Below are 143,111 nucleotides of genomic sequence, written 5' to 3'. Positions count from 1 at the left end.
TGTAGCACCTTCATTTTTGAGGAAAGTGAGCAATGACTGTAGAGTCCTTCCAGAAGAGCCTCCTCTTCACTGTTGTTGGCAGAAGGAAAGGGCTTCCTTGTATGCTTCAAAGGAAGGACTCTGCCTCTGGATGCTTTGCTAGTGTTGGTGCTCTTGACTTGTGCCTGGATGCAAAATTCAGCAAGAGTCCTCAATATCTAACTCCTGGACCCTGTATGAAAGTTTTAGGGATTTCCCCTGGTCGTCATTTCCCAGTGGGGTTGCGACCTTATGGAGGAGCTGCACAGCTGGTTGCTCTTCCAGAGCAGCCAGCATCACCATGCCTAAAAGCTTCTGTCCCAGGAATGACATTTCTGCTGTGATAGTGCTCGATAGGCAGACACGTACCTCCCTTCCTCAGCCAAGCCCATGCAGACAGCAACCCTCCATGCAGTACGCAAGCAGAAAAAGCTCACCTTTCCTATGCAGCACTGCAGTGTTTACTTCCAGCATAAGGGTCCTTCCAGAAACCCAGTCACGCCTGTGCCAAAGCACCTTACCATCTTTCCTCTGCCAGACCCAAATGGCCCCGGGAGGTAAGGAAGCATCACAAGCATTTCACAAACTCTGTGGTCCCCACCGATCACTGATGTCAGTCACTCAGCAGGACCTGCGCTTCAGCAACTTGCACAAGGTCTGGCACACAAAGTCTGTACACAGACTGGCACGCATGCACTGGGGCAGAGCCAGCAGCTGAATTTGAGTCTCAGCAGTCCCTGTGAAGTGCTTTAAATGCTAAGTCATCCTTAGCATTGTCGTTCCTTGGCAGTGTCTGGGTGCTCAGTGTTATCAGTGCCGCTCAACAGGGAGCTGTGCCCTGCTACATGGGCAAAACCAAGCAGAGAGATCACGCTAAAAGTGTGCAGCAGTCTCCACTTGAGAGCCTATCCACATCACTACCACTGCAGACCACCAGGACCATTGCAAGCAAAAGGTCTTCATGACAAGTCCAGAAAAAGGTCACTTGTAAGCAGGCTGACGAACTTCCTGAAAAATCAGAAAAAGACCACAAAAATGTTGCCTCGGGTGCCTGAAACACACGGGCACATCTGGACTCTCTTTTCCAGAAAGTCCATGTGCATGTGAATAACTTTACTTGTAGAAGGGGAATTATTGCCGAGCGGACATATCCTCAGGACCCGTCCCCCGGTGCAGCCATCTGAGGTGTGGATTGTGTGAGGGTGAAGGAGGAAGCTGCTCGCACGCCCCCGGCAATCTGTCATCCCCGGGTTCAGGCTGCAGTGAGCAAGCGCCAGCACCACGCACCATTTAATTAACCTTTCTACAAGTTGTAAAATGAGCCATCTCCATTCGCCACGAGATTTATTTTCAGCACTACATGATGGCAATAGAAAATAGATACGGCAATTTAATGGGAAAGGGAGCATAATAGGGGCAATACAGTTCCATTAGGGAAATTGTTTTAGCACAATGTAGCGTTCTGATTTTTTTACAGTCTCCTTGAGCAAATTCATTCTGTTTCTCATACATCAAGGTTCCTGAAAAATACTCGTGTCATATTCGTTTCTCCTTAGCACGCATGTGAAACGCATCCTGGGCCCGTGAAACAGAACTGCAGCGTCAGAGATTCACAGATGTTTCGCCTGCACCATATGGTGCGTTAGGCACCATTCCCTGCAGAGCGGCTTCTTGTGCTGAAAGTCAATGTTTTTCCCACACATGGGAAAACCAAACGGAGTGGCTATAAAAGGGAATAAGGAAGAACAAAACAACAACCAACGAATCAAAGAAAACTGGTCTGAAAACCAACTCAGAAAGGTAGTAAGTAGACTTAGCTAACATTGTGCACACCAGCATAAAAAGATGACTGCACACTCTTCAGTGTATACTGTGAATTTAAAGCACGAATGAAGAGTACATTAGCCAATATACTAAGCTGTATCCCAGCCATATATACTATTGTCAGCTTGTACTCCAGCATTCAGGCACTTAGCTACAGAGGGCTCTGGAGAAATGACTTTTTATAACTGTCTGTGTTTTGTCAGAGAGATGGAATATTGTCAGCACAGCTTGAAAATATCATTACTGGAAAATGTAGAGTATTTCTACAGCATCTTTCATTTAAATCCACCCAGTGCAGTAAGGATTAATTCATTTTAAATTAACAAAAAAATAAACAGGAAAGAAATGGATTAAAGTAACATAAGACTTCCCGAGTCCTCAGCCTATGTGACCTAACTCTGTCTGTCAATCACATAGACATGTTCAAAAAGATTTTCTAAGGCACTAATGTCAATAAGACACCTATGGTAAATCCTGTTTGACCTTTCTGGGGCCAATGTACCTAGCTCCCAGCTACAGCTGTGCAAGTCTGCCCCAGGAGACATATGCAGCCTCTCTTTGCCCATCACTTTGGGCCACGCTGTAACAGCTTTTCACAAATGTTTTCCTGCTGTAGGAATAGCCCTTTAGGGCAGGATGCAAAGAGCACCAGCTCCAGTCAGAGCTACAAGCTGGGCATAAAAAGCAGCCCACACCATTTTCTCCAGCCCCTCGGTTTTCCTCTGAGAACCTGCCATCCAAACACTGATCCAATCATGAATTAGCCCAAACTTGCTCAAGTGGAGAAGTCTGGCCAGGGGCAGGAGACACAGCCCCATCTGAAAACCTGTGGGGCTGCAACTGTGCCGTACAAAATGGGATTGTGAGGTGGGATTTTTTGGGAGGGTGGTAAAACCCTTCAAACCCCACGAAGCTTTGGACCTGGCAATGTCACAGGTGCTTCATGCATCTCCTGCAAACATGGCAAAATAGCTGAATTAGAGGATTAAGGAAAACACCCCCAATTGAAAACTGTATCTCTATATAGTAAAAGATACACATATATGGTTCTTCAGCCCATGCAAATAGGAAACCCACTGCTGTTCACTGTATATATAGACTCTGATTGCCAGATCCTTTTTATGTGGGCACATTTTTTTTACACAGGACATCCCACAGGCTTCAGAGGCACAAGTCATTCAGGTTTGAGATGGTGCCCTGTTGCAGCTTTTGTGAACAAGTCGATGGCAGCAAATAACGATTTCAAGCCATGTTTCAGACATCCCAGGCTGAAACGAATGCCTGAATCATCTTGTCTCACGTTTTCACCGTTGTCAGCCTCCAGCCCTTGCGGCAGAGCCAACGGAGTGACTCTGGTGCAAAAGCAGAGCAATAGCCGAGCCCCCAGGCCCCCCACGCACGCACTATCAGAGGGAACTGGTACCAAGCTCCACTGTGTAAACAACCAGGGCAAAGGAGAAGGAGGTGGTGGTGGGGTTAAATATCTGCTTTCTTTTACGAGACCACCTACAAAATGTTGCAAAGACCCCGCAACAAAAATAATCTGCCACGATTCCAGTGTTAGGCAAAATATAAACAAGTTAAAAGTGAGCTGTTAAAGAGAACATCTGGGAAGTTGCGGGCTGCACAGATGTTTTCACAAGTTGTTTTTTACGGAAAAGTAACCCTGCTAAGCTTCCTGCCTCTTCCATCTTCTCTCTCTTGACTGTGTTTATCAAGTTGAGATATAAACACATTAAAAAACCTTTAGAGGCTCGTCTCACGTTGTATTATTAATTTGGGATTGACTGAAGGTTGACAGCTGGTTTTGGTTTGACCCCTGGCTTTTTTAAAGTCACTCCACACAAATAATTATTCAGTATTACGTTGACTGGATTTTACTTACATACATACATACACACACACGCGCGCGCGCGCGCACGTATGCATGAAGTAGTTTGCCAGAAATGACCATTAGACTCAGCATGCAGGTTGCACGGGGTGCCCCACGGCCCTAAGTAGCCAGGAGTGGGGGTCACAGGTAGTTTCGGGAGTCCTGGGGCGGGAGGCAGGGGCTGGATGGATTGCCTGAAGAGTCACTACGTGAGGAAGATTTATTGCCTGGGAAGGTACAAGGGGTATGGCTTTGATTTTAGCGGCAGCCTCCTGCAGCATGGAAAGAATTCAGAATTTTTAGATGAGAAAAAAAAAATTAGAATTTTTAGAAAAGAGTTTATCTTTTCTTAATTCTGTAAAAAAAATCTTGCATGATTAAAATGTAAGAAGTAAATTAGGAAGGCTAATTGGAAGAGCAAATACCAAGATCATCATAAAATACAAACCTAGCTATTCCTTGAAATACATGGGAAAATAAATTTGTCCACTGGGTCACTAGGAAGCAGAGCAATTAAACAAAGCAGTAATCTTATGGCAGAATAGGTATTTGATCCCTTTAAACACTGGTCTTTTCCGCAGAGGGTGCTGAAGAGACTTACTACACTCAGGTAATAAAAATCAGGCACCAGAAGAACTCGAGGTGTTGAAAGAGGAGGTGCTGAAACAAATTAATAAATTAAGTACTGTGAGTCACTGGACCCAGATGGTAAATACTAACGAGACCTGAATGAAGTGTTGGAGACCTCAGTGGCTGAACTAACAAAAATGTGCCCTCTCACTAAAACTGGTCCACGTCTCAGAGGACTAGCAAGCCGTGGAGGCTGGGCCCATGTCTTCAAGCCAGCCCCTATCTGCAACTGGTGAAGGTCCGGGTCGGGGGAGGTCTACCTCAGATGTGCTAGACTGGTTGAAATCCAAATGGAAAATAAAATTTTGAGGCACCTGAATGGTGATGGTGGGCATAGGGACATGCAGTGGGGCCTGCTGCTGGAAGACCAAGCGTCTCCACTCTGCTCAGCGAGCTGGCCAGCAGCACAGCACCCGAGCATGGTGTAAAAGAGAGTCACAGTCAGTGTAGGATCTCAGTGACATGGCCTCGCCAGCCCCACCACGCCCAGCAGCAGCTTTAGGGAAACCAGGGAGTTACTTTTGCCGAGGCAGAGGTGTAGCCAGGACCTCAGGGCTGGTGACCACATTGGGTGTGGGTGTAATACCACTGGGGAGATGGCCATCTCCACAGGGTGGTGGGACCACAAGCAAACATGAAACTGCCTGGCAGTGACACTGGCAAGACTGAGAGGTAGGAAAAGCAAGAGAAGATTAAAAAAGCCAACAACTGTGAAAAGCATTTGAGATGCTTTATGGTATTTCCCTACTGGTGATGTACTAGAAACCCCATCAAGAGGTTCCTCTCTTTCATTTAATGCTTGTTTTTTTCCATTTTTTTGCTCTTTATAGTGCTGCTTCAAAAAACAAGGTGTGATCAGAGCATTGCTGTTGGGACTGGCGAAACCTGGGAGTTAGTGTGGAGGAAGAGCAAAAGGGCTGCATGATGATGAGATGATTAGTGTAACTTGGAAAAGTGGAACAAATAAACTCATAATAAGCAAGACAGCAGCTAGCTTCACACTACATTATTTGCTCTGCTCCTCCTTGGTCAAGAGCCTTCTAAGCTCTCCGCTCAGTGGGGATTTTCATCAGTCCCTACAGACTGGGGAAGCCTCCACTGCATGGCCAATTTGAGGTGCCTTAAAATAAGTGTGATTTTCTGCCTGTACTAAACACTCACTTCGTTTGGGGTATACACTGGTTCCTCTGGAGAATGAGGGCATTAAAATAAATGAATGAATGAATAAACAAATATTCATAAAAATGTGTGTATATAATGTTTTATTATATATAATATGAATAGGTTTTATATATACTGTATAAAAATGATCCTTTTTTACAACCCCAGCCTGCCTTCCTCTGTGACCAGAAGGTACCCTCTGCGGCGCAGGCTCCGTTGCAGTCTAGAGGAGGTAGCAACAGTCATTCAGCCATTGACTCACTCCCTGTTATAAGCTGGATCTCGAGGAATTCCTGGCTTGTCTTGGCTTCCAGCAGTGCTGGAAATTCAAGCCGTGGAGTCCCCCATTTTACGGTGGCTGTCAGGGGACAAGAGGCACGTGGAGGCACGAAGCTCTGTCTTCAAAGGCTGTGTAGCTCACAGCTCCAGGCTGAGCGAAGCCCCAGCTGCTGGTAACGAAGTGGCAGTGATTAGCCACAGCCTAGGAGGATGTAGAGCGGAGCGGGAACACAGCTGCCTGCACGCCTGGGAGAGGGCAATGCCTGTGCCTTATCCCCCAGCCACCACGGGGATGTGGCCCCCCAGGAGTGTTGCACAGCCAGGCTGTGCCTGTTGCATGCCCACCACGGGCACCTGGAACCAGAAGATGTGGTGGGACACAGAAGCAAGGCTCCTTGATAGCACCTTCCCAGTGTGAATTATGTTTAAACACATCCCTCAAAATAAATTCATTGCAGTTTCACTTTGCAGAGTGCACAGAGCCTGAGGATTGTACTCCTGCTTGCTGGGGATGAAGCTAATTCACAGGAGAAGGCAAAGGAAACTCCAAAACTGCTTTGCTGCTCTTTGTTTCATAAACAACTTGTCAGAGCAGGAAGGAACCTCTAAAACCTCTGTATTTCCCTCTTGATTTTCACTCCCATCTCAAAATTCTGGAGCAGTCACAGCAAGCCGGAGATTATGCGGGGTGATGGCCACTCGGCAGTTCAGCATCATGGCCTGGTGACAAAGGGATTTGCCCATCTGTACCAGTCTCCTGACATTTTAAAAGGCAGTGCACTCCTTTTCTCCCAAAGGGACAAGCAAGAATCAATTCAATTTGCAATCTGAAAAGACAAATATCCCTTTCTCTCCAGTCTAGGCCTAGGAAGAAAATATTGAATTCTGCCTTGTTGGCTGCAGAAGGAAAACAAAGATTTGTCCCTTTCTCTCTCTCTCTCTCTCTCCTTCTCCTTTTTTATTCTATTCTGAGGTGCTTAGGCAGTTTTGGATTTACCGTGGTGCAAAACAAAGTATGATCAGAGGCTAAAGCAGAAGATTTATTTACGGTTGTGACCATCATTTATCCCCAGAGATACTGAGCGGTGGGACCTTTCATTTGCAGAGACACGTGGCACTCCTGGCTCTGTTTCAGGCCACGTGCCTCACTGTCTCCCAAGTCCCATGTTTGAATAAACCCCCAAAACTCCAAGACAAATTCAAACAAATCCACACAGTTTGATCGAGTTTCATTGTGCATCTTGGAGCTGTGCTATGGGTGTTCAAGGAAATCACCAGATGACATGGATGGCCTTGTTATCGGGGTCCCTTGCACATCTTGTATAGCTGCCTTTGTTTGCATTCATTCTTGTGCCCAGAGATCAGGTCTTGCCATCACTGGCCATGGACAGTTATGTTCCTTTTGCAAAATCTGGACGAGTTCAGTTCAGTTCACTGGGGACAGAGATGGGGACTTTGTGATAAACCCCACTCAACTGTCTTATGAACTCAGAGGGTTTGGTCTGGAGATTGAGGGACAGATCTACCCCAGTGCAGCCAACGGAGCGATATTCTTTTTCACCTGAGGGATTGCGGTGTGCTTGGACTGGGCCACGTGCTATAGCAATGGGTGATGACTGCTCCCTCCCTGACCCCCATCTCCAGGGGGGCTGCAGCCAGCCTGTGAATTTCTGTGTCCCTGGGGCCTGTGGGAAAACACAGAGAAAAGTATTTCTCTCTCTAAATTGCAGTCATCTACAGAAAGGAACTTTGCAATTGTTTGTGCCCTGCCGAGTACAAAAAGGGCCCTGAGCTGAGGGCTGGTGCTGGGGGCTGGTGCTGCTGGCACAGTCACCAGTGGCAGCAAACAATAGCTTTTGTCTGCTGACACCAGTTGGTGACAGCGATGGGGGCAAGCAGCTCCCACTTCTTGTCTCGCTCTCATTTTAGGGGCATGGAGCAAAAGAGATCCTTTTGAGGAAAGCAGGCGGGACAAAATAACTTGGGAAATAAAGTGCTTCAAAATTCTCAGTGTCACTTCTTCCTTCTGCTTCTTTAATGGTATAAGTAAACTGATGGTAAAGCCCCAGACTTCCAGCAGAGCCCTCAGCTCCTTGCTTCCAGGCAGCTCTGTCCACCACCTCCTAAAAAGTAGGTGTCTTTCCTAGTCTGGAGCATGTCCGTGAACCAGTTCATAACTTGGCTCCACACAAATTTCTTGGTGAAGAACTCAAGGTGGCTTCTTCAGGTGGCTTTGCCAGTGCACCAGGCTCCCCAGATGCCAGTGCTGAATGTGTTAGCATGTTCGTGGAAGATGACTGGAGTTTTGTTAAAAATCCTCTTTAAAATCCATTTCTGCTCCTGAGTCTGTGAGAAATCACGGCTCTGACCTCTGGGAAGCTGCACGATGGCTGAGATGGGAGGCAATAACTAACGGAGGAGAAAGGTGACATTTGCACTAATATCCTACCAGTGCTATTTCAGGCAATGCAGAAGCCCGCTGGTAGCAAAGCAGCCTGATTTGCATAATAATCTGTGTGCCTCCACACTTCCACTAGAATCATTTATTGCTTAATTGGATGTGGTAAAAATGGAGATATCAGCAGGTCGCACCGTTAGCCTTCCGGCCACTTACTCCCCATGGTGCCAGTCACCGCCCTCGCTGTCCTGCAAGGAGAAAATGCCAATGTAAAAAGATTGCATGCAAGGCACAGCCCCAGGATGACTTAATTCGAGCTCATCTTTGCCAGTTGGAGCTGAACGCCAGAGATGAACATGAAAAACCATGCTGCTATTTCTCCTCCTTCAAGAAGCTGCTGAAAGGGGCAAACCTGCCTGGTGGTCCCGAGGACTGAGAGAAACTACAAGGCTCCTCTCCCTGCAAAGCACGATCCAAACAACAGCTTATTCTACCTGGTTTTGGCTTAAAATGTCACAGCCCTGATTTTTGATCGTTCAGAGTGACCGGGGTGCAGTGGAGAGGGGTAAATAAGAGCCACCCTGAACCTTTGCTCAAAACTCACCCCTGTATTAGCTTAGATTCCTCCTCTCCTTTTTATATAGCTTGTGCCTGCACTTTGCCTGTCCCACTGCTCTTGTGGGGCTGAGTAGAAGGACAGATGCCAGGAAATATAAAATAGCTTCTCTAACAAGCTTCTTGACAACTCTTCCCACTCTGTTTTCACAAGTACGGGCAGAAGGATGGCTTTGCTCATAAACAGACCTGCTAAAACAGACCTGCTAAAAGTCAGTTCAGATCCTGGCTGTGGCCAGTACTTTCTCCATGACCTTAGGACATCCTTTAAGCTAGCCGGGCCTCCTTCTCCCATCTCTAACCCATGGAAGCTGCAATGTTTTACCACGTTCCCTTTAATAAAGAGCCATGAAATCTGCAAATGGAAGCTGCTAGGGACGCATAATTTTGAGGCTGGTCCATCCCTAGATTGCGGGAAAACTTGCAATCTGTTTCTCCAAATGGAAAGTAATCCCTGCTATTGTTTTTTTGGACTCATCTTTCTTTTTAAAACACAGCCACAAAACTTCATGTGAATTTGGACCTAATCCTCAAAAAGAAAGCATGTTTGCACAGCTGAGCAGAGACCCCTCTGAAGATTAGTGGCATGTTTCAAGCAGCCTACAAGCACTGACCAGGGACTTGCCTCATTCATGAAAAACACCTGCTTCTTTGAGGTTCCTCTGCCTGCTGTGAGAAGAGGGGTAGGCAGCAACTCTGCCTAGAAAAGCACGACTCAGGAAAGCTTTTTCTGCTCCTGTAGCTGATTTTCACACGTGTTATATATTAAAGAGGATATGAGTTTGATGCTTGCTTGTTCCTGACTGATATAAAATGAATTTTTTATGTATTATTTTTATTGGACTCAGCAGATCCCCAGTTTTCAGCCAGGGTCCTGTTGTATTAGGCACGGTACAAGCACAGGGTTCAAGAGCTCATTGCAACCGTAAGAGGAACGAATGAAGGATACCACTTTGATTTCAGCGTGGGTTTTAATGCCCTTCTAAGGAGGCACTGTGAGAAATAAAGAAGTGGGATAAATCAGCTGTTTTGGCTATATGAGAGGTGGGCACACTCTCTAATGCCCAAATTTTTTAAAAGAAGAGTATTTCTGCTGCATTTGCTCCCGAGTGTAAGGGACGCAGAGGCAGCAAGGAGCAGCGTGGGCTGGTGAGGTTTTGTTGGCCAGGCAGGTGCTGTGGGAGGGTGGGAAACCTCGAGGCAGACCCTGGCATGGGGTGAGGGTGAGACAGGGCTGGGGTCCCTGCATGGGGCATCACTAGTAGCCAACATAGCTCCTCGAGGAGGAAACCTCTGACCGATGAATCCCCAAAGCCTGCTTTTTTCAGTGATAAGCACATGCTCTTTTCTTCAGCAGTTAATGCCTGCGAGGTGCTTGGGAGGGCTTGCGATTGTTGTGGCTGCCAAACAGGACCAGGAGTTTAGGAAACCTGCTTGTAAGGTACCTTTAGTTTCACACACCGTTCCTTGCTTTTATTTCAGGGGCTTGGAGAGTTTGGTTGCTGGCTCTTACTGCTGGGTCTGTGATCAGCTGGTGCATCTCCAGTCTCCTGAGAACGAATTTCTAATGAGGATGGAGGCCCCGAGGCTACAATGTGAAACAGCGACTGCTGCAGCACACGCAGAGTAGATAAGATCAATAGGAAATGCAGATTTGCAACACGTTAGAAATATGACAGCTTCCACACACACCCTGGGGAAAGGATTTTTAAATCTTTTAAAGGAGTGCCAGAAAGACTACATCTCGTTTATATATATATTTATATATGTAGGTATGTGCATAGCAGTAAGAAGCAATCTGCCACCTCACATGTAGAATATTTGCTGAGGATCATGGAAATCTTTATCGGGTTGGTCGGGTTACTAAAACAGCTTTGTTTTCCTGCAGGAGACCTAAGCTGTACTGATCCACAGCAAACGGAGCCCCAATACGGAGCGGGAAGTGGATCCCAGCCCATGCAGTCCTCCAGAGCCACCGCAGCCAGCGTAGCAGGTCTCTGCAGGGCTGCCTCCCAGCTCGCTCCCCGGGACGGCTGCTGGAGTGCTCAGAAGTGAGCATTTAATCGTGTCTCTGGTAGGGAAGGTGGGTCTTCCCCGCCACCTGTAATTCCCCAGCAGGTTGTAGAGCACTTGGCAGCACAAACCAGAAGTTGTAAGCTGCAATAACAAAGTATGAACAAGAAGTGAGGTGCAAGTTTTTAACAGCTGGGACTGCTGAAAGCATTCACTGAAGGATGGCGTGAAGTTGCCACCACTTGAAGCCTGTAATTCAAGAGTAGATCTTCTAAATCATCACTAAAATTCAGCCACACATTACTCAAGCTGGTGAAGTAAAATCTGAAGTGAAATTCCTGGGCTGTGTTCTGCAAATGGACTGACTAGGTCGTCCTGATGGTCTCTCCTGGGATGTCTTGAGCCTATCACTGTAATGTACCAGAAACACCATGAGGAGTAACGCAGATGTTGGCATCTTATCACCTGCTCTATCAGCACCTGCTTTCTGACTGCCTGCTGTTTTAAAGGTGGACGAAATGCCACGACCTACTTGAAATGTATTTCAAATCTTGTGCATGTGCTCTGTCACCTCCTGCAATGAGTTCACTCCTGCCAGTGGGGAAGTTGCAATCTGCCTGAAGGCTGAGTGCAAGAAATAACTGCTACCCAGAAATGCCTCCTGAGAAAAGGTTTCCCCTTCTCACCACAGCCATATATAGGAGGGAGGGCCTGGGAAAGGCTCCTGTAAACTCCCACCTGACTGCAGCTCCAGCCCACTGCTGTGTGCACGAGGAGGGGTTACTGTCCATCTGGAGATACTCCTCCTGAAAAACAGGCTCAGGGAAACTGGCTCTCATCCATGCTGAAAAGAATCCTCATGCTCTGAGATCAGAGCACGCCCCTGCAGAAATGCAGGTTTCAGCTCTGTGTGGGGTGAGAAGGACGGAGCAAGTGATTTTGCATCTATTCCCGACATGAGCTGCATGTAACCCAGGACCTCCCAAGGCCAGTGGCCACCTTCCCGCTCTCTTGATTGCCCTGTTGCTGGGCAAATAGTCCATGCTTCCCTCACTGTAGCTGAAGTCACGGTGTCAGCCTGGACACCCTGCCGGAGGGAGATGGACTTTACCCCATCATGGTCAGCTGTACCTGCAAGGAAAGGCTGGGAAAGCCCAGCTCTGCGAGGAGCCTGGCCCACTCCTGTGTTTGGTTTGGGGTTGGAAAGGCTCCTTCTGTAATTAACAGCAGCTGACATAATTTTCGTGATTACATTATTACCAGCAAAGGAACTAACGATTTGTCCTGTAACACACACACATAACCAGCTCCTACGTGGGGACTAGTGCTGCCAGCCCACCTGGCACAGCTCTCTGCTCCTGGAGCCGAGAGCAGCATTCCTGGCAATGCTGGGCTCCTCGTCGGCTCCCGTCCAGCCACCCGAGCAGGGAGCTCACACTTGGCAAGCACCCTGCACGTCTGTCACTTTCCCTAGCAGGAGATGCGGTGATGTGTCCTGCGACCCTGCAAGCCGAATACTAAATGCATCAGACAGTGCATGTGCTGCTAAAAATATCGCTGAGCAATTTGCCTGGGAAGGGAGCCTGTCCCCCCTGGTTGGCAGCCAGATGACTTTGCCTCGATCACCCCAGCCAGAGCTGCCTTGTGCGGTCCTTGTGTAAAACCATTTCACGTATCACAGCGTGATAACGTTGGCGGCAGCATTTAATCTCCCGGAGAATGGAAGCTGTGGGTGCTAAATCCTGGCACAGGGAAATGAGTCCAAAGTGCATTCCTTCAGCGAGACGACGAAAGTGTGACCGCCAGCCCAGCTTTACACATTTGTGTCGAAGTTTATGGTATTAAGCAGGTTCTCATACCACAATCTCTGTTCATTGAGAATGTTTATGATTGAGGGAATAATAAGTAAATCCCCATTCATTCACCAGATTACTGTATGGTCATCACTTGTCTCCTAAATATGTAATAATTATAATACATAGCACTTTGGCAGTATTTTTCATCCCAGAATTTCAAAGCACTTCAATTAAGCCTTCTAATGCAGCTGAGAAATAGGGCCAGGAGCACACTCTCTCAGTTAATCTTTAATGAGTTTGGAGTACATGATATATAGAGGTTAAAAATAACATTTTGTGAATATAATACATGATCTTGATAATACATGTAGAAATAATCTTGTTCACCGCTGGGCAAAGACCCAACGTTAGAACAAGTGCAAGGCTGCCTCCTGCAACCTCACTGTTTCCCACCTCTCAAAAGCAACAGGACCGAAGCTACGTAAGTATCTCAGATGAATTAGGGAAAACTTGTGCTACTTTTATAACCTTTCAGGTACCAGTTGAATTTTGAGGGATAGCAGAGCTTTCTACCTGCAGGCCACCCCTAGCGAGTTGCACTGACTTGCCCTATTCGCTCACCTGCCTCTTCCACACCTGCTTGCAGAGGTGGGCAGCGCTGGGGTGAGACGGGGCAGCCCTGGGGGGCTGGATGGCCCAAGCTCTTTTCAGACTTTCTGACTCCCAGAAGATTTCGGCTAGCGTGTGGAGGGAAAAGGGACAGGACAGATTGCATTGCCAGCGCGGCGCTGCCAGCTCTTGTCATGAGTCATAGCCCATTTTCCTCCAAGCCCTTCTTTCCCCAGGGAGCGGGTTATCCGAGACTCTCCCCACTCCTAGGAACAGCAGCACAGATCTAACTCACCCTGCAAAATAAGAAGCATGGAAGTCACAAACTCCTAGTACCTCTAGGACCAGAAAGCCAATTAAAAGGATGCCTGGCTGTATGATTTTCAAGCTAGTCTTGTGATTGTTTAGGAGCATGACTTATGTTTTTTTAAATACATGGCATTAGTGATCCAGCTTTCATTACCAAGATGAAGGCAGATTTAATGTACAAATTAACTCACAGATGCACTGAAACTATTTTTCTTCATCCTGACCCTCAGTCCCCAGCCAGATATAAATCCCTAGCTGTGAATCAATGGTACTTAATGTTCTCTTGTAATTGGGCTGGAGCTTATCTCCTTCTGCAAGAACAGCAGCATCCAGGGTGCAGTGGTTTGCATTTGTTTCAAGAAAAATTACCGGCACAGGAAGGCGTGAGCCGAGGGACTGGGTACGTGTGCTCTTGGTGGAGCGAGTTAATGTTTGATGGACAGGTGATGGAGTAGGCTAATATTTGAACCTCTGGAGATTTAACTTCAAACACCCGGCGGGATTTGAGTCAACTCTGATCTGTTATGGCCATTTGCCATGTCAAAGGACTTCTACACAACCGAGCAGACTTCAGTCAGGCTGGCAGTCTCACCAGCCATCCCCACCTGGCTTGTAGAGGGCACCGTGTCCCCGCTGACCTCACAGCCCTGTCCCAAAAAATGGCAGGTTGTCCCAGGGCTGCTGTGACAGAGAAAGTACAAGTGAATTGACTCCAACATGCGGGAAAGGCTCAGATCCAGTGATGCTGGGAATGAGCTGGGGGTCCCGGAGGTCCTGCTTCAGTGCTCTATTTCTAAACTATTGGTTTTCTCTGGCTGGAGGAGGTGGTTTGAAATAACAGTTCAGATGCATCCCCCAAGGTAGGAATCAGCAGAGCTGATAGGAAAGTCTGCAAAGTGCTAGGTGGTGTTGCTCACTGTAGAAAGGACTTTGGGATGGCAGTATTATATTCACCTTTCTCATGCTTTGGTTTTTGAGGAAAAAAGGTGTTTTTAAACAAAGATTTCTAGGGTACAAGGTTTCTCCTTGAATTTGCATTTGTTTGATCTATATTTCTCTGCTTCAGCACAGAGTCAATCTAGTTTATTCCATGCACTGCACCCCCCATTCTCTAGCTTTGATGAACTTCCGTTAGAATTAGCAGCCACAGCTCCAGCTTGCAGAGGTCTGTTTACTCAGCCCAAATGATCATAAAACAGGGACATGCCTTCTGGGCTTTAGCCTTTTCTGGCCATTCTGTAGCAGGAGAGTGTGCCAACTCGCCAGCTCCTTACTCTGCTCTCAGTACTCTCCTTGCATGGAGAGACTCCCAGGATGCACAGCGGGTCAGCGGAGGGACCTCTTGCACAGCTCCCAGCGGGGAACCCTGCCAGAAAAGGGTCCAGAAACAAAGCCAGGATGTGGGGCGATTTGCACTGGGGTGAAAAGGATGGGTTTGGGGTTTTACTGTTCTTATTGCGATGCTGCACTTAAATGTGGCTTACTTAGAGAGCAGCATATGACCCATGTGTACCTTGTCACATCCAATAGATCTCACGTGAAAAGCTGAAAGCTCTCAATAGCAGCTGAGCCCCGGGGACCATCACAAGGCTGAGCTGCGTGAATTAAATAACCAGGAGCACAACCCACAACTCCTCTGACAGAGCCACAACCCTGCCAAGAGGGTGGGGCTGCTCCAACCCTGCCCTTCTCTTCTGGCACCCGCGGGACCAGACCTTCCCGATACGACTCTCGTCGCTCCAGTGACTCCAGAGAAACTACAATAGTTTAAATCAACACCATGTCTGGCCCTTTGTCTTAAATCTCCCACCCAGACTTGATTTTACAGATGCTCGGGGTCTCGACAGGGTCCTCATCTATCACAGTCAGGTTGCTCCCCTCCTATCCTAAATCAAAGAAGCCCAACCGAGGGCAGCTCTTTTGTGGAAGGCTTTCTGGGCCTGTTCCCCCTCTTCTCTCCCTAATTGTTCATTAATGTACGTAAATGATTTAACCAAATAGAGGCTGGAGTTTCCCTCTCCAGGAGGAAGGGAATGTGGTCGGAGGAGGGAACGATCACACAGATGGATTTATCTGTATCTGATTCTGGGTAAATATTTATTCTCCTTTCCCTTTTCCGCACCCTTCTCACCCACAGGAACAATGACAGATCCTCCCCAGCCGCAGAGCAGCAGGGAAATATTATTACCCCTGTTTTACAGATAGACAACTGGGTCAAAGGTGACTTCATCTCAAGCTGGGGAGATTCAGCGGTGCTTTTACCACTGAGTCCGAGGGACTTTGGACAGGAGCAGCCGGACTGAACAGCCAGAGCCAGCCCGGCTGTGGGTAGGAGCCAAGCTCCCTGGCTGCATCACCAGGCACCCCAGGGAGTGCCACCGTCCTCCCTCGGAGGCTTGGCCGCCACCGGCCTGAGTCAGGGTTCCTCTCCCCGACACAGCTCCTGCGGAGGCTGGCTTCAGCCCCTCTGACTTACCGTGGGGAGGTGCTGGGAAGTTTCATTAATTTGCATGTGCAAAGCGGATTTAGAGCACTGCCTACAATGAATTCTTTGTAGCAAGAGCTACGACATTCAGCAAGACGCAGGGTGCAAAACGCTCCTGTGCCTTTTTTTTTCTTTCCTTTTTTTTTTTTTTTTTTGCAAAAGGGAAAAATCGATGTTAGGCTTTTATTACAAAACAACAGACTACAGCCACCCTTTTTTCCTGGAATAATAATAATAATGCATTACGTCAGGTTAGTCAGTAGTTTTCACTAATCCGCAAGACATGCACTGCTGACCTCTGAGGTAATTTTGGATCATGCTCAAGCCAAATAAAGGCAGATTTGTGGCTGCAGGTGAGAGATCCTCTGAAAAACCATAAATGTAACCACAATGTCCTCTGGTTTGATCTGAACTCAGCCTGGCCTTCATCAGTTTTTCTGGCGCTTGTCCAGAAGTAAGACAGATTAATGATTTAAAGGCATTACACTATGATATGATGTAACTCAGCACAGGGTGGTGGTTTTGGGAAGATAATTAGCAGTAAGTTAGCAGTAAGTACCTGGGGCAGGAAAACATGGGCCACCCCTCCTGGATAGTACCTTGCTCCTCAGAAGACATTACTGGCTTGACTGGAACCGTTCATGGCACGAATGTTTCCGTAGGATCACAGGGGCATATGAATGTGCTACAGGGCAGAAAATGCCCCTGTGAAATGGTACACCCCATTTTCTGCCTTCTGAAGGGGCAGCAAAATGGTTTGTGGCTCTGCTGGACAATGAATGAACAAGAGAGGGAGGGGTGAGCCTGTGAGGGTGGTGGCAGTGCCCATGCCCATGACGTGACATGACATGATGCATGCCCAGAGAGCAGCTTGCAGCTCTGGCAGCAGTGGCCCTATGGCCTGGGCTCTTCATGGCATCTTCTGTCATCTCCCCAGCCACTGCTTCTTGGGCCCATTAGATATATCTACCAGGGGTCCACTTACCCACACTGCAGTCCCTTCTCTGAGTAAGGTCCGAACCCCTGTGTTAATCTTGAGCCTGTACAGAAAATATTCCCCAGCCTGTTATGACTACAGGTCTGCCTGAGTGCTAATAAATCCGCGTGGCTCCAGTGGAGTAACTTAGAGCTTGAGGCAGTGCTGGGTGGGGAAATGTATATAAAAGGCAGTCCCAATCTTCCTTTAGCAGCCATTAATTACAGCTGGTGATGGGAGTAGGAAACAGCAGTCATGCTGGGATACTGCTGCTTGCAACTCAGTCAGGGGAAGGCTGAAACCTGAAGACAGAGAGGATAGGCGCTGTGCAATGGACTGGGGAGATATGTGGAGTTTAAAAACAACTTCACCATGCAGTTACAGGTTAATGCTTATTTAAGCATTTGGTCTAGGAGGTGACATCAGTAGGGTCAGGCACAAGCCCCATCATTGTATGGCAGAGGCACAGGGAGCACATCAGTAAATGGTGTCAGTGCTGAGGGGCAACATACTGACACCGGCCAAGCAACACCCCATCTCCTCCACTTGAAGAGGCACTTGTGTTAGACAGCAGTCAGCAGGAACTTTGCTAAGGAAAGCTGGTTTCCTGGCCCCGCAGCTGGGGTAAGGAGCTTGGAGGGGACCAGGGTGCTGAGCCGAGGTGGGTGTTGGGTCAGGGAGCCGGGAGGCAGCGAGAAGTCGGGCTGCTCTGCAGCTGGCTGTTTGAAACACTCGGGAAAGATCTTTTTCTATTTACCAAACAGCTCACAAGCTTATCCAGTGCCTCTCCAGCGATTTGACACCAGCAGCACTGTGACTGTAACTATTAACAGCAAAGGAGAAGTGAGCCGCGTGGCAGGTTTGAATGGTGCTCTGACGAAAGTGCATTCAAATTGGTGGCCAAATCAGAGCCCCTGCTTCATTTATGCAACAGCTGCTGGTGCGTTTCCTCACTCAACAAATAAATAACTTTCTTCTTGCCGAGGTCTAAGCCGAAGTACCTTCACCACCCAGCAGAAACAAGTCAGCAGCACAGGTACAGCCTGTCCCAACGGCTCGGTGGCAGCTCCTCACTGTGCCACGATGCCTTCTTTGCACGCCGCCTTCATCCCACCAGGGTCACCCTGCTCCTGCCAGTACCGAAACAAAGCTGTGCGACAGCAAAGGCAGACATCCAGCTCCAAAAACTGGCGTTATCCCATGATTGCTTTTCCTGACATTCTTTCAGGCCAGCCATGGAGGCTCATCTGGCCACTTTCGTGCTGGCGAATGCATTATCGGTTCAAGGCAACTTGGTACTTTCTCTGGAGTGGGGGATTTGGCTCTACCCCACACTCAGTAAATTTCCACGTTGGCTTTATCTGGTGTGACTCCGCTATGGCTGGAGTGGTCCCACTCCTTCCTGACCGCTTCTGCATTTGTGCAGCACGGGATGCCAGAGCTGAGTCCGCTGCCTTGGGAGAGTTTGGAGCCTGGAACCTCGTGAGGTCTCTTAGCAGATTTATGCTTAAAATATCTCTGGGCTAAGAAGGTGTTAGGCCCTCTCAGAAGTGCTCTCTCTCCCATCTGCTTTTTCATGTAAAAACTAGAGGAGCCAAAACCTGCTCAGAGGACTGTAGAGGAACGGCCAGGAAAGATGCCTGCAGTTGTCCCTCAGGCTCCTGCACAGACAGCGTTTCACAGATGTGGAGTCATGAGTATGGCCATAAACATTTTAAGACCCACCTGCCAAATAGTTCTGGAGTTTTCTAGTGAGAACAAACCTTGCATAAATGTCAAGGGAAAAAATATCAGGAAGATCCTCATTTTGGGGGTGGATTCAGTGAATTTGCTCTCTCTGTCTGTCTGTGACGAGCACAGACTGCTATCTTCACCCTCTCCTATAAGCTCACTAACATCTATTTAGCTATGTAAAGCATGAATTATAGGAATATAAAATAGTATGTTTCTACCACACACACACACTCTACCATTCTTTTTTACAATGTCTCTTCCTATCACACAAATGGGAGTTAAAACAGATGCACGCACAGACTTCCATGCTCTAATTTCCCCACTTTTAGGTCCTGTTATAGTACCTGCACACCCTCACCAAATGCAACTTTGCTCTGAGTTATGCTGGATTCACCTTACCCTCTGGGGCAAGACTGTCAGCACAGGTGGCTTACACACATACACAAACACACACACACACACTTACTTCTCATCCATTCCTACAACAAGAAAGAGCAGTGAGGGAGCTGCCAGCAGGCTATAGGATGGCTCCCATCTCTTCATAGTGTGGGTGACCCCATCCCAACAAGGCTCCCGCATGCCCACCTCATATCTCCACCCTGATGCAGGTTCCCTCTTTAACAGTCTTACCCTGGTGCCTCATTCCCTTGGAGCTATACACTAAATTATGGGAGTATTTGGGTCCCGAGACCTAGGGCTGTAAGCAGGCAGATGCCCACCTCTAACAACCTAGCTCCCCTTGCTCTAACATGATGGAGAGAGGGCTCTTTCCCCCTGCATAATCCCCGATAGCTCAGTCCACCTGCATTTTTAATCACAACTGAGTAACCACTACGCCGGTGGTGGCTGGAGGAAATAGGACTCCTTAATCTTCCTGGGCTTCGGTTCGCTCATCCATGAAACAGGGACAGTCCCTCCCGGGAGCATCCTCCTGGAGGCCTCCCCTGGGTGAGCTTGTGGTGCACTGAGGGCCAGTGCAGGGCTTGGGGTTGGGAGAGGCCATCTGTGGGGATTTAAGTGGCACTGAGGCCTTCTGCTGACTAAATGCCTTTCATTATAACCTCGGCAAAAAAGTCCTGAGATGTTTTAACGATATCTGAAGTGGTTCAAAACCTGCTGGCCAGAGAAATGGGAAAATACAAGGTATGCTGCAGCAGGGACAGTGCTAGCACTGTAATTAAAAAGTAGGTCAGTATAGCTACGTCAGTTATGGAAATAAGAGAAAAACATATTACCTCCCTAACCTACACTCTTCCTAGTGTTAGCGTAGCTATACAGGCAACTACATCTTGCTGCTGATACAGCTTATCCCCATCAAGGAATGGGTTTAGACTATACTAGCAGGACAATCTGGATTTTATTTGCCAGGATGGGGCTGTATTTTCACTGGGATAGCGCAGCAAGCCCTTTTCACCATAGACAAGCCCTCAAGCTGCTGGCTCTCACCTTGTAATGGTGAATAGCCTTAACATATATCCTCTCCCTTCCTCATGTGCGAGGCCATGCTGCAGGGAGGGGATGGGAAAGAAGGGGACTGTGAACCATTTCCAGCACCAAGTACCCAGTCTGAGGTTAAAGACTTTCCCTTCTACAGCTGAGGGTTAGTTTTTTTCACCCTTTTACTGTGGCCTGGCCAGCTCTCCATGCTCCTTTCTCCGAGGGGTGCCCTTCGGGGAGGCTTGGAGATCGTCCAGCCTTGGCGGGCAGCCCAACCTGCTGCAACCCCGCCGGCTGTGCCCATCCAGGCTGCAACGCCCTTCCCAGAGGGGCTTGGAGACCCAAGCAGTGAGTGCCCAATTGTCCCCTCCACATTCACCTGACCCAGGTGCTGCTGCCCAGGCTCCCCAGGTCGAGGCAGGCAGCGTGCTTTGGGGAAACTCGGCCAACTTGCTGCAGGCGCAGAGAAGGGGGTCTGCGCTCCTCTGGACAGCATCCCCCTGCTCCACCTCTCACCCATCCGCCTGGTCTCTGGCAGAGGCTGAACCCCTTTTAGTCATCGCCTCTTTTCCTCATCCCTGGGTGACCCTCAGCGTGAGCCTGGTGCTGTGGAGGTACGTACCTCCCACTCCTCACCCTCGCTCAGAGGCAGGCAGCCCCCGCAGTGGTCCCACTCTGACAAGGAAGCAGCATCTAGACACAGATTAGGCCAACAGCTAAAGCACAAGACCAGAAACCAAAAAGCTAGAAAAAAAAAAAAAGAGCTCCCCAGCTCTGTCTGCCACTGATTCCTATGAGATTTAGGGCAAGGAACGGAACTTCTTTACATCTTTGTCTTCCTCACCTGTCTAATATGGGATAACATTTCCCTTTCTGGCAAGACTATGGTCAATTGATTAGCATTTGTAAAGTGCTTTGAAATGGAAGATGCATTTGGAAAACTGAAGTATTATTACTGGAATTGAGTGAGTGGCTCACAGGGTAGGGAAGCATTTCACTTCTTTTTCCCTGTGGGTGGAATAGCCTGGAAAATACTGGGATTTCTTCAGATTTATTCATTATTCAAGCAACTACTACATATCAGGTATCTAAACCCGAACTGGGTTTGGATATTTATTCCATGAAATATTGGATTGCAGATACATGAAATCTGAGCTACTTTGTCCAGACAAATAAATCACATGACACTGGGGCTCTTCCCCTACTGGCACCAACTCTCCTGGTGCAACTGCCCAAGGACGGGCATTTAAAATCTGTTTTCCATGACTCCTCGTGCAGGATTTTGAAATGTACTCTAGGTTTGCCAGTAAAACAAGCTCTTGCAAGAGTCTCCAGCAAGCAAAGCAAGAGCCCTGAAACAAGTACATGTGAAAAAAATCAAATGAATGTGCTTTGTTTGCTCAGGCCATGATTCTGCAGGATGTTTTAAAGTATTCATTTGTAGTCTCACGATAAATCCTACTGAAGCAAGTGGAACTGTTTCTGGGCAGAATCACGCAGACGCTTAAATACCCTGCTGAATTCAGCTTCCAATTATTATTTCATCAGCCCAAGTGCTCTTGTACTGTATTTTAAAGACTTCCTGTGTATTGTTTCACTGTCTTCCCCTGTACGCTCTAATGCCAATTGCTGCTGAGCCTAGGTTGGAAACATACCACCTCTGTTACCCATGAAACACGCATTAGTCTATAAAAAATGTGTTTTCTATTCCAAGAAACCTCCAGTAAATTAAAAAAAAAAGAAAAAGTTATGGGGCACATTTTCAAAGCCATGCTGGGTTGCGGGGTTGGCAGTTCTTAGCTCCATGTCTCCCTTTATCTTCAGTTGACATTGCCTGTCTACCCGTGCAGCTGTGGCACTACGTTCTGAAAATCCGCTCTGAAAGAGGTGCCTTTTGGAAACAGAGTTGTCAAGTCCGTGTGTAGGCACAGGGGTTGGGATTGATGCAGAGCTCGTGCATCCCGAGCCTAGCTCGTTTTGATTCCATGGTGTTGAGCAGTGCTACCCCCGAGTGACTCCTGCACGTACGCAGGCAAATCATACGCATTTTAAATGAATAAGGCTGTGACGCAAGTATCTAGCAGATCCCACTTGGAGAGGACAATTCAGATGATTAAATCAATCTACTAATCCAAACCCAGGGGCTACTTTCCTTTGGCTGGGCCACAATCAGTCACCAGTCAGTCTTCACTGGATCAACAGGCTCCACCTCAGCTAAGAGAGGTGCCGAACATGGGATAATCAGAAGATACTTAGACTAACTGCAGCTCCCCTCCCTGGCTGGGCGTGCAACTGCCTTTTCTGAGGCTTGGGGCAGGGCCCCCACTATAACCAGACGTGGGTGAAGCCCCATGGTTTGCAGCCACCAGCCCACGGACGCAGCCTGCACCATGCGCTTGTGTGGTGCCACCTGGTGAAGAGGCCAGGAGGAAGATGGTGGTCAGGGCTCTGGACCGGTTAGTGTGGTGGTCTGCAGGGTCACTACCCCAGATTTGAATCCCTGATGCATTGATTGCATAGTGACCTTCAAAGGCAAGCCCAGAGATATAGCTGCACACCCAAGGGAAGGTGAAAGCCATGGGGCACTGTGCCACAGCTACCTGTGGTAACTGCGTATGGTCATGGGTTACGTCATAGCACAGGAGGCTCCTTAGTTGACTGAGCTACTTGCCCCATTGGCAAGTGGGTGCCCATGGGCATTCAGCACAGAATAACGCACAATAGGGCAAACCCAGCTCAGGACACTCATGCTCTCAGCTCCTAAGCCTCTGTCTGTCTTCATCTCCTTTCCCCACTTCTCTTCTGAAGGATTTCCATGGAATTAGCACAGCTGCCTGCTGAACTGTATTTAGGACTGGTGGCAGGAGAGCCACTGCTGGTCCTGTGCAAGTGGGGGCAAATGTCATCCCCTGTCTGTGCCACAGCAATGAGGTCTGTAGAGCAAAGCAATGTTAGCTGCTGTGAATGGTAGCCTGGGAGGTGCCCAGGCTGGTGGAGGCCAGCTCCTGCACTGGCCCTGCCACAGAAAGGCATCTGCACCAGCCCACAGCTGCTTGGTGCAGCTAGCACAGCAGAGGGATGCCACATGGCTCCCATCACAAGTGTCATCAATGAAACTCCTCTTTTTTATTTTGCTTTCTGCTGCCTGATGAATCTGAGCCACTGTGAAATGTCCTCTCTGCCAAAGTCTCTGCTTCCCCTAACGACGCTGCAGTGCTGAGCTGGACAGAAAACAATGCAAACACCGAAGTAAAGCTGTATAAACGGCTGCATCTGAGGCAGCTTCATCCCTATTTAACCCAGCGTCTCATCTTGAGGACACGTGCCTCCCACTTCAGCCTCAGAGGCAAAGATGGGTAGTCCCAGTTTAAACCCATTGCTCCCCTGTTCCTCTGACTCACGGTTTGGGTTGTACATGCCAGGGAGTGTTTTCTTCCCCCTCCTTACAAAGCTTGCTCCCGCTAGCAGTGACAGGAGTGCAAGCCTGTATTATCCACAGGAGACCCAGCTGCTCACTGTTAATGTTTAATGACAGCTCTGCAAGCTGGAGATATTCTCAGACTTTATTTCAGCTGGTCAGGTTTCATACAAACTGTTTTCAGCAAACATTGTAAATCTACAGAGCATAAAGTTATTTAGTAACACCGGGCCAGCTTCAGAGGAGACTAAAGAAATCTTGGTGTGACTTACCGCTTCCAAAGGCTTTCCTACATCCAGGCTTAATATTTTTCACATATGCAAAACTCACTGTCTCTTGCTGTGGCGCTCGTGCAGTAACAAATGTGCATGCAACAGCCTGCACCAAAGGGTCATGCCGAATGGGACACAGATGCCCTCCCCGTCCCTCCCAGACAGGTTACTACTCTGTCTGCATAGTCCTGCACGAGAAGTGGTGTCAGATGGTTTCCTACAGTAAATTAATGCAGCTCCATTATGTTAGGCCAACTGATATCAGCAGAGAATTCAGACAGCTAATTTTTAACCTTCTCCAATTTCCCTTTGGCTCATGAAACCGTTTCCTGCCCTGGTCCCTCTGACAGTCCCCTGGTTCTCCTCCAAGCATCTGTCCAGCGGAGAGACAAAGCTAGGCGCGGTGTGTAGGAAGCTCAGAGCTTAAGATCATGCAAATAGGATCTAAGGGACTCTAATGATCCTAAACTGGTATTACTTATATGGCCAGCCTTCCAGGAGAAATGGTAGGTCAGATCAGCGCAGCTAGGGATTTGAACCTTTAGACCAAACTCTGCCTTCATTTAAATCTCATCATGGCTATAGAGGCATTACAGCTCAGGGAAGATTTGGTGCTTCCACTCTCCACCCCCACCTTGACCAAGGACTGATCGGAGACGCACTTTTTTTCTGCAGATATTATTGGCAACTCACATCCAAGAAAGACAATTGTAACTGAGAGCAACTGTGTGGAAATTTCGAAGTGCAGGATTTGGCCCTGGCTGCCTTGACATTCTGTGAAGACCTTGAAGTACCTTAAAAAGGTCATTGTCTTGACTTTGTGAGGAAGCTGAGCTTGTACAAAGATTTAGGAAACTTTGTGCATGCAGCAGTGGGTTCATTGCAAGGGAAAGCTGGCTTTGCCAGCCGTGAATGCGGGCACTGCGAGGGGGCCAGGCCAGAGCCTTCTGGGTGCAAGGACAAAATGGAGCAAAGGCTGTCCGAGCCATGAAGACAAGTTTAAACACGTTCCTCCCATCTACCTTCCCTCCTCAAAACCCTGAAGGCTGTTAATTGTTTGCTGAGGCGTATTCCATCCCTAGCTGGGGAGAGGACTGATGGTGACAATCTGAATATCATGGGAGGAAGGGCAGTGACAAACCCCACCCTGGCAGGCTGTCTGCAACCGCAAGTACTCCTGGCCCCACATCGCTTGGAGAGCTAGGGCCTTCGCTGTGCTCCTCATCGTCACTAACAGGGACAGGGTGGGCCTCCCCACATCCTCCGCGGAGCTGTTTCCAGTGACGGGAAGAGGTCCTCGCATGTGTAGAGTTGCATGTGCTTAGCTGTCAGATGCTCACATGTGCAAAACTACGCTGCAATATTACAGGAACAAGCTTTGCCTGGAGATTGCTGGTCCTGCTTGCTCCAGGGCATGCTGGAAGGGCGCAAGACAACCTCATTTCTGCTCTTCATACAGAGCAGGCAGCAAGCTGCGAAGGCGGATTTCCGCCTACCTGGAGCTGAACTCTTCAAAACCCTGGGGTTGTTTGGACACAGAGTTCATAGGTTCAAACCTGTGCCTTGTGCTGATTTTAGATCACAGCAAGGGAGAGGCGAGCAAACACAGTGGAGAAGGCAGGAGCTGGCTGGGGTGAGCAGTGGGAGGCTGGTGCCATGGGGCAGCTTCTGCGGGCGATGGTTTTAAGACTTACTTTTGGCCCCAAGTGAAGGTGCCAGTCTCTACCGAGGATGCAGAGGATGCGCCCAAAGTGTGCTGCTACTCCCAGACTTCTTTTTCCTTCCCTCAGTCCTGTTTAAAAGCACCCCTTTCGCAGGAAGAAGACGCTCTCTGTTAAACTAGGAGTGTTGTCAGAGGCCACTGTAAGTAACCATAATAATCTGTAAGGCAATGTGCAGCTCTGATGTGCAAATGGGATTTAGGGAAGCCTCGTTAACGGGATAACACAGGCAGCGTTTAAACTGAGTTTCAAACTGATCGTAATGCTTCAGTTGACAAATGTCTGGAATTGAACTTTTTTAAGCCTTCAGGGCTTTAAGCAGAGAATGTCAGTCTCCTGCAGAATAAATCCTTAATATTTTGGGCTTTCGTTTAGGAAGAGGAAAAAAAACTCTGAGCAGAGAAGCAGCCAAAAAGAATATCTGATTTCATTGCTTTCATCATACACGACTATGTACCATCTATTTTCTCTCAGAAGCCAGGGGCATATCTTCTCTAAATATTTACCTACTTTCTTTCTAAGGGCATGTCTGCACTGCAGTTGCCACACTGATTTGTGTTGTAGACATACCCGCCTTACTTTTGACCTAATACATCTAATACATCCAGGCTCTAATAGCAGCCTAATAAAATCAAGGTCTAATAGTTACAGCATGAGGTCAGGCTAGCCTGCAACATCTGCTGGGAATACCTTCCAGCCATTGCTCTGTGCCAAGCCAACCACCCTAAAGCTGCACCACGGGTCTTGCGGTGAAACTGGGGACAAGCAGGCTTCACCGGGCATGGAAGTTTGGCTACAGGAAATCCTTCATCCACACAGATCATTAATGCCTTTCTCAAATGGAGCCACATCTGGCGGGTCTCTCCCTGCTTCCACGTTTGCCCACCGGTCAACCCAGACAAGCAAAGGCTGTGCCATCTCCATCCCTGAAGGCTTTCAAGCCCCAACTGGATCAAGCCCGAGCAACCTGGCCTGACCTCAAAGCTGGCCTGGCTTTCAGCAGGGGTTGGTCTAAAGAATCCTGAGGTCCCTCCCAGCCTGAATTATCCTGTGATCCCATGATCCTAGCCCAGAGATGCCCTTCTTGACTTCTTGGAGGGCTTGGCCCAATCTTTGTCCCAGCAACAACTACAAGGCTTTGTACTCTGAGCATTTTCTACCTCAGTATGAGAAACTAAAGGTGTGGCTATATCAAAGACGTTGTTTTTTTCCTCACCTCACTTTTCCACAGGCAGGCAATATTGATTTCTCCATCCTAGAAAGGAAACTAAGGCATACTCAGGTGCCATAAGATGTCTCTGGTTGAGGAAATATAGAAAAAATCAAAGTTAATGGTTCCTTGCAAGAAAAATAAGGATGGGTGACCAAAGGCTCATAATGACTCTGTCTAGTTTGATCAATGCTGTGGGAGGCCTTTGGCATATCTTAACCGAAGTTGAACAGAGATTCCTGTTCAAAAGGACACTTTCACATTGTGATCGCAAACCCTGGTGCACGCCTCACTTGTCTTCAGAATTGCTGATCACCTCAGCAATCTTCCTGCCGCCCTGGACAAGGAATGTTTTAAAATGTTTCTTTCAATTTTTTGACTCTTGTGTCTTTCTTAAGTTGTATCTGTCTTGCTGCGCATGATGCTATGTGGGTAGTCTGAAAGCCTCAGTCTTCCAGTCTATGCGGCACAACCTGCAAACGAAGTAGAGGATGAGGGCTTAGAAGCTGTTAACTCTGTTCCCAATATTGTCATTGCTTTTGCTTTGTGTGAGCTCACTTACACCCTCTCTCCACTTCCCTCTGTCGAAGGTGGAAACAAGTAGCAACCCACAGTGATGTGAGGATGTGAACATTTGCATGTCCTTAGCTGGAAGGCGCAAGAGAAGAGCAATGTACTCTGTGCATTATAATGGCCCCATCTCCTTACCTCCTCTTCCCCTGAGAGGACAGATCCAGCATTACTAAACTTCCTGCCTAGTTATGTTTTCTCCATCCCCTGCAGCACTCTGGCTGCACTCCGCTGTATTTTTCCACTTCAGTTGCCTGCTTTCTGTAGCAGCCAGAGCTGCACACCAGCTCCAAAGGCAGCCCCTGCCAGCCATCCATTACGCTGGGGCGTCTTCTTCCACCTGACCTGCACGCAGGACTCTGGCTAGCCTATTTTTTCCGCTAGGCAGTCTTTCAGAAACTTTGGAGAATACTTAGCACTTAGCTGCCTAAGTGTCCTGGCCTTTCTGCCTCTGGGAGCTCCACGGCAGACGCCCGGCAGGCAGGCTGGGGCTGCGCGACACCCGCAGCTCTCTGAAGTGCTCGTGGTGCTACCAGCGCTGCCCTTTGAGCTCAACTACCAGTGCTTCCCTTCCCGAAGGCAAGAGGAAGGTGAAGCCTTCCATGAGCCTCTATTTAACTTAGGGGAAACGTTTCAGGAGCCTTAGGAGCCCCATTTTCAGTAGTTTCCATGAAATTTAAGAACCTATTCACTTAGCTCTTTCTAAAATGGGGCTTGGGAGCTCTTGGGAAATTTGCCTGCAGTCTCTTCCCAGACTTTGCAGTAGATTTGTCTGAAATGTCTTTACATGTGAGTGACACCTACACGTGAGCCAGACACCCTGTGCTCAGTTAACAGAGATAAACAGGCATTTACAGGAAACAATTAATCTTCTCCTGTGGTAGATACCTAAAATAGCCAAGAGCAATCACAAAATGACTGCTTTCCTCCATAAACTATAAATTTCATCTAGAAAAGCAGCTCAGTTCTCAACCCGTATTTGAGGATTCAGTTACCTGGTGCTTTTTGAGCTGCCCTACCTTATCTTAGACATTCACATGGGCAGGCAGGTATATACATATTATGTACAGCACCCTGCAGGAGGCAAATACTCTTCCAGCATGTCACCTGGACGCCAGGCAAAGGATCCTGGATTCACTGTCCTGTTACCAACAAGGTGAGGATTGCTACTTTTGAGGTAGCTGGAATAACTTCCCTCTGTTGCATCCCTGTATTTATATCCTGTATGTTAACATAAATGGTCAGTGCTGGTATAGCTGAAAACCAATAATTTGGCCCACAGTGCTACACAACAAAGCAATAATTAGCGAAATAATAGTTGATTTTATTAAAAAGAAAATAAGTCAAGTGAGCTTCATGGCAACTGCCAGAATAATGCGCGGGGGTATCATTCGGGTTCTGCAGATAACTACCCTAACCAGGAAATGTATGCAAGATGTCACGTTACAAGTGTTACATCATCAGGAAAAAATCTCAATGGCTGATCATCGCCCAAGGGGGATGTCAGTGTTCCCAGCTTCTGTGCAGAGAGAAGTCTTAGAGGAATTAACTCTTTCCTAGGTGATGCACACCACTAGATTTTACCAGTATTCCTTCCACCTTGTTTGCCTAAAATAAATCATTGTTCTCTTACTTTCCATTTTTATCTTTCACTCAAGCCATAAACAGTGTGACTTTGCAGTGACAGCTGTCTATCACATCTGCTGTGTGACTGAGGACTTCTTCTCCTCTGCCTCACTGGCGGATTGCTGCTGGGTGCTGGATGTTCGCCACACACGTCATTCCCATAGAAGGTAATAAATGTTATCTGTTAAACGCACCCCAGGCAGCCTCCCTGTTGTTTGGAGAGCAGCCCTTTGTCTTACATGAGCAAATACTCCCTGTGCATCGCCAAAATGACCCATCCTATGCTAGTAACCAAGAGAGTGAAAACATATCTGTTTTCTGTGAAATACATTCTGGGGGAAGCAATGATGAAATAGGTTTTTACCAACTCAGAGATCACACACTATGGCTGGTTACGCTGACGCTAAGGGACTACTGCTGCAGGGATCGATGCCCTCTGCAGCCCCAAGCCCGGGCAGGGCAGACCTTTCCTAGCGAGGAAATCCCCTCTCGTCCAGAGGTGATTGAAGTGGCAGTGCCTTTCCCCAAGTTTGTACAGACTCTAGGCAATCTCCAGCCCCATAAAAATGTCCTTTCTAAGTCAGGGGAACAATAGATAGAATATATTTCCTTCTCCTCATTGACGTTTTGTACATAGAGACGCCGTTCTCAGTCCTCAGCAGGTGCCAAGGCATCTGAGCTGTTCTTCATGCTGGATTGCTGTGTTTTGTGCCTGGAAACTGGAGTGCAAACAGTTTCTGCTATTAATGCAGGTCCCAGCCTGTTGAAAGTTCACCTTTGTGTCCTGGGCCAGGCTCACACGGGGCAGAAGGAGGTGTCCTGTGAGACAGAAGTGCCTGCAACCTCTTTCCTCCCACCTGCATTTGTTCTCAATTGTCTTGCACCCCTCTTGCTCTCTCGGTCAGGTAGGACATAGATTGCTAAGTACCTTGTTTCATTTTACTCCTTTTTTTCCTGATGTGGAACTATGCTGCTGCATCTCTCCGTCTCTCCAAGCTGTCTATTGCATGGGCAGCATAGTCCACCTCCCCACTTACATACACTACCAAGTCTCTTTTTTTAGTTATCTTAAACCTGTGGTCTACATCCAGAAATTCACCGCTTCCCAGTTACCCAGTTTGCCACCAGCATGCTTTTTCCCCTCGTATTCACATCGAGTGGCCCAGTGAACTTGTGCTTGCTTCTTCCAGACGTCTTCCTCACTTTTGTCCTGTTCATCACATTCCCCTCCTGCACACCAGCTCCTGAAGACCTTCTCCCTATCGCCCTGCTTTTTCTTTCTCGTGCATGCAGATACTGTTTCTCCCCTCAGCCCTCACATGCCTCCCCCTCTCAGCTCCTCAGCTGTTGTCTCCTTCCAGGTTATGCCACGCTGCAGTTGCTGAGCAAAGTCTGGGGGGTTGATTTCCCTTCCCTGCTCACAGCCACTGAGGCCAGAGCTCACAGACACCTCCTGGACACCGAAGGCCATCAGTCCTAAAGCAGCCAGGGCCCAGGGCACAGGTCTCCTCAGCATCTCAGCCCCCAGGACCCCCTGCAACACCTTGGTCCCTTTCTTTCTCTTCCTTCCTTCCTTCCTTCCTTCCTTCCTTCCTTCCTTCCTTCCTTCCTTCCTTCCTTCCTTCCTTCCTTCCTTCCTTTCTCTCTTTCTTTCTTTCTCTCTTTCTTTCTCTTTCCTTCCTTCCTTCCTTCCTTGCTTCTTTCCTTCTTCTTTTCCTCCTTTCCTTCTTTCTCTCAAATTCAATTCTTTTATTCTCTTTAGTGCTGTGCAAGCTCTAAGTCTCCAAACAAGTGACTGACTTACTTTCCTCCAGAGGAACTAAAGCCCCCCCCCAGCACAAAGTACATACTGCGCTGCCCCTGAATGTCTCGATTCAGGAAGCTTTGAGCTCCCATTGTTTGCAGTTCACAGAGTTCACCTGCATTTTAGTCTCCTCATCTATTAAAGAAAACAAAGTGGAGAGGAGAGAGAAGGAGAAATATGGCTGTAAAAGCAGCAGTCAGTCAGAGAGCCCTCATGTTCCTAGTACCAGTTGTGGTCCAATCAATCAGCCTCAAACAGCCCACTGGAGAATAACTGCCCAACTTACCCAAATTTATTTTCTTTAATAACAGAATCCTCCTGTGACCCTGTGGCTATTGCTGACACAAAGCAAAGCCTGCTCGAGCCTGATATCGGCTCCCTTGCTCCCTGCTGTGTGCCGAGCAATGGAGCCATCGTCCCCTTGGTTTTTTGCAGACAGCAGCTTTAAATCACTGCTGGCCACTTCTGCCTGCGAGGGCCGGGAGGGGCTTTCCTGCACAGGTCACTCACTTGTGTGCGTTCACCCGTACATGCTCAGGGAGACTATAGCTTTTTCTGTTTTCTCCATGCTCGGTAAAATAAAGGCCAAAATGCCTGGGGACATCTGCTTATTGTTTGGGGTATGAACACTGTTCAGGTGATGCAGGGACTGGACAATCACACAGATACTCAGCTGCAAAGAGAAAAGCGCTGTAAAGTCTCCATGCTCCTGCTCTGGCCAAGTGGCATTGCTAGCCAGGAGGCTGGTGTGCCCCAAGCAGCCAGACATAAAGATTAAACAAAGAAAAATGGAAACTTCAGGGTTATAGGGGAGGTGCGCATTGTGGGTAGAGTCTCAGGGCACAACATCCTACGTAACGTGTTTATTGTGAACTGTGATCCTTCTTAAGGGGGTGTTCAAAATCCTTGTGAGAAATGTGGAAGGATGTTTTTTGGGAATTCTGGAAGATGAATCCTGTTCAGCCTTGGAGGTTCAACTTTGAGGCAAGTCTTGGGAAGGTAAATGAAAGTCCTTTAAAGGGTACATAAAGGTTTCTTAGAGCTGACATAAAAACACATTGCTCTTTTTATGTTAAAAAAAAAAGTGCTGGATAGGAGGAATAAAAAACCTATAAAATGAAACCTGCCTTTTTCAAAGAAAGGCAGGTTTTCCTCTGTTGTTTTAGAAACTCGGAGGAGATGCTCCTACAGAGTTTATCCCAGTTTTGATCCCTGCAGTGCAACCTCAGCACAAGAGTCCAAGTGCTGCATTAACTTATTGCAACGATTTGGCCACCCTGGAGGAGTCTTCCACTGCTAGCCAGAAGGCTCAAGGCACTCGAACAGAGCAGCACCCATGAGCTTTCCCTCAGGGAATCCCAAGTGCTGGGTACAGGGCATGCACACTGCTTCAGACATTGCTCAGGACACAGCTCCTGCAAAATGCATTTCCTGAGCGCCTTGCGCTGCAGACGTGCCAAGCAATTGCTTTCCTACCAAGGTATGAGAGTGAAGTTCGGACACTTTATACCAAGGGCTGTCCCTAGATGCACAGCGTCCCTTCCCCAGCGAGCAGCTGGGTGTGCTGGGGAGTATCGGCTCTCTTCAGCTGCACAGCTTGGAGCTGGATGGGGCCGGGGAGCCCGCATGTCCCAGAGCCCTGCCTGTGTGCCATCCTCTGCTCAGAGCCACCCGGTGATGGCTGCACTGTGGGGAAACCCCATCCCCAGGGCAGGACTGTGGCAAGCTCCTGCCTGCCTGGCACCCTGAGAAAGGGCAGGGGTCCTTCTGCAATGCTGCAGAGGGGGACACATGGCTTCCCCCAGCTTCTGCCTCCCTGCCAGATGCCTCTCCCTGTGGAAACCGAAGCCTGTGTTATTACCAACCATACGTGTGGTCTCAGCGGGATGAGTTGGGGTAGGGGCTGCTGTGGCTGCAGTGCTGCCTGCTGCCAAAAGGGAAAATACACACGCTACTCACACGACTGGCCCTTCTGCTGGATGGCACTGCAAGGTTACACCCCAGATTAAGCTTTGATTTAAGCTCCCTATCAAGCATCTCTGAGAACAGGCCTGCTGCCCAGGGATGGAGAGAGAGCATTTTACCCACTGAAGGAAAGAGAGAGGTTTTGGCACTTGACTTTTCTCATTTGGTGAGGGGGAAGGCCTGGGTTACATTTTCTACACATGTAGGTATAGACCAAATCTTGTGTTACAGTCCATTGGAAGCAGGATTGGACCCTGCTGAGACAGTAAAACCAAAATGCGGGTCAGCTTGGATGCTTCGCCTCAGTGAGGGTTTTAAAATCCTTTCTCTTTAAAAAGCTGCATTTTTTCTAAAGCTCAAGGACTAATTACAAGAGGAAGTATCTGCGCTACGCCTGTACCAGAGAGCAGATTCTGGGAAAGGAAAATCCACTCCAAAAATGTAGGAATGGCCCCGCAAGGCAAAGTTTCAATCCAAACCCAAACACTTGCACGGTCCAGGAGAGGACATGCTTTCCCTGGGAGGGGAGGACAGGGCCGAGCCCCTGCCCTGCCAAGGTTGGGCAAGACCAGAAGTGAGGAGGCAGAGAGACGAAAAGCTGGAACACGGGGAGGGAAGGTCATTGGGGGTGCTCCGTAAGCCTGTAGTGAGGGAGCACGTGTGGTCTACAGGTATTTCAGGTATTTCCAGGCGAGGCAATGCAGTTGTCTTCTCCTGGGCTGCTTCATGCAGGGTGTGTGCCGCAGCACGCCCCGGGGGTCCTGGATCCCGTCATGCTGTGGGGACAGGTGTAGCTGGGGCAGCACCCAGAGCAGGCGGGGAGCTTGGGAGCTGATCCGTGTCCCCTGTGTAGCCATAACCTGGGCGCCCAAGCAATTTAGGCTGGGCACATCCCGCTGACAGTTAAACAACCGCAACCCCTCCTGAACTGAGCGGGATGGGGTGTATTTTTGCAGGAGCACCCAGGGCACGAGAGCAGGCAGGGCTGCAGGCGCTCATCTGGCAGGGCTGCTGCTGCTCACCCAGTGCTCTGCGAGCGGAGACCTGTGGGTTTGTCTGTGGGGACATCCTATCATCCTGTGACACGTGGAATAATTAATAGACTTCAAGCTAAAAAATTGGCACAGGCTGCGGACGAATGTTTTTTTTCCAGTCATTATCATGTTTGTGCTTGGATGCAATCCAAAGTGTATAAACCATCCTGGGGACATTAATTGGCTTCTTATTGCCTGTCCCTCAATATGGCGGGGGGGCTCGGGGCTGATGATGTTTGGCTTTTCATAGGTTTGCTCAGTCCCCTAATCTTCTGTGAAAATTATCTGGCATGAGTTCTGCAAGTCAGAATAGCAAAAGTATAATTAATTCCCTGTGTGAAGTGAAAACAGCCAATTTTCCACAGCGTCAGCTTGAACATCAACAAGTCATGGAAGTAATATGCAAAAAGCAGACAAAATTTGCACACAGACAGCAGATATACTGAATTTTTATGGGGCAGCAGTGCTTTATATGCCACTGGATAAAAATGTCAATACAGATCTGAAGTGCTCTTCATTCCCTGTATGTATTCAGCTGAAAGTCTGGAACAGCCTATAAAGACAGCCTCCTTTTCTGATCACTAAGTATCTCAATACAAGGAATTTGTTGACATGTGACATTTTTTTCTAGACATTACCATTTTGCAGGCAGGTCCCCCACAGATATCTCAGCATAGAATGGAAATTGTTTTTCTCTATCAAGGGGCAAGGATTTAAAAGTAAAACATTTCTGAAGCCCAAGCCCATCCCTTCCAGTACCTAAGGCTTTCTCTCCCTATAGCAGACTCTGCGTGCTTACGGGCCGCCTTCCTTCCCACCTCATGTTCGCTTCCACCTTGCTGGTCAAGGGCTGGGCCCCTGGACCATTAGAAATTCATTTGCACAATCTGCACCTGACTTAACAAACTCCGACATCTCTAACAGAGGTCTTCATTCCTCTTTGATCCCCCAAAACATATAGCGGTCACCACAGACTGGCTGGCCTGGAGACCTGCTGGCATGTCTGGAAGCCAGCTAGAACAGTCCCTGTGGGCTAATCCTCACCCTCCAACCACCAGTTGCTCTGCATGGCTGATAACTTGATTTGGAGAGGATGGGTCTCCAAAGGAAAAACCGAGCTGTTGACGTGCCGGGGAAGTCACGCTGCATTGCTTCTCATAATGAGTGGTGTTGAAAAGCACCTGTCAAGTCTCCATCACGCTGTTTTGCTACAGGTGAGTTGCAAAGCAAAGCAGAAAAGTGAGTTATGCTCAGATAGCGTCAAATACAACTTGTTCCTGTTAACTGGGCCCTGGTGAGTATCCAGAACAGATGTTACAGATATACGGCTCACCTCTCCGAAACCCCCTTGACACTTCCTGTTACGTTCTGGGACAGTGGTGAAATTAAATATTAACACCTACGTTACAAAAGCCAGCATGTGCAAACACTGAAGTGAGATGTCTTATCTCTTTTTTTGCCGCTATCCTTAGAATAATGCCTAGGTAGCGCAGGTGTAGGGTATATGTCAGCAGATGTGAATTCTTGGGGGCAACCACCCCACTACATACCACAGCGATAGTGTTGGTGTTCGCAATGTCATTCTCTGTGACACTGCGAACCAACAATTTCAAATGAAACGATCTAATGAAGAGGATGTGTATTCACTACTTTCCTTTCCTCTACCTGCATATAGCCTTATCAGTGGGAATAACAGAGGGAGAAATCCATCTTCTTCCTTCACCCATTTCTACCTTACACTTCACACGTCCCAGAAGCTTCCTCACCATCACAGGGACCCCTTCTTATGCTGCACCTTGCTGAACAATTCTTAGCGAAAGGCCACGATAGCTCTTTGTGCATGTAAAATGCAGCAGAAATATTAAATCAAAGATCAAAGGCATTTCTGTTCCTCAGATATTTTCCCTGACCCTTTAAACTGGCTAGGTGCAGAACGAATAATACGGACCAGACTCTGCCATCAATTACGCGGAGTTAAATCCAGAGCGGGCTGTTGTAAATCAAGTTACTTTAGAGTTACACAGTGTAACGGGGAGCAGATTTGGGACCTGAGTTTGCAGGCCAAAGGACCAGCCGGCAAAGGGAAAATCCCACCTCTCTCCCTGTTTGTTTCACCTAAACTCTCTGGCTCTTCACATAAGCAGGCCCACCTGCCTGCTTAGAAAAGCTCACAAAGCTGAGGCCTTCCTAAGCTACCCAGCCAGAGCAATCCCACCTTCAAGCACAGCCAAATGGATCACAGCTAAAGAAGTTTTTTATTTAGCTAATGTGGCAACATGCAGCCCGAAAGGACCAAACAACATCTAATTTTTATCAGCAGCTATAAACGTGGAAGGGAAAGGCTTGAATTGCCTGGCTGCAAAGCTTACTGGAGGAGAAATAAAACCAAAAGACTTAAGTGATGAGTAAAAGGTGTCTGGAAGCACATTTATATGATAAATTCTGCCTCTTCTCTTTCTCTTCCTGTTACATGATGCTTCTCCCCCTCGCACAAGCCTAATGCTTTAAACTAGCTAAATATTTGCAAATTGGCACCACATCGGATCGACACAATAGAGGGGAATAAGCAAAGTGATGCCAGTCATGATATACTTCTTATTACAGCGATAGCGTTTCACAAGATTAAAGGGGATTTCCTAAGCAATGGAGACAAATCCAGTGCCAGCTTTATTGAGCAAACGTCACAGATGCTTCACCTGTTAACATGTGGCAGTGCAAACAAAGGAGATTATCTCCTTTTCCAAATGAGCACCATCAATGCTGCTATTCCATTTATTACACATTTTCCCACTCGTGTTTGCTTTTGAAAGGTGATGCGCGTTGGCTGCGGCAACCAGGGTGAGCCAATGGAAGACTCTTTGAAGCAGAAGTCACAGCCTGATAGCAGCACCCGGGAAAATTATCAATCAGCAATACCGCTCTTGGGAGTAACACTGCCAACCAGGATGAGAAAAGGAGAAGGGGAAAAAAAAGCAACCCCAAGCCCTTCCAGCATGGGGACTTTATGGGCCACGTGTCCCAAGAACCTCCACTCTGGTCCACCCACTGAGAAAAAGCTATTTGTAAACACCAGATTGTGCTATCTTTTTGCCACCCTGATTGATAATTAATCAGAAACAGAAGTGCCTGGGCGAGAAATACAAAGTGTCAGGGGAAAATGAATGGGAACCTGTCCAGCAACTGCTGTCCTCTCTGTGGAAACACCCCTCTGAAGCCAATAGACTGGACTACAAAGCAAATGGGGGCTTGCATTAAACCGGGACCCTAGGATCTAGCACTCCCCAGCCCCAAACACCTTTTTATCCTGTTTATTACAGAAATGACAACTGTCAGGACTGCAAAGAGCCCCAGCAGCCCCAGGGCACTGCTTGGTTGCAGCCCTGACCCTGCCCGCTGCCACTTCCATTTCTCTCCCCGTGCCCCTCTCTCCTCCATGGTCTTCTGTGTCCAAAGCGTAGGTCAAAATTTCAAGCCTCATAAACGTTAAGAGTCTCAGCTGTACAGTAAAGTGACGCGAAGGACCCATAAGAAAGCTGCCGTGACATGTTGATTCACTCTGAGCTGTCGCAGATGGATGAGGATCTGGGGCTGCTTCCTGGTCAGCCAGCCCTGGTTCACGCCAGAAAGCCTTACCAGCAAACGCAGCCTCCAGTCAGAGCAACCTGGTCCCAATTAGGACCAATCTGTGGCCCTTTAAAGGGGTTTAGTGACTGCTTTAACTGACCCTTCATATGAAGAACTCCAACAATCTGGGCTGGATCCCAAACAATAACAGGCGCTTATGAAGGCATCCTTCTGTCACCAGGCTTGCCAAGTGCCTCCTGTCCATTTCTCATCATTATTTTGATGTTGCTGCTCCCAAAAGCATTGAATGTAACAGTTGCTTCTCAGGATTCACAGGGGTAAAATGCCTGATCATCTCTACAGACTGCACCTCGCATCCTGACAGTAAGCTCCCGACGCGACAAGGGGGAGTTTCACCTCTTTAAAAATTAGGTTAGAGTCCAACCTGCTTGCTTCTTTGGCATTTTCCTGCTAAAGGTAGCAGTTATAATAATATCATACTCCATTTTTTCCCAGCCTGGAGTAACAGTATATCAAGTCTCCCCATTGCCTGAAGTCAAGCAACAGCAGATGTATATTGCTCAAATCCTGGGATCACAATCTCCCAGAAAATTAGGAATATTTTAAAATTATTAGGCCAAATCTACTCTCTGTGACCCCCCCACTACAAACATTACATTTGCATGAGTGCCTTTCACAGCCAAATGTATTATGGGAACATTTTCAATGTCATTTTGATAAAAATTACTGAGTTTCCATTCTAACGGGGCAAGTGGCAAATTCTGCACAAAATATTTGTCCAGTGAGTCAAAATCAGTTTTAAGTTATACTTTAAAGAAGGACATGGAGACCCCTTTCTCGAAGCATTTTGGCAGGAGAATATTACTTTGCGCTGCTGCTCTGCCTCTTACCTCAGGCACCTCAACCATTTGTGCCCTCCTAAGGGCAAAATGCAACTGGGGATTTGTGCAATCAGGCCTGGAATAATGATAAAGGGACTTGCTTTCTGATGGGTCAGTGATCAGCAAACCTGTTGAACAAGCCCTGGTGAACTACCCACCAAAGTGGCCAAAACCTTGTGTCACAACTAAAAATCTTGGCCTACTGGAGCCTTATAGTACTCCAGTGCAGGAAATTTTCACTATCTATCTGTGTCCTCCAGATGGAAGGGATGATGCAGAAAGCGGTCGCTTGACTTTCATCCTTGGTAAGATCACAGATCCATAGAAAAATTTGGATCAGAGGAACCCCTGGGCAGTTCCTCCTTCCCAGAGCTGTACCGCTCTCACTACACAGACTATTTCCCATACGTTCACATGGAGGGTAGATGCTACAATAAAGAGTAACATAATGGACCACATGGACAATATGGACTATTGGGAAAGTGCCAGCCTCCCTTCTCTGAAGGGAAATCCTTCTGGAAAGCTGCTGTAGTTGTAAGGGGTGAAGGCAAGCTTGGAGGTAATGGGGGTCCCAGGGACATGATATGGCTGGATTTCCAGAAAGTTTTTGACAAGTTCCAACACCAAAGCTTGTTGAAACACCATCAATAAAATGCTGGGTTTACCAGGAAGGGTACTGAAGAACAAAACCTGGGGTATAGACTTTGCCCGCCACTCTGCTCTCTGCCCCTCAGGAGTGGGACGGTGGGGTTAGGGGAGACCTAGAGGGACGGCAACTGAAATGATTGAGGGGATGGAGTGACTCTCCTATGAGGAGACACTAAAAAAGGCTGGGATTCTCCAGCTGGGGGGGGAAAAAGCAAATATGACTGTGGTTTACAAAACAGAGAAGGCAGTAGATCAAGTCGCACTGTCATTTACCTGGTCACCTGGCCACCGATTTACCTCTAAACTGCTCTTCACCACCGCCTGCAATGCTGGAGCTAGAGGCACGTGATGGAACGAATGGGAGCTCAGTTTAAAACAAAGAAAAACAAATACTTCTTCACGAGGTGGGTGTGGGACCTCCGGGGCTGGCTGTCCTGGGCATCTGCGTGGGCAGACGGCATCGGCGAGGGAGAAGGCAAATTCACGAATAACAGCTCCATGCAGATTCTGAAAGGACCAGGCAGTGATGTACTCACCAATGTCTGCCTCATACAACTGCAAGCCTGAGTCAGATGCTAGAAAAATTATTGATTTAAACTTTAAAAACCTGAGGTTTCACATTACTTTGCATTTTCTGCTTGAATACCTGCATATTCTCCTGGTTGTCAGCGGCCCAGGTTTTGGCCTCCTCCTGGGTTACCCAGCCTACATAAACATACGTGCTGCCGAAACTGTTTCCAGGAACGCCTTCCTCTCCCTGCAATCTCTTATCTCCCAGAGGAGGTTGTCAGAGGGTACTTCAAAGCCCTTTGAAAATGGCCAGGGCTCTGCCTGTAGCCCAGCAGATACAGGCGCCCTCTCCCCGAGATGTCAACAGCTGCCCCGCGCGCAGGCATTCGGTGCCGCCTTACCACGACCACAACAACGAGCAGCGGGAGAGGCTTTACCCCCTTGCTATCGCCGCCCAATCTTTGGTCTTTGCTCTCCGATACTCTGCCCGTATTCTCCCCAGATTCACCCAGGTGGGTTGTGGCAGATTATGAAAACGAGGGGAGAGAAAAAGGAGCGTTTTTTCCCAGCCCTGAGGAACAGCGAAGCCTGAAGCCTGCTGAGCTTGTAATTAAAATGTGGAAAGGCCGTGACTGAGCTCAAAAGATGGAAGAATGGGATACAGGGAGCAGAAAAATGCTGAGCACCGGGCTTCGGGCAACACGCCGTTTTGAATTAAAAATAAATGAGAAAATTGCCTGTAGAGAGGGGAACGCAGGAGGAGAGGTGGCCGCGGAAAGAGAGGATGACTGGGGGGAGGCTATTGTTCAAGCACTGCCCTCGGATAAATCTTGTTCGGCGTTCCTCTGCCAAAAGACTACAAGGTGTAGTGAGGCAGAGGGAAGCAGTGCAGCTGTTTCATGGTGTTATTGCCCCCGCTGAACCATGGAAGACCAAGAGCCTGCCAGGACAAAAGACAGGGCTCCGTGCACGCAGCTCTCACTCCATCAGCAACTTGAAAATGGAAATGTGAAACATAAAAGTCACATTTCCGCCTGGAACTTGTTTTCTGCCATCGTTAACAAGTAGCACCACCACAGGGGCCGGCATCAGGGACACAAACGAGGTGACCACAGAGGGCCCACGGCACGCACATGGCCAGGGACATCCCACCATGATAGGAAAAGTAGCAGCTGTCTGGACAAGGACCCTGCTTTATCCCATGTCATATTTATCCCATCCATACTAACCCCATTAGGCCACTGCTGCTAAAATTACCATCGCAGAGAGAAGGATTTTAAAAAGATGTTTGAAATTAACTGAAAAAATTGCAGACCAGGAGTCAGAAGATTCAGATAGGTACATGGGGAGATTGGTGATGACAACACACTTTTTAGAAAGGGTGAGTAAAATAATTTGCAGGAGGTGTTGGGTTGGGATTGCATAATCCAAGTGACTAAGCCTGTCCTCTGATGATCAATAATCAAAGGACTCCTGCGTGACTCTGTGAGGCAGACGCTGAAACTAGCTCCTTTGGGTAATTAATGCTTATGCACAGAAACGGCAGGCTAAGATTTAGAGGACTTGAAGTAGGTGGTCTGGACCCAGGGGACCACCAAGAGCAGGAAAACTCTGAGCAGCAGTAGAGGCTCAATATTCATCCCTCCCAGTGAAGTTAGGGGAAAAGAGCCATATACAGGCAATGCCATTACAAGCACACCTGCAATGCCAGGAGCTTAACAGGGATCCCTGCTTGAGTCTTTTTCATGCTACATAAAGCTTTACAGGTCTGCGTCTCCACTGACCTCAGTGAAATGATTCCTCTTTCGCCCCCCAAATAATAAGATCAGGATCGGACCTAAAATGCACAGCCCTAAAGAACAACAGACACCTGGTGACACTCTTGCACCCACCACTGGCATCTGAATCGGTGCCCACGGCAGCTCTCCTTGCTCTGCGGTGGAGAGCCAGAGGAGCTGCCCAGGTGGGTGCAGTCCCCTGCAGATCAGCAGGGCTGCTCCTTACACTTCCTCCTCTAGACACATTTCCCTTGCTGAATTAAAAAAGCTGGGTCTGAATTAAAAAAGCTGGCCCAAGCTGGGGCTTTATGCCTTTTTTCATACATATCACTGATTTATCCATCCTGTTAAAACAGAGTGGGAAAATAAATCGGTAGCACTGAAGAATACTCTGCCTCAGATGGTAAAATTCATTGGATTACACAATTGCTTGTTCCCCAGTTTATACCATAGAGGACTGCACTAAATGGGTAATGAACAGCCCTCATCACGTTACATCTTCCCACTGGCTGCCAGCAATGTGGGAAGCTATAGCTTCAGACGGCCTTATTGGATCTTGGGGCCCTGCTGTTGGCCTGAAACCCATCCTGCTCTTTCAAAAACATGAAATACATTAGGATGGCCGTGCTGGTTGATGCCAAAAGTCCACCTCATCCCACATCCTGTCCCCAGCCAGCACGGATGCTTGGGGAGAGAGTATAAGAACCGAGCAAACGCAGAGTTTTTTCCTTATAGTGTGCAGTGATATTTCCTCCCAGCTTCCAGCTATCCGCAGCTTTGAGACTTCCTAAAGAAAAGGCTGTAGTTTTGTACCTAACAGCCCTCCTCGGGGCTGTGCATTTCCCTATGCATTTCTCTAACTGAGCTTTTAATCTACTTATGCCTAAAGTAGGTAAAAGTAGTTTCCCCATTGCCCAGCAGTCGCTTTGCCAGTTCTTCTGAGCTTTATAACGTCTCATTTTTTCCTGAGTAGTTGTTTTTCCCTCTCCCTACCTTGCTGCATGCCAGGGCAACACTAAAGGCAGAAGTTGACAGAGGTCTCTTCTGTACAAACCTCTGAGCAAATCGGTTATCTATTAGAGCTCAGAAAAGTTGCTCAGTCGTAAGGGCACTCACATGCTTCAGCGAGGTTCAACGTTTAAGCATAATACATATGACAATATTCGGTCAGCTGCATGTAGTCATACAAAAAGAACATCTCTTGCAGCAGTCTCTCCCTCCCTGTGGTCAGTAACTGATGTCTAGGAAGAAAATAAAAAGCAAAGTAAGATTGTGGTGAAGTTTCCTTAGTGATAGCCTCTCCCAGCTGGGTCTGAATGCCACATTTGTCAATGTCTCAGCTCTAGTCAACCCTCAGTCATAGCCTAGAGTCGTCCAATGCACAAAATATATGGGGAAAAATGGTAAAGGTGACATTTTTTTCCATGAAAACAAAAAAAAAGATCGATTTTTCCTAGACCACTTTAATTTGATATGAAAGAAAACAAAATCCTCCCTTGGGAACTTCCATCCATCACAAAGTAGCAGTGATTTCAGCGTTCCTGGAAAACCTTACATGCAGCGGGCTTACTTCAATACGCTCTTATCAGCCTCAGCTGCCAGCCCATCCAGTATCTCAAGCAGGGCAGCTGAAGGAGCCTTTTGATCACGGCAGCACACACATGCACAACGTTACCCTGGCGTAAAGGATGACCTGGACTGCCTTAGCCTCATCCAGATGTCAGGATGCATAAGACAGCAGCCCGCCTCAGCAGGAAAGCTACGTCCCACAGGTAGCAGAGGGATTTTTGTGCAGGAGTTCAGCAATAGCAGGTTGTGTGCTCTCAGCTAGTGCAGCCCCTTTTCCTGCCAAGTCAGCGTGCAGCTGTGGGGTGACTCGGTCTCCAGTGAGCACACCCCAACTTCACACCACCCAGTGCATAAACCTAGTGGAAGTGGTTCTTCAAAGGCACCAGCAACGGCAGTGGTGTTTGAACACCAGGCACTCGCCAGAAAGGAGCCTGCTGGTGGGTCGGGCACTCGGGCAGGGTCGCTGTGCTGCAGGCACGACCAGGTGAACAAGCCTCCTGGCAGCCCCTGGCATATTGGGTAATGAAGCAGAAAAGGCAAGACTTCAGGGAGGAACTGACCATGGGGAAGATGAACGGTGTCAATCTCCTTCCTCTGCTTCGTGCAGGCAGCATGTGTTTTGATGGCTGAAAATACATCAGCCTTATGACCCGAGAGGCAGGCGACATGGAAGGGCATCCCGGTATGCCACCCTCATGTGCCTGCTCCACTCAGCTCCCAGGAAAACAAATGCAACCGTGACAGTTTACAAACCTCCTCCAGAGAAAAGCCCCTTCTCCGGACCAGTTTTGTAGCTCCACAGGGATGCCCAGGGGTCCAGGTGCTGCTCCCCGCTCGGCTAACACAGCCCCAGGGCAGCTGTCACAGCTCCGAAGGGCAGAAGGCCCCTGCGCCACGGCCAGCCGGGAGCGGGGCACGAACAGCCTCCAGCCTCACATGCCTTGGCCCCAGTGCCCCATCATGGGGGACGGGACCTGGGAAAGTGGTGACAAGACTCTTGGTGCCAAGGGTGAACAGACTCTGCTCTTCCCAAAATGCCCTCTCTGGCTCCCCCAAGGCACGTGTGGCACAACATGCAGCAGGTGAAACACCATGCCACCGGCGGGCTAAACACCAGGCCACCGCACCCTTCCCACGCAGACCAGCCCCCTGGGGATGGGGCAGCACAGGGGAAAGTCTGTATTTTTTAACCACAGAAGCCTTTTGCCAGGGCACCAGGCTGGCAGGGTGGCTGCCTCCTCCCTGCCGGGTATCGGCGCAGTGCACGGCCAGGGACTACCCTCCAGCCTCCCCGAGCGGGCAGCAGAGGTAGACGTGTGCACAGGTCAGAATTTATTTCCAAATACCTCATTTATATCATTCTCACATGAAATATTTCTTTCGGAATATAGCCTACACTTAGAAAACAGAAGAGAGGTTTTTTTTTTTTATAAGGCACATCAGATTATAGACTACATAGAGACATCTCCCCCTCACTTGCGCTCGTAAAATACTGGTGATTTTAAAAGTAATATTTCTAAAACCTAGACCCTGTGTAGCCCCGTGTAGAGCAGTATTTGTAAAGTTATTAGACCTCAGTTTACATACACCTAGTAAAGGGCTATAACAAGTTGTATATACATCACATATTCAGAAACAGTCACAGCTGGCTACATTTAAAAGTAATGCTACTCCAGACTATGAAACAGGCTGCTTATAAAATATAACCTACTGCTTCCAGTATGGTGTGATACAAAGCAGTATGATCTTGCAGAAGAAATTTTGCAAATGTGAGCTGCTCAGATTCAAGCCTGTCTCCTTCCCAAACCCACATTTTTGATCGACTGAGACCATTATACAGAGAAGCAAAGCACCCAAGAGAAATCTGGCTTTATGTTTTTCTCCAAGATGACGGTATGACTGCATATCTGAAATCCTGTCAAAGCATTCGAGTAAGAAATATAAAGGCTCAGACATTAACTTCATGACCAGTAAACATTAAACCATTACGAACCAGATGCAACCAAGTTAAATGCATCCAGCTTCTGTGCTATGGAAACTGTTTTTCCAGGCTGTTCCAGTGCAGAAGCCAACACATTTTTATTGAATCAGGCCCTAGGTAAAGATTTCCATCCCATTTTCAAGTTTTGAGCGATGGAACATTACCCATTCTGTACTCATTTTGCTGTAGAGGAGGAAAAAATACAGCCTGTGGAGCCTATGCCAACACAGCCCAGAATCCATTTACATAGTGTCATTGTCTTTAATGGGCCAGGAGGTAACCTGTGGTCAGCTTTATCAACTCAAATGGCTTCCACAGTTCTTCTTTATATCAGGCATTGATTCATTTCTGATGAAAAAAAGGTTCCAGCTTTCTGTCACTGCAGTTTAGTTTAAGACTATGAAAAAGGTCACTTCAAGGCTATGGCTGAAGGAAAAAAAAAAAAAAAAACAAACCTGATCTTGAAATATCTAGGGAAAAAAAAAAGTAGTCAGGGCCATAAAAAAGCAGACAGACAGACAGCACAAACTAAATGTCCTCTGCAGAATAAGTTAAAATACTGATTCTTGCAGAGAGTCACGTTACCCCTCAGGTCTCTCAAACTCACTGGGGCTGGAATTAGGCTTAGTTTAGTAGGAACCAGATTTAGTCAGAGAGTAGGTCACACTCAGCTCTGCACTGTGTTGACCATGCAGCTACATTTTAGGCACATTTCAGTTAATCTGTCGGATTGATCTGGGGAAAAAAAAATTATCAGTTAAATTTCCAGGGTGGCCTCAGCCAATTTCACCACTATGAGCTTGGACAAGATTCAATCACAAGCGACTGCCTTTGGAAGGGAAACATGAACTTGGTTGGAAACAGCATCATGAAGAGGACACAGCAGCCTCAGTTTCTAGAGTCCAGTTTGTTATAAATCTTGATCTGCCTGATTTGTTATTTGTTTAGCAGCCTTAAAAGGTAAGGAGGGGCATCCTGAAATTCTTGGCTGTAGACTTAAAACCAGATGTAGCTTACATGGTGCTGCACTGATATTTGTTACATCTATTAAGAAAAAAAAAAAACAAACAAACCAACAACAACACAACAGCATTTACATTCCTTTCAGCTGAAATAGACAAACTGTCGTCATGTCTGCAAAAACGCAGAGGAAATCGCCACTGCTCGAGGTAGCAAGTTAAAGCTTGGTCATGTTCCTCGGGCTTCCATGCGGCTTCCTGGGAAGGGCAGGGGAAGGAGGACAGAAAGGACTTTCACACAGTCAGGAGGTGACAAACGAGATGTCAGCTCCGTAAGGGATTAGGTTCCCTCACCCCATGCTGAAGGTGTATTCATGACCTTTCCAACCACGGCATTTGCGTATAGATTACACCTCTCGCATACCCTTTTTAAAGCAACCCCTAAGAGCGTTGGCTTGGGAAGACATGGAGAAGAGAGCAGGAGTAGGGTTTTAAAGCTACAAATGTCAGTTAGGAGGCACAGTGTTATTTTTCCCTTTGACCGTCCATGTACAGAGCTCTACGTTTCCACAGTCGCTCGCGCGTTCCTCCTGTGAAGCCCTGGCAGCAAAGGCCCCGGGTGTGCTCCTCCCGGTCACGTACACCTCGTAACACAAGAAGTCGAATCCTTTGGACAAATCCTTCGACCCTCACAGACACGTGGCGCTCTTCTTCCTTAACGAGAGGTTTTAGTCACGAAACTGGATGCCAGACCTGATTTATAGCAATTATTTAACTAAGAATCCTTCTGCCACCCTTGAAAGGGCAACTGGGATATCCACTAGCAACATATACACATACATACAGATCTACACTATACACTCGGGACAACACAGAATGAGAATTCAGCTAATATAGCCTCTATTCGATTTCCTCAGAGCAGCACTCAGGTCCTTGCAATCCCTATACAAAACAGCAGTATTTTTTCCACCAGGATTTGGAGAGGTTTTTCATCTTGTCTGGAGTCCTACACTTGGATTTCTTTGGTTGCTGCTGGGTATCCGAGTACTGAATACCAGCCACGATGGCCGCATCAAAGACCTCCTTGAGGTTTTTCTGAGTCAAAGCAGAGCACTCGATGTAGGACGTGGCTTTTATTTCCTCGGCACAGAGCTTCGCAGCCTCCTCCGAGACCGGCTTTTCTTTGCACTTGTCCAGCTCGATGAGAACTTTGACATCCTCCCGGAGGTCCGACTGCGTCCCCACCAGGATAATGGGCGCCTTGGGGCAGTGGCATCGGATTTCGGGAACCCACTTCTCACTCACGTTCTGGAAGGACGAGGGGCTCACCACGCTGAAGCACAGCAAGAAGATGTCCGTGTTGGTGTAGCACAGAGGCCTGAGCTTGTCAAATTCATCCTGCACGGAATGAAATCGCGTTAGCACCCAACAGAAGGAGCACATCAACCCCGGTGGATGCCCCAGTATGCTCCCAGCTCTGGCCTGCAACTGATCTTTGGGGAAGGAGGATCACCTGCCGCTGCCATCTCGAGAGGCACCTCAACACGAGCACCCAGCCCACCCGACAAGCTGTGTTGCAAGCAGAAGTTGCCTGTACCCAGCCTGAGGCCTCACGGCTGCTAGCCAGCAGGCACCCTGCCACCGTCGGGCACGCAGGACGAAGGTGGTGGCTTCCCCACGTAGCTGAGATTTTCTGACTAATGCCGCAGCTTGTTTCGAGTGCTTAAATATTTCCTTCGCTCTTTGCACACAGGCCCTCTGCCCTATCTCAGCCAAGGAGCAATGCCGCGGGAAGCAGGTTACGGCACACGAGCGACCGAGCCAAAAATCGAAGCATGGGAGAGAGAAGGCACTTTCTACAGGTCCACCTCTCACAGGGTGAGTCAGCGAGCCGCTCTGATGAGGAGCACCCTCAAAGCTGCTCTGCCAACACCCCTACCTCCAGATACAGGCAAGAGCAGAGCAGACAAGCGGCAGCAAGCGTACCTTTCCTGGAATCGGCTTTTAAACTGATGACTACTTAACAACATCCTACAGGATATGGGAATAATTTCCCTGTCATTGTGCCCAGGGATTTAAATCTGATGGCAGCAATAACGACTCACAATGTGCAGGCTTAACATGCCAATGGCATAGAGTAAGAGCTTTACCTTTCCCTCCCACCCATGCCACATCAAACAAACTGCAAACAGGCCTCCCAGCGCTACCTTTCTTGGTTGGTTTTTTTTTTTCCTTTTAGTGCAAACTCCAGCAAAGCAAGGCCCTTTTTCAGCTTCAGGAACTAGCCACAAGAAAGCCAAACACCTCACGGTAACAAAGGCGTGCTGATCCTCGGCGAAGAATGCGGCAAGAAGCAAGGGTTAACTCCAGGCAGGCTGCTTTTATGCTGACAGCAGGATAAAAGCAGGGTAACACTAGCAGCCTGAACAGGTAGGATTTGCCTCAGCGGCAGTGACATTTTAATTAAAATGGTCCGTGTTCTCAAAAGCTCTGAATTGAAAGTGCAAAGAACACACACAGCTGAAAACATCTCTCTGGTACCAGCAGTTTACTGCTGAATTGCAAGTCCCATGTTAATTTTCGAGATGTGAAATTTTGCTTTAACGCCTCTGGAGGCCCAGGATACGCAGTTTAAAGCCCCTTGGAAGCCTCAGAAGTCTCATTTCGCTTGAATGAATTTCTTCCAGCAGTATCTCTGAGAGAGACAGCGATTTATAAAACACGAGTCAAGAAAGCAAGCTTCATTAGCTCTCTGGATTCTCAGATTAAGCCTCAGAGGAAACCAGGCTCTCACCGCTTGGCTCAAGAGAAGCCTCACACTTACTGAGAGCTGCCGCTCTGAATGACAGAAAGGCACCTCACCATGGAATCGCCTCTTCTTGCTACGTGATAAACCTCAAAGGGCTCGATTCAATGTGGTTGAAAGCCAAACCCAGATCTTAAGGGTTTCTATCCGGATGAAACAGCGCCCTTTATATTCCAAGTACACTCCTGCAGTTTCAATGGTAGGTGCATGACCTGCAGGGACTCTACACCTCCTCGGGCTGGAGATGCTGAAATACAATTTTCCTCTGCCTGGAGTGCTTTTTTTGCTGCAGATTTCAGCAGCCATCTCACTGTTTTACCAAAGTATCCAGCTAGGTATCTTTTATCTGGGATGACAATTTAGATAACCCCTTCATTTTGAAGGGAGTGACTCTACCCACTCCAGCTGCACTGGGGCAGCCAGAGCAAACATCTTAACCATTAATGGCGGCGAAGGCAAGAGGTGACTGGGCCTGCAGCTTCTGGTTGCATTTCCAGAGGTGCTGCCTATCCACTGGCTGTCACCCGATGGCAATTTCACCTGCCACACTCTGCATGTGAACACACCCAGCCAAGGCTGTTGCGGTACCACCCCGTCCCTTCAGCAGGGCAAGAAATCATGGGACAGTTCTGCTGTTCTACATCATATCCTTACCCGCAGAAGGCTGCTTGTAGGATTTTAGCTTTGGTTTGTAGGGCGCATGGGAGTCCTGTGCTGCTGTCTAGGACTGCACAGCCCTTCAAACCCCTTTCCTAAGTAGGACGCCCAGTTACAACTCACCTAAATAGATTTGTATGTTAAGGCCACTGAGATTTTTCAGCGTGGTTTTAGTGAAGGCGTAGACCCAGATCCACAAAGCCGTGCAGGAACCTAACTCCCAGTGCCTTCAAACACCAGCTAGGTAGCGAAATACTTCTGGCTACTTTTAGCTACCCAGACTCAACCCCTAGCAAGCAGTGTTGCACGCTGCTCAGCGTGGTACAAGCCAGGGAATTGCAGAAAATATAAGGTGGTAAGAAATGGGTTCTTTTTACGTATCAGGCAAACTAGGAGCTGAGTGCATCAGCCACCCTTGGCCCCTCAGGACTTAGACTACAGCAAACCTCAGCTTTGGGGCCGCAGCACTTTTTAAGGTGGTGGGAATGGCAAATATGAAGCCTCCACGGACAGCACCCAATAGGACTTTTTTCTCCCTTAAGCTTCTGCCCCTTCAAAAACACAGTCTCTATCTCTGGACACCTACAGCTGTGGATGCTTTGCATTCACACATCCCAAACACCATAATTCTTAGACTCGCAGTTATTTAGCAAAAATAAAGACAGTGACAACCGCTCAAAGAGAAAACCAGGTGGCCCTTGAATCCCCAGTATGCTCAGCCTTTCTAGTCAGGCTAAGCAGAGCAGCAGCTTGAGCCAGCAGAGCAGCAGCCAGTGCCCAGCCCCTACGGGGAGGCACAGTACGTCCCCCACCCTTCCACAGGCACCGGGCAAAGCAGCGGGTTAAGCAGCAGCGAAAACGATAGCAGTTTAATAAGATGATCAAACACTGGAGTCCTTTCAAATCCATGAAGTCATCAGCAGGACTACTTTGCGCAACTTCTCCCCTCCCGCTGTCACTTAAAACAAATAAGTGGCTTCACTGACCTGACCAGCGGTGTCGCAGAGCTGAAGTCTCACCGGCTTGCCATCGACAGACACGACAGCTTTGGAGAGAAAGGAGGAGGGAGGGGGGAAAGTGTGGTGAGTCCAACTTTACACGTTTTCCATTAAGGGGGGAAAAAAAAAAAAGAAAGGAAGGAAGGTTTACCATCCCTCGGCTCTTTTAGTCTTCTCTTCAATTAGTTTAGATTTAACAAGCTAACAGAGCTGGAAGGGAGCCTGTCGCCAACTCTCGGGCACACAGAAGCCCTTCAGGGCTTTCCGACTCATTTCACCGCAAGAGCCGCGGCGGGCAGCGGCTGCGCCGTCCCTCGGCGGCGGCGGGGAGAGCGACCCGGGCCGGCCGGGCCCCGCTGCTGCTGCAGAGGGCTTCGCCCGTTACCCTCCCGTACACCTCCGACACGCCCGGGACACAGAAACCCCCCGCTGAACGGCAGAGAAACCCCAGAACCTCCCCCTTCGCCATGGTGAGACAAGGCAATATTTAAGCTTTCCTTCCAGGCGCTTCCCATCTCGCCGAGCGCTGGAAGTTTTAGACCGGGGAGCGCGTAATTAAAGCCCGGCTTTGCCCGCACGGCCGGGCGCGACACCGGCGGGCAGCCTGGCCCCGCTGCGCGGGCGATGGGCCGGCGCCGCTGGCCGCCGTGCAAGCCCAGCAAACTCCGGTCCTGCCTGAGCCCGGTCCTGCCCCCCGATCAACAAATAACGAAATAACCCAAGCCGCACACCCACCGCCCCGAGCAGCCCCGCCGCGGCCGCGAGGGGAAGCACGGGCGGGACGCGCCGCTCCCCGCGGCGGCAGCAGCCCCTCCCGCCGCCCCGGTCCCCGCCGCCCCGGTCCCCGCCGCGAGCCCTTACCGGAGAAGTTGTCGAATGCGGTGGGGATGTACTCGGTGGGGTACCCGTTGGTGGTGTAGCTCACCACCAGGCTGGTCTTCCCCACGGCGCCGTCCCCCACCAGCACGCACTTGATGCTGCGCCGCGGCTCGGCTCCGGCTCCCGCCGCGGCCCCGGCCCCCGCCGCGGCCCCGGCCCCGGCCCCCGCCGCCCGGCAGCGGCCGCCCAGCGCCGCTCCCAGCGCCGCCGCCGCCCGGCCGCTGCGCACCCTGCGCGGGGGCACCGGCGGCACCTCGCAGCCGCCCGGCACCGGCTTGCTGATGTAGCCCGCCTCGCCCTCCTGCTGCGGCGGCATCCGCGCGGCGACGCGGAGCCCCGCCGGCCGGGGGGCGGCGCGCGGCCCGGGGCCGCCGGCCGGGGGGCGGCGGGGCGCGGCGGCGGGGGCGGCGGGCGGGCGGTGCGGGGCCCCGACGGGCCGGCAGGCGCGGCGCGACCGCCGCGAAGCCAGCCCCGGCGCCGCTGGCTCCTCCCGGGCGCAGGCGGCGACGGCGGCTGCCGGAGCGGGCGGGATCCGGGCTGCGCTGCGCTCGCCTCGCCCCGCGCTACCGAGTCCCGGCCGCCGGCCCCGCGCCTCCGCGTGACATAGCGCCGCGCGGGGAGGAGCCGCCGCCGCGCGCCACGGCCCGGCCCGGCCCGGCCCGGCAGGCGGCGCCACAGCGCCCCGCGCCGCCCGCCCCGACGGCCGCGGGCAGGCGGGACGGGGGCGCGCCGCCGCCGCCGCCGCGCGGGCGCGCCCCTGATTGGCCCGCCTCGCCCCGCCGCGGAGCGCGGCGGCGAGCGGCGCGCCGCCATTGGCTGGCGCGGCGGGGGCGCGCCGCCCCCCCCCCCCCCCCCCCAGTCGGGGCCCCTGGCCGCCCCGGGCCGCCCCGGGCCGTCGCCGCGGGCGGCGGGAGCGGCGCTTGCCCGGGCGGTCCGTCCGCTGGCCAGGGGGTCCGGCTGCGGGCCCAGAGGCGCCCTGGGACCGGGGAGCCCCTCGCCCCCGCCGGAGGCGCTGCTATCGGTTGGACTGGTCGGGGCGGGAGCGCACGACGGGTGCTCCCGGGGTGTTTGCGGCGGGAGCGGCGGGCGCTGAGCACGCTCCCGCCTGCAGGCCTGGGGAGGGATAAACTGGGCCGTGTGCCGTGGGAAAGGGGGGCACTGCGTTTTTAGCACCGTTGAAGTAAGTTGGCCATGGAAAGTTTTGCGGTTGAGCACAGAAAATGAAAGGCCGCTAAAAAGTTTGGCTCTGCCCTAAATTGGGAACATCATTAACACATTTCTTCTGGGGACCTTAACAGCGCTGTTCAGACATGAACGGTGCCACCTGGAGAACCTGGGAGATAGGTGCTCGTGTCCTCGTTTTGCAGACAGCAAGCAGACATAGCTTAAACGACTCAAACGTCGGGACTTCAGTTTGCCGGTTTCGGCATCAGTGGGTTCCTAGTGCGACCTGGCGTGCTGTTTCCCCATTTCCCTCCCCGAAACGGAAACCCACACGATGCGGCTGGTTTCGCACCGCGGCGCATGCCGCAGCTGCCCGTCGTGCCCCGGCTGCGTGCCCCATGCTCACCGGCGGAGCTGGAAACGTCGAGCCTACAGGGCTGTCGCCTGCCTGCCTCTGTAAACCCTGGAGCGGCGTGGTCTGACCACTGAAGGCCCTGCCGAGGCTCGTCCCTCATGGAAATAAGCACTTGGTACAGCTAATCTTGCTTTTCTCTGTGCGCCGGCCTCTTCCACGGGAACAGCCGCTGTGGCTGTCCATGGGGTCTTGGCACTCGTGCACTTAGACAACATTTTGGGCACTCCAAAGCAGGGCCAGAGCCAAGGTCCTCCCTGGCTGAAGGCAGCTGGGAAGATCCCAGGTTGGATGCCCTGTGCGTGCAGTTGGAGGGGTCGGGAAGAAACAGCTCCCTGGAGCCCTGTGCTGGGGCGGCAGCCCCCACCCACTCCCTGCAGGGAGCACAGCCGGGCAGGGGTGGCTGGAAGCACAGCAGCCGGCGGAGCACAGGGGCTCGGTGTGACCCTCATGCTCAAGACCCACAGGGGCTACTGAGCCACATGTGGGACTCCCCAGCCCTGCAGAATTACCTTCCCCTAAATGAAGAAGGAGGGTGCTGTCATGAATGGGAGTTAGTGCCAGAGAGAGACATCACAGGGCACCTGGCTACAACCAAGAAGAATTTCCCTGTCAGGTGCTTTCATATATTGAACCCCTGTGATGAAGGCTGAAAAGAGGAGATCACCCAGGCAGCTGAGCTTTGCCAGGATCGACAGCCAGAAGGATCAAAGTGGGAGCCTGCCTGCGCTCAGGCATGTACTAAAATAACAGAAATGGCTTAATTCATACCTTTGGTTATTTTGGTGCAAGTGCTCCTGGAGATGCCGAGGTTAGAACAAAAGCATTCTATTTTAATTTAGTGTAATTATAGCCTGTCTACCTACAAAAGCTGAATTGCTTTAACAATGCTGTTGCAGCTAACTCCCCGGAGTATGGATGCCGTTGTGCCGGGATAATGCTAATATGGGTTATTCTTGTGGGGAAAGGGAAAAACATTACGTGTGTAGGTGCAGGCTCAGTTTGCAAACAGCTGCAGCTGTTCGAAAGGTTACCACCACGGCAGCCTGTTGCCACACTTGTTCCCGGGGTTGCTCCCTCCATAGCAGAGCCCTAAAGCCTGCGTGCTCCACAGCCACCTGGCTGCAAAGTCACAGCGTTTGTTTAACTCGGTATTAGACAGCTTCAGCCCAGCAGATGTTTCACTGAAAGGAGTGAGAAGCCTTCGCATGGCTGCTCTGCTGTAATGGTTGAGGGGGCTCACAGCTATCTGTAGTGTGGTAACATCTTGACCACCGATGCTGTTTCACCAGTGAACCACATAGCTTGGTGTAGGAGTGATACAGGTGACAAATCACATCCCTGATCAAAATCAGGCACCAATCCCAGTACCAAAAATTGTTATAGGTCCTTCTTTTCCTTCAAGTGAGCCAAGAGGAAAATGGGTGAATTGCACGGAGTCTTGTGTCCCTTCTTCTGAATTGAAAACAAATCACTTGAGTGAAACTTTGAAGGTAGTCAGGATCTACACAAGACAAGGAATAACATCGTCAGTCATTTATGAAGAACTGCGTGGAGCATGGAGACTGGATGCCGTTATGTCTGACGCATTTGCTCCCTGCTGCTCTGTGCACGGGACAGAGCCACATTTGCAGTCAACAAAGGGCACATACAATGGGAAAAGGTACGGCTTTTAAGACTCTAATTCCCTGTGAGAGTTTAGTCTTCAGGCTCCGAGCAGCGCCCGAGAATGTTGTCTCCCACACACATGAGCTTTGATAGAAAGGCCCGTTGTGCCTGAGGAGCAGAGCTGTCAAGAGGAGTCTCCATCGCCGTGCCCAGATGCTTGTTACCCTTCTCCTGCCAGAGCCCAGCAGTCGGTAGTTTTCCATCTCTAAAAATCCAGAGGAACTTTCCACCTCGGGGAACAAGAAATTGGAGAAAAGTCAATAGACCAGACTCAGTTCATACCACATTTATGCAAGGAAAGAAATAAAAGGAGAACTACAATTAAATTTTAACTATATTTTACTCTCAGCAGCATCCCATAAATCACGTACCTTGTTGGTACTGTGGAATGACATGTAATGCTGGAAGTCAGCATATGGTAAATATGCTGACGGTAAATAAGCTGACAGTAAATACAGTAAATACTGTATGCTGGTCAGCTTTGGCCATCTTGGGCAGTGTGTCATGGCATGCTGGAGTCATGACAGCAGATGCATTTCTCTCCGTTTTGGACAGTGTGCTAGCTGAAGGTGAGCAGACGTACTGCAGTCTCCGACGCCAGTATGGAATATGACCCAACTGAGGACACAAGGATGCCTGAGCAATGTCACCTCTTATCTGCAGTGACAAACGGCAAATCTGTGGCCCGTATCAATGCTGCGATGAGAACTCATTAAGAGGAAAGATGCACAACCACAAGGAAAACTCCTGTAGGTGGGAGATGAGAGGGCGGGCGATATGCACTGGGTGACAGTCCGTTTGAACGGTGTCAAAAGATGATGTGAGAAAGCTCTTCATGCAAATGCTGTGAGCGAAAAATGCCACGTGTACATTTTTAAACACCTTCAGTAGACAAATACAGTCAATGCATTGAGCTAAGTAGGCTCCAGTGAGATAGCTATAACGGTCTGCATTGTTTCTGTGCTCGGGGAGGGGGGCGTGAGTGGATTCAGAGCTGCATGGTTGCCCTATACCGTAATGTACCCTACCAAATACAGTAGCCTTTTGTGTAAGAGGATGAGCTAACCGGTTGTTTTGCAGAGGGGGGGCCCGTTTGCACCACAGCAGCAAGTCAGAGCAGCTCCCGGGCAGCCGTGCTGGCGGTGGGCTGAGGGTGCATTGATGGAGGGATGCTGTAACAGATAGCTGCTGTCGCCGAAGCTTTCGGCCCCGGCCCTATCGCATGCACACATCTTACAGGTTTGAACCCAATTGTTTTCAGAGCTCTGAGCTGGGGGATAAACAGGCTTAACTCCACATAGGTCAACAGGGTGGCAGTTGTCTGTCTCAGGGCTGAATTTGGCCTATTATCAGCTAGTTCACAGAAAAGCTCTTGCTCTATCTTACATGCTCGTGTTAGTCAAATATTATTCTTTGAGAAAAATGACAGAGAGAGGAAATTATTTTATCAAGACGTGAAGTAGGTCATTGTTATATCCTGGCTTATCATTTTCCCTGTGATATAAAAAATATGAACTGGATGCTGGCCTCGTAGAATGAAAGCTTTCTTTTTTTTTTCTTGTAGAAACTTGAAAAGCCTGACACGGAGAGAGGCGAGGGAGTGAGGCGGCGCGCTCCGAGCATGACGTGATGCGCTGCTGCTTGTTCAAGGGAAGGGTACAGCCTGCTCTGCGGGGCTGTCACCAAGATCCTGTTCTTTGTCGAGAAGAGCAACCCCAAGGTCTGGAAAAAAAACATCTGCGATGCACCCCTTCCTTTTCCAAAGAGCAGGATCGCGGTGATGCTGCTGAGCTGGCTGGTGGCAGAGGACATGGGGAGAAAAGAAAGGGGAAGTATGAGGGAGCAAAGAAAGGGCAACAACCTGGGAAAGAAAAGACAGCTTGTATAAAGGACGGCTCTGACCTGCTCTGAATCCCAGAGGAGTGCTTTTGAGGCTGTTCTTTGAGAACTAGGAGGGAAAAGGGCTAGAGAAGTACAAGATATTGCTGCTTTTATTGTATATTTGATTTGTAATTAAAAAAAAATGTATTTGACAGGGTTTTTTTTAAAGAACATTTTCATCACCCAAGATATCGATCTCAGGGAAGTTTTCACTACCTGGGGAAAGGGATCAGTAACCAGCGCACATTATTAACACAATAAACTCTCCCCACCCCTCCAGCTAAGTTCTGATTGAGAAGACACTACCAAAAACACACAGGCAAAAAGGATTGTTGAGATAAACCTGAAAACTAAAACAAAACAAAGCACAATTGCTTCAAGCCTCCCAAATTCCTAGTTAATTCAGAAAACAAATTAACCCTAACCTGCTATCTGCAGTGCCTCTGCAGGGGAACCACGGTGGGAGGTGATCGCTTTATCTCACTTTCAAAATCCTTTTCAGCTGATCTGGGGTCACAGCTGCTCAACAGTGCTATATGTCCTGTATTTTGTGTGAAGGTCACCAATTTGCCTGCTTGTCCTGGAGCCCCTCACCACCCTAGGGCTGCCCCACAGCCCTCCAGCTGCACCAGAGGTGGGAGCTCTGCTCCAGACTGGCTGCTCTTCCCAGGGCTCTCCCTGCCGGCTCCCAGCAGGGACGGAGCAGTGGCCCCAGCAGGTCACCTGGGCACTGCTGGGGACAGACTGGGTAAGATCTCAGTGGTGGCAGATAAATGTCTCGGTAAGAAAAAAAAACAAAGATACCAGTTTTGCCAAACATCTGAATGAAGGAACTGCCCCTGCCCTGTGCCATACTGAATGCAGTATTGCATATTCATTGCCCTCCTGCTCACTGGGATTTATAACTTGCCATGCTATTTCTGCCCCAGAAACCCCAGTTTACAGAGCCAATCTGGAGAGAGGAAGGTAAATCCAAGGACTAAGCTGGAGGAGAAGAAAACATGCTTGAGCAATGTGCTGCACATTGTTGGGGCTGGTGAGAGTGGCAGAGGAGAGAGCTGAGCAGAGAAACCACAGCTCAGTGTGGACACACGTCTCTGAGGAGCCAAGGGCAGAGCAGCTAGCACTCGAAACACGCACCGTATCTGCAGTGCGGATGCTGTTTGCCACACTGCCCATCAGCCCATATATGAACCCCCTTACTAGCTTTTCTTAGCTGCCTCAGCCCCACCAGTTCCCCAGGTGGACTCCCAAAACAGCTGTCAAAATCCTAGTCCACCACTCTTTCCAGCAGCTGGGAAAAACTTTCCTTCTTACTATGCAACCCGCTCCATGGCAGGACAGACTAGTGGGTAACTTTTCTGCCACAGCCTTCCCGACATTTGAGCACTCCTGGGAAGAAACCCTGCTGGCTGCCTCTGCCGGTTCCTGCTCCAGCCCTGCTCCCATCCCTGCTGTGACCACTGTCTTCACCCTTCACCCATGCTTGAGCTGAGGTGACCTGCATTTATGGGCATCTTCACGTGAGCCCACAGGTAGATCTCCATGGCCTTCATGCCTGAGCCTAGACTGCAATCCACCATCTCCCGTGTACACTTCTACCCCAATCTTCAGTGTCATAATCTGTGTTCCTGAAGTCGTCTGTATCTCGGATGTATTTTCTGTACAGCAGACATTTTGTTTTCTAGCCAAGCTAAAAGACCTTTATCAGTTTTCCTCTCAGAGTTATGCCAGGCATCTGTTTTGTTTGTTTTTATACTAATTAGACACCCAGAGTCTCTTTGAATGGAGATGAACCCCAGCAGTCCATGTGCACCAAAATTCATCACCCCTCTCTGTGCATCTCACCTGCATGCTGTACCCAAAGCCCTCACCTTGCCAGAGTTTCAGGCCTCGGGGCTGCTTCAAAAGGGAGCCAAGTCCCAGAGCAGCCTGCCAGACCCAGGGTTTCTTCCCCAAAATGCCCACCCTGGTGGCACGACAGATGTAAGGAGCCTGATTTCCCAGGCCTGCAGAGGGAGAGCTGGGAGGAGCCGGGGGGACTCCAGCTGTGCAATGGGAGGTGTGGAGCTTGTGTCTGGACCAGGGAGTCCTCAGTGGCCGGACCTAAAAATGCTGACAATTTTACATATTGATAAAGTCAATGCAGTGATATCTCTTTGCGTTTTGGATGTGGGGCTGTGTTTAAGAATAAGGTCCCAGTTTGCAAATGAGTTGTGACAGAGGATAATGTGATCAGACCTGGCTGGAGGACTGGGAAGAGGCAGCCAGAGCCCAGGCTGATGGGGCAGAGCAGCGAGTGCAGAGGGAGACAGTCAGCAGTGAGGCAGGTGGAAGGAGGCAGGTTTTGCACATCTTAAACCCAAATGCAAACATTGCAAGAGGAAGGGGAATGCAAGGGAGCGGACAGTCCGTGTCTCCCATAAGCATAGAGAACCAGGACACTGAACAGTGCTTGTAAAATATGCCCAGATCGGACTGAAATGGTCAGTAGCCAGGGTGAACAGAGATCAGTACTCCCTGGAGAACTCCACCACCTCCCCGCCGCCGTGGGATGTCCCCAGGGGCACCTTTCACTGGGCCATACACGTCCTTGCATGAGCCCACGTTTCATGGGGGGGTGAGAGCAGCTTCCTAACAGGGGACTTAACTTCTGTCAACGGTGCTGGGAGGTGAGGGGGGCAGAGAGACCAGTCTGCTCTGCAGAGACGCTCCCACGCTCGCTTCTGCACCCACCCTCCCCAGTGAAGGTTGCCCCAGCCAACGGCTCTGTGCTGACGTGATGCCGTGGACAGTTTGGCCCATGCATTTTTAGTTGGTTACTCTTTAAAGTCTGAAAAACAACGATTGGTCCTAGTGTTATCTCTTTTGGAGCCGGCCACTTCCTCTTGGTATCAAACTTGGAAGAACCCCATGGCCACCACTGAAAAGCCTTTTCCCTTTCTACATTTAAAGATCTTTTCTGAAAGCAGTTGCTAGGATCTTCTTGGTGGAGATTAAAAGTCTTCGAACAAGCCAGCCCAAGTGTCAGTTTTATTGAAAGTGAGCAGGCTGTGTTTCCTTGATAGCTGCCCGACTTCGAGGGTGGCCATCACAGGACAGCATCCACAACTGGCTCTGGGGCAGCTTAGCAGAGGGGGAAAAAGCCACAGCTTTTTCTGTGCTGCATGGTAACACAAAGGCAGGAAAGCAAAGAACATGATTCACTCGGTGCAGAGCAATTCTGCAGTGTCCTGGCTTGGGTAGTTGTACATGGAGGATCCCAGATGCCTCCCTGATGCCCAGCTTAGCTGATCCAGCTCAGCGCTGAGTCCAGCCCACCTCCCGGTGCTGGCAGCCACAGCTGGGGAGGAGCAGGTGCTTCTCAGCACACTGTGCTTCACCCCACCAGAAATCTGCTTTGGGAGAGGAACTGTAAGCAGGTTTGGGATACTGGAAAGCAGTTAGCCGGGCATTATGTTTCTCTTCTTTTTCAGGGACGGGATGAAAACCTTCAATTCCCAGGTTTCCAGGCCAGAAATTTTCAGCCGTAATCGGTATACATAATCAGATGTAGGAGCCAGCCACAATGCAAGTTATTTTTTCCCTTTCAAGCGTCCCGTCTGTACCTGTGAGTCCCTTGCTAACTATTCTGTTAGCAGCCAGAGTGTCGCCTGGCCAGCGTACAAGGCCAGGCTCAGGAAATTGCCATTCTAGTCCCAGCTTTCCTGCTCACAAACCTCCCTCTGCCTGACAATTTAGCTGGATTTAGAAAGAAAGAGTTGCCAGAATGGTACTACCAACACAGCTCTACAAGGCAAATCCTTCTAGGGTGGTTTATTTTCACCAGCCAGCCTAGTTTAAAACAGTTTACTGAACAGATTGAGATTGAAAGGACTCCTCCACTGGATAACCTTGCCAGACTAGTGTCCTCTGTTAGCTGGGGAGGGAGGGAGGGCAGAATTCATGTGCCTAAAAACATAGCTCTACAGGGAAACTTCTGCAGAGTGAAAACTGAGCCTCAGTTTATCAGTGTATGAGAAGATACTTCTTAGATGTCTTGAAGTCCTCAGATTAAAGATGTGAATAAGGGCAAAGCATTACTGGTAGATAATATGATCCTGGCTTCAAACCTACTTCTCCTGCTGCTTCATGGTTCTCTATACCTTTGAAAAAGTGCCAGAGCACGAAGGACGAAAATGCTGAACCTCCCCTGGCTCCAGTAGTTAAGGAGAGAGGTTTTCATGGAAAGGTGACCTAGGGTCTTTGAGCGCCAGCCTCTGTTAGCTACAAATACAAACCACTAAAAGGCACCAGAGCTTTCCCACTGAAGTAAAGGCATCGGGAGCAGATTAATAGGTTGCCAGCTGTGTCGGCATGATAAGCCAAGCAAGGACCTGGACGCTTTCAGTCGAAAGTGGATTGAGACCTCAGCAAGGACACATGGCAAATCAGCCAGAAGCCACACATGGAAAACTGAGCAAGGCAGCACAGGCAAACATTTCTTATCTTCGCTTTACGTCAATAGAAATGGCATTGTAAAAGGGGCAGCAAAATATTTGCTAGAGAGGAGAAGGGAAAAGTCCACAAGCTTTTTTGACTGTATGTGTGGTTTTTAAAATGCAACTGTTTTCTTCAGAAACTTGTCATTGAAAATGCACAGGCAAAAATCACCCAGCGAGTTCTTACAGAAGGCTGGTTGGTTGCTTGTTTTGGTGGATTTAGCCAGGCTGCGCTGGCAGGAACGCTGCCTGCCACTGCTGTTGCACTCCAAAGGCAGCTGGGAAAGCACAACCTCTTAAACCAGCCCAAAACACAGCTGCAATAATTACCCCATCTACTCTGATTTGCCATGAAATGGGGCTCGCGGGGAGAGGCAGACCTCAGAAAGACGGGGCCCTCTGCAAGTGATGCTTTCCACAGCCGTCTCCCCATTTCCCACAGCTCCTGTTTCTCCAGCAGCCCATCCCAGTTAACTTCTGTCGGCTTTTGCTTTGCTTTCTGGTTTTATTGTTTTCTTTAAGGCTAATTAACAGAAGAGTGGATGAGGCCCAGATTTCTTGCGTTGATTTTTTTTTTCCGTGGTAGTTTTCATTTTGCTGAGTTTTCTTTTTGTTTTTAAGCTGTTTTGATAATGCAAGAAAAACATCTTTCCTACCAGAGGCAGTACCAAGGAAGAAGACTCAGCAAGGAGAATAATAATTAGGGAAAGGCCATGAGCAGGTTTCACCTCCTCAGTGGGGTCCAGTTTTGCAGCCCCACCCTGTGTGGGTAATGGGCCCTCACTGCACCTCCGCTGTCAGCGCCCTGGAGCAGGGAAAGGCACAAGTATTCCCACCACGTAGGAGGTGTGCAGGTGTCAGCGAGAGGTGAGCAGGGAAGAACAAAAGGCTGGGATAAATACAGCTGAAGCCTCACAGCCTGGATCCATATGGCCCCCGGATCCATGCCTGCCCTACGGAGCCTCGGGGTGGCTGCTGGCCGGAGCAAAGCTCGTCGCCGGGTTATGGCCAGGGGTGGGCTCGCTGCAGCTGGGTGGCTTGGGGCAGGGCCGCCTGCCACACTGCCAGCGGGGAGCTGCAGCTCCTGACACCCTCCTCCAGCTGCAGATCCTCACCCGAGGTGCGCAGGGCTCTGCAGGGATGTTAAACGTGTGCCTGGGAGCTGGTCTGGATACCTGAAGGCACTCTGTCAAAAGGTCCGGTTGTGAGTGGTCAGGTATCAAAATAATGATATCGCTTATAAACAAAATCTCAAAATAAGATTGTAGATAAAACAGTTCATTTTCATATAATGCCTTAATTAATGAACACCGATTCTCTGTATTTACAGTCCCTGACACCATGGTGATGGACATGATCCAAGAGCAGAGACAGATGACCCAGTAGCTAAAAGACTGATCATCTGCCTGTTAACACAGGCATGGGGAAAATGAAGATGAAAAATTCACAATGCTGAACTGCTTTCTGTTTTTCTCAGCAGAGGAGCTCAGGCAACGTGGCTGTAAAGCACCGAGCACCCTCTGCTCTTCCTGACCCCACCAATTTCCTCTGCACAAACTGTCCATATGGATTTGACACGTGGTCTCCGAGAGGCCCCGAGGCCTCATACATCCCAGTAAGGCAGAGCATACGGAGTGGAGGAGTCAGGTCTCTGCCTAAGCTTCTGCAAGTCCCTAAGGGTCAAGTTAAGTGCAAGCCTGACCATGTTCTCAGGACCAGACTTGCCTGGTGCGTGCTTTAAGCCTCCCAGCCTCACCAGGCTGGGTTTTGTCTCAGCCGCAGAGCTCAGAGGAGGTGGCCCTGTCTCGCCCTGTGCAGTCCTGGGCAGCAACCCCACCAGACCTGGGGCACGACTCCTTTGCTGGCTCGTCCTCACCAACCTGAGGGGCTTCGAGCCCTGGCGCTGGGGCAGGAGGTTGGGAAACAAGGACCTGAAGGCTGCTCTGAAGCCACATTGGCCTTTCAGTGTCCCCACGGGTGTGTTTTTGCTGTCAGACCCAGGGGCTGAGCAGCACTTCCCTGCCCTGCAGGGATGCTGGGATGAGTAAATGCATTAAAAGCTGTGCAGTGCCGAGACACCAAGGCTACGGCTACATAAATTAATAAGGCAGGCCAGGGAATGTTTTATGCCCCTGAGACCCATCAGCATGCCCAGCCATCCCCAGAGGGATGAGCTCTTGTCCCCCGGAGCAGGAGAGCTGTGCCCAAACCGCCTGCTGGGAACCCTCCCTGGCCCAACCCGGCTCCCAAAACATGCCTGGGCACCGGCTGCGGGAATATTCACTTGGTCTGGGACAAACTCATGCAAGGACAATGCCAACCATTTAACTGTACGGGCAACTGCCTGGGCCTGTGCCCTGACTCTGCTTTGTTTATTAGTTTGTTCGTACCTTGCTGCTAGCCTGCACTAGTATAGACAGAGAGCCTGCCATTAACAAGGGCAATAAAGTACCGACGAGAGAAAAGTCCAAAGTGTTTCATCTCGTTTTATAAGAAAAAGGTGCTTTCTCATCTGGGGTTCAATCTCTTTTGTCTTGGTCACTTCAGAGCTGGGTAGTGTGATTTTTTGCGCGGTGCGTAGCAGAGGGACCCCTGGCTGCTGTGCATCACGCCATTCCAGAGGATGTTGCTGCTATTACAAATAATAATACAGCCAGGTTTAAGACAGGCCTGCCTTGCAGGAATATAATGATCCGAGTGGCCAGCTTACCAAAGGGAACAAAGAAATGATTATAGGGTCAGGGAAAAAATAAGGAAAAAAAAACCTAAAAGACAACAAAGAGCCATTGACAAGAGGCACACATTACGTAGGTCTCGAGTGTCATTCCCCATCTGATAAAACAAAAATGTTCAGAGCAACAATTAACAAAAAAATATGAGGGTTAGAATATCTCTGTTTAGCTCCAGGTACTGACTATACATAGCACTCTTTTCTTTTCTTAGGTCTCGATTAATGTGGAGCTGTTGCATATGTGTGTGTGGTGCAGTCTCCGTGGGTTTGGGAGCTGCCTTTTGTGAAGGGCAGCCCTCCTGAAGGGAAGCAAAGGAGCAAAGTGGGTGCAGAGGTAACAGGAATGTGCTTTGGGTGATCCTGGGAAATACACCTCAGGGGTAGGAATGAGAGCTTGAAAAGGACTCAAAACCAGAGGCAAATCCAGCATGTGGTTAAGGATGGGAAGACAGCACTGAATAAAACCAAAGCAACAGAAAAGGAAAGCTGCAGACAGTGCCGTTCCCGGGCTGCTCTGGGGTAAATCGGTCATCGCTGGCTCGCCGGCAGGCAGGGAGGCGAAGGAGGGACAGGCTGTCCCCACAAAAGGGCCGTATGAACAATGGGAAGCTGAACACAATTTGGCTTTGGCGCATTGAAGAGAAAGGGAATAATCTGTTCCCCACAGCACGTGGAGGTAAATAAGGCAAGAAATAATGAGCTTAAATTGCAGCAAGGAAAGCTCAATACAGATGGCAGGACAAACTAGGAAAATGGTATGGACAGTTGCACATTGCAGTTGCCTCCAGGAGCTGAGGCATCTCCAGCAAGGCGAGAGACCCGGGGCTGGCAGGAATGGTTAGGGACAGCTGATTTCATTTCTAGGCAGCTGGGATGTGCTGGTGTTTCCTGACAGTTTCTCTTCCAACTATACTTTTGGAAAACAATCCAAGGACTGTAACGTGCAATGGTTCCATGATGATTTTCACTGACAACACTATGGAAACCAGACAAAGCCTAGGATACATTTCAGTGCTCTTGCTCCCTCACCGTAATATTCGTTTGCATGCGTGGAAGTAGGTGCGCCCGTTTGACTCACTTTTTCTCCGTCCACTTTACTGACCATCTCCTCTTGCCCTGTGGATCACTGGTGCGTCCCTCGAGTGCAGCTTGAAATCCACAGGGCTGGGTGTCCTCCTAGGAGCCCTTTTGGGTCCCCTCCTGGCGCAAGTGCGGCCGGCTGCCCAGCGGCGGGCACTGCCCGCGGCCAGGGGGCCGCTGGCCTCTGTGGTGAGGCGCACACGGGTGCTGTGTGCCGGACGCTGCCCAAGAAGCCTGCGAGAAAACATAGTCAAGAGCTGTCAGAGGTACAGTTAGATCCTGTTAAAAGCTGTCTGTTCCAGTTTTCACATTGCTCTCTATCAGAGACAGATCACAGAAACAAGAAATGACACTTGCCTCTTACAGTTTAGTGTTTGAAAGCAGCAGTTGTTCTTACCTATATTGTATCATTTACCTATATCATACCATCTCTGTACAGTCTCGCTGGAGAAGTCCCCATTTGGTTTGCAGTGATTCCTCTTTCCTTCGCTACTGGATCGACAGACTCAGCTGGTGCCCTCAAAATTGGTCTGAATTCCTTCCACTTTTCACAGCAGCTAGTGGCATCGCAGGTTATTCAGTCAAAGTTTACCCAACAGTCTTGTTGCTGTGGCACAAAGCAGAAGGGAGAAGCCCTATCTTTACTGCATTAGCTTTTGTCGTTCAAATAATTAACATTGCTTTTGTCAGTAACCTGAAGAAACATGAATTGAAGATGAACAAATAAAAATATTTTTTTTTCCAATGCAATAAGGACTGGATTCTGCAAACCCTGGTGCAGCTTGCTTCCTTATTAACCCAAGCTTAAATATTCTTCCGTTCAAGGCCTCTCTCTCCCCTGAGTGGAGCTCTTCTGCCCGGCTTGTCCTTCAAAAAGCTAAATGACAATAATAAATTGTCCTACTTAAACAAGGGACCTATTTCACCTTTTCACCACACTCATAAAAAAATGGTAGTGCTAAAGACACTTAAAGATCAAAGGCCTGGTATGCAAAACAGGTCCTGTGCACCAAACTGATGGGCTGCTTACGGATTTGTTGCTATGGTGCTATTGCCTTGACAAGTTAAAATATCCCTCATCAGCCTCCGTGGGAGCCCAGGCAGAAAAGTAACCATTAAAAAATAACCGAATATTGTCTTTGACTACAGTCACCAAGCAGTTAATTTTTTTTTAAGCGTTAATCGCTCTTAACTTCACATTTGGCTATTAACCCACCAACTGATCATTAACTGTACGGACTGAATGCCTGATTTCCAGAGGATTGGTCCAAAGCTGTGTTGGGTTTGTTGGTTTTTTTTTTTCTGAAGGATTTTAATATCTCCCAGCAGCACACAGGCAACCTATTGAATCCCCCGCAAGACTCCAGGGCTAAGCAGGGAGGTACTTGCAGGTTATCTGCCTAGAAACACACTGCTCAGAGCTGATATAAACTCACTGAGGCTCTATCCTGCTTTCCAATTTAACTCAAGCCTTGCTAAGCGGCAGGAGGAACCTGCCTGAATTGTTGTGGGTCACAGCTTGAGGTCTTTAATCAACATTCCCAGCTTAATCAACAGGAATTTAGCTAGCCTGAAACCCAAATCAGGATATTTCTAGTATTTACGCTGGTGCTTGTCCTTTTCCTGTCGGGACGACTGGTTACGGATAAATGTAATATTGCTGCAGAAATGATCACATATCAGTTGGACTTCTTTCTTTTTTTTAACCCCTCCAGCTTTAAAATGTCTACAGCTGAAATTTTCTAGCGGCAGCTTGCTTAGGCTGGTTAAAGACATACTGCCAATAAATGAAAGGAACAATTTTTTTTCATGAATAAACTCTTCTGACTCACAGTCCTTATCCTAAGCCACAAGACCATCTTCCCTCCTGACTTAAGATCCGTAAGACCTAAGAAGCTGACTCTGACTCACCAGAGGAGGGCTGGGATTGGACTGTATCTGCTATGTGCTTCTTTCTTCCGAACACAACACAGCCAGAAATAAGATGGGAGAAAACCTCCGGTACACTGGCCCTGATTTCTCTCTGGGAATCGCTGGGGTTTTGATTGCTCCCTTTAGCATGAGAATGAATTAAGCTCAGATTTGTAAATAGCGGTCTAACCACCCCTGCGCTGACAGACACGATCATCAGGAAATATGTAGTTAGTTCCACCGGTGCTGCATCTTTGAACTTTAATTGTAAGTACCTCTGTCATACCAGGGGAAGTAGAACACCACATCTGGAACTAAAAGCTTCCTGCTAGACTTTTCACGGTAACTATTTCCAGCTTTTTTCCAGATAGGAAAATAGGCAAAATATTTTCTAATTGAAAAATACTGATTCCTGAAAACTATTGTTTTTCTAGTGGGAGCTACAAAAGAAAATATGCCCAATACATTTCTCAAATAAAAGTAATAAGGAAAAAAATTATGAATATAAAAGCATCATGTTTTTCCATTGTTGACATTTAGAATAGTGTTTTCTTTATTCAAATGTCTTCTACAATGTAAATAATTTTACTTTTAAGTGATCAAAAAAAAAATCAGCTTGAAAGTACTGAAATGAAATATTTCCATTGACTCAAACTGCCTTTTTATTGTTTGCCTGAAAATATTTTCCACGGCTTGGTTTTCTGTCCCATTTTGTGACTTGAGGGACTTTTTCCATTTCAAGTACCTTCTCTCCGCTTAAAATAGTAACCAGATATGTCGTGCCTGAATAAAAAATAGGATGAAGTTCCAGCTAAGACAGCCCCCACGTGCCTTTGGAATGTGTTCACAGAGGAGCAGCGCACCTGTGCCATCACTTCAGGTACACAGCAAGGCTTTGCTGCAGGTCAGGCAGGAGAGGAGCGCTCTATCAGATCGAACATGCTACTGGCCTCCTACAAGGAGCATGAGGCTCAGCAGGGCAAGAAAGTGGACAGGAATAGACAAAAAAATTGTGGGAGAATCATTTTTCTGCATATGTTTATTGAATTTTCCAGTTGCAGCAATGCAATCATGTTGATTCACGGTCAGCAGGATGAATGTCCCAGTGTAACAAAAGCACCAGGTTTCCAGTATTCATTTTGAATGCTAAACTCCTGCAGAAAAATCAGTTAGTGTGCATAGGGAGGGGCTGTTCCTGATGGGGACAAAGCTCACAGTAAAGTACCAGGCTGTAGCACTGGAGCCAAGAAGTTGCGAAGGCAGCTGCTGCCGCCGCCTTTCCTTACCCACGTTGCATGCCTGCCTCCAGCCCTGCACAGCGGTGGGACCAGCAGTGCCCCAGTAACTGGCTGCATCCTGCACGTTTGTAAAGCTGCCTCCTCAGGCTGCGGCAAGCCCACACTAGAAAGATTTTTCCAGCTTCCAGGAATGAAATAGCACCTCTGCCAGTACAGTTTATAACAGGGCCTCAGGCAAAAAAGCCCCAGTATGACTACAACCACCTCCACGGTCACAGTTGTCATTGCCCCGGGGGCAGAAACCACAATAAAACGTAGACCCGTGAGCAGCAGCAGCACTGTGCCAGCCGCGCTTGCTGCATGCCCTGGGCTGGGATGCTGAGATGCTTGCGCTGCTGAGCTGCGGGTTTGGGGCTGCAGGGATGCTGAGCTGCAGAGCTGCGGAGCTTTGGGGCTGCTATACAGCTTGGGTGTTGCGCTGTGGGGATGCTGGGCGGTAGGGCTGTGGGACTGCAGGGCTCCTGGGCTGTAGGGCTGCAGGGATGCTGGGCTGTGGGGATGCTGGGATTCAGGGATTTGGGGATTTGAGACTGGATGCTAGGCTGTGGGTCTGCAGGGCTACAGAATTGGACATGTGGATGCAGGTCTGCAGGCGTGCTTGGCTGTGGGACTGCTGGGACACTGAGCTGGGGGAATATGAGGCTGCTGGGTGGCGGGCATGTGCAAAGGATGGGCTGGAGGGCTGTGGGCTGGGTCCGAGGCTGCAGGGGTGCTGGGCGGAGGGGCTGCAGGACTGCGGGGCTGCGGGGCTGGATGCCGGGCTGTGAGCCTGCTGGGCCGAAGGGCTGTGGGGCTGTGGAGCTGCCGGGCTGGGTGCGGAGCGGCGGGGACGCTGGGATGCGGCGGGGAGCCTGGGATGCGGGGCTGGATGCGGGGCTGGATGCGGGGCGGCGGGCGGTTGCGGCGGCGGCGGCCGCCCCCTGCTGTCGGTGCCGGCGCGGCGCCGGGGGGCGGGACGGGGCCGTGCCGGTGCCGGTGCCGGTGCCGGTGCCGGTGCCGGTGCCGGTGCCGGTGCCGGTGCCGGTGCCGGTGCCGGTGCCGGCGGGGAGGGCGGCGGGGTGCCAGCCGGGCCCGCGGGGCAGCGTCTCCCCGGCCGCATGCCGGTGCGGGCTGCGGGGCCCCGCAGGCCGTAGGGCGGCCTCCTCCCTCTGCCCCCGCGACGGCCGCCTCCCAGCACGCCTGTCCCCTGTTTTGGCCCTGCGTAGCAGCGGCCTGAATTGGCAAGATCCTGACATATCCTGGGGTTTTGTCCTTTTTGCCTTTGTGCCTAAAGCTGGCAAGAAAGGAGCCTGCATTTTCCATGTGAGATGTCCCGTGGTGCCATCAGGTTACCGATTTATACCATGAGTCACAGCTTAGAGATCACGGCATCGCGCTCGGGGGCTATTTGTCCACTGGCTGGAGTCACTCACGGGACACCAAACCCTGGCATCGTTCTCATTTTCAGCTCGCTGTGGCCATGTGCACAGCAGAGTTGTGAGTGGGAATGGCACCCGGTGTCCTCAGCACCCCCCTTTTCCAAACCGCAGGGCATCCCCTTTAAGCAGCACAGCAAAATTGTGCTTACAGGTAGTTCAATGGATCTAACTTTCCTTCCCCCAGGGACCACCGGGACACTTACAGAAGCACTGCAAGCTCCCTAGCCACCCATGGTGGGGCTGTTTTTTGTTCCCTTGTTGTATACTTTTGCTTCCTACCCTAAAAAACCTCCACTATCAGAAATGTCCTGGTGTAAGTACAAATAGGCTGTGCTGCACTCATTTCTTAATCTCCTTTTGGATGAACTAAATAATGACTCACCTGGTTAACTACTCCTCATCAAATATAGACAGTACCAGCCCTGAGGACACTGCATGCAGTACAGTGAGTTTCCCAGAGCTGTCCTGTACCCCCTTAGCAGCACAGCTACAGCTCAGGGAGCGAGATCCAGTACAGCGTGGTTCTCAGCCCTCACAGGCTTTGTGGGCCACTTTTGGAGCCTTTTCAAGCAGCCAAAACGTGATGCTTGAACTGCTCACGAACAGCAGGAAGAAAACACACTGGGTTTTAGCCAACTGCAGACCCCAATATTTTCCAGTGGAAGTGCAGACCATCTGTCATGAATTTAAGGCAACTGACAACAGGGCTGATTTTCTTAGCTCCCCTTCCCCTACAGATAACCCATAGATGGCCTCAGGGCCTGCAGACAATAGGTTGCAAACTGTTGGCGTTGATAGATGAGCTTCTTCCCCCTCCACACAGCCTGGAAAAGTGCTTGCTTGTCTCTTACTTAAGCAAATTAAATATTCCAACCCCAAACAATGCTAGAGCTAATAATGGAAACAGGGACCGGTTTAGGATTCGAGTCTCCTACCTCCTGATCCTTTGCATCCCCACCCCTCTGTTCTGGCACCCGCTTCTTACGTTTTCTTTTCATAACAAAGTGCACAGATGTGCGGATGTGTGCCTGTGTGCGGACTTGCAATGTTAACCAGAATGCCTGAGCGAGGCAAGGGACAAAAAAATCATTCCAAAGGTATCAGTGTTTCAAACTGTGGCCTTGAAAAAAATCACTTTCTGCCTTTCCTACTCCTAAGAGGCTCTTCTGCCTCAGCTGACCAATACTCTCTGTATCAGCTCCCAGGGACGGGAGCCGGTCATAGGCAGAACCAAACAAGTATAGCTGCAGCACCAGCATGAATGCAGATCTACAGAAGCAAGGACGCACTTAGTGCTGTAGACTCCTGGAGGCAAGCTTGGCTTGCGGCTGCCATACCTGTGTGCCAGGGTACTCGTATGCACTGCAGTAGAGACGTGTTCAAACCCTTGCACCACAAAATACTGGAACTATTTTAAGGGTGGGAAAGCATCTGGCTAGCAAACAAGCTTTGTGTGTTTGGGCCTGGCTCATTTAAAAACCTTGTTTCTTCCAGAATATTGGAAGTAATGAAAGTGCCTGCAGTAAAATACCCAATAAGCCTCTCCTCCTCTATAGACAGGGTAAATGCATGTCATTTTCCAATTAGCTCTTGCTCTGAGCAATTATGTTGATCAAATAATTGAATAAGTGACAGGAATGTGAATTCTGGAGACAGTTAATTTCATTCATCTGCCAGTTTATAGCCTGACTTGCATGAACACATAAACCAGGCTAATGTGTTATTTATAACTTTGAAAATACAATTATAATAGTCAAACATGAAGAGTTGTGTGTGCAGAAAGGAAGGTTTCTGCTAGTCATAGTAATAGCATACTGAGGGAGTTTGCCATTTCTAGCCAGCGTGCAGGACAGGAAGGGTGTGTGGCTTGTGTTTGAAAAAGCGGACAAGGTTGGTATCAGCGTCAGCAGCGGGGGAAATGGCCCTGACCTGAACGTGGGGCAGAGGGGCAGCCGAAGCCTTACCCTCCTGTTTTGTGAGACATTCTGTATGCCCTGCCCCTGGGACTGTCAATGAGGGCCAAACGTCCCCCCAGCTCTCCCTGCCCTGGTATGCATACACCTCTCTCAAAGTGAAGCCGAGCATCGTTTTTGAGGGAGAACCAGGACTGCGATCCTTTGCACGGAGGTGGGTGCAAAAGAGACAAAGTAGGTGTCTTCTACTTGCAATCAGTCTTGGGCGCACACCAGGGTGCTCTGGAGGAAAACCCAGTCGTGCTCAACGTCGAGGTGTTGGAACAAGCCTCACAAACCTGGTCCTGACTTCCATCAAAAGCATGAATCCTGCTTGGGAGTTCTCTTCAGAAATAATAATAGTACAAAAAAGAGCTCAGCAGGAAATCAAACCATTTGTTTTTCTTCTTAAAGTTATCTTTAGATTGTCTTAACTGATGGTACCTTTTATCTGAACCCCCTGTAGCAACCTGGCCTACCATCCAACAGGAACTAATTAGCAGAGAGATACAGTAATAGAAGTAGTGCGCAGGCATGAGCCATCGCCTCGCAGGGAGCATTACCTGGATGAGCACTATGCTGACTGCAAGGAGGAAATTTGTGCAATTAATTGCTTCCTGATTAAAGGCATTTGCAGTCTGGCCCTTAAATCTTCAAGGCCTAAAAACACACGCTGAGTTAAATATGGAATTTGCCCACAGTAGTCAAAAACACTGCCCCAGACAGCAGGATTCGTGTCTAAGCATATTATACCCCAAGCCATGTACGTAAAAAGGGTTCTAGTCAAAACTAAAGGGCCACAGAAGGTCTTGTGTGGGTTTAAAACAGTTTCTAAAACAGTTTAGTTGAACCGGTACCATTTTCCTGTGAGGACACGATCTTAGGGGAATTAATTTCATGGAGGGTGACACAGCAGGGCCAGAAACCCCCCAGGACGTCTCAGGCTGGAAGGCTATTTAAATGGTAATAAACTTCAGGGGAAAACAAAAAATGGTGACTGATTACAGGCACACCAGGAGAGGGGCTGCTTGGTGTGAAGATGCCAGGCAGTGGCGCGGGGGCCTTCTGCCTACTGCGCACATCGCTTGTCGCCAAGCAAACAAGATGGGGTTTAATCCCACCGAGGGAGGAGGCCTATTTCAGGCCGGGTGGACGGCAGGAGGGAAGCGCTGGCGGTGGGAGGCGCTGGGTTTGGGTAAAAGGAGGGAGGATGGAGGTGTGACGGGAGGCTGGGACTGCTGCTCCTGGTGCCAGCCGGCACCGGTGTCGGACTCAGGTAGAGCCACATCCCAGAACAGCAGCTGCTCCACAGTCCCTGCGCACCCTTCATTAAGCGTCGAAGTTTTCCCAAGGGCATTTTCTCCACCCTAACACAGTGCCACGTATCGCACCCGGTCAGATGAAGCAACTTTATTTTAGCGTGTCCGACTCTATTATTGCTGCCTCCTGGGAAGCTGCAATGCTGGTGATTTATGGAGCCTACTGGTCCCACTGAAGAAGGGAAAGGCTTTGTTTGGGACCACAGTTTGTCACACTAGAGTTGAGGTGTCACAGAAATGCACATTTTGCTCATGTGCTGCTGTTGCTCTAGTATTGCCCCCTATCGCTTCTTTGCCAGTTGGTTTTGCGAAATTCAACAGAAATTTACTGATGCTCCACAAATGAAAAGCTCTTTAACATGTAATTAACTGAGTATAGGAGTGGGCCTCTCAAATTCAGGGGGACATATTATGCTCTTTGGTGTGTGCTTAAGCACCTTGCTGGATGGAAGTTGGAGGGACAAAGATGACAGATCTTTCCTTGCAACCCCCCCAACCTTCCTCCTCCCTATGTACATTGTCATTAGCGAGAGCAGGCAGGGAGGTATATGGCCTAAATTACATTAAGACAGATGCATGGACTGTAATTTAACATGCAGTTTGGCCTCCTTCCTCCACAAAGCCAATCTGACACCTCTGCTGGTGAAGTTACATTGCGGAGTGGGAAAATAAACAATCCTGCCAATTGTTAGTGGGGGGAAAAAAAGCAAACAGGAGCTGCTTATCAGAGACCCACGTTTTGAGAGGAAAATTCACTGAACCCTGAGGAAGGAAGGATCCTCTGCAGAGCTTCCAATACTCTTCTGACCACCCCATCCTGCGGGAGCTGGGGCAGGGAGCTGGGCCCCTTCCCACTGTGAAAACAGGGTCCGCAGAGCTGAAAATGAACATAACAACAGGAGTACCCAGACTGCAGCAGTGCTGTAAAGCTGTAATTAAAAAAACCCCAAAACACGTTAGTCTTAACAGATCTGACTGGCACAGATGGTTGTCTAGGAATTGTGGTTTTATAAACAGTAGGAATGACTCAAAGCCCAGAGAACCTGAAGTCTGGAAGTGTTTGAGACAAGGTTTTCCCTCAGCCCACAGCCAGGCTGGGGAGGGTCTGAAGTTCAGATCTCAATTTTGCCCAAGTTTGCAGGTGTTTAGATTCACATGCCTTGTATCGCAAAGGATTTGGCTAACTCTCTCTCACCTTCTTGAGAATTCTGATTTTCACTGGATCAGCTTTCTGGGACGACAGAGAAAGAACTGTGTGTGTTGGTGCAACTAGCTGAAGAGCTGCATGGCTTATTTTTTTTAAATAACTTGAAATTATCATTAATCCAAGCATCTCCAAGGACTTCCCACGCAGCAGTGAAGTTAATGCTACCTGCTTTTCTCCCTGGTCCACCTCCCTAATGCAATACATTCAATAATCACGTGCCAACACACTAGCACATCTGAACAAGATTCCCGACAGCTGCAGGGCCAAATTCTATTTTGGGTAATCTTCGATGATGCCTCAGAGTCCAGCTCTTGCCATGACACGAAGAGATTAATATCTCAGCTTTCATACCTGCTTTTAGCTCTTGTACTGGTCTATGAGAACAAATTGAATGCAGTCGTATCTGCTTGCATACGCAGCGGATGCCAGCTTTCCGAGGTGATGCTCACCAATGCAGAGCTCTTGTGGGACCTCCACTGGTAACCGTGTGCCATCACAGCTCTCTTCAAGTAATTTGGGGAGCAAGTTCTCTCCATCCTCTCATATAATCTTCTGCTTGGGTGAGAAGTGGGATGCTCAGGCCAGCAAAAGGAATGCAGCTGTGATCCAGCCACTGCATGGGGAGGGAGAGAGGATAAATACCACAATGTCACAGAAGAGTGATCTAAAATTGCCTTAAAGCTGTACTGAACAGCCATGTAAACCACTGGGAAGGGGAATACTGCTCAGTGGTCAGCACAGGCCAGGTCTCTTGCTAATACTTTCTCTCTGCTGTGTCGAACAGAGCACACCTGTAGCAGAGAATCTAGTTCAGCCTGTAACCCTGAAGTTGAGAACTGTGTTACAGGGCACATTGAGGCCACTGAGGTTGTATTAGCAAAGTTCATAGAATCATAGAATGCTTTGGGATGGAAGGGACCTTTCAAGGCCATCTAGTCCCACCCCCCTGCAACTGGCAGGGACATCTTCAACCAGATCAGGTTGCTCAGAGCCCCATCCAGCCTGGCCTTGAATGTTTCCAGGGATGGGGCATCTACCACCTCTCTGGGCAACCTGTTCCAGTGTTTCACCACCCTCATTGTAAAAAATTTCTTCCTTCTATCTAGTCTAAATCTACCCTCTTTTAGTTTACAACCATTACCCCTTGTCCTGTCGCTGTTGACCCTGCTAAAAAGTCTGTCCCCATCTTTCTTATAAGCCCCCTTTAAATACTGAAAGGCTGCTATAAGGTCTCCTCGCAGCCTTCTCTTCTCCAGGCTGAACAACCCCAGCTCTTTCAGCCTTTCTCCATAGCAGAGATGCTCCAGCCCCTCTCATCATTTTTGTGGCCCTCCTATGGACCTGCTCCAGCAGGTCCATGTCTTTCCTGTGCTGAGGACCCCAGAGCTGGACACAGTGCTCCAGGTAGGGTCTCACCAGAGCAGGTTAAAGTTACCTAAACACTCAAGAGGCAATTACTCTGTGTCCAAGGTGACTCAATCAAATTCTGATCTATTACTCTAGACAGCATCCCTTGTAATTACAAAGGGCGTAAATCTATTTTCACAAAAACAGTATACTACATAAGATTGAGAAACATTCTTCCCACAGTTAACGGTGTTTCTCTCTCCACTACCTTTCAGAGTTTGTAGGGATTGAATGCATATCATAACTCTCAAACCTCTGAGGAAAAGTATGTTTCTACAGGCTATGCTCACAAAGCTCCTTGACAAATAAGCCCCATTCTGCATCTGATTTTCTTCGAGAAAATACACTGGGAGTTTGCAGAACTACTAATATTTTTAAGTAAAAGGTAAGCCAATGAAAACATAAGAGCTGTGCAGCAAAGGGAACGTAAAGCGTGCGTAAGTTATGAAGATCGGCGGTGGGGACCTTTCTGCATTGTTGTGCTGGAGCGCAAAGCTGTGTTATGAGCGTGAGCTCTCATCGGAATTTCAGTCCGATATTGAAGTAAAATGAGAAGAGGTCACACAAGCTTGACTTTGAGAAGTCATTAAGCTGAACATCTTACACGAGACAGCTGAAGCTGGGACAAGCAACTTTTCACATCTCTGCAGGGGCTTGCAGTCTAGCAGAGCGTCCCTCAGGCAGAACAGAAGTCACGTGTTGGTGGATACTTTTAGAAAATGTAGAGAGCTGAGATCCTCTGCAGGATGCCTGCTGACACTATAGAAGCACAGCAGGAAAAGAAAACATGAAGAATTAAGAAATTAACAGTACAAAAATTAGAAAATGCAGAAGAAAAGCACTACCAAGGAAGGAAAAAGAGTTGACCCTAACATCTGACTCATTTGGTGCAGCATCTTCATTCCCCACTGTGCTACAAAACCATCCCAAGCCACGCTGCGAGGTAGCACAGGTTTAATGCCCGTGCCTGCCCAGGGCACATGGAGGCTTCGACGGACAAAACTCCACCTAGCGAGGAGATGGACTATACCGCACGCTCAGCATGCAAGCTAAGTACGAAGGGACTCCGGTGACAAAATAATCTGTGGAAGGTAAAAACCCTAGAGCATCACGCTGCCCTGGTGTTATAAGGCCTTGCGCGTCTACCCAAAGTCCCATTAGACTAGAGTACAGCCTCTCCTCAATTTGAATCAGATACAATGCTGAGAAACATTTTCTTCCAACTTCACCTTATTAAGTCACACACTGACTTCGTAAGAATGTAACTGAAGTGACATCATTTGGCTTTCATCACCTCGCTGCCTCTTACATCTCCCACACAAATGACTGACTGACCTGAAGCCCTTTGACTTCACTGGAAATTTATTAGTGGACTTGAACTTTGAACCAACATCCCCTTTCTGATGATGATGTAATAAAAACAGAAATACACCACTGGTTTTGTATGTCCAAAAGTTTTAATGCATGGTCCTCACTGTTCAGAAAAGTTATTGCATTAAATTCCAATACATAAATTCATCTGAATTAAAAATAAAATCTTCATTTTACACATCACAATTTTGCCACAGCAGCTAACAGAAACCAGATTTTATATGCAATTGTCTCAAAACAAACAAACAAAAATACGACTAGTTCTTCCCCAAATCAACAAAACTGCTATCATATTATTCAGTAGTTACTGCAAATCCCAACTTGAACAACACTATCCCCACAGGTGTACAGCTCGGGAAAAGAAAAGTGCCATTCAAAATTACCATCTACAAATCTGAAATTTATTAAACCATGACTCTCAGCATATGTTGACTTTTTCTGTTAACTGAATTAACATACAAAGTGTGTTTAATTTAATTGCACAGCATTTTCCTTAAGCCATTGTTTTTCTTTTATTATGACTTGAATAGATTCACAAGTTACGAAGTATCAATGCTACCTACAGCAGTTTATACAAACCCACACGTGTGTTTGAACTGTGACAGGCACATGAACGTGGTATTTGATCACGCAAAGGAAAGGCCAGATTCCCTGATCCGTTAAAACCAACATCCCCATAAGCCCACTGCTCTATGGATGACAGCAGAGACAAAATCAGTAGGCCCTGCGTGCCATAAACAGATTGATGAAGGGAGCGGTAACAGAGGCGTAACAGAGCACACGGCAGAATTACATTCTACATTTCATCCTCTGGTGAGGATAAGCTGTGCTACACCAGCTTGCAGCAGAAGCATGAATAGGGCTCTCCTCTTATTCAGTCTGATGCCAGAGCTGGAATCAGGAAACTACAGTTCAGCTTCTTACACAAAATCCTCAAGCATCACAATAATCAGTCTTGAGCTGCAGTTCCACAGCTTACCCTTCTCTTGCACAGCAAAAAAAAATAAAAAAAAAATTTACATAAGGCTCATCTGTACTTATTCTGTGCTTTCAAGATGCTCTCTTCTGCTGTAAAGAAAACAATAAAATACACCTGCCTTCAGAGAAAAAAAGCCCTCCCTTCTCCCTCTCTTCCAAAATACCTGTCATCATGGAGAGCTCTCACTTCTAATCCACTTGAAAACTTTTCTCAAATTAAGTAAGTCCAGGTTGCTACCTTTGCCCCCTTTAAACAGATGACAGAGAATATATTATTTCAATATACTTCACTAGGTTCTGATATCAGAGTTCACCAGCGAAATAATGCCTGTGCAGCTCTCTCTTGGAGATAACCTGTTCACACAAGTTCTAACTCTCACTGTCCCTGCACCTTAAAATAAAACTAGTTTGCCATCAGTTTTAGCTAAGAGCACCGAGTTACCCTTTAAAACCATTTTGTACATTTTTTTTTCTGTGATTTGCTAGCAAAAGGCTCAAACACTGGAGAGCAAGTGAGCAGAGACAGTCGGATGCTTTGCAAAATCTGACAGTTCAAAAGGCATCCAAAGAGCAAGAGAAAGAAAACCAGCCAATAAAGTGAAAACTGCATTGAACTACCACTGTGAAAATAGGGAGAAATGAAGAAGCTCCGGTATAAGCACTTATGCAGAATGTTTTACTAGTGATATCTTTTGTTTGTTCAGGCAGTCACAAGGCATTCATTACCAGGATACAAACTGCAAAAGCTTTCATTCGACAGCACAAGAGGAACAGGATACTCAATTATTCCAGTTAAGAACGCTTATTGAGGGTCCAATACAAGGTTATTTAGCTGTAACATGATTTTCTCACAATTAAGAAAGTCTGCACTAAAGGGAAAGAAGTTTACACAGCTTAGAACATGATGCTGACAGCTTTCTAAAGCCAGCCTTTACAGAACACTTGGCTTATTTTCAGAAACACATACTGAACAAGATAGCCATCACCTTCAATCCAAACAACATGCATTTGCATAAACTTCCCCCATCTACATTAGAGTTCCCAACCAAATACAGTCATTGTGTTTTCTGCGAAAAAGATAGTTCTTCTTGGTTATTGCTGTATTACAGGAAATGATACTAATATTTGCAGGAGAGACAAGAGTGTGTATTTTGAAGATCACATCATTTACAAAAAGCCTCACACACAGTCTCTTCATCCTGTACTGCTTCTGTACAGCAAAACTAGCATTCTGTTCATTCTGTTTCTTCCAAATGAAACAGTTCCTTCAGACCCTCTCCCTGCCCTGCACATCTCAAAAGTATTTATGCCTCTTCACTAATGGTTTCTATCAGTGGCCCATAATGCATTTATGACAGCACCTCAGGCAAGACTGCATACTTCACCGAACGGACTTGACCCCAATTAAGTGCATGAGAAAACAAGGAAGGGGAACACAAAAGGGAAGGCAAGAAAGTTATTCTCACTTCTTCTCTGAAGGGAACAAATGTTTCTGACAGGAGAAGGTCTGTTTTCAGAGAGCTGTAATTTAAGCTGACAGGCCAGCATATTAAGTAGAAGCAGCCCCTTCACCCAAACACAAAAACCTATACAAAAAATTAATTTAGATCAGCCTCTGAAATGAATGAAGAGAATCTGCATGTTGGAGAAACTGAAGAGTCTGCACTGCAACCAAACAAATCGGACTGTGCAAATCCATGTTGCTTATCTGCAGTGCTGAGTCACACCTGGATGGTGGATGTGCCTCACCGAATACCACACCCTGGGAGCGTTTCAGCACTTCCCCTCCTACCAAAAAACTGCCTTAAAAAAGAACTCCTACAGTGACATGACGAGAAGTGATCTTTTCCTGCCATATGGTGTACATACATTTAAGACTTTCACAAACACTTGGCCAAAAATTGTACACTACAGTATTTCCCAAGCCACAAACACTACACAAGCCATTCTTACAGGCTATGCTGTCCAAGGACATGTGACCTTGACCTTACTTCTCGCTCCCCTACCCGCCATCCACCAAGAAAAGCGTTGCATCCTTGCAGGCTTTGATTGTTAAGTCTTCAGCTTCTGGAATGCAGCAGTTAGACTTCTGCATTTTTCAGGGACTCAAAAACCCCATTTTGTTCATATATTTAATGTACAACATTTTCAGTAAGCGCTTTCACACTCCGTTCATAAGAAACATTAGGTCACGTCACACCACAGAGGTGGTACTTTCCGGATTTACACGCATCAATCTTGAAGCATTTCTCAGATCCTGTAGCTGCTTGGCTGGCTTTCCAACTCCTTCCTCAAATCTTTTTTCCACAACAGGAAGGACAGTTTCATACAGGAAGGAGGCATTCTGCCTAATGAATGCTTTCTTCTCAGGGTCCTGTTCACACCGTAAACTGTAATCAACATGCTGGACAGCCACCAGGATGATTTCCACGAGACTCTCCAAAAGAACCATATGCAGCTCTGGAAAGTAAAGCTTTAACGCTTCCTCCAAGAAGGCCATAGTCTGCTTAGTGAAAGCTACTACAGTATAGCTAAGGTTGACCCAGCAGTCATCACCCGTGTATTGGTCAAAATTGCCTACCCCGCAGCTCCTCATCTCCTCCCTGAGTTTCCCCAGCGCCTCTGGAGTCATCAGGTTCATCCTTCTCCACATCTCCTCAGAGTTGCGGTGCTTGGTGGCCTCAATGATGATATCCTTGTAGCTCTGTAAAGCACCTTTGATATCCTTTACCAGGAGGGCGTGAATGATGAAGGTGAGATCCAATCCAATCTCGCTAAGCTGCTTGCAGTGCTCTTTAGCCACCTTGGGTAGTAACAAAAAGCAAAAGGCGTTACTAGCGTGCAGGCCCCCTTTACATCTTACGCATTTACCAAATCTATCATTCTCACAAAACGGGGAAGCGCTAGTCATACTTCACTTATTTCACCTGCTTTAAGAAATTCCTTATGAATGAGAAATTAGTAACTGAAAGATAAACACTGCCTGACAAAAATACTCTTGACAATTACATTATAACTCCCACAGACACACTTTTTTTTTCCCCCCCTATTAGCAGCTCAAAGAAAACCATAACCCGAGAAAGTCAGTCTTGCAAAAAATTATGGAAATGTAGTCCAGGACAGGCTTGGAAAACAGACAAAAAGTCTTCAAAATACTCATCATTCAGATGTAGCTTATGCAAATTCTAGGACCTGCTGCTGGTTAAAGGCAAATTAAGAATAAACACATTTTGCATTTCTGATAAAGGCAGGGGTTTTCTTGCTGTGTATTTTCATCTTAATGCCTTCCTCTGTTCAACTGAGGAAAACCAAACCAACCCCAAATGAATATTAACCTCTCAATGTGGGAAACCTCTCCAGAGACCCACTCAAGAGTCAACAACTAACCTAGGGTTAGAAAAGAGGATTTACAAGCTTTGCAGCCTTTGTTTTGGCCATCATGTCACACCACCCTCTTTGGACCCTCTTACCTTGACGCACTCTGCCGCAGTCGACAAGCTCTCTTTACTATCAAATACTTGCTTACTGAAGGCATCTACAAACATCCTCATGGAAGAGCGGGCCCAGACAACGAAGGCCGAGTAGCAGCCGTTGTTACCGGCGAAGTCCGTCTCAAACTCTCTCGCCGTCTCTAGAAGGCTGGTGAAGAAGACGTGGCAGAGCTTGTGGATGTAGAGCAGCGTGGCGCCCTCGATGCGCAGCTGTCGGATGGCTGTCTGCACGGCGGCCGCCCGGTTCTTCAGGAAGAGCTCACACGCCTTGGTGGACTGGCCCAAGCGAATGAGCTGGGACACGGCTCGGCGGGTGGCCCGTGGCCCTCCTCGCAGCGAGCGGTCTGGAGACAGCTCAAACACCAGCACGTCCGTAAGCTGCCGGACCCGCTCATCCACCTTGGCCCGCAGCTCCTTCACGGGCTGGCTCACGGGCTTGTCCCCCAGGTACTCGTTGAGTTTATCCAAGAGGTCCACTGCCCCCTCGAAGTCCCGCTGAGCGATGCAGACGTCCAAGTCCTCTGGCAGCTCCTGGATCCACTCAAGTGAGAGGTCAACCACCTCCTCCTCAGCAGAGGGCTCTTCCTCCTCCTCCTCCTCATCCTCCTCGAAGGGGTTGGTGGATTCGGGGGGCATCGGGGCGGGCCGGGGCAGGGCCTCCTGCTCCAGGCGTCGCTTCTCACTGAGGGCCCGGTTGCGCTTGGTCTCCTCCAGCACCTCCAGCCACTCCTTCTTGATCTTGGCATTCTCGGCTTGGAAGATGCGGCTCTCAGGGAACATGAGCAGCTTGAACATGTCCTTCATGGGCGGGTTGTCCTTGACGTTGACCACGGCCAGCCCGTCGAGGGGGTAGAGGGCATCGTAGCGGTAGGCGCCGCGGCGGTTGGGCAGGGCGGTGGCCACGAGCAGGCAGTCGTTCATGAGGAAGGCGTGCACCCGCTGGATCTGCGCCATGTGGTCGGCGTCGTACTCCACCAGGTCGCCGTTGTAGACCAGGTACTTGCCGGGGCTCTCGGGCAGGAGGTCGCGGCAGCCCTCCACCTTCTCCAGGAGGGTGGTGAGCGTGCGCTGCCGCCCCTCCTCGCTGGCCGCTGCCTCCTTGGCCGACAGCGGCAGGAAGGGGTCGGCGGCGGCGGCGCGGCGGGCGCCCAGGGCGGGGTCGTCGCGGTCGGCCTGGAGGAGCAGGGCCTGGGTGACGGCCTCCATGATGCCCTTCTGCTCGGTGAGGATGTGGCTGAGCTGGTACATCTCGCTCTCCAGGTAGCTGATCTCCCGCGCCGTCTCGATGAACTGCCGGTAGTTCTGGTAGACGTTGCGCTTCAGGCTCTGGGCCGTCTCCTCGCTCAGCGCCTGGATGCGCTGCCGGTGCTCCTGCAGGTCCCGGTCCCCGTCCGACTGCTGCGACAGCTGCTTCACGTACTCCCCCGCCGCGAAGCCCCCCGACTCCAGCTGCCGCCGCAGCCGGCTCCCGCCGCCGCCGCCTTCGCCCAGCGCCATCGCCGCGGCCGTCCCGCTGCCCGCCGCCGCCGCCGCTGCTGCCGCCGCCGCCGCCGGGGAGAGCGCGGCCGCGCCTGCGCACAGGGGCCCGTACGCCGCCTGCGCCAGCATCGCCGCGCCGCCTGCGCATGCGCGGGCGCCCCGGCGGAAGGCGGCCGCCCGGAGCGGCGCAGGGGAAGCGCCGGCCTCGGATGGGGCGGGGCGGGGCGGGGCCGGGGCGGAGTCGTGCGCGGGCCCCGCCGCGCGCATGCGCTGGAGCGGGGGGGGCGGGCGCGGGAGCTCCGGGCGCGCGGGGTCGGGGGGCGGCGGCGCTGTTTGCGGCTCCGCCGTTTGCGGCGGCGCAGTGCGCACGCGCCGGGCGGCGGGCGGCCCCGCGTGAAGGCCCGGCCGTCGGGGCGGCCCCGCGGCGGCGCTGCGCGGGATGGAGGCGGACGACTTCGTGCTGGCGCTGCAGCTGCAGGAGCTGTGGGAAGCGGAGGATAAGGAGGAGGCGGCGGCGGCGGCGTTGTGCCCCGAGGCCTCGCCGGAGCCCTCGCCCCTCCGCCCGCTGTCGGTGGTGGACGAGGCCTGGGAGCTGCTGGACCCCAGCCCCGACGTGCACGGCCTCTTCGTGCAGTTCAACGAGACCCTCTTCTGGGGGCGCCTGGCGGCTGTCGAGGTGTCGTGGAGCCCACGCATGACCCTGTACGCCTTCGGGGGCGGGGGGTGCCCCGGGGAGGGGGAGGGGGACGGGGCTGGGGCTCTCGGGCCGGGAGCGGCCTCCCGGCAGCCATCGCCCGGCTCGGGCGGGGAGCCGGGGCGCGGAGGGGGCTCGCCGGGAGCGGGAAGGCGGCGGGGGCGGCCGGTCCTTCCCGAGCCGCGCTGCCGGGTGGCGTTCACCGGCCTCGGGCGCTGCCGTGGCTCTGGACGGCGCCAGCCGCGGGCGGGGGCTTGTGTCGCGGCTGTCGGGAGAGGCCGCGACCCGTCAAAGAAGAAACGTCGCATCTTATGGCGTAGCTGTGGGCGTCAGGGAGGGGGAGGAAAAGCTGTCACTCGTCACCCTGTGCCGCTCCTCACAGCGACTTTGTGGGCACGGCGTATTGGTGCCACAGCTTCCCTTCCAGATATTTGAATGTTTCCAGATATTTGAATTTTCTAACACAGTTTGTACCCCAGGAGGTGGGTTGGTCACCGTCGTTGTCTGTTTTGTCCTTCATTTGTCGTCCTTGGCAGCCACAAATGGCTTTTCCTATGGTGCAGGCAAACCTAGGGAGACGTTAAAGTGGAATAAATAACTTGGTCTTAACCTGTGTATATTGAAACTTAAAAGAACATACTTGCATTGCTGTTATGTTTCTTGCTTTCAGTTTTTACGGTAGTTTTACAGCATGGCAGAAAGGGAAACATGAAATGATAATAGTATATTAACAAGACTTAGAGTAGACTAGGAAGGGGAATATACAGGAAACCTGAGATTAAAAAAACAAAAAACCAAAAGCTTTGAAGTGCAGGCTGCAGTGCTGCAGCAGACCAGCTGATGCAATTACTGGCTGCTGGAGCCCTGCCGCATCTTGTCCTCTGCTGGTCGCAGTGCTCTTTAGACACTTGAAAATATTTGGATACTGAACGGGTAGAGGACTAACTCAGTAACAAAAGAAAAAAAGAGTGTTTTCTGCTGGATTAGCATGCAGAAGTGATGATAGGTGAGGTTCAGTAAGAGTCAAAAGTTGGGGGAGGGTGAGGGGTGAAATTGCACCAGTCAGCAGTTAAGTCGGTGTTGGCTGCTGTGAATCTCCAGCCTCTGTTTTATGTATTTCACTTCATCGAGGGTTCTAATGAAAACAGTCCTCTGCCTCCTAAACAGGTTAGCTTGGAATAGGCCCTTGTGTTTTGTTTTGTTTTTTTTCCCCAGGATTGATAGCTTTGAATTAAGCGCTTTTAAGAGATCTAATAAATTCTAGTTTCACTTTTGCTAGTTCAGTCACAGCTTATTCTAAGGAACTTGTGGGCTTGTTTGTTTTTTGGTTTTTTTGTTTGTTTGGTTTTTGTTTGGTTTTTTTTGCTTAATGGTGTTAATGATGTTGAGTTTTTCAAGTAACTACTAAAAGTGGGTTTTCGTGTTCTGAATTACCTAGCATGTGTTGGAAGGGGACGGCGTTTTAACTCCAATTCTCAATTTTCTTCGTGTTCCACAGAAACAAGCAGCTTTTCCTATTTTCTTTCTGTGTCTCTTTCAGCTGTGCTGGAGTGTGTAGATATGAGGGGAGAGGTGGAATGTGTTCCATTCGTCTAAGTGAGCCGCTCCTAAAGTTAAGACCAAGGAAGGATCTCGTTGAGGTATTTGAAGATTGCTCATGAATCTGCACATAAAAATGCATTGTGCCACCCCCCCACTCCATACAAACATTTTACATTTCATAGTGGGATTCTTATATGCAGTGACTTATAGATTGTAAAATAGTGATAGCTTTATTGTCACGTTTGTGTTGCTTGTGTTGCAATATCATGATAATCTTTCAGTTTTATGTTTCTAAATGGGCAACTCTGAGTAGGAGTCTAAAGTCACTTATTTTACTGACTTTATAAAGAAAAAAAAAACAACTTTTTTTACTCCTAAATTATCCTCTGATATTAAAAACAAATATGGACTGAAAGCACCATCAGAAAATGGCTGTAGTTCCATCTTTTAGGTCAAAAGGCCAACAGCAGAAAATAAGGATACAGGATATGACTCTAAACGTAACTTTGTGTTGCTTCTTGCGCCACTGTCAGGGCTGCTGCTTTGAGTTGGCTCAACTTTCGGATTTGCTTAATGAACAGAAATGCTGTAGAGCTTCAACTTCCTTACCAGTGTCTCTTTTTTTGGTTGTGGAGGGGATGATCTCTTAAAGATCTGACTTAAGTTGGAGGATTGTTTCTCCTTTTTGGAATGTCATTTATTGTAGTAATATTCTCCAGCATGTTTTGGTGGTATGGGAATAGAGGTAATTTGATTTGATAGGTAGAATAAGTATTATGTTTTTATGACCCAGACTGAACACATGAATGCACGAAAATAAGATCAGTATCAAGATAAATGTAGAGGAGTAAAATACTTCCAGCTTAATTTTGAAACTATATGCAATGCTTTTCAGTAAATAGCTAATGATTTGCATCGTTTCAGACACTGCTGCATGAAATGATCCATGCCCTGCTTTTTGTTACTAATAATGACAAAGATCGTGAATCTCATGGACCGGAGTTCCGCAAACACATGCGTCGCATTAATCGCTTGACTGGAGCCAATGTTACAGTAAGCGTAATCCACTTAACATAATTTAATAGAGGTTTCTTCCTGATTTGGTTTTCTAGTATGCCTGGTGTGGTATGAGTAATATACTTGTTCTTGTTAGACGCTCCACAGTTGGCACCAGTACAGATTTGCATCCAAGTGTATGCCAGTTCCGTAGTTATTTTGTTGGGGATGATGGTGGGAACAGGTTGAGGAAGATGTGGTGAGTTATTAGAGTCATATAATTTTCAAGTATACCCTGTGTAAGTATTTTCCTTTAAACTTTTGTTTTAAACTTGAAAGAGCTTAATGATGCCAGGGATGGAATAGCTGCATGTTCAGAATAATATTTGAGGAAAAGCAGTCTGTTTTAGTTAAGATTTATAGCAGTAGAGGCTAATGGGTTGATGATATTTTAAAATAATGTGTCTGATAACATCAATTAAGATAGCAGCTGGAGGGAGAATACAATACTGGTATTGTTTACAATGCGTTCTAAACAGTGTGCCATTTAGGGTGAAATTGTAGATAGATTTTTGAAGTGATTTTTTTGCAGTTCAAACAAGATAGCCAGAATGTATTCCTATACATCCTGTCTTTTTTTTTTTAAGCTTTGTTTTAACAATATCTAAATGTTGATCAAACTTCAACTGGGTTCAGCTCTTTTAGCTGGTAATGTCAAAATCACAGAAGTAACGGAAGGAATGGAATGGTCATATATTTAAAAAAATATTGTAGAGCTAGTAATATAAAATTAGAACCTTTCTGAATGGCTGCTTTTTTCTTTTTTTTTTTTTTTTTCTTTTTTTAAACCTAGATCTATCATACTTTTCATGATGAGGTGGATTTGTACCGCCAGCACTGGTGGCGATGCAATGGCCCCTGTCAAAATAGAAAACCTTACTTTGGATATGTGAAACGTTCAATGAATAGAGCACCCTCTGCTCGAGACTTTTGGTGGGCTGAGCATCAAGAGACATGTGGAGGTACATTCACAAAAGTGAAGGAGCCAGAGAACTTCTCCAAGAAATCCAAGGAGAAAACCCAGCCAGCAAAACTTCCAAATTCTGAGTTAGCTAACAAAGGTATTTAAAAGAATTCTTTTTTTTTTTCTTTTCCAAAATGTTTTTGTCCAAACAGTTCTTTGAACAAATACAGATCAACCACTACATGGGCTTTGTTTAGATATTACTGTTATGTAGCAAAGAACAGGGCCCACTTTATTTGTGCATTTCTAGGCTCCTTCTCACTTAACTGTTTACAAAAGGTTTAGTTTGCTACACTGTTTTCAAGCAGCAGATTTTTTGGGCAGTGCACATAAAATACTAAGCCTGTGATTTATATATGAAAAAGTTACTAACTTTTCTTATTTTCATCTCTTCTTATTTTGCAGGCAAGACACAAACGTGTGATACGCAAGATCTGATCCCTTTTAGTGGAAAGGGATATCTGCTTGGAGGAGGAGACAGTGGACTCTCAGAAAAAAGCACAAATTCCAGCAGCAGTGTTAGAAACAGCGAAACACCTGGTTCACAGCATCGTTCAACACTAAATACAATACCAATCCCTAAAAATGAGATAAAATTTGAAAAATCACCCCGTAGTGGCATCTTCTTTCCACTTTATACTGATGATGCCAGTGAGAAAATCAACTTAGCTTCAAAGCGTGAGTTTCCTAAACCCTCTGTTGCTAATACGAAAGCTTACAAGTATGTTAATGGATCGCCTGTTAAAATCGCTCGTGTTACAGAAGAAGAATCAAACCAGGGCTCTGCAAATGGCAAGAAGGTTATGCCGCTTTATAACAGGCCACCGAAACAAATTTGTTTTGAGCAGACAACAGCAGCTCAGGTTGCATCTGAGAAAAAAAGCTCAGAATGTACTAATACACTGCACCGATGGCCGAAAATGGAAGACAAAACTGCCTTTGAAAACTATTTCATTAAAAAAGGGAGGACTGATGTCTCTTTAAGTATAAATACACCTATGAAAACCAAAGCTGAATCTACGGTGTCCTCTGCAAGTTCCAGTACTGCTGTAAGGCAGGATAAAAAAGTCAGTTGTCCTGTTTGCCAGACTGAGGTTTTGGAGTCTAAAATAAATGAACACCTTGATTCTTGTCTTGCATAAAACCTTTCAGAAAGCTGTCTCAAAAAGATAAGCCAGGGCTGAAAACACGGCTTGAAAACTACTTTGCTCAGGGTTTGCTTAGCTGTGGTTACTTCCCTATGTGCCTGTTCTGAACCGGAATTTAAACTACTGTCAGCATGCTGAACAACAAGTTTTGTGGAGTTGCGCATCAACGCTGACTAGGAAGCTAGCTGCTACTTGTGTTCCAAAGAATCGAATACTCAAATTTTAGTAGGTGGATATTTGTGCCAATGTTCTTGCTGCAGAATCTGGGTAATACAAGAGTAGGTGGATACTTGCCGAACTGCATCTTTTCAAGGCAGTTTTTAAAATTAAGACATTTTTAATACTGCTAATTTATCTTTGTTCTTAAGACCCATTTGCGTTGGTTTTTTTAAAGTGTTTTTGGCCATTCTTAAAGTTAACCACCTATAACAGATAAGAATACTTCTGTTTACTGCAGCGTAGACTCTCCACCCACTTTTTCTGATGGTTTGCACAAACTCTGTGTTGAAAGTTCACTAGTTCTTAGGATATAGGTATGATGTGTTACTGACCCCCATATGCTGATACTATTAAGTAAAAGTTGTGAGGAATATTGGTAGCAATACTGGTAAAGACTGTTCCTGGCCATATCATAAAAGCCTTCATGTTTTTTCGGTTAAATTTCCAGTGCTTTACAGGCCAAAATGGTATTAAATTGACATTAGCTGACAGTCCTTGTTTTGCTTCTTCTGGAAGCCGGCCAGCTCGGTGGTTAGTATTCAACAAGCCAGTCAGTTGAGTACTAAAACCATTGTGCTGTAAAAAGTTACGAATGCTGAGCAGATGTGTCTTCTATATAAACTTTCTGAAATGTTAACAGTTCTCTTGCTGCACTGGAAGTATTTAACTGGTTTAAACAGTTAACAGCTTGATTCCTTACTTGTAAAACTGATTATAACTATTTTTGTTTAAAAAAAGAAAAAATAATGATGCTGTTTCATGTATTGTTGCTACAGTTTTAAATGGCTATATTAGCCTTGGATGCACATATGTTTGCCTTTATATAATTAACTAGTTGCTGCTTCCTTTGGAATTGGAAAATAAACTGATGTGCAATGGAATCTGGCAAATGATACCTTTGCTCTTTTTAAACGTTGGTGTATCTTTTTAGATACTGATGCTACAGATGTTTAATGTGAATCAGATTGTTCTTGCATATTTTGAATAAATTGGTACTGAATTTTAGATTTTCATTAAGCCTGGGTTTCACATGGCACTTGTGGCTGTCTTGCGTTACTCACCAGTAGGCTCACCTGTGTATCTAATAACAGACTGGTTTAATAGATCCTTTCTGTATTAACACTTTTTTCCCTTCTTAAATTCCCCTGTAAAAACAGGTGTTGGTGAATATAGACTGCATCAACCTTTGCCTTCTCCGTCATATTTTCAGTACAGTTTCACTTTTACATTTCTGTGGAAAATTTTACAAATACTGATTTTAAAACTTGTTTTGAAGTGTTAATTTTCCATACTTCCTTCTTACAACTGCAGTATCTATCAGTGTTCCCAGTGAAACTTGACATAGTACTTGACAGTACTACTTAGAAGTATTTGTACTACCATGTGTTGTGTGTTGTTTTGTTTTGAAGGTGAGGACTAGATTCACATCACGACTGCTCTCTCACATCATGAAGGATTTTTTTGAAGCGTTTCCCTTACTGTTGTTCCTGTCCGTTTCCTGGTTTGTCTTTCCCACTGCAACTGGTAAAGAGTAAAGGATTGCTCCAGGAAGGGAGGATTGTGGGTATTGTTAAATATGTTTTCATATTAAAATGGATTTTTTCTAATGTCGTCTTCTACATCAACAGTGTTCAAATGAACAACAAATAGAAAACAAATGTGGGAACTGGCTTGTAGAATTCAGTGAATGGTATGGCCTGCTGGGGGCGGAACTTAAGCTATAGGCAAGTCCTGTCTCAAATATACAAGTGTCCTAAAATAGATCTGTTTTCAAAACAATTGAGCAATTTTGGAGCAGCTGTGGAAAAACATCACCTCTGCCCATGGATGTTTTTACAATGAAGTATTATGAGGCCAAGGTCTCTCTTACACAGAGATAAAGGTGACAAAGAGCTGGGTGGATGGGCTTTGCAGTTGCTACCTATCGCAGGCTATTATTAACAGGTCATGGCCTTGTTTTTTCAGGTATGTTACCGTGAATGCTGTTTCTGTAAGATTTTGTTCTTGAATACAGTGTCCTTCCCGCAATTACAACAATGACTACCAGTATGTTTTTAAAATACGCTGGTAAATTTGGGTCAAAGGTGAGAAATTTCATCTTCTGTCTCAGTTGGCTTTGTCCTGAGTGAGTTTAGATACTGTCTATAACAACACAAACCAGTAATGAATCTTGAACAAACATGCTTCACTGAACTGCAAAATAAGTTGCCTGACTGGAAGTCTGAGAAACAAGTTAAAATACTTGACTTTCGAGACAAATCAGGTACAAGAGAGGCCAACAAATGGTTCTGCAAACTAAAGGCAAAAGCAATCTCATTCTGTGGTGATCTACTGGAATTGCTCAGAAGGACTCAGATACCAGTTCTAGAGGTTAAACTACCTTAACGGGGGTTATTTAGTTATTTCATTGTTATGAAGGAGGCTGCTCCTAAGTTGCCTTGAAACTGGTTATTGGGCAAGAAATCTTGAAGGTCAAATATTTGCAAGTATTTTTTTACTTTTAGGGAAACGTTATCTAGGAAGCTTTCAGAATACTTGATGAGTTCCTGTGAAGGAATTAGAAGCAGCATTTTTCTCCAGACTAACAAAAATAAAGTAGTATCTTGCAAGAAGATATGTAATAGAAATAGCCTGCTTTATAACATGTTCTAGAAGTGATAATGTGCCATTCCTCTGTACTTTACCACCTCCGGTAGCCCCACCGCTGTTTGCATTCACTCGGGGTATCTAGGTCACAGGGGACGTGTATTCCTACAGCAAGTTCAACCCTGATTCCTATGCGTAAGCTGATGAGCAGGCTGTTTATGTCTAGGTGGAAGTACACTTCTCGGGCAGGGAAGGTGCTGCTGCTCAAACCATGTAGGAATTGGTTACCTGAGCCTCAGGAATTGGTTACCTGAGCCTCCTTTCTAGGAACGCTTTTTAAGGGAATGACTAAATGTTGCTTGTTTGGAACAGCCTACCGAAGGGCTTACGCTATGCTGTGCTACCTGCCACTGTACCCGTGCTAGTAATAAAGGATACCAGGTAATGCATTACAAAATCAAAGGCTAGGGAGGACTTGGTCGTAACCACGCTACTAGTGAATAACTCCTGAAATGCAAAGTAGCTATTCAAGTTAAATACCCAAGTTCTTACCTGCACCTGGATTATTATAGCTGTTTTGAAGTCTTAAGCTTAAAGAAACAATTGCTTCTATATGAATGTAAAGACCCTACATTAAATTACCCTTAAAGGGTAGCTTATGAGACTTGCATTTCAGCACGTGTGTGTTCTCATGTACTCGTGTCTATGGAAGAACCAAGACGCCCGGCTGCGTGGAGCTTTGGGCTTCTCCAACAGGCCATTAGGTGGCACTCCTTGCCCTTAAGGAGTAATACTTTCTTCCTCTCCAACCTGTACAGGGAAAGAACAGAAAGCGCAGAATTGGCAGCCTCCACCTGCACTCCAGGCTGAAGATGGATCAGCAGGAACCCCGACCAGGCCATAAAACAAGTTAAAGGAGGAGGAATAGGGGGTGCGGGGGGAGGTCTGCAAGTAGCCGAGAGTTGAGAAGTAGAATTTATATCTAACTGGGTTTTCTGGGAGCGTTTCTTTTAACTTTGCTGCAAGAGAGACTTGGAAGATGAGCCAGTAGCTCCTTTTTCTAGTTCAGGGTTCAGTGAATAACCCAAAAGGCATCCTTTTGCGGTCTACGTATACTGCACCACTTGCATCCATTGCAGTGAAAAATCTAATTTTCTGTCACCATATGGCATCAGCCCAGCTCCGCAAGAGAGGCAGGATGAAGCTGCAGGAAGGCAGAGGGGTTTAGAAAACAGAAAACTTGTCTCTGGCTCCTTGGCTAAGATGGGGAGCTGGAGGGGTGTGGCAGGCCGAGGAGAGGGTAGCATACCGCAGGTGTGAAAGCTAAACATGGGAGATGGCCATGGCCTTAATCCCTCTGTTCCCTTTTAGCATCTGCTAGGCCAGGCTGCTTTAAGACTAGATTAAGTTTCTAAGAAGGTGCAGCAGCTTGGCCTGAATAGCTCACCCTGTCTCTGTCCCAACCATCCCCTATCCTTCACATAATTTCGTCTGCTTTTTTGTCCTCGTAAGTCTTAGATCTGACATTTCACAAACTGCCTAACAAAGAATGTTTGAAGGAGCGAAAACCAACAAGCCAAATATTGGCTCCCCCACTGCTTAATTTAGAAGCAGTAAATACTTTATTTTTCTTTAAATGACATCAAACTCCGGACTATAATTTGTGAGTTCACTGCAAGTACCTTCTCTTTAGAAATGTTACTAACTGCACGAAGTCTGGGTTAAAATGCGGACTAGAGCTCAGTGAAGTCCCAGTACAAATCTTACCTATAGGAATGTGGTTTAGTTGGGGTTTTGAATTCTTCTAGTAGCTTCATTCAGCAACTTACTGATGGGGGAACAGCCAAAGGGTCTCGCTGCTCTTACTCCACTTCCTCCCCTCTGCTTTGCTCCCCTGCCTTTGCCTTCCACTGACCACCCTGGTCTCCTCCCAGAGGCATCGCAGCAATTACCCGCTTTCTTCCCAGGAGGATCCTTTTGGTGGGTGTGCTGCCACCTGTTTGTAAGCAGATTTTGATTCACCAGGAGGGTGCGGGTTGTGTTTTGAGAGAGGCACAAAGTAAAAAAGCTGTGCAAATCGCTCGCTCGGAGGGTGCCCACCTGCAGAAGCTGGCGCAGCCTCTGCAGCGCTTGCGGGCAGCCGGTGCGTGGTGGGAGGCAGCCTGCCTGCAGCCCCACCCGTGGCTCCAGGAAGCACTGGCCATTTTGTTCAGCTCAAGGGCAGCACGTCTCAGAAGCAAGAATTAATTTGACCAGAGCAGCTTATTTTTTATGCCCCTTCATTTTAAGCGCAGTGTACCAAGTCCAATGATTTTGGCCTGTTTAATGCGTAAGCCAGCACACACTTGCTATTTTACAGGCATTACTCCCAAGACTGGTAGGGGCTGTGCTATTTATAGTGCACAGCACATCTTACACTACCTGTTTTTTCAACCAACAGCAAGACAAACTCCCTGGTGTGTGACAAGACCACACAACTTGGCACGAAGTGCTCCAGATAACGTGGCGGTGGAAGGATACGGTACAAAGGCTGGGCTGTTCTCACAGATGGCAAACGGGAACATGTCCAAAGGAAAGAGTCATCCTGAGGATAAAACACCCCGGGGGCTTCAGAGAGGATGGTACCTCTTCCAGGCAGGGTATGGAAAGCTGCAAATAGAGGACTTGAGTCTCAAATCTGCTGTCCTCTGCAGGATATGTCACTAAGAATTATTTGGGTTAGTCTTTAGCTTTGCATTTAGCAGTACCTATATAGAAAATTTAATTTAAACATAAGGAACAACTTTATTACAGTGAGGGTAGTTGAACACAGGAACAGGTTGCCCAGAGAGGCTGGGGAGTCTCCATCGTTGAAGATACTCAAACCCCAACTGGACGTGGTCCTGGGCAGCCGGCTCTGGGTGACCCTGCTCCCATCTCCAGGATCCCCTTCTACCTCCACAGCCCTGGGTTTCTGCCTAACAACCCCATGAGCATTTCAGGACAGAGTGAAATTACATCTGAAGGCAGTTAAGATCCATCTGCTTGCTCTTGCACTGGCACAGCCCAGGAGTGCTCACGCCATCTCTAACCATCAGTTTACGTCCAGCTGCACGTTTCTTCCTCTCCTTGCAAGGTTCAGCATGGGCAGCTCTCATCACTGCCACCACCCAGGCCACGTCCGGGAGGGACAAGTCCCCCATCCCATGCATCAGAGACTGGGGGACTTCAGGCAGGAGCCGGGCCTCCACCACGATGCAAAGACAGACAAGTAGGAGGAAGCTCTGCCCTGCCAAGCTGGGCAGAGAAGCAGGTAGCTGGGTCACCGCTTCTCAGGGCCTGCCCTGGAAAGGCAGGTTTTAATTGCTGCTTCCTCGCCAAGCCACACAGCAGGGAGGGGGAGGATTATCAGCCCTGCAGATGACGTGAAATAAAGCTCAGATGTAATTAACTTTGAATGTACCTATAAGAGATTTAGAAGGCAGGAAAAGCATCTGATGACAGGAAATAGGAGGTATTTCAGGCACTGCAAAACCCCAAAAGACTATTCAAGCTAGCTGGCAACATTTCCCAGGCAATTTGGCGGAGTTAAGAGGACACCACCCAAGAGGTTTTACTGCTAACATTTGGGCTGATGCTTGGGTCTTGAAACGCGGTTTTGTCAAAGCGGACACACGTCCCGAGTGGTAAGCAATGCCACGACTTTGGAGCTTTTTTTGCAAGGCGTTATGGACACGAGCATCCCCCGAAGGAATGAGGAGACGTGAGGTTGGAGGAAAACACCTAAAGTTGCCTTAATGCAGCCTTCCTCTTAATCCCTTTACAGGCTCCAGTGTTACCTTCCCTCAGGACTCTTCTGCAGTGGAGCGCTCCTGTGCTAAACTGACGCTTTGCACCCTTAGCAGCGCAGGCGCTGAGCCATGCAGAGGGTCGTGGTCAGCCTGTGCCCGCCCTGCAGCAGGCACCGAGGGAAACGCTGCCTTAACTTCTTCAGGAAGAGCGATCGGAGGGCTCTGCTGTTGGGCAAGCATCCTGACTCAGCTTTGGGTTGTTATATGATGCGTTGATCCCAGCTCTGAGTGTATTTTCACATGTGGCTGTGGATTTGTGTTGAAGTGATACCATTTTGAGGAGACTGACAAGTAGATGTCCTGTTTGTGAATCCTGCACCAGTTTCCAGTTTCCTTGTGTCTCTCCCTTTCCTTTCTTCAACAGAAAGACTACCCGAGCTTGGTGTGAAACTGCTCCATGGTTAGATACATGGCATTCAGTGCCAGCTGAAGGGTATGTCCCATGAACTGCCACGGTTCAGCTCTGCCAAAAGAGGAGGAGCACCCTCAGCAATTCAAGATGAGTTTGCTTCCCCGAGCTGGTCAGCAGCTTGCCACACTGAGCTTTTCGTCAAGCAGCACCAGCTCAGGGCAGGTAGCCGCAGCAGCCAGAGGCTACTCTGCTGGCCATGACTTGGTAGCCACTCCTCTCTAGGCATTTTTTGCAACTCTCGGCCAAGGTCTTAGGTAGTGCCTGACCACCTGCAAGGGCAGGCACCAGGCTGCTGCCAGCCTTCATCTCAGAGAAAAAAACCCAAACATTCTCCTCAGCCAAGTGTTTCATAACTTAATCCACCACCCACCTAAGGGGAGTAGCACAAAAGCCTGCAGCTCGGCTGAGGTGGGACAACGCTTGGGGAGCTACCGCAGCCTGGAAGGATGCAAAAGCGCTGGGTTAGCGCGGGGGCGGGAGAGGCCCCCACACATGTGCGGGAGCAGAAATGGGAAGGGAAGGCGCCGAGGAGGTAGGAAGCAGAGCTGTTGTTCCCTGTGCGCTCTCGCCTGAGGAACTAGAGCAGATTTGCAAACCTACCGTAAGCACTGGAGGTGTAACCAGCCATCTCCCGCTTCCCCTCCTCCTTCATCCCTGCTCCGCGAGCTTACACCACCGTAATCAACAACAAAAAAGCCTCCCGATGAAAATACACATCCTTTGGTTCCTACAAGTTAAAATAACTTGTTTGTGCAGCACAACATTCTCCACCTACAACAGAGCGGCTTGTCTCTTTGTCGTCTCTGGGACCCTAAGAACACGTTTTCCTGCTCATCCGGAGAGGCCTTGTCCCAGCTGGGACACCAGAGGGTCCCGCTCCCAGAGCCGTCCCCGGGAGCGGGGTCCCAGGCGCCCCCGCTCCCGCCACCCCCGGCGGCCGCCCCAGCTCCGGGCCGCCGGGAGCGCGCACGCCCCCGCCAGTTTTCCTGCCTTTGCACGGGCCGAATGTTCACCGTGAGAGACGTGCCCTCCCTGGTGATGGCAGTGCATAACGTTGCATGGTTATGAAGTTGCAGCGACTCTTAACTATATACGGCTGTTTCCTCCTCGTGCTGTTTTAAATGAAGGGTTTTTTGTTTGTTTGTTTGTTTTTTTTAAAACTGAAATGTTCTTATAGTGCAGGTGGGGAAAAATAAAAGTAATCGAAGTAGTTTAGGAATTGCTACCTATGTCCCATTAAAGAGTTCTACATGTAACAAAAACTTAGGACCGAAGAGAGTTAACTTACAACAGTTTTTGCTTGTTCATTAAAATATGACTGTGCAGAACACGTGCCCAGCACCGCATTAGTCGCTATTACGTTGTGGCTGGGGAAGGGGAAGTGAAGGTAAAATAAATATGCCCAATCTGACAGCTCAAACCTTGCTCTTCACTATCAGGAACACCATCAACTAGACTCTAATCTCAGAAAACAGATTCAGTTATTACCCACAGCCCCGATTCCCTTTGCCAAACGTTAGTGGTGTCCACAATCATATTTTCCTTGGAGAAATATTTTCTCCAAGATGTCCAAAGATGTTGCCAAGTGCTCAAATAAAACAGTTCTGAAATATCTTTCAGTTCCAGTAACCCAAGGTACTGCACTCACCCACAGCCGAGATTGCACTTTTCAGGTGTAGGGCTGGTGGTGTTCGGCTTCTTGCTGGCTAGCGGTTTGCTGGGGTTTTTTTGACGCATTCACTCCCATCTTCACCGTATGGAAAAACTTCTCAGGATTGCAACAGCAATTAATCAAGCTCCAAAATTCTAGTTTCCCTACGTTTCTTAGAGCTGCCACCATGCCCTGTGCTATATTGCAATCTTTATTAATAGTTTTTTAAAGCTTGCTTACGTACCGTAATGTAAGCCCGATACATTTACAGCCTAAGTGACTTGTCTTAACATAGTTCTGATCTTCTTTCTGCTTGGCTTCTTGTTTGACCCTTGCTTTCTTAGGTAGTGAAATACCAGCTCACAACCCAATACAATATTCAGGTATTGGGCTTTCTGTTTGGGAGTAGGAGTCAAGTCTCTGCATTTTAGTTATTCTGGATTCATCTTTCATTTAAAAGCAAAACTAAAATTGAACTACGTTGCAACGAGGCCAGGAGAGGAACTGGTTCCACCCTGGCAAACCTCACCGACACAGACAGGCCCACAAAGAGCACTGGATCCACACGGTGAATATGGAGAGATGAAATTTGACTTCCCCTCTCCAGCAGCATTTGAAAGCAAGAATGGGTTCCCAGTTTGAGGCGCTGCCCTGAAGCAGCGAGTCAGCTGCGCGCAATACTGGCAAGCTGTTAGTCCATCTGCGTGTTTTACAACCCTCACCACGCAGACGTCAGGGATGCCCTGCAGACTTTCTGCTGCGTGAAGGTGCTGGCACTGGGCTTATAGGGTCAAGAGCTGGTCACCTTTTCCAGCATTTATCACCACGTTATATACAAGGTAGTTATAATAAGTTTTCCAGAAGAACCTATAAACTATTACCAACTAAATTCAATCCTGAGCTGCACATTTAGTAAGAGGGGGAAAAACCCCAGAGTCCAACAACCTGTAACTGTAAGACAGACAAGGAAACCAACTCCTAGTTCAAGCAAAAAGTTACAAACCTCTCATCTTCAGAGAGAAAAATGTCCTGTTTTGCAACACACAACCATGAAGAGAAAGAATGGATGGGATGCATCAACAATTGTCTTTCCTGAGGCAAAGACATTGTGTATTCTTTCTCCTCATACTTCATGCTCCTGCCCAAAGCAGACACCTACAGCATATTTTTGCTTGCTATGTCCCATATTCCTCATCCGCACCCCACAGACGTGTTTTATCTTGGTCTCATGCATCAGTCTCTTCCCATCCTACTTTACCATTTCTATTCAACTCATTCCTTCCTCCATGTCCTGCTAAGGATTTGAGTCTATCCCCAGTGGGCTGGTGATTTGCATCTCACCCGCTCCTTCCACTTTTAGAGCCAACTCTTAGTACCTGGCTTGTCCATGTGGGAGCTATGGGATAGATGCGCTGTATATTCACTCACCTTCAAAGCCATGGGCAAAAGGTTGATGGAACCGAGTAAGTGGTAGCAAAAGTCAACAGAGAGAATTCTCTGGAACTGGTTTTGTCTGGTAGGACAGAGGACCTTGAACCCGCTTCTGTCAGCTGCTATCCACCCCCAGCAGCCAGGGTCAGGCAACTCAGGTTCAGCAGACGCTCCAGAGTGAACACAGGTCTTACAGCAGCGTAATAGCACAAACAGGCTTCAATGCATCTGCAGTAATTACTTACATTTAAGCTTTACTTTACATCCGCAACAAGCTAAGTGAGTATTTTGTATAAAAGCTGACTATGGGAGACCCAAGCTTCTCTGCAGATCCATACCCACCCCTCCCCAAGCAGAAGAGATCCAAATCCAATTAAGTCCCATGAATTTCTTCGAAGTCTTTGCTGCTCAGTATTCATAAATTCCCACTATGTATTTGTAAGTGCATGCAGCTATCTGCGTACCTGCAGGCAAGGTGCACAGGCTAGACTTCTGGGGTTTTGAGACTCTGGAGTCTGCTGTTGCCACTTAGCAGTCTCCCCTCTTCTTCAAAGCATTCGGCAGGCACAAAAATGGTACTTTCCAGTTTGATTATACTTATCAGTTTGACTTAGATATGTGATCTTTCCCCTCCTGACCTTAAAGTGGTCAGCACAGCCAGATGTTTTATGTAAGATATAGGCTGTCAGCTAGCTTCCTCTGATTGCAAGCGTCTTTCTTTTGAAAAACACCCGAGACAGACATCATCTTTCCCTGGCTTGGTGTTTGACCTTATTATGCAAAATGATCATCCTGCATATTGTGCTCAGCAATGTGATAATTAAAACAAAAATCAGGTCTACGCAGGATGGTTGCAAATTCTAGAAGGCTTCTTCCTTGTTCAATGTAAAACAAAGATGGGGAAGAGGCTATTTCAAGAGAAGACGTCAGAAGTTACACAGCACTGAAGCATGGAAAAAGCCTCAAAGCACTCTGGGACCAGCTCAGTGCTGCTGCACTTAGCTTTCAGCCTCACACACTGGGAAGAGCAGAACTGAGCACCACAGGTACCCAAGTGCCACGGAAGGTGCACGGAGGCTGGCAGACTCATCCGGAGATCCAGGTAACTCTTCCTGAACAAGACGGAGAAGCACACGCAGGGGGGCTTCACAAGAGTTAGAGCAATGGCAGCAGTGCAGCCAGCCAGCCGTGTCCTTGGTTACCATACCGTCATGACAAAGCTCATCAAAAAGCTTAGGGAAATTGTGTGGCATCTCATACGGGTTGGCATCTGTAGACTCTACCATTCTTCTGCCATCTTCAAAGTACTCATAATTGATTGAGAGCCACGTAAAACTGAAGAGCTCCCATTAAACCTTACAAATCCTGCTTGAAGAGGACTTCTGTTTTGCACCTCACGTACCTGTCAGAAAGTGGTGAAGAAACTAGAGCTGCCTCTATGTCTGTCATCACTCTCCAGTTCGCCTAAACTTGGTGCTGTTTTTGAGGGAGAAATCATCAGGAAAATGATCACCACACCCAGGTTAACTGTAGGCAGTCTAAAAAAACCCAGATCCTTCTCCAGAGCAGAAATAGCTCTGGTTTAAAAAAAAAAAAAACAAAAAACAAAAAACAAACAAAAAAAAAAACACAAAAAAACCCCAAAAACCCAAAAAAACCCAAAAACCAAGAAACCCCAAACACCAGAAAACCCCAACAAGACACAAAAAACCACCCCCCACAAAACCACCAAAAAGCCACATGCCCCCTTTATCGGGGCATTTATAAATTAGTTGCTATGGAGTAGTTTTTAAAAGTTACATAGATTACAAATAACCACATAGTTTTCAAGAACCTTTATACATCATCTTTTTTAATTAGATTAGCTTTACAAGCAACTTGAGAGCTCTTTCATAATGAACACTGCTTTTCAAATTACACAACTTTATAGGCAACCTGTAAATGAATCTTGAACTTCTTTGCCTGCTATAGATAAAGGTCTCATATTTTACAGCCGGCTAACATCATGAATAAAAATAGCATTATGAAGCTTTATCTTTAACCAGGACTAGACACATACAGATCATAAGACAGTTTAAAAAATAGTTTTAAAACAAGGACCTGCTTGGTGATGCTCAAGACTGAATATTCAACCGACATGAAATGAACAGTTTCTAAAGGACATTGAAGAAATGGCTGACCTGATTTGTTGATCCTATTGTAATGACTTACATGGAGTGAAAAATTAAGCACTTTTTAAACCTGTCTGGCAAGCACAAACCTACAGTGTGATTAGAATTTGATACGCCATGTAACTGCAGAAGTTTGAATTATAGAGGGACTGAAATGAGTTTAAAGGCTTATGCTTCTAAAATAAAACCAACCAAACCTCCGTTAAAGTAGTACTTAAAGAAGATGAAGTAGAAGAGGTGGCTTTTTTGCTTGTTTCATTGGTAGCCTAAATGCACTGCAGACCAGACAGCAATGAAGATTTGCACTCCTTGGCCAGGTTGCCAGAGGCACTTACAGTAAAGGTATCCTATCTGTTTTTCTGGGAAGAAAAGAGGAAAGAGGAAGGGAACGGTAAAGGGCAAGAACTTACTAAAAAAAGGAAAAGCGAAATCAAAACAAAACTGGGATTTCTGTTGGTTCTCCTAAATGATATACCAATACTGAATTTTTTCCCCCTTCTGTCAGTTTGTTACTAAACAATTAGCTTTTTCATGTTTTACATGAACAATAGTAATCTTTTTAATAAAAAATTACTGAGCTTTCCATAGAAAAGGTCTCTAATTGAATACAAACTATACAGATGCTAAAATTGTCACAAGTTGTAATATATACAGAAATATTTCTGTACACTCACATTGTTTTGGCTAAGTAAGGAAATAAGGGACAGATAGAAAACTGCAGTGGGGAAGTTATCAACCCCCAAACTCCTGTAAATATGAATGCTGTCTTTTATAGGTTTGCTTTTGTTTTCTCAAGCTTTTAAAGCTCAGGAAAAAAAAAAAAAAAAAAGGAAAGAAGAAGGAAAAAAAAAAAACAACAAAAAAAAACCCACCAGTGTCCAAAACACCCATTTCTTAAAAATAAGAATATCAAAGTTTCTGCACATCTCACTTTTATTCTGTGATGTCCCCTCTCCTTGATAAAATGAAAACAATGTAAAAGAAAGTAAATGTTTTCTAACTAAATATATACCTCAGTATTGATCAAAGGGCAGTGCCTTTTTGGGGAAATCCTTCAGCACAGTGAAAACCTAAAGATGTATTGCACAAGGAGCCTACAGTGATGCACTTCAGCTTCAGTGTGCTGACCATCTCCTTGATACTATATAATAGCTCAAGGTGTCAACCTACAGACTGCATGGGACACCAACATTTGAAAAGGAAATTAAAAAAAGTGAATTTTAGATAGTCTATTAACTTATATACAAAGGAAAGGGGGGTGACAAGTATTCTCTAGAAAAGGGAGAAAGCTCAAAATTTTCTGTCAAGTACACAAGGAGGTTCTGGGTACCTCTAATAGCCTAGGAAAGCCCTTGTATATTCTTGTAACTTGATGGTATTTACCAGGTCCCCAAAGCCAATGACAGCAACCGATAGTGTCAAGTTCACTTAGTGCCAGTCACTTAAAAAAACCAAAACAAAACAAAAAAACAAACCAAAAAACAAAGAAGAGACAGAAACTTCCCCTCTGTGGATTCAACATACAAAACCACAAACTGAATGTTACTAATAGTGAGATACTGATTTGCTTCTGTTAATAAGGTTCAAGAGGACATAGTCAAAAAAACAATACAGCAGCAATCTTTAAAAGTTAAGATTAGTGTGAGATATGATATAAAACAATCAGGTTTTTAGCTGGTAATTAAAGTGCTCCTTTTCTGACTTAAGGTGTAAAGAAAATTAAAGTGATTATCAGTTACTGGCAACCCTTACATTAAATTAGGTCTTTCATGGCAGAGGAGAACAGTATGAACAGTTTTACAAAAATAGATCCATGTTATTTTGGAGAATACCGTAATTTTTTTCTTCTTTTTTTTTTTTTTTCAGTTTTTCTTCTTTTTTTTAAGACTCAATTTTGATAAACTGTACCTGGTCATACAAAAATTACCCAAAATTCAAACTTTTACCATATAAAAAAAGGGAGAGATGAATTGGATTCAGCTGGATGACAGGTCTGGCAAAATATAAGGATGGACAAATTCTATGTAGGGCACTTATTTATGTCCAGATGCATATGTTGTTTCTTACTGATTGCTTATCTTCTTCACATAAGCAGTCACAGGCCTGGAGTCACAATCACATAGTACAATGCTTCAGCAGTCAAAGAACCTTCTATTTGATGCAACATTGAAACACTGTTTGCTTCTTTATTAAAATGTTGGTTTGTTGTTGATTTTCCTTTATCTTGTTATTCACATTCAAAAGTTAATAGATAGCATCAAGATTTATCAGGGAGAATAGCAAGGGGAGTTGCTAAATCAGAGGCTTATAAAACGTCTTTCCCAACTGAGTCAGAAGGTTTATTAAGTTCAACCCTCACACCTTTTTCACCTGCAGAGACATGAAAAGGAAATCGGCATTATTTTTCAGCATTTATCAAACTACAGCCTATAGAAGTGCTACATCACTTTCCAGATTAGTTTTAAGAGAGTACTTCGAAGATTGCCTAGTACATATGACCTAGCAAGACAAGATATTTTTGTATACATGCTCTGTATCCCATGCTCTGTAAAGTTAACGAGCCGTGGTTACTCATCTTCTCTGAAAGTGGGCATGCATTTGGCTGCGCAAGTAGAAAACTGGACACTTCACATCATACGTGCAATTCTGAAGCTCATCATCTCAGCCTTTACAAAGGTAAGCTTTAAGAACGGCCAGTTGAGAATCTGAGGATATTGTCCATTACTCTGTATCAGAATATCTGGAGTTTCTGGGTATTTACCTTTGTAAAGAAACTTTGAGGGATTTTTAAAATGCAACATTACTTTTTAGCAGTAAGTCAAATGGAAACAAAACAAAACTACCAACCAATCCACACCTCTTCCATCCTTTTTTCTAAAAACTGATCTAGGTAACTTCAGGTATTCCCAAAGGAAAGTTTGACTATCAAAACATTCATGGACACAGTATCCCATATTCAAGAAAAATTCACACATATTCTGCATGGCTTTAGTTAGACTGACACTAAGCCAAAAAATGAATAGTTTTCTGGTTTATGACATTTTATTCTATATCGTCAGTAGAAAATAAAAAGCGTCTTGCACAATTCTTGCTGCAGATACAGAGCAAAGAATGCAATTTTAATTGCAAACGAAAACTGAAAGCACAACAGTATAATACCAATCAATTACAGGGCAAACCGACACTGAAATTTAAAGAACACCTCCAACCCAGCCTTCTTTCCACAAGTACCTGCAGTTTAGGGGGACCGGGGGGGGGGGACGGGGACGGGGACGACACACAGCCAGGGGTGGGGGCACCTCCCCTGCAGACACGAGCCCACCCGAACCACTTCCCTGCACTCTCTCTGAAAGGGCAGCAGCTGAAGCTGCGCGGAGACAACTGAAGCAGCTCTGATCTGGCAAGGCTGGCCCCAGGAGGTGCACGGTCACACACGTGTGACGCGAAGGAAGCCCGGCTTACGGGACAGGCAGGCTCCCTGCGGAGACCAGGCGGGCGTTATGCGGCATTCCTGACCGCCTGGGAAGTCACCATGCCTCGCCAGGCATGCACCGCTGAGCAGCGGGACAGCATGCTCAGCCGGAGCTGAAGGACTCCCCGTGTTTCTTTGCAAGCTGGGCAGGAGCTGCGTTGCTCTTACCGCTCCCTAAATGTACAAAGTCACCGGCTGCACCAAGGGGGACTGAACTAAACTACAGCCACTAGATAGCTCTGGGGCTACTTATAAGCTTCAGACGCCTAACAACAATGAATGGAAATCTCATTTGGAAATGACTGGCACATGTCTTCAACATCATCGGTTTCAGAGCTCTTGACAAAATGGTGCAGAAACTGGCCCTATGCATCTGTGCGCTTGTGGTACACCTGATTTTGGTTTATTTTTAAACTACTGAAACAAACACAAAATTGTGATGGCAATTACAAGCATGACAGAAGTCCTAGGCCATTTCTCCTTATAATGCTAATTTGAACAGGAAAATTAGATCAACTTCCTCTTGAGGGAGAAGCCAGAAAAGGAAAACAGATGCTAGATATGTGGAATTGGAAATGGAGGAAGTAACTCCATTCTTTGATTCCAGATTTTAATTTTAGGCTTTTGTTTTTCTAATATACAGATTCTGGTCAAGTTGTATTCACTTGTTGAGTCACTATATTCAATCAAAACTCTTTCCAGGGCTCTCAGTTCTGCAGTGCCTGACAGCCTCTGGTGTATTTATCCTCCATACCTATTAGGGAGACAAGACTAGGGAGAAGCTGTATCCCCCATATAAAAATACCGAGCAGCCTCAGGTCTCAGAGGAAGCATGAGCAGGAGAAGGCAATGACCTGGATTTCCCAAGTCACTGCCTAGCAGCTCAACCACTGGGTCACCTTCCCTGTAAAACCCGACTCTATGAGTTACGCTGTTTTTCTCCCCCTCTTTGTGCATGGGGTGGGCCAAGGAGATGAGGGTGGACTACTTAGCTATTCTTCCAGAAAAAAAGAACACAGAAGATATTAACAAGAGATTACCTGTTAGATATTTTACTTTAGCTCGTGCTCTTTCATCTGCATCAAAATACCACACTGTTATTGCGTACCTAGGGAAACAGATGGAAAAAGAACTCCTGAACTATGAAGAAAAAAAAAAAAAAAAAAAAAAAGTGAAGCACTTGACATAAAACACAATCTAAATGAGATGACGCTTCTGTAGTCTGACAGAAGAAAGATTTCATAAAGCACAAAGCAAGCAGGTTAGTAGGTATTGTCTGAACAGTCATTGAAAGGGTGACACCGATGCTGTAAGTTTACACTTCTTTGTCCTGATGCGTTGCTATTACAGTTCTTGCCCAGAACCTGTAATATAGCCTCTGTATCACCTCGCCCTGTGACCTCATCTTTTACTTTACTAGGTCAAGTCCATCACCGAGTCACGCTGCAAGAACCTCTTTTTTTGGACACTGGCCATAAGGGAAAATTAACTACCCCTTCTTACACAGCTCCTCTGGTTTTCCACTGCCCATAGAGGATTTAAATATGAAATGCCAGCTATTGAGAAAAGACTTTAAGGAGCTTTAGTAAATGGCATTTCACCCTCTGACTGCTCGGAGCACAAAGGGGGAGGGGAGGGCAGTACAGCCTCCCAAAATTCTGCAAGAGGACCTGCCGATGGCAGTTTCAAGTTACTTCTTGCAAAGGTACTTGTGTTATCTTACAGCTCCAGTCAATGTTCAGTGCTCTGGCCCTGCAAACGTGTTGCGACATGGGCAACAGGAAGCCTGGATCAACGACTCCAGTGATTTTCGTATTAACGCTATCTGGAAACACCACTGGGAATGTGGGGGCGGTGAATGCAGGACCTTTAGCATCATCCCCTGCCCTACTCTGAGGGACAAAGGAGATATCAGGTTCCCCCTGTGACTCAGACTGGGAGCAACTCCTCTAATACTCCAGAGGAAGAAAAGATTTGTGTATCAATGGTCGTTTCTGCCCCACAGCCCTCTCCCAATTGCCAAACTAGAATGTGGTGGCTTTCTCTCCCAACAAGAGAGGACATAAAACTGGAGCACCTAGTCAATCCTCCAGTAACACAGTAAGGTGCTGAGGACAAAGGGAAGGGAGGAGAGTGTAAAGCCTCTTATTACAGAGAAATAATGAAGACAACACCCCTTGGCTAAGGTGGGGTCTGCTTATGGCTCTGTGTGCTCCTACCCAGTTCTGCCAAGAACACGCTCAGAAACTTCTGGTGTTTCCAGCCCTCCCTCCTACCCAGCCAAGAGGATGTCTTCTCCAAAATAAGAGATCAGACATTGGTACAAACTCATCAGCACAGCAGAAGCCTAATCAATCAGTAGATAAAAAAACCCTTCTCATCATAGTGCAACTGGAACTGTACATGAAAGACCTGGGATCAGGTCATAATTCATAGTGTCACTTATTTCTCATTAGGATTTGCCCATTTCTTGATAAGAGAGGCATCGTGCAATATATAGAGAGTCCATCAGTCCTACCTTGTAGCAAATGCTGGCTGTACTTCATGAGGGTTGCGGCGATCAGACCAGAAGAATAGCAGTCTATCGAATTTGGGTTCAATATCAGCGAATTGGGCTTTACCTTCTGGAAATATCCGAAGGATGCCTCCACTTACCTACAAATTAAATATGTAAAACCAGTGCTTGAAAACAATGTCTCATTGCATTTAAAAGTACTGAATATCACATTTGAAAATATTTCAGACACGTGGAACTGAAATAAAAGCCCTTATCAGATGCTACAGAAATCATGAATCTACGCCTTTTCTGTCAATACGTTTCATTTAACAAAACGTTTTACTCATTTGTCACTGAGTAATTTCAGAATGCTCGCAAATATTAAACCTCCATTCATGTTTAAATAAAAAGCTGTGGGTTTAGATTGGTTGGTTTTTAGCTGCATTACCTACTCACAAAAAATGGACAAGACTGACTGGTATTACACAAGTGGCTAAAAATATGCCAATACAAATGAGAGAAACATTGTATTTCACACCTCAGTTTCACCCTTTCCCATTAAAGAGATTGTTTCATTTCACAGCAGCACAAGTTTATGTCATGTTTCTGTAATTAAGATGAGGAAAGACTAGGAAACTTCAAACTGAAGCTTGAATCTGTATTACTCCTGGTCAATTCAGATCTCTTCCAGGCTTTGAAAAACAGTTGGACCTACCTATGCATGCCTAGAAAACAGCACAGGTAGGTAGGTTTAATTCTTTGTAGGTAGGTTTAATTCTTTCTAAGTCACTAGGTGGGGTTAATTATTTCTAAGTCATGTTAGCTTCTTCTTACTGATGGTATTGATGTTGCTAAATCTAACTATAGATAGCCACCGTAGGCCTTCATGGGAAAGTCATCAGTGCAAGTACTAACAAGGTAAATTGATATAAATGACTTTTGAAATAGTGATCTAAATCAGCGAACAAGAAGTGACAATTTAGATCAATTTGTTCTCCTAAAGAAAGTTTTAGCTTCTTTCTTTGCTAACCAATATACTTGGTAATATGTTAATTTGTAATTTAAAACAAATTTTGCAGGAAATCAAATGCCTTTGTTCATAAATTAAGTATCCAGCTAGTAAATTTTTCACCGTTATTGTGAAAATGCAATTTGCTTGACTTCTACACTCTGGTATGCATTCATTTCTTTCCAGGAGAGAAGCCATAATCAACTAAAAATGCCCCAGAGCTGCATTTTAAGATGTTCAGTCCAACCAGTGCACTTAAAAGTGAAGATGCTATCATGGCAAGAAAGGCTAGTAATTTATTTTCTAATTGAAGGATCAAATTTGGCATTTCAAAGAGCAAGTGAGAAACAAAAAAGCTTCAAGTACATCCATTTCTGACTCAGCTTTCTGATCTACCAGTTTTACAGGAGTATGATATCAGTCTCACTGTCTCATCCAGCTCTTATAAGAAAGGGACAACACTCATCCGGCTCTTATAAGAAATGGACAGCACTCAAGAAAAGAAAGGGAGAAAAAAACAACCAAACAAAAAAACCCCCAAAACCGAAACAACTCTCAGCTGCAACCTGTGTTACCCATATCTGGTGCACCCAATTCACAGAAACTGACTGCTTACGTGCTCTTCCACATGCTGCTTCTTAAGTACGATAGAAGTATCAGTAGTTTTATCTTTTTTTCCATATACAATGCGAATAAACTTCTCCATAGCTAACTGCACAGCAATCAAGGAATAAACAAAGCTATCTTTGCATTACTCTCACGTGCTTTCAACACAGCCAGTTAGCTACGTCCATTCTTCAAAACCACCTAATCCCACTGAATTGCTAGTAAAATCCTTATTAAAAAGTTACTTTATCATAGTCACTACATCTATGGAGAGTTTCGAGTCACTGGTAGTAAATTCTTAGACCACTTGAACTGTGTTATAAATTCTTATCTATTCTACATCCTGTACCTACAATGATACAAAGACTTGTGCTGCTTTGAACTACACTTATACAGCAATAATCATAACACTTGGCTTATTTGAAACTGCTCCCAAGCTGCAGCATCTTTCTTTTTATAAGCATACTCAATTAAGTAATCTAGTTGCACAAACCGTAAACTCAAGATTCAACAGGAATATAAGGAGAAATAAACTAAAAGCAATTATCTTACAAATATTCTTTATTTACTCTCTGTGTATGTGTGTGCGGGGGTGTTTACCATACAAATAATGTACAATAAGTTGCATAATTAGATATTTATGAAACTTGGATAATAGCAGATACTTATATGTACAGTTAAGAAACATATACCAAAAACATGCACCTTTCCTTCAATCTCACTGTCAAAGAGGTCCTGCTGCCATCATTCAAAACCTTGAAAATAAATGCCCTCATCTCTATCCGCTCTCACTAACAGCAGAACCAGGGGGGATAGGATACCCACAGTTAACATAATGTAAGAACACAACTAAGGCACAGAAAAAAGGACGTGAACAATGACCTGTAGCAAAGCTGCATTAGCAAGCATACGTAAAAAAAAAGTTTTAGAAAACAAATTATTGCATACCTTGGCATCCCAGTCTTTATTAAGATAATATATACATGTAACACATCTTCCGTCTCCATTTGGATTATCAACATGGCGCACGTATCCCGTTCCATTGCCTGGATAACAAGCCACCATAGCCTAGAGTCAAAGAATCAAACACGATAATTAATTTTATCTGTGTGTGGGGAAAAAGCCTACATTTCATCTGTATTAATTCCTAAGTAAATCATACATAAGCAAGATAAAAATTAAGTTAGAAATAATGGGAAAATAATTTTTTAATCTGTGTCTTCTTTCTAGTTAAAAACTGGTTTTGAACACAAACAGATGTCTACAACAAAGTCATGAAACACATTGACAGGAACACTCTCAATTAAGGTATGGAAGGTGGGGCTGCTCCCATGTTGTGACTAATCCTTCAGACTTCCCTCCCTTGAATGAAATACAAGAGAGGAAAAATGTCTTGTGTCTAATTACATAGCATGTGCTTCTCCTTGTGATAAGAATACTTGCTTTCCAGTCTCAAGTTCACAGACAGCTGTCTTGTCTTTTTTTTTTTTTCCCCTTCTGTGAGAATTCCTCCTCAAAAAGTAGCGTCAAACCTTATTTTTAGGCCACTTTTTAGACAAGACCATTAGCCCATCTTACTCAATCACTCCAAGCGCATTCTTGGGCTTATGTTTTGTCCTGTACATAGGAGGTCTTTGAACCTTTGTTGAAACAAGCCTACACATGTACAACAAAAACATCCTTTTTAGTCAAGAAGTGAGAAACTGAAAACTGACACCAAACAGTAATCTGCAATAACCTTCTGACATCAAACGATTCCCAGTACAGTAGTATGTTTAACTTCCCATGCTGCATTGAGCTCAGCTGACTTGAAAGACCCCGAGAAGGTGGCTTGGTCTCTGAGTCTTCAGACACGCGGATGTGTGTGTGAAACAAACCGGCCATCTTGCTAACAGATGGCCTGATGAGCTTGATTAGCTATCAGTTCCCATGGCCAGCTTGGTGTACGCCACATCCCCATATCTTTATGCATGTGCTGGAAATAGTAATCATTTCAGGTTTTTGAGAGAGATCAGAACAAAGTTTTCCAGGCCAAGTCATCCGCTGCCCCCACAGTACTCAGACGTCTGCAGTGACAATATCCTATCTGCAAAAAGTCGTAATATGAATTTACAAGAAAAGCAAAAAAGTGAGTTTCTACCAACAATCCAATACACTACTAACCTCAGTGAATGTCTGCTGTCTAAAAAAAACCCAAAACTTTTAATCATTCCTGTCTAGATTTAGCCTGGTTAAGTTAGAATTTGAAGTCAGACCTCTGGATCGCAAATTCTTTCACCTCTCTTATGTAAAACGTTAAAAACAGTTTTCCCAATAAATTGTTAACTGTGAAGTGTAACCCATCAGATTTAAAAGTATTTCACATCAACAGTTTCAGTCCATTTTTTGCTTCATACTTTAACTTTTCCCCCCTTTTTTAAATGTTAACAAATAAAGCTTCTCACAGTTTGCATTACTTCCAAGAAACTGTGCTTTGAGCAGGCTGAGAGATAGTTTACAGTAAATCAAGTTTACAGTTCAATCCGTAAAATATTTGTACATCACATGTAAGCAGAATAGATTTCATTAGAGCAGCAAACATTTTAAAATCTTTGTTTCCATATATATTCTAATAAGGGAAGAAGCAATTTTTTGGTAGCTCCTTCTAGGCAGAAATGAGAACATAGTATTTGCCAAATAGTAGCACCACGGTTATAAAAAAACCTAATAATTAAGCCAACTTCATTCACATGAGATGAAAGTAACTACACTGCGTGAAAAGTACGCAAAACTACAAAATTCAAATACACTTGTAATTTTGAGATTAAGCACTTCAGCTTCTCAATCCCTTTACTGTAATCATAGTGTAGTCACCATTACAGATCTCACATTATGTAAACATATTACATGTATAAAGTAATGTGACCGAATATTTGCCAAATCAGTTTTGCTGCAGGAAGATAAACCCACAAAAATCAAAACAGTGAGTTAAAGATACCAAATAATGTAATAAGGTTCTGTAATTTCCTCTCTTGTGGTGAAAAAAGGAAAGAAACAAAAGCGAAGCTGGGCTGGAAGAAGAAGATAATGTTTCCACTGAAAGCCAACCCTCTTGAAAAAAATCCCACGTGCCATGTAAACCCTATCAAGCTCTCATGGAGCAAGAACAGTGCTGAAAGCAGATGCAGGTCCAATCCTAGTAACAGGGAAGTTTTAATTTAAGGGGTTTTGCCGATAAGTATCATGTAAATTAAACCCTGACATTAATTGTTGCTCAATATCTGCATGAAACAGCTACTAAAACTCATTCAGAATGAAGAAAACATTGACATTGAGTAGCTAGAGCAATGTCAATTCTTACTGAAATCATGAGGAGTTAGACTCAGATATGAAAACGTCTTCACATATGCAAATAACCTAAATATCTGTCACTGAGCTAAAAAAGATAGTGTTAAAAGTTTAGGACAGTTCCCAGGTCTCTCTGGCCAATACAGGGTTTTTTTCAAAGGCACACTTGGTTGCCATCTGTTCCTCAAAAAGATAATTTTGCAGTTAGAGAAGTATAAATTTGCATCCAATTGCTATAGTTTCCTTTATAAGATACTGAAATGGGTACTTGTTCTCTTTGCTGCAGGGGAATCAAGAAAGGAATCTTTATCATCAACGGGGGGGGGGGGGGCGGGGAACAGGGGACGGGACGGGAAGGGGAGATGACCAGTAGCACTTTTTGGCAAGTCTGGAGAAACACCAGTTGTCATCAACTTCACATAAAGAGCAGCCATATTCAGTGTCAGAAGTGTTTCATACAGCCATTTGAGTCTAAAATACTGCCAATGTTTAAAAAAAGCCCTTGTTTTTGACTTTAGAGGCTGAAACTTCTGCTATCATCAACTGCAAGAGACGAGAAACAGTTTTGCTGCGATAACTTATCTAATATGTATTTGTTATAACAGTAAGAATGACTCAGCCTTTAGCGGCAAATTGGAAAGCAAACAAATTCGCGCATCGGCCAGTGTAGCATAATATACCGTGTTTTTGCCAGTTAGTGTCACAATTCCCTCTCCCCAGTTGAACTACGATAAGGAAAGTCACAAAGCTCAACAACTTACAGGGCATAGGAAATATACTGCTTTGTGAAACAACATGAAGTGAGTTCGTGTCAAACTGTCATGCACTGCAAGACTAGCCACATGGAAAGGACAAAAAAGTAACCCCGGTAAATAATGAAGTCACGTACTTCTGTTGGTTGTTAACATTTTACAGTATAAATAAGCAAGCAAATACGTGTATGCCAAGCAGAGAGAAAATGTGGGGTTTGTGGCTTTTTTTTTTTTTTTTAAAAAACACTGTTAAAAGTTGTTAGCTCTCCAAAACAAAGAGCTACCTGTCTCATCAGTTCTCCCATAAAAGTCATCGATGAAGCCAACTTAAGGCATTACTTGCATTTTAATAGACAAGGCGATCTCCCCTTTTGTGCTTCTTGGGCATGACAATTTTTAAGCATTCAGTAATCTTAATTTCTGCAAAGAATATATTGAACTCACACACTGGCTTTGCTCACCCACTGGATTCCTTTGCAAACACTTTTAAGATGAACCTCCTGTAACCCAGCAGCCTTCTCTCTTAGTCCAAGCACTCATGGTGAGCACAGGAGCGCTGTCCTAAGATACCCTCTGGAATTCGTGAGTAATCGAGAAGGCATGAAAGCGCCCTCACCACTCTGCAATCCGCCCAGCTTGGGTCTATCAAACCGAAGTACTCGCACACTTAAGAAGCTGCTGATCACTCATTCACATACAGATGTTCTACTTGCAAATGTATAACTCTGGAAAATTAACTTTAGGCCATCAGCCCAAGCGAGCAACATTAAGTTGTTAACAGAAGAACTAACTGAAACCACAGATTTTCTTGCTAAGCATGGCATCCTTAGAGTGTCAGCCATTACTCTAATTAACAATTAAATGCACAAAGGAAACATCAGAGGGAATAATCCATAGTCCCTAGGGTTTTGTTCACTATGTAAAGAGGCATCAGCTAAGACGCTCAACCCTGGGAGCACACCACAGCAGCTGAAAATGTTTTATTTGGGACTAGCCTCCACCTCCCTTCACAGAGGAGAATGACAGCCTCACCCATATCTAAAGGAAGACTTGCAGGTAAACAGACTGGAGCTTTTTCCTCTATCTTTTCCATTCCTCTCACAGCTGGATACCCGCAAGTTTAGGTGGTGTTCCTTAAAAAAAAAAAAAAAAAAAAAAAAAAAAAAAAAAGGAAGCAATAATAGCAAACTCTTAGGCAAGAGGGGAAAATACCAGCTATGTGACAACGTAAAATTCCTTAAGAGGGAAAAAAAACCCAAACCACAAACATAAAATGGAGAGAGGACGCGTGTTCTGTCATATTAGTTTATTAATGTAAAATAACTTTATTGTTTAGCTCAGATTAAAGAAAGCTGCATCAGTCAAGGAGATGTCACTTTTGCTGTTTGCTGAAGGAACTGCAAATCTCAGTGAGCAAAACAAGATGTCTAAACGCAAGACCGATGACTTCCTACCAAAATTTATCAGATGCTCTCACAAAGACTTCACTGGAAATCCTTAGCATGGGTCATCTGACAGATTATTCAAAGAAAGAAAAAAAAAAACCCCACACACTGCTGGAATGAAGAACCAAAGAAAAGGAAAAAAAAAATCTGACCTGTCCCTGTTTGGTTCGTCTGTGATGTACTTCAATAATTTGTTCATCCCTGACAAACAACAGTCCTGAGGAAATACATTTCAGTTTAAGCACATGTCAGCCTAAGGTTTTTCACAAGGTGTACAAAATAACAATCAAATTGAAGGAAAAAAGACTGCACTGGTACTACCTTGTGTGAGCAGTGTCAAGATTACTGACAAACATGTTAACATGGTAAAACTTGGCTTGGATTCATAACTTCTCCTGCAAATTCTTCACAAGCAGAGACAGAAACTTGCAACAGAAAGAAAATATCAACGGGGAGAAACTCCTGTCAGCCTTATGCAAAACAGAGGAAGTTGAAAGGGGTAAAATAAACTCTTTGGGACACAGCTAATCCATGTATTTCCATACTAACTTTCATCTGAGTAAAACTTTATGCTGATATCCTCCATGATCTAGTAACCAAGGCTAGAGAACTAAGTTTTCACACAAGTCAACACTGTGAAACTGGAAGAGCTGGAGAAAAATATCAGTCCCTGCAAAGATTCCCTCATTAAAAATCCATACCTTGCAACTGGAGAACCTGCAAGAGGAAAGCAAACTACTACTTATGGGCTTAAAAATTAAACAACTCAGTAGTTCACACGTCCCCAAGAGAGAATGGGAATCAGTAAATTTGAGTTAGGAGATAACATAAGGAAGAGACTGACACATTGCAGCAGCTTTGAATCATTTATCTTTAAACCCTCTCTCCCAATACTAAGTTACCACTACAGCCATTCAATTTGTCTATTAGCAAAGGAGTATGAGCTATTATTTTCTGTTGCATTTTTCTCTGCAGATATGGTAAAACACCTAGCTGCAGAATAAAAAAACAACAACAACAAAAACCAACAAAAAAAACCCCAAACAACCCCAAAACCCCCAACTACTTCAAATACCAGCTATTTGGGTCATCTTCTGGCAAGCACAGAGCAAGCTGCTCTTCTAGGAAAAAACGACTGAAGGCAGGGACGACAAGCGCGGTTCACCCCTCTCCTGTGGCTGCTGAAAGTAGCAGCAGAAGTTCTAACAGGCAAGTAGGCTTGGCAAAGCTGCCAGCTCTTGAGCTGGCAAAGGGAAGGCAAACTGAACTGAAAACAGAGATGAAAAATGAACTCAGATAGGAAGGGAGAGAGGAAAAACTGAGAGCTGACATAGCTGCTTATGCTATAAATAGAAGCGGCACACAGCTATGTACACGGATTGTACCTTCCATGAGCTTCTAGAGAGTTGAGAAACTAATGGTAACCTGACCTACCGCACTCCTTCCCGGGCCTTTCAATGCAGTGGCCAACACAAGATTTCTACTTGCTTTGATAGAACCGCATTTCATAAGCATACAAAATCAAGCAACATAACATACCACCAAAAGTTTGGCACAACAGATTAATCCTTTTACTGCGTTGCTTATTTCTAACTTGCCAACAGATGTTGATTTCTCAGACTGAACTTCAGAGAAAGCTTTGACAACCTAGCAGTTCAGCAGCAGGCTCTTCAACTTCTCTTCAAATTAAGTCACTCTTGTCTTCAGTTTTATGCGACGTTTACCTGCTTAAAACATTCACTTCACGCATCCTAATAAACTGACACAAATCAGAAGGCAGAAACTTTCATGCTGGTTCAGTGGCCGCCTTCAGCCCAGCACTCTAGGGCCAGAAGATCTACATGGAGTTTGGATGCAAACACCTTGAATGTAACCAGGCTGCCACTCAGCAAACAAGCTCAGGTATTTTTCGCTGTAGCTGCACAAGGTTTGGTACTCCCCCTTTACTGTTCAATTCTAATTGTGCTCAACAGCAAGATCATACAAAGTTGATTTCCAAATATCACTCCTTTCATTCATGCATGCACATATAGGCTCTTAAGAAATGTTCATGAGGTCTTGAATCGCTGAAGAAATGTGCATACAAGTTTCGATAATTCATCAGTTCTTCAAAACGGCACAGGACAAACCCAGAACTGCAGCTGCTTAAGTCCAATATTCAGGAATTGACTGCGAATGTGGGATGTGCTCACACTTTGATGAATACATCTAATAAATAAAAAACTTACATAGTATAGAGAAGCTCCCACAAAACTATCAAGCAAGAGCCATTTACCTGGGGGAGATGGTGGAGATTCTCGCCATGGGGACAGAAGGCACAGAGGCTTTGACTGAGCCCCGAGGAAAGCAGGGCAATCGGAGAAATGCATCTCAAAAGGTGAACCAACGTGCGACTGAAACCAGTGTTATAGACAGACATAACAGGAACGCCTAAAATACACTTCCTAACTCCCAGCTGAAGTCCTGCAGCCCCCCCCACCACTAAACTGAGATAACAACATTTAAACATTAACGAGGTTCTCTCTGCTCTCCTGTACCTGAGCTTGTAAAGCTGCAAGTCTCAAATCTCCAAAGGCAAAGAGAAGAGATCGCTGAGTCAGCTTACAAGCTTCAGGGGAAAAAAAATAAAGATTGTATCTTCCTTAATAGTTAACACACTGGTATTTTCCAGGCTGCTAGCAAAGTTAGGTAGGACATTCCTATTCTCAAAATTGTGCCAGTTTAACCAAAAGGTGCTGGTTTAAAACTGGATCAGCAAAACTGGTGCAAATACCCTTGCAGTCCTCCAATCTTTTCAAGGCCTAGCTTCCATTAACTTAATCTAACTGCTTATTAGGAAAATAAATTAGGAAAATAAAACTGTGTTCAAATCTAAAAAAGTATACAGAGTTGTGCGCTGGCTTAAACGGGGTATTAAAAGAAAAAAAAAGTAAAGTTTATCTAATGCATCTCTGAATATAAACAATGTCTTCAAGCCTAAAGCACCTGCATTCCCTTAAGGAAAAAAAGAAAAAAAAAAAAGATTTAACGTGAGCACATCCAAGCTATGTTAGTGCTTCAAAACACTAATAGCTCCCCTAAGGTTCAACATGACACATTCTGATCGTTTTGATATCAAAGTCTACTACAAACTTAAAAAAAGTCAACAACCTAGAAAAAACAAACAAAAAAATCCCCCAGATATACCTAATAGAGGCTTCCCAAAGAAGGTAGATGAAAAGCACTGTCACCAGGGGCAGAAAGTTCTCTCTTAAAAGCCTAGGAGCAAACACACACAACCCGAGAAGGGTTTAAAGCATACTTTGATGTGTTCAGCCTAAATCTCTCTACGTTATGATTAAATAAGTTGACCAATACACTTCAGATTCAAACAACTGTTGAATAATGTAAAATGTGTTTGCAGAATTGGCTGGCCTGCATGGATAACTCCCGGTTCCCTCCAAGAGAAGCAGACTGGTGACTCAGTGTTCTGGCGCAGTACAAAAATTTGAGAGAGAAGTCAGTCAATCAACACAGATTAAGAGTCTGTTTTTAATTTAACGTCATAAATGCTTTTAAAGGAATAATGCCATTTAGAAAATAAGTACTTTGAAACTTTTTTCCCCCCAAGATGGGGCAGAACATTCTGCTCTCGCCTGAGACTAGTCAACTTACTAGTTTCACCAGTAACCATTCAGAAAGAGCAGAGAAGCAACATCTTTAAGAACTAAAAATAACACAACACAAACAAATTACAACAGTGCACTAAAATAGTAAGAAGTTAAGTCTCATTTGGCTACATCACTTAAAATATATTCTGACAGTAGTTTGTGCACAGCAGATCTGCAGAGCCAACCACATGACATCAGCAGGCACACTGATGAATGACACATGAAAAAGCATGATTACCTATTTTAAGACTATTACATACGATCAGTGAAGTTGTTTAGTTGCACGAGATCTACTGGATGAACTGAATTTAAGATTACCTTAAAAATAAAGCATGCACACTAGCCCGAACTTCAAAGCTGGAGACGTTTTATACTTCTTAATACCAGGAGAGGCTGGGGAGGAAAAAACCCTAAGGATTAAGGGTGGGCAAGGGGTGGTTGGTTTTTGTTTTTATTTTTAAACAAAACCTCACTGTACTTTCTGTGAAAGTGAATGGCTGAGAGATTTGCCATTTAAAGAATATCACTCATCATCACTACCATTCTCCCCCCATAACTATACATACCCAGAAGCCTAGAACTTCTTCCCTATAGAAGAAACTGTACATGATAGTTTTGCTAAATACTAGGAGACGTATATATAAAAAAGGCCTGATTTTAGTTACTTCATTTCTTACTTAAAACTGTAATTTTGTTTCTGCTTTAAGGAGCAAAATAACCATATAACTGAAGCTTAGCTTGCAGGAAAGATCTCTTTATATAAACTTGAATGTTGTACAACTGGATGGTAAGAGGACTACATGTTTAGTACTATGGTTAGCTAGATACTTGAAGGTACTTGCGTACACTAAGTATCTTAACTTTACTGCATCTACACAAACATTTACTGAAGTGTCCAAGTCAAGGTCTCAGATACCACCTCTAGATTTTAACCACAGAAGGATTTACTGCCATAAACAGTGTGTTGAGGAAATTCATTTTTAAAATAGTTTTTAATGATATTTGCAAGAGGACATACATGATTCAGCATGCCCACAGCATTCCAAACTTGACACCATACGCTATAGCATTCACTCCCACTATTAAGAGTCCAGACAATTCTTTGAAATTATTTATAAATTAAAACACCAAATAACTGTGCACTGAAATGCTAATAAACAAAGCACTGCTTTAATTTATATTAACACTGCACAAAAGTTTAAAGCCAAATAGCAACGAACAGCCTGTAATATGCTTTCAAGTCACCTACAATTTAAATCCAAGAAATGCTGACTCTGCCCATGTCGCTTTTTGTGGGCTTTCACACATAAACTGTCTCCATCCAAGCCTGTCTTTACAATCCCACCATCACACTGTAATAGGGCCTCTCTACCAGCTGGTATAAACAACACTTGGGGTTTTTTTGGTTTTAACCAGATCACCCAGTGTACCCAGTTCAAACATAAGCAGGCATTATACAAATCTACTGGTGTTGCAGCTGTGTCGGGCTCCCATCAGTGCTCAGGGAAAGCCTTGAGGAACAGCTGAGGACCCACAGAGTTAAGGGCTGGCCATAAATGCCAGGAGCAGGACTGCTGACGTCGGCATGCGAGTCAGAAAAGCATCTCCAAAACCCACCCCTTCCGTGTATGTCCCAGCAGAGCCAGCCACGTTACTTCGGGTTAAGGAGGCATTTTGCTGCAACAGGGAGGCTGCTCCGGCTCAGTGCAACTGCGGGGGGAAGGCGGCTCAGGAATGCGATGTATTTGCTCTATGAGTACGTGGCCATGTGAGCACGAGAAAGATCTGAATGTACCCAATACTGACTCCAGGCAGTGAGAAACACCTGAGGAAACTGCCCACCCTCGCCTCGCCTAGCCCCAAACGCCAATTCAGCTGACTCTACAGCAAATTTATGCTCATGGCACCAACAGGATCACCTTTAGGTTAGGACCTCCTGCAGAGAGCAGAGCTCCCTGGTGCTGCTCCAACAGGCTTTTCCCCACTCTCCCCATCGGTGGCAACCACTTATGCCCCAAGAGCCCAACGTGATGGAAACACACATCACCCTCATGCCTTGGGAAAAATAAAATGTGCTGCATTACCAACTATCAATTGATTAGAAGGAACCCATCTGGTTTGTTCCAAGGTCATTTATACTTGGCATTAGGAAACTGCTACAAAAACGAATCCAGGCAAAAAATGTACCTACTTTCCTCCTTGCCACTATTTCAGTAACAAAAATAGTATTTTATTTTATATATTCATCAAATTATTCACCCTTCCTAAAAGGCAAGTAGGCTATTCCACAGATCGGCCCTTTTCTGTCAACAACAACTGGAATATCTGTTGATGCTATCTGTCAAGGCTCCTGTCAATCACCATTGCTATGACTGTCTGGAACTCGACAAGTATCATGCTTAGAAGTAGGATGCTAACCTCAAACTCCACTCTAAAAATCAGAAGGCGGCAGATCCCAAACTCCACTAAGTGATGATGTAAGAAGAAATGCTACAAATGTATGAAACCTGACATGAAGGGGAACAAGAAGAAAGCCTCTCTGAAACAACTTGTCACCAAGATCTTTCTCCTCTTTCAGGGCATTCAGAAGAGCACAGAACCAGGACCTCTCTCCCCAAATGCTCACACAGAAAGTTAGAAATCCTAACACCAGCTGAGTTAGCATACAGCCAGTACTTACATACTCTTAAACCTTCTTAACAGCACCACATTTAGTAAAAAAGGGAAGCACGCTGTTCCACATCCCACCCAGAAATGATGGATCTCAAGACAGGACATGCACACCTCATTTTCTCATGCTTCTGCAGAAAGGTTTTTCTGTCTGTCCCTAAAAGTCCAATCAGCAGGAACTCTTCTGGTAAACTAAGGGACCGCTAGGGCTTTACAACTTACTGTACTCACTGGGGAGAGATTGCAGGGATTAGCAATGGTAGCCTAGATCAGAGGTGTCACGTCAGACCACGAGGAAGGACTGTTCCATAGGATATATTTATGCAACCTACATGCAAGATCTGCAGAGCTTAAGGTTTATTTTTCAAAGCCTGTTCCCTGCTTTAAGTTGTGACCAAGATAAAAAAATATCTGCAAGAACATAATTGATGAAAAACTGTTTGCCTCAGTCTGCAAACACCCTGAAACAACTCAAGGATATGAGCTCATCATCACCTTAAGCAACAGCAGTGGAAATTACTGATGCACAGGTGATGTACAGTGAAACGAAAGGCAGATGACGAAAGAGAAGCAGACACCAGAAAGAACAGCAGTGCTGACAGAAGTCTGCATTACTGGACGGGGGAAAATAATGCTGACTACCATGAGAACTACAACAAGTGGAACAACAATCAGTTCTGCAAAATACTAGATTCCAGATTTCTGTACAAGAAATCAACTTCCCCTTCAAGTCAGCAGGCAACCACTTCAGATTTCAGGGCTGGCAGAAGTGTATTTTTCAGCCACAGACCATATTTTAAAATGAAATTCCTACATCATTACTGAAAATAAACAATAGATCTTCTAAAACCTATTTTTCTAAAATCTTCTAAAACCTATAAAAATCTATTAAGTACACTAACAGTGAATAGTAGTTTCTCAATAGGAGACTGCATTTCAGGAAGTTACCCTGGGCAGTCAACTGATTTACTAACTTCTGTTATGTGTAATAGATAGCCCTGTATCTTTACACTGAAGATACTACAGATCCCAGAACTCACTTTGTATCCTCTCCAAGTCTTCACCTGATCTGAGATGTGCAACCGAAGAAGAAGAAAACCGATTCTGAAGCCAGAGGAAAGGCTGCAGGGAAGACGAGGGAGGAAGAGGAGGAGCAGGTAAGAACCCGTGGACAGCAGAGGTGCTTGCCAAACACGCGCTGCGATAACAAAGCGAGCAAGTTCCACAGCACGGGTTTTAATTGCGACTGCCCTGCTACTCACCCCATGAAATCAAGCTGCAAGCACTAACAACTGAGATACCCCATCAGGCCTCAGCTATAATTGCTTTTCTGTGTCCTCGGGTCCCTTAATCACCCGCACTACAAAACATCTCAGGCATCAGAGGTTACTGTCAGCACACAGAATTGCAACTGAAAATAAGGAAAAAAAGCCACCGCTCCACACACAGCACAGTACTATTGTGCTCATATCCACCCACTGTATGCAGAAGGCTGCTCACATAACCTGTCTCCCAGATACAATATTCACATGGAGTGGCTTTGCAAAAAGTTAACTAGAAACAAAAAAAGTCAATTCAAATTGCAGCTGCTGTAACAATAGGTAACTGCAATGTTCCTAAAAAAATTCTTCCATTAGTTCCAAATGGAATTGACTTATTTCATGTTTTAAATAATTACCTAGTTTTTGCTGGGGGGGCGTGTGGGGGTGTATGCACACAAAATTATTATATATGAAGATTTAGCTTATATTTAATTATAAATTCTTCAGGGAAAGCAGTGGTTTTGTATTGCTTATTCACATGAGCAAAATGGGTTTCAAATCTATAGGCAGTAACACATAACAATATTATCTGGTTACTTAAAAACTGTTTAAAACTAAATTCACATATAGGAAAACAACAGAGCTTAGGATGCAATCCAAAACGAACACAGCCCAGGATGCTCAAGAGGAGCCAGCAGTGTGCTGTGGCAGCTGGGAAGGACAAGAGCACCCCGTGCGGCACTACCAGGAGCAGAGCCTGCGGATTGAGGGAGGCGACGATCCCCCTCACCCAGCACTTGTTGGTCCCCAGCCCATACCACTGCACGGGGCTCTTCCAGGTGCAGGGCTTTGCCTTTGCCCTTGCTGATCTCCATAAGGCTGCTGTTGGCCCACGCCTCCGGCCTGTCTGTATCTCTCTGAACGGCAGCTCTGCCCTCAAGCGTATTGACTGGTCCCCCAGCTTGGCACACAAACCAACCCTCAAGTGCCAGGAAAAAAAACTATAATATATTTTATTCCCAGGATCAATACAAGCAATGCTATGCAGCTGTCAGCAAGACTACTGAAAGTTACTGCAGAAAACAAGAATTTTCTTCCTCTGTAAAGGCAACCTCAATTAAGGGTTCCAAAGCCAAGATAACTCTTCCTTGCAAATGAAGGACAGCTGATGAAAAAAAGTGTAAGGGGTTTTTCAAAGGGAGAAATCTCAAAGGGCCTCCATCTTCGTATCACTGGCAAATTCTGTTCTCCACCGAGCCCCAGAAGAATTCCTTCACTCCCTCTGGAAAGCTGTACCCAAACCAGGGGCAGGAAGAAAATGAAAAAAAAAAAAAAAAAAAAAAAAAAAGTGTTTTGGAATTCTCCCTCATTCTAAGGCAATTTTTCTCTGGGGTTTTACTATGGAGCTATTACCAGTTGAACTGTTGAAGCTGAAGCCTCAATGGCGAGGGTCATTTCTTGCTAGCTTTGTCTTTCAACGGAGGTACCTTCGCAGTAGCAGGATGTGTGTTTAGAAAGACTAAAAGGCCCAGTAAAAAGTAAACATCAGAAGCAACACCTCTCATATAGCAACATCCATGTTGCTATATGAGAAGACAAACTGAAAATAAAGGTAGTAGTATCTTCATCTACATTTCTTGTCCTGTAAAGGAATACGATTTTCCATGTTTGCAAGGCTCTTTATAAGGCTATAGGACTAGATAGGTAAAAATAATGTATGTTTATCTTGTTAATACCTATATAGCCTACAATATAATTTTGGCGTAGCCTTTGGCTCACGAGAGAGACCACTCCCGTTTTCTATTTTTGCTGAGGAAAATGACAAAGTCAGGACTCCAGTCTAGGAACTCCTGTGTTGTTCTTGAGCCTGTGCCAGGTGTTAGGAGGCCTTCGGGAGTCGCTACATGTCATTTTCTCCAAGCTATAATGGAGATTTAATAAAAATTTACTCGACGCATTAATTTTAATGCAAAAATTAGACATTTTTAAGTATAAAGCATTTTAAGTGTGGCTCTTACTCCTGAGGCATTCCAAAGTACTGGAACAGGCAAAGCAAATAGCAATAAACCAGTAAATTGCAATAGGAATTTCACTACAGCAAACTAACCTCCTTTCAGTGAAAAATGAGAGTTACTAGCAGGATCCCCACAGGACCTGTACTTTTCATACCTGACCTGGGAAAAGGGGGTGAGCACAGCAGAGCGGCAATGTTTACATGCAATATGGATATATGTTGCGTAATCCATCCTTGCCCTGACTGCAGAAAGATGCACAGTAGAGTAAAATGATGTCAAGTGCCTGGACAATAAAATGGCAGGTGAAATTCAGTAAAGGAGTAGAGTGCAAAGGAATACTCTCGGGAGGAAAAAAAAAAAAAACAAACAAACAACAAAACCAACAATTCCTTCTACACAGAGATGTCTTCTAAATTGGATAGCATCACTTTAGAAAAAAAAAAAAAAAAACAAACTGTAGTAAATACAGGCAGTTCTCCTAAGAACATCACCTCAGCACAGCAGCAGAGGCAACTAAAGTGTCATAAATCACTAGATAGGGAAAGGCGACACAGAAAACATCACTATGCCAGCATACAAATTCATGATGTACTTGTACATTAATAGTGTAATTCTGGTTGCCTTAAAGGGGGATTAGCAGAACCAGAAAAGCAAAAGCTGCACAGAAGGGCAGCAGGAATGACCAGAAATGTGGAACAGTACCCATCTGAAGACATACTAAAAAGACTACAATTCTTCAGTTTAGGAGGGAAAAGCTGTCAGCTGAAAAATATATGGAAGAAAATGCCAGACTTCTAAAACCATAAAAAGTAAAACTACTGGGAAATGAGTTTTCACAATACAGAGTCTAGGAGACATTGAAATCACCAGGCAGTAGGTTTTAAACAAAAGGAAGTTCCTTTTCCATCTAATCAAACTGTGGGACTCATTGTTACAGGATGTTGCAGAGGCCAAAAGTACAACTGGCTTTTAAAACAAGATTACATAAATTAATGGTGAATATGTCCATCCATCTGTGCGTATTACGAGCAGTGGTCCAGATGCAACCTCCGCCTCAGAGAGTTCCTGAATTGCCAGAAGGTGGGTGATATATAAGAGCGTCAGTTTATATACATTTTGAAGCTTCATATACACAACAATTATTGATTATTTACAACAAATACATAACAGTATGAACATAGATGACAAATACTTGTGTGAAACGGAGACATTCAATAAGGAAGAACTCCCATCTAGCAAACATGAGAGGGCAACTTGCTAGAATCTGAAACTAATTAGCCAGAGTGCAAAAACAGTCTAAGTTTTGAGCAGAGTGGGTCATCAACAATAACAACGGCTAGTTTATACTTTGTTTCACTACATTTTTTTAGTTGGGATTTTTTTTTTTTTTTTACAGCAAGACTGGATCCTCTTCAAAAACACATAGCCTTAACCTACAATTCAGGGATGATCTAGCATCTAGCTCATACAGAAGGTCACTCCAGATGAGCACAACTCCATCTGGCTTCAATTTGCGACTAGATATAGGGCACGGATGGTCAAACTGGCATCTCCCGAGAGGCATGCGGCTCTTATCTCTCGAACGCAGTCCTTGCGGAGGATAGCCCATCGACAGGGTGCCTGCAACTGCTGAATACCTGGCAGACAGCAGCAACTGAGGCGAGCCTCGTCCTCTGCAGCCGCCTCTCTCAACACCTGCTCCTTCGCCCTTCTCCTCTCCCTCACCAGCAAAGGAACCCAGCACTGCAGACCAAGGTCTCCAGGGGAGCGCAGGCAGGAGCAGCAAGCACGCATGGGGAGTACAGACAGAAGAAGAATGGCTACAAGTTAAAATAAGGGGTGAGGATTGTAACTTGAGAGCTGCAGGTTTTTGATTTATACAACAGCCTGACAAAATATACGAGCCTGACTCTTACCCGTTCAAAGGTTCCCCCCTCACGCTTCTCTGATACTGTTTTTAATGTTAAGTGGGTGGCATTTTTCTTAAGTAAAATAAAACTAAAATGTACTGAAAATAATTTTGTCCAGATGTTTGTAACAAATTTGCTACATGAAGTAAAAATATGGTAAACATTAAAGTAGAGCACTTTTTGGTAGTTTGTGGCTTTGAAACAGCGTATTTCAGTTTTCTGGCTGTCTAGCGGAGAAAGGATAGCTATCCCTGGTGCACTATGCCCTCTCACTGTAGAAGAGGTCATAATACATAAATAATTTTGGAGAGAAAGCATGCACCCCCCTATAGATAAATAGTTGATTTTAATTTCTTAAATTTTTGCTTAAATCATTCTTGTGAAGTGTATACATGCTTTAAATCAGCAAGGTATCCCACGACAGGACTGCGTAATGGGCATATGCACATATGAACTGTACAACAGGCAACATGGGAGGAAACAGTGAAGAGGCAGCAGCACAGACTGTAGTACAAGTGACCACCTGGACGACCAAAAGGGATTCAACCCAGGAATATTTCAAACTGTTACATTACTTACATATCCGACCACAATGTTCCTTTAAGCAGCAAATGACCACTAGTAGGAAGACAGACTTCCTGCCACTTCACTCAAAGATGCAATAAGCAGGACTTACTACTGACTGCCACTGCTGGAAAAAAACCTGGTTTAGCAGACTGCAAAAATTGGCTTGTTTTGTATCTCCTCCGCACCAAACTGCAGTATTTTTTTTTCCACAGGAGGGCTGAGGTTGGCAGGCATCTCTGGAGATCATCTGGTCCCCCTGCTCAGAGCAGGGTCACCCACCGTAGGTTGGGTGACCAGCAGTCAGGTTTTGAATACCTCCAAGGATGGAGACTCCACCACCTCTCTGGCAACCTGCTTCTCCGTTTGATCACCCTCACAGTGGAAAAAGTGTTTCTTACATTTAAAGGGAATTTTTTTGCATTTCAGTGTGCCCCCTGCCTCGCCACTGGGCACCGCTGAGAAAAGCCTGGCTCCTTCTTCACTCCCCCCATCAGGTATCTGTACACACTGGTACCCCCACGCCTTCTCCTCTCCAGCATAAACAGCCCCAGCTCTTCCAGCCTCTTCCCGTATGACCTGAAAAAAGCAAATCCACTATTATGAAGAGTGCTACTGACTGGCTGATGCCCTGTCATATAGGGGCTAGAGGAGACACAAATAAGGTTAAGCCCAACAGAGGTACGATTAGCCAGCATCTATTTCACTGGGCATCATGTAATATGCCAGCTGAAACTGAGTCAGTTTAAGATGCTGTTATCAACTGGCCACAGTTTCCTTTCTCACAGCAGCAAGGCTGCGTGCCAGCTGCCTGAACAACAATGCAGCAACCGCTGGAACTGGAAGGGCCCGATGCCTTCAGCCGAGCACAGACCACAGGCTGTGAGAATACAGCAGAGGCTGTTGACGGAGCTTGGCGTCCACGGCGAGGGTTAGCTGCTTGAACAGATGCTTGAACAGGACAGAGAGCAGCAACAAGAAAGATGTATGATTAACCAGCTATAAACTGCTTTGGAAACCTCTCACATGTTGCATCCCTGGACTTTTTCACAGTGCAGAGAACTTAAACGTGAGGATTTCTGCCTCAGAATTAGTATGGACCAAGTTTTTGATCTACAGCAATTTAAATTCCACATTATCACCACAGTCAGGTTAATCTATTATTGTAACTTTTTGGTTTAATTTGACTAGTAACTTCAGGATTGTTCTAACTATATAGCTGCAGCCTTCTGAACTACGCAAGCAGGAAGGTAACAGACCCTGACACACCAGAAGGTCCACAAGCCACAGCAAGAGTATGCCCAGCAGAGAAACCTACAGCCTCTGCCACTTCACCAAGAATTTCGAGCTATCAACAGAACAAAGTGATGTGAATTGACAATATGAGCTCCTCCTGTAAACAGATCTAAAGTATCTTTACATAAAGAAAAAAAAAACCAAACCACCAACCAAATACATATAAACCCAAGCCTTCAGCCAGTTTATTGCATTTTAAAACTTCTTACAGTCATCTGACAATCAACGCAACAATTCCTCCACCCCGTTAGGACCAAAAGGGAGAACAGCTTCCTGAACTCCCTTCACTGCGTTCACCTTTGTATCATTTTCAACATAATGCTTGTTTTTGCTGAAACGAGGCAAGGCAGTCTCAGGCTCTGCTCTCACAGCAGCACGCGGGGGCCACACAGCAGCATCTCCTCAAAGTTGTACGTTATTTGTACAATCCAGAATGCCTTCATGGTCAAGTTATGTGCTCTGAGCTCAACTGACCCTAAATTAATGTGTAAAATTAATCCTCAGGTATAAAATAGTCTTTTTCGTTAGGCCCCATTAATTACCATACAGGTATGGCCTTCATTAGAGCACTATGCACGCAACATATACCTAACCGCCCCACCTTCACACACAATGTCCATATAGACGTGCAGGCATGAACATTTCTACCCGATTCCTATTTATAACATTATTTGTTAACAAAAATACTCTCGAGTAGTTTTAAGTCAAATACCAAAGAACAAGAAAATCTTCAAGTGTAAGCAGCTGTTACATGCATAAAAGCATTGCTCTATTTTTGACAAACACTGCCTTGGAACAGCAAGCAAATTCGCTTTTGACCTGAAGCTTACGACTGCCACTTACCAGTTAATTCTGGCACAAGCCTGCGCTGAAAATACGCTTGATCAGCTCTTGTTAACCAACAATCTTCAGAAAGTGGAAGGTGTTTACAAGGATTTAATAAGCACCAAATTACTTTTTCAAAAGGCCACAAAGACCAGCACCAGTCCTCTTTTTGCAGGGTCTAAGTCACAAACGTGGAAGACAAAAAGGGTACCATAAATAACGATTACTCCATTCAGTAGTAGCTAGAAAGTCAAATAACTGTACTGTTCTGTTCACTGAAAACACTGCTTTCAAAATATTATTTCCTTAGTGCAGTGTAGAAAACATGCCAATGATTAAAGATCATGTATTGATATATTCTGAGTAAGTTTATTTCCAAAAAACACTTGCACAGTCCTTGGATTGTCCAGAGTCAGTCCCTTACTGTAAAGTAACAAAATACAGCAGCACAAGAGACAGGGAGCCCCACGAGCGTCCCACTGAGGAATTAACTAAGCAACCCACTCACAACAGTCCCAAACTGAATTTTCAACTGAAAAAAATGCTGTCTTTGTACAAGAGCTCTCCAAGGAGCCTAAAGAAAACCTATTTAGCTTCTGGATGGGCAAGAAGAAATTTTTGCTCTACCTAGAGCATTTGTTTTCCTTTTATAAAACAAGTTTCCTTTCTGCTGCAGCAGAAAGCCTTTATTTAAGCTACAAGGTTAAATGTAGCTTACTAGCTACGAGTATGCTATGTTCATACCTACAGATACATACATACTAGCAATCAGTACAGGGTGACATGGTAGCAACTAGAAAGACAGCATTTTGCAAAATTCCAACAGCAACCTAGCCTGTTCAAGCCAAAAGCTGTCAGATATTAACCAGGATGGTCTAAACACCACAACTGAATTACAAACATCATGAATGTGGGTAAATATAATGAAAGACAACAGTATGCTGCGGATTTATTTGCAGGAAGTAGCTGCCAACCTATTCAGAAATTAAGCGTCACCTAGAAAAAGGGAAGACATCTCTCAAACACCCAGTCAAGGTTACTGATTCAGCTAACGCAGAGATTTGAGGAGAACTGTTGTTCAGACAGTCCTATGACTTGGCAGGACATCATTTCCAAGGAATTTCAGTCCAAGAGGCCACCGGCAAGGGAAGACAGCTCTTCCTCTCGAGCTGTACAGCTATGATGAGAAGCATCCCGCTTGCGTTTTGGGCAATATTGAATCTAGCCCATTCTGCGCAGGAGAGACAGCATAGCACATCAAAGTAGCAACACGGTCAGGAAATCATTGATACCGCTGACAGGGAAAAATGAAATTAATTACCCAGAGCATACCGAAATCACTGATGCACACAAACCACATGGCTATAGGTTCCTAATCTCCAGAACAGCAACAACTCAAAAACTAACTGGAGTTGCACAGTCAAAAATGACTGGGAAAAAAGCAAGCTACAAACCAACCCAGAATTGCATACAGCTATCCTAACACACCAGGGAACAGAGAGGAAACAGGACAAGAAAAGTGAAATAGTACCGAAATTGCCCACTTCAGACAGAGCTCCTGAAGTAGAGCGAGTGCTGGACCCAGCATAAGGGGATGTGGTGGAGCAGGGACCTTCCTTACCACCAGCAGCAAACAGTAGCAAGCTGCAGCACAGTGTTCAGCGCAGGGGATGCCAGTCCAGCTCTGTCTTGAAACAGAGAAACCAAGAATGTCTTTGGTGCTAATAAAACTCTAGAATAATGGATAGGGACAGCCAACAAGCATAAGAAATCTAGCTAGTAGGTTGGTGTTGAAGCTTGGGGGAGGGAGGGATGGGCAGAGATGGGGGGGGGGGGGGAAATCAGTTTTCATTTGGAGAAAATACTTTTTTTGTTGTGCATGTTGCATGGGATCACATGGTGGTGACCAGCAAAGCTTCTGTATAAAACTGTCACAAGGAAGATCCTTGGAGGACAGAAGAATGCACTTCTGATGGCAAGAACAGTCTCACACTGAACATGGAAGAACAAAGAAAAGAAAGATTAAGAAAGAAAAAAATACATAGCTAGCAAAGATTTCTTAAACTGTGTTCGAACTTTCATGGGCGAATTTTGGAATAATCAGTCCCTAAGTGTTAAACTAAGGCAGTAGTTTGGCAAACACTTTAAGCTGGCATAAATTTGCATTGCTGCTGAAAGAAAGTCTCACCATCTGCCAGTCTCCTGTGCCAGCACAAACATCCGAACACTGAACCAGGAGCACTTCTTTTGCCAGTTTATTTTTCAGATGGATCAGTTCCCCAAACCAGTTCACAGGATGGCCATGTAAATACTTGTGCTGGCAAAGAAGAGTGACTACTTCTCCGGCAGCGCCAGCCAAAACTGTTCACTGAACTACAGCCTAAGACACAGGGGTATGGAGAAGTTCCTAGCAGTCACAGGTGGTACTCCCCACCCTCTGGCACGCTATATTCATACCACACTTCAAAGTTACAATCACCACGCAGTTGCCCCTCAGAAACTAGTATACTTTGTAATTTTCTCTAGTAGGACAACCTGCCAGAATCTCAGCAATGGTCACATACTGGCCATAAGCAAGTATCTTTTCTGGATGATGTGCTTCTCGATCAAAAGATCATTTGCATTGGAGACAACAGACAGCCTTTTGATCATCTGTTCCGTTTGGGACCCAGAATGCTTGTATGTGAGGAACAACAAATGAAACTGTACTCATCACATGTCAGGGCTCTACCCCAGCAGGGACAGAACAACTGTGGGCTGCTGAGTATCCATGAATCACCATAAAAACCTTCGCTGACCAGCACACTCATCTAGAAGAAAACACCATTGCCAACAGAAACATCGCTGTCAGGAAAAGAACTGGTAAGGACGAGCATCGGTCATATTCTATATGAAGGTCAAGCAACTCAAGTGAGTATTGGTAGAATGAGAGCAACCTAGCCATGCTTTCCCACAACTCAGTGAGAAATTCAAACCCATATGAACCTATTAGATCAGTAAGTTTTCTTCCAAGAAATAAATTTAAGGTGTGATAGTGAAACAAATCCCCAGAATGATACAGAAGGATATCTGTAACTGGGCATGCCACAAGCAAATTGAGGGGAAGCCCCCCAGCTTTACAGATGTTCCTCAGCCTGGATCCCCAGCCATAGCTCTTGCGTCCTCCGATCTGAGCAGGACTCACCTGAGCTGCGGCAGAGCTGCAGAGATGATGCTCCGCCACTGCCATCACTTGTCAGTACCTGCTTGGTTGCTGAGTCCTTGTTCTCTACCTCTTATTTTCATCTGTCGTCCTATTGCTGCACACACACTCACAGTTATATTTTGCAAAGTAAGATATAATAGAAAGAACATCCAGAAATCTTGCTCGAGTCTCCTGTATGCTATTTTAAACAGTATCTGCAAAACTCTGATAACTGCTCCTTAGTTACATTTCTCTTTCCTTAGTAACATTAATCCAACGATGTTTGTAGGAAAGCTGCTACATAAACAAATGGCCAGAGCAGAGAGCCTCTTCTTTCCAGTTTCTAGAAAAGCTAACAGCAGGGTATGAGAAATTCACTCTTAGAGGATTATTTTCTAAAAGAGCACTACTAACTTTGAAAGAAGCTAATTTTATAGGGCACAGTCAGACTAGTCTGAATCCAGAGCACTCAAGGTCTTCAGAAAACTCCAGGATGCTCTAGCGTGCAGCATCACATTGAAAACTGATGAGCATCCAGGGAATTATAAGCAGCAGTTAAAGTACTTACAGTCAGGTCAGTTTATTTTGAGACTGGAGGCGGGGAGAGTAAGAAATGAGCAATTATGTAATTCGACAATTTCAAGAAAAAGCACAAAAGCAGGCTTGCACAATGTGCAGCCACTAAAGCAAATTTTTAAGCCACTGGTGGGTGAGAAGCAGTGGGTGCCACTGGCTTACTGGTAGAGACAGGAGAGCATTAAAATGGAGTAGTTTGAACTGTAGCTCTTCTGTCAGGTTACAAAGGAGCGGGAATGAAGCAAAAACTAAAGGGATGTGACAGGGACTGTCAAACTGCCTATGCAATCTCCTACCAATAAAAGGCACGGGGTAGGGTTAGGAGATGGGTGGTGCTGGGTGTGATGGGAGCAGAAGCAGGACCAGCTAATAGATCAGATGTCCATTTATACAGTGATTATTAGGAACCCAGTCCACAACTGGGATCTCCCAATATTATTGCAATACCAGTAAAGGATGCGAACTTCAGATTTATATCAAGTTTTAGACGAATAGCAGAGTCCACAATAGGGGAAAGAGAAACCTAGCAAAAAAAAATAAAATCATAAAGCTTCCCCCTTCCTTGCCCCCTTCTCAGCCTCTGTGTGGGAACGGAGGAAAAAGCTTCTCACCTGGGTTCGATTCAGGAGGATTTCATTCCCTGACTTTGATGAGCAGGTTTATACCTCCACTGGCTATCTAAGACAGGACAGGCGGGAAACAGAAATGCATGAACATACAAGCGTGGCAACTGATAAGAGAAAGGGAAAAAAAGAATTAATATTTTGGGAAGAGCTGGAAAAGAAAAACCTAGAAAATAACAGGAATTAGGAGAAAGACACTACAGCTCGCAGATGCGAGTATGTGCCACCATCTGCTAGAGAACAGAAGGAAGGAGTCTGGAAAGAAAAACACCAAGAGAACAAAAGCAAGGAATGCAGTAAGTCAGGACTTCTGAGACACGTTCGTAGTTAGCTGTTCTCTTATACCTGCTGCTGTACTGTCCACACACCTCAAAGGTAGCTGTCTAGCTTATACCTACTGCTATATAGATAACTTTCAGGCTGAAGAGTTATCAACCGATGGTCAGGTCTAAGCATAACCACATCAGCTTAAGCAGATCAGTTCTAGGTAGCCCAGTTAGTCTAGCGAAAACCTCTAACAGAGACTTTCAAATGCAAAATCTCAGGTTTCTCGCAGTTAACATTTTACCTTATTTCATGTCCCTTTACTTTAAGAGACCCGTGCTGGTAAATGTCAATCAGTTTAAAAAAGATTCCATTAAAACAATGTAGCTTTTTCCCTGATAGATAGTTTTACAGGCCAAGAGATGCAGGGTATATATCTCGAGACCCATTTCTTTTCCCCTTTTCATGTACTGCTTCCAGACACTTTGTAGAAGTGATGGTAAGTTCAATGCCAACACCACCAACAGGTGTTCAAGTTAAGCCTTAACTAAATTTGAAGTGATAATCTAGGTACCGTCTCTTCCATTTTATCTACAGCTATTTTTCTCCAACACCAAAAACAATTAGCTGTGATCAACGGTGTCATTAAAACCTTTGCTCAATAATCCATTCAATTCTGTAAAAGTACCCAGCTGCTAGTTAAAGCACAGAGAATAAAACTCTAAGATTTTATAGGAATATTTAATTACCAAAACATTTTTGAATACTCAGTAATAGAAGGAGGGTAGATATTTCAGCACACTGTGGAGCGGATTTATTTATGATTCATTCCCTCTAATAGGATATGCTTGTTTACAGAGCTTGAACTAGATCTGGTAAAGGTTAAAGATTCAATAAAAGCTCCTGTGACTCCTGTGACGTAATGCCAACCCTTGCACAACATTCAACAACAAAGCCAGTTTTCTAAGAAGACGCTGCAGTGAACCCAACAATATTTTAAATAACTGGCTGCAAGTCGTTTGGGGTTTTTTGCTTGTTTTTTTCATTTAAAGGTCTAATAAAAAAAAAAAAATTGAAGTTAGGCTTAAAAAAAAACGCAAACAACACACCTTTAGAACTGTTAATACAAAACCACCTTCTCCTCAAAGCTACAACACTGCACATCTGATTTCTCAGTAAATTACTTTTTGAGGAAACACAAACTCCTAGACTTCATCACCCCGGATCTCCTCAGCACAGCTACATCCCTGACATTTATGAGCACAGCCCAATTCTAGCAGGTTCCCTGTTGCATGAGGTGCCATACCAAACTGCAATCTTTTAATATTGTGCCAACCCATAACCTTGTGTGGCTAGCACTGGTAGTGAGGGCAGGGGGGATCCCCAAGGGCTGGAATTCTTTTGCTGGTTCAGATGCTGGGCAATTACAAATCTCACCAGTGACGCTGCAAATTGGTTTATTTAGCACCTTTAGTGAAACAGTACACTAAGTTCTCCACGCACCAACTATGCAAACCACAGTATTGCAACATATGCACACAGGAGTAGTAAAATTATTCTGTTAGAGCTCAGTCGGTCAACATGTGCTACGTTTCCATGCATTTTGGTCCCATTACTTGAAATGAAACCAGTAAGAATATTACACGTGGCTTGTACATTTTAAAAGGGTCTTTGCTGTGAATGCAAATCCAACATACCCATCAAGATCTGAAAGCAGACTGTATTTAACTAAGTGAGCTAAGCAGCTGTCACCACGCAATATGCACTGACAGAAAAGCTCCAGAGTAACCTGTTGCAGCTATTACAGTATCTCCACTGCACATCCATCTATACTGCCAAGAATAAAAAGTATAGCGGGACTCCAGCAGCAACGCTATCAAACCTCGATGCAGAAAAATCAGGGGCAAGAGTAAAGAAAAAATTACTTCAGATAACCAAGAGGTGTCTCTGTGTTTATTTTGCATCTTCCCTTTCCCCCTCCAAATAGCCAGGAGCCCTGAAGGGATATAAGGAAGACGTTTCCACTGCCGGACTGCTCCCCGCCGCCAGCCCTTCGACTCACCTTACTGTGCCATTAATGGCAGAGGAAAGGTGCAGCTCCTCATGGACACAAATGAAGAGAGAAGGTGAAACTCACATCACACCTACCCCTGCTGACTTCACCAATAACCATTCCCAAACACTGACAAACCCCACGTTTCAACAGATCAAACTCTTCCACTGACTTATCCATCTCTTCTCACCAACTGCTTCTGTTTATTCAACTTAGGGGTGAATCTGTGAGAGTGACTGACAGTTTTCATTTCTGCCCCCGTTGAAACTTTAGGGAAGTGAGCCTTCCCGCAGCACTACAAGCACTGACTTTTGTGGGAGGACAAGCAAGGGAAGGTGAGAAGACAAAGTAATGCATTTCTGTACCACGAAGGAGGAAAGCACTGCACCTCTACTGATCTGATCCCTGCACCTGCTCTGATCCCCCAAATACAGAGGAGTTTCAGCAGTGACCGAAAGCCAAGTGGGGCTAAACTATCTTCACGACTTTGCTGTTGCTCCACAAAAGCATGCAGCACGAAGAGATTTTTCCTCTGTCTTTCACAATTAGCAAACGTATCAGTTACTACTTAGAAATGTAAGATACAGTAGTCCAGGAATCACACACGTGATTCAGGATTACAATTCCTAAAGTCTTTTTCTAAAGCCCTGGCACGTATTATTTACAGCAGCACATCGCTGCACATAAAAACAGAAGCAGTATTCCTCTTTGCTGCATAAAATTGAAAGCCAGCAAAGTCACTGATATTTTTAGAGTGCAAGTTCGAAGCAGTGAGGCCTTGAAGAGATTTAGGACTGTCTGAAAGATAAGTTGGCTTAGAAATGTCCAAGCTAATAGGGCTCTAGGAGGAATCTAGACTATGTTCCCGTTAAAAAGTTTTAGCACAGTACTGGTTCAACTAAAGGTACACAAAAGACCACACTTCAAAAAAAAAGAAGAATTCCCACCCACTTTTCTTTATCACGGGACTTTCCCGTGCCCCAAACAAATCCAAGGCTGTTTTTTGCCTTCCAGTTTCTCCCCTCCTCCCTCCCGCAGCTTCCTACCAGCTGAGATTCTGCAGCTGCAGCAACAACAGTCTGTCTGTGACACTGCAACCACCGCGGCGGGATGGCTCCTACCAATTCACTAGCTTCCTTATGTTTTAATAGAGGTAGCAAATTGTGAAGGGGCTTCCCCTCCTCTTTTTTTTTTTAAAAAAAAAAAAAAAAAAAGAAAAGAAAAAACTGAAAAGATGCTGATGAATATTCATTACTAGCCCTTTATCAAGGGCGTGAATTTCATTTAAAGGACTGGAAGGGAATTGCAAATTAGGGTAGTACAATGGGAGATTTTGACTCAGTTCTCTGGTCTCCAAATACAGCTGAAAAGTAGAGCTTTTTGCAGACAAGAGACTTGATGATAGTAAAAGAAAAAAAAAAAAAAAAATCTCTTCCCAAAGCCACCCCGCTCCTCACGGCTGTGACCCTGCTGCCCACCGTGGCACCCACACCCAGAGCGTCGCGCTGCACCTCGCCGGCTCGCAGTACCACCGGGGCCATGGCTCTCCCAGCCCCATTTTTCAGCCCGGCGCTCGGCAGGCCGCATTCTAAGCCAGGCCTTACCAAAACCCGGCCCGTCCCTGCGAGCCTGCAAACCTGCAAACGTTATGCGCAGACTTTTCCACGCTCCTCTGCAAGCGCCGCGCCGGGCCAGGTGCGCGCTGCGGCCGGCGCCCAGCACACGCTACCCCCGCTGCCCGCAGCGTATCGCTGCCGCGTTTTGGGGGAGACCACGGGAGAACTTGCATTTCAATAGCCATCGCCCAGCGGATAAGCTTCCAGGTCAAGTTTTTAACAAAAGGCAGGGATGTGAATGAGATGGGTTTTGGTGTGTGTCCGTCCGTCCCGTCCCCCGTCCCCCCCCCGGTCTGGGAAAGCGAAGAGGCAAACCAGCCCCTTCGCGCCTTCTCAGTCGAGCGCAATCCCCGGGCGCGGACCGCGGCTGCGGCCGGGCGGGGGGCGGCTCCGGGGAGCGGGGCGGCAGCGGGCGCACACGCACAGACAGACGCACGCACCCGCACAGCCCCACGCACACAGACAGACAGACAGACAGGCGGACGGACGTGCGCGCACGCACGCAGACCCGCAGACAGGCGCGCACGTGCGCGCGCACCCGCCCCTGCCCGGGGAAGCGCCGGCTCCGCCGCCCCGCTCCCGCTCCCGCCCCCCCCGCGGCAAAGCCCCCGGCTGCGGGGGGGAGGTGGGGGGGTGGCTCCCGGGGGTCCCGGCTCCCGGGGGTCCCGGCTCCCGCACTCACTTTCGTCCTGCCGTTGATTTTGTAGTTGCCCAGCTTGCCGTTGCAGTGTCGGATGAGATCGTCCATGCTGTTCATGAGGAGCCGGATGGTCTGGCAGCCCGGCTCCTTGCCCTCCACCCAGGTGATCTTGTCGCCGCGGATGTCCTTGGAGGAGTCGCTCTTCTGGCTGACGAGCTGCCCGTCGGTGAAGCGGCCGGTGTGGTGGAGGGCCCGCACCTCCTGGGCCACCAGCCCGCCCAGCTCCTTGCCGAGGAAGTCGTCCACCACGCAGATGCCGTGCTTGTTCATGCAGGGCACGATGTACTCCAGCGCCAGCCGCTGCGGCACCAGCGACTTCGTCTGCCCGTTGGGGCGCAGCGCGGCCCCGCCGGGCACCGCCTGCACGCCGCCCGGGTACAGGTTCGACTTGTCCCGGTACAGCAGCACCGCCTCCCCGGAGGGCGACGGGGACTGGGCCGGGGCCTCCGCCTCACCGCCGGCGGCTGCGGCGGCGACGTGGTTGTTGGTCAGCGGGGCGGCCTCGGCGGGGGCCTCCGGGGGCGGCGGCGGCGGCGCTGCCGCTGCGCCCTTCCCCGCCGCGGCCCCGGCCCCCGCCGCCCGGCCGCCGCCTCCCGCCGCGGCCCCGGCGCTGTGGGCGCGGGTCGGCGGGGGGTGCCCGCCGCGGGGCTCGGCAGCGCCCCCTGCTGCGGCCGCCGCCGCCGCGCCGCCGCCGCCGCCGCGGCAGATGAGCTTGTGCTTCTTCCAGTCCTGGCGCTGGTGCTCCTTGCTGCAGTAGAAGGAGCTGCGGCAGCGCCCGCAGCGCAGCAGGTTCTCCATCTTCCCGCACAGCTCGCAGTACTGCCGGTCCCGCTCGCTGCTGCCGCCGCCGCCGCCGCTGCTCTCGCCGCCGCCCTGGCCGGCCCCGCCGCCGCTGTCATTCGCCATGGCGCTGGTGGTGCCGCCGCAGCCCCGCTCCGCCGCCGAGGGGTTATGTAAGGAGGCGGGCGGGAGCGGCGCTAACGCGGGCCCCCGCCCGGCCGCGCGGGGAGGGAGCGCTCACTGCATCATGGCCGCCCGGCTCCGCCGCGGCCCCCTCCGCCTCCGCCGGCCCGCGGCCTCCTTCGGGGCGGCCGGGCGCGGGGCTGCCGCGGGGGCCCGCGCCGCCCTCCCTGCGCCGCTGCCGCCGCTAGCGCCGCCTCATCGCCGCCCCGCCGGCGGCGGCGCGGCCCAGGGGGGAGAGCGGCGGCGGGGGGCAGCCGGCTGCCGCGGTGGGGGGGCTGCCTTCCGCTCCCCGCCGGCCTCTCTGCCCAGTGCGCGGGCCGGCGCGGCCGCCGCCTCTCCCCGCCGCGCCTCCGCCGCTGTGTCGGGGCGAGGAGGAGGCGCCACTCTCGCGGCCCGCTTTGCACGTACGCCACTTCCAGCCCGCCAGCGCCGCCGGCGCGTCAGCGGGCGGGGCCAGCGGGCGGGGCCGGGCCGGGGCAGGCCGCGCCGCGCCGAGCCGCGCCGAGGGGCCGATCGGCCCCAGCGCACCGCCGCGGGGCCCGGCCCCGGCGCCCAGCGCGCGGACGGGCCTCGGGCCGGGGCGCCCCCGCGGCGGCGGGAGGGCGGGCGGGCGGAAGCGGCCCCCCGAGGACCGCGGCCTCCCCGGCCGCCTCCGCCGCGGACGCACGCCGCCAGGGACGGGGCGGGGGAACACTGTGCTGGGGGGTGCCACCCGTCGGGGCTGCCCGGGAGACCCCCGCCGTCCCCGGGTGGGCGGTTGGTCGCTGATCCCTGGGTGCCCTTGTCCCTGTCCCCCGCGGCGAGCTGCCCCTCCGCCCGCCCCGGGTGGAGCGGAGGTGAGGCGGCGGCCCCGCGGAGCAGGAGGGCGCCGCGCTGACACGGGCGCCGGGCGCTGTGCCCTGGAGTGACGGGGAGGGTGGCGGCGGCCGGCCACAGCGGGGGGCCAGGTTTTGTCACTCCCGTAGGCCCCAAAATATCCCCGGCGGATCGCTGGCGGAGCGCGACGTGCGCCGGCTCCCTCAGAAATAACCTGTGGCTTGTGTCCCGCCGAAGTCGGTGGTAACGAAGGCCGGAGCCAGGCCGGTTAAGGAAAAACAAAAAAAGCAAACCGCAGGAAGAATGAGCAGGTGATGCGATGGGGCTGCTGAAACCAGGAGAGGCCAGGAGCTGGGGCCCGCGCCGCCGTCAACATGGCAAAGGCCCTGACGGGAAAAAGGAAGCTGGTTTGGCAGAGCAGCGCCGGTGGAGGGGCGAACGTCCCGACACAGTCGGGTTGGCTGTCGGCAGCCACACGAGGACCTGGGCTCCTCTGAAGTGACATGTAAGCCCCGATCGATCCGGCTTAACCGTGGCTTTGCTTGCTTGTAGTAGATGTTAGGAAAGCGGAGTGTATTCTGTAATTTCCTGCGGTACAGCCCAACATGGTGGTCGGTGCCTCAGAGCCTCATGGTAAGCCGGAGGAAGGACTCCTCCCGGGCTGGGGGTTCTCCTGCCCGCCCTCTCGGAGAACCATTTGGTGAGCAGACAGCAAGTGTTCGCTCCGTGGGCTGGGCTGGGGAGAGGCAGCGCCTGCAGTTGGTGTGCGCTGCCTCTAAGTTAAGCACGTCCATTCTAAAGTCCGAGAAGTGTCAAATGCGTGAGCCAATATACGGATCTGGAGGTAGAAAGGTGAAATGAATCCTCTGGTTGGTAACCTCTAGGCTGCCACAGGCCTTCATGTGATTTTGGATAAATCAGTTTTTCTTTGCCATTGTAGAAGAGGAATAGTAATGCTTTCGCTTCTCACAGGCTGTTGTTAGGCTTAAGACTGTAATACACTTGTATTATAGTGAGATGGCTTTATGTACGCAATTAAAATGGTTTGGTTCTTATCATCTCTCTCTATAGAACTGGATTTAAAATTAACTGACATGGCAATAGGACTCGGTGGAATGTTAGGCACTGCGTGTATTACGTGAAGGATGTAAAAGGAGAAACAAAGCGTGCCAAGGCTACAAACGCCTGTGGAACACACACAGAAAATGAGAAGGAAAACCAGGGTGAATTATTAGAAAGGCAAAAGGAATACTGAGAGGACAAGGTCATGAAAGCCCAAAGGATGAGATTTCAAGGTGAATGTGATCAGCAAGCTCCAAGGCTGAATTAAAAAAAAAAAAAAAAGCCAAATGAACTGGAAAAGCTGGCAACTAAAAACAGATAGAGTCGCAGATTATTAATTTCTTTGTTCATTGCTCTTAAAGGGAGGAAAATACAGCAGAAGGAAGTGGGTTAAAACCAAGTTTTAAGTCCAGAGCATAAAGTGGACAGATTTTTAATCTAGGTTTAATGAGAGCTGTTCTTTAACTACAGGTATACGAGGTATGTCAGAAATACTAGGCTAGGCATTCCTCTAGCTTGCTTTAAACTGAGATTAATGCAACTGAATTCCTTGGACTTGCACCATCTTTAAACCGGGCTAAATGAGAAGAGAGTCAAGGCTGTTATTTTCAGAAACTTCAGAAATGCAAACAATGACGTTCTGCCAGAAAGACACTGAAGAGTTAAAGACCTTTTGCATTTGCTGCGTACTCCTTCAGCAAACATAATGGAGACGAAAGTCAGAGACTCGAAACTCAATAGTCCAGCTATGAAACAAATAAGAAAAGGACCAAGGTACAAACATGGTGCCTGGCTAAAACCTAATGATAGTTATTAATTCATGGGTTAATTTGGCTTCAAAAGTCTTTTGTTCTTTCCCTTTCTTTCCCACATGTCTTTTGGGATGCAATTAAAAGTCTTGGTCTTGTAGTTTTTACATTTGCTAACGTGCTGAGCTTCTTCAGTTTGTCTTAACATACTGTTCCCCAGTGTGGTCAACAGAAATACCAAGTTCAACAAGATCCGTCTTCGGGTGTATGAAGCATTTGCCATAGTTTATGATTACAGCACTTCACCGGCAGCACAAAACAATTTAATGAAGGTTGTTGTCCAGTGACAAAGCTGCAGAGAAGAGTGGTGGTGCTAAGGAAACTCTGGAAGACAATGAGTATTTATGTTACAATCGTGTCTACAACATGCTAGAAATGTTTTCCAAGTGTATAAAGACTCTATTCATTGCCAAAGAGCTTGTTCCTTAAAAGACAGTGTAAGGACAAAGCACAACAAAAGGCAACGTATGGTATACAAAGCAAAATGACCACCAGGATGGTTACCGAAGCTGAGGGGGAAGGGACTTCCTCCTCTTTCTTTTCTGCTGGTTAATCTTCACTTGCCCCTAACGTGGCATTTCCAAGACAGCTGATTTCTTGTCTGTGTCAGTGAATGTTGGAAAAGAACTTGACTAGTGACTAGGTAATGCTGAGACATACTGCTTTGTCGAGAATGCAGATGAAAAGTCTTTAAAGTAATACCAGCCATGATCAGGATGTTCTGGGATAAACTCAACACAAGGTCATAGTTTTTTGTCACCACTTAGATATGGATCTGATATGTTTATTAGAAATGCAAAAAAAAAAAAAAAAAAGTCGGTCAGTAAATAACTTTTCTGTTTTCATTAAGTAGTAATAATAGCTGCATTTATACCATGCTTTATATATTTTGAGTACTGCAGCGGTAAGGTTGTATAAGCAACCGAAAAAAAATCTTTGAAGCCCAGGGAGAGGGGGAATGCAGAATAACACGATTAGAGAAGTTTAATTCACAGAACAAAGTCAGCTTAGAAATAAAGTTTAAATAAAAAGTAATCTCATCTTCAGATGGTTTTGCTGTGAACAGGAAAAAAGTCCCTGGGACTCCGAGCTAAGTTTTTCACTGCTGCCAGAAGGCCACTTGGAAGCTACACATGCTCCTGAGGTTGGTGGTAGTGTAAGGCGTCAGTCCACAACAGCGTCACGATTAAAATTCAGAACTTGGGGGCTTGTAGCAATTGCTGTCTTCCCCCCAGACCAGTCCACCGTGTTCTTCAGCCTGACTGCTCTTATTCCACCTAAACCATTATTCACTGATCTCAACGGTGACATTTTTCAAGCTTGCTTTTCATACTAGCAAGTGAACTGTAACAGGTTTGCAGCTTTTCCAAATAAAACTAGAGAACTGTTTGTCTGAGTTGGATTCTCTGTTAAACTCTCTTCCTCTCTAATCAGGACAAACTGTACAAAGTACATCCACAAGGCTATGCGAGTGCTCCTTTGTTGAATGCACACTCTTTCCCTGAGGTACTGAAAGGGTTAGTGTGGTTTCTTCATCTCCCAAATAGCTCCCCGGCCCCCTGTTTCTGCGAAGGGAGGAAAGGGTCACCCATCAGGGGCGAGCAGGAAGGTGTAGGAGCGCAGGACGCAGGGTCCCGTCGAGTCACTCTGTGGCCAGCACAAGCTAAGGGGTCTCAGCAGTTTTCAAGATCCGGGCTTCGGCGCTCTGATGTGCCAAGAGCTTGATCTCCTCCCGTCACGCAGTACGAAGTGGCAGACAGCCCTTGGGATGAGGGAGAATCGGGCTCGGAGCCCTGAGCGTAATCCGCAGTGCCCTGGGCCACCTCCCATCCCGCTTGGTGCTTGTTGATGCCATCGTACAGTTTCCCTAAAAGCTTTTGCTGAAATTAGAGGAACAGAATAATTTGGGGTTTTATCACTGAATATCGTAATGGTGTAATGTTTAAAGGAAAAGCCTTTCATTATAATCTGAGATTATAAGGGTTGGGCTAAATTATAAGAAGTAATCTCAATTACTTTGTGTAAACTGCTGTTTAATATTATGTTTAATATTGTGGGATTCCTCCAGGCTCTTCAACTAAAATTGTTTTTGCTGTCCCTGAATCTGTCTGAAATGATATGCATTTGCTTCTCTGGGAATATAGGATATTTTTATGACACCAAAAACATGGTTAGGGTTGATTCAGAGAGATTTATACATGTTAAAATATTTGACTACTACAATAATTTTATTCATATTTAAAGGAAAACGAAGTACGCTAGTGAAGTACAAGACTGTCTTTTTTTTTTTTACTGAAAGTGCTGCTACCAGATACCTGTATCTGTAAAGCTATGGAAATGCAGCAGATCTTAGAAAATTCTCAAGATTGACTCGTTCCAGTTTTGTCCTCATTTTAAACTTTGTACCATGGAAAGTCCAAAAGCTTTTTCCACATTGTTTGTGAGGTTTCTCCAGAGGGAGCATTTCTGGCTTTGGTTAGAAAAGAACTCCCTGTCTTGCTAAAGATTGACAGTTATGTACATTTTTGGCCTCTAACTTAAGCAAGCCAGCAGGCCCTCGGGGTGCTTAAAGTCCAGTTATGGACTGAAAGTTACTTTTAAAGAACATTTTTAAAACACTATTTGAAATCCATGGACTGATACAGCGATAAGCAGTTTTAGAAAAAAAAAAAAATCCTGTTTTATCTGTATGTAGGTCAAATTTATCTGAATCGCTCCGGAAGCTTTTTTGGATTTCGGTGCAGACAAGTCTTCCAGCATGAGAACAAGGGCCTCCAATGTAAAGAAAGTCTCTCCAGCACTTCGTAGGGCCACAACCATAACATGACCTTTTCACTTTGCATCTGATATGTGCTTCCTGCCCCTGTGTCATCATGATTCAGCATCGTGACATGCTGAAAGATCATCAAGGTGAAAACAATGCCGAGCTGTGTTAGGATGATGTGGCCTGTCATGGTTATTTTGTGCGTACCTGATTTATTGCACATCATATTTTCTCTTTCCTCCTCTTTCAGCTGCCAGGCACGTAGTTCTCCCTTCTGCCAGTGCCTGGCCTTGCATTTGGAAAAGAGAACAGGGATGCCCTGGGGTGCGGGCAAGAAGGACGGTTTGCTCCGTGCCCCTTGGTTTGGGAAGCTTGAGAGCGCCTCAGCTCATGCATTACAA

General features: G+C 46.9%; 4 protein-coding genes across 6 annotated transcripts; 1 reads left to right on the top strand and 3 right to left on the bottom strand.

The window, feature by feature from the left end:
• Positions 1–46,630: 46,630 nt before the first annotated feature.
• RHOU (ras homolog family member U) lies at positions 46,631–51,344 on the bottom strand (the record flags this gene model as incomplete). Its single annotated transcript, XM_082306202.1, has 3 exons — positions 46,631–47,086; positions 50,138–50,196; positions 51,011–51,344. 3 exons carry the CDS (start codon positions 51,342–51,344, stop codon positions 46,631–46,633), a joined length of 849 nt encoding a protein of 282 aa, XP_082162328.1.
• Positions 51,345–64,954: 13,610 nt separating this feature from the next.
• On the bottom strand, positions 64,955–82,320 carry EXOC8 (exocyst complex component 8). Of its 3 annotated transcripts, XR_014227616.1 has the most exons (5): positions 80,777–82,320; positions 79,260–80,109; positions 73,902–74,163; positions 73,080–73,220; positions 64,955–65,052 (listed from the first exon to the last, which is right to left on the bottom strand). XR_014227616.1 is itself a non-coding variant. In XM_082306412.1 (2 exons), exons 1-2 carry the CDS (start codon positions 82,292–82,294, stop codon positions 79,501–79,503), a joined length of 2,127 nt encoding a protein of 708 aa, XP_082162538.1. In that variant the 5' UTR covers positions 82,295–82,320; the 3' UTR covers positions 76,406–79,500. The 3 variants fall into 3 exon arrangements, 1 of the variants encoding a protein (XP_082162538.1); XR_014227617.1 differs by lacking the exon at positions 64,955–65,052 and having other exon boundaries at positions 72,548–73,220; XM_082306412.1 differs by lacking the exons at positions 64,955–65,052; positions 73,080–73,220; positions 73,902–74,163 and having other exon boundaries at positions 76,406–80,109.
• A 339-nt stretch (positions 82,321–82,659) lies between these two features.
• On the top strand, positions 82,660–89,010 carry SPRTN (SprT-like N-terminal domain). The gene is made up of 5 exons (XM_082307589.1): positions 82,660–82,978; positions 84,511–84,610; positions 85,437–85,565; positions 86,362–86,629; positions 86,938–89,010. The coding sequence occupies exons 1-5, from the start codon at positions 82,716–82,718 to the stop codon at positions 87,672–87,674; spliced, it is 1,497 nt and encodes a 498-aa protein (XP_082163715.1). The 5' UTR covers positions 82,660–82,715; the 3' UTR covers positions 87,675–89,010.
• A 10,627-nt stretch (positions 89,011–99,637) lies between these two features.
• On the bottom strand, positions 99,638–137,644 carry EGLN1 (egl-9 family hypoxia inducible factor 1). Its single transcript, XM_082307683.1, has 5 exons — positions 136,279–137,644; positions 108,513–108,632; positions 105,971–106,107; positions 104,493–104,560; positions 99,638–102,350 (listed from the first exon to the last, which is right to left on the bottom strand). The coding sequence occupies exons 1-5, from the start codon at positions 137,200–137,202 to the stop codon at positions 102,286–102,288; spliced, it is 1,314 nt and encodes a 437-aa protein (XP_082163809.1). The 5' UTR covers positions 137,203–137,644; the 3' UTR covers positions 99,638–102,285.
• Positions 137,645–143,111: the final 5,467 nt, after the last annotated feature.

This window comes from Platalea leucorodia, assembly GCF_965183815.1.
Source record: "Platalea leucorodia genome assembly, chromosome: 3".
In the NCBI taxonomy this organism is placed as follows: Eukaryota; Metazoa; Chordata; class Aves; order Pelecaniformes; family Threskiornithidae; genus Platalea; species Platalea leucorodia.
This window is presented reverse-complemented; position numbering and strand designations above follow the sequence as displayed.

Bases quoted from the DNA above. Each gene is read 5' to 3' on its own strand.
- EXOC8 (XM_082306412.1), bottom strand. From the start codon at position 82,294: ATGGCGCTGGGCGAAGGCGGCGGCGGCGGGAGCCGGCTGCGGCGGCAG. The intron at 80,110-80,776 runs GTAAGAGGGTCC...TTACTACCCAAG, and splicing joins CTGCGGCAGAGTGCGTCAAG to GTGGCTAAAGAGCACTGCAA.
- SPRTN (XM_082307589.1), top strand. From the start codon at position 82,716: ATGGAGGCGGACGACTTCGTGCTGGCGCTGCAGCTGCAGGAGCTGTGG. The intron at 82,979-84,510 runs GTACGCCTTCGG...TGTCTCTTTCAG, and splicing joins TGGAGCCCACGCATGACCCT to CTGTGCTGGAGTGTGTAGAT. The intron at 85,566-86,361 runs GTAAGCGTAATC...TTTTAAACCTAG, and splicing joins TGACTGGAGCCAATGTTACA to ATCTATCATACTTTTCATGA.
- EGLN1 (XM_082307683.1), bottom strand. From the start codon at position 137,202: ATGGCGAATGACAGCGGCGGCGGGGCCGGCCAGGGCGGCGGCGAGAGC. The intron at 106,108-108,512 runs GTATGCAATAAT...TTTAATTTGTAG, and splicing joins ATAAAGACTGGGATGCCAAG to GTAAGTGGAGGCATCCTTCG. The intron at 104,561-105,970 runs GTAGGACTGATG...CTGTTTCCCTAG, and splicing joins CAGCCAGCATTTGCTACAAG to GTACGCAATAACAGTGTGGT.